Source organism: Lepus europaeus, chromosome 5, assembly GCF_033115175.1.
Source record: "Lepus europaeus isolate LE1 chromosome 5, mLepTim1.pri, whole genome shotgun sequence".
Classification (NCBI taxonomy): domain Eukaryota; kingdom Metazoa; phylum Chordata; class Mammalia; order Lagomorpha; family Leporidae; genus Lepus; species Lepus europaeus.
In genome coordinates this window covers 31,791,710-31,934,257 of record NC_084831.1, presented here as the reverse complement: position 1 = coordinate 31,934,257, position 142,548 = coordinate 31,791,710, and the positions used below count along the sequence as shown (strand labels likewise).

Sequence of the window (142,548 nt, the reverse complement as noted above, 5' to 3'; positions counted from 1 at the left end):
GATTCCTCTTGGGATGCCCACATCCCATACTAGAGTTCCCTATTTAAGACCTGTCTACTCCATGTTTCCAATCCAGCTAATTGCTAATGTGCTTAAGAGGCAACAGTTGATGGCCCAGATATCTGTGTTCCAGGCACCCATGTAGGAAGCCAGATGAAGTTACTGACTCCTGGGTTTGGGTTGGCTCAGCCCTTAGCTCTAGTGGGCATTTGGGAAGTAAACCAGTAAATGAAAGATTTCTCTTTCTCTTCTCTCTCTCTCTCTCTCTCTCTCTCTCTCTCTCTCTCTCTCTCTCGCTTTGCCTTTTGAATAAATAAATAAATAAATCTCAAAAAAAAAAAAAAGGATGACCATACTCCTCACATCAATCTACAGATTCAATGTAATTCTTTACGTGGATGCGTTTCAAACTGATGGGCTGACCCCACAACTCATATGGAAATGCAAGGGAACTAGAATAGTTGGAGGACTCATACTATCTGATTTCAAAACTCACTACAAAGCTACAGTAATCAAAACAGTGTGGAAGTGGCATGAGAACAGAGATATAGGTCAATGGAATAGAATAAAGAGCTCAAAAATAAACCCTCATAATATGACCGATTGATTTTTGACAAGGGTGACAAAACAGTTTACTCATAAACTAGAAAATAATTTCATCAAAAAGTACTGCCACAACTAGATACAAAAAAATGGAGTTCGAAAATGACTAGTAATGGGTACAGTATTCTTTTTTAAAAAGGAGCTACAAAAATATATTCTTAAAATTTTCATTTATTTATTTGAGAGGAAGAAGGGAGAGAGAGAGAGGGAGAGCACTCTCATTCACTGGTTCATTTCCCAAATCCCCACAATGGCTGGGGATGGATCAGGACAAAGCTGGAAGCTGGGAACTCAATCCATTTCTCCTACACGTTCAACAGGAACCCGATTATTTGAGCCATCACTGCTGCCTCCCAAGGTCTGCATTAGCAGGCAGCTATAGCCAGGTATCAAGCCCTGGCACTCAATGTGGCACACGCGTGTCTTAATCAGTGTCTTGACTGCTACACTAAATGCCTCTGCTGCCAACGTTCTAATATAGATTCTGGTGATGAGTACTTAACTATATATACATATATGTGTATGTGTGTGGGTATACACTAAAAATCAATGACTTTTTACACTGTGGATGAATTTTATAGTGCATAATCATATGTAAGCAGAGTTTTTTTTTTTTTTTTAAACTTCCTCTGCTTACAATCCTCCGGTGGTTTTCGATTCCTTCTAGGGTAGCTTTCTTGACCAGAGTTGGAAGGAAGGAGGGTTTTACACCTCGGGACATTTGGTAATGTCTGGAAATGTTTGTGGTTGTTGCATTGGCAGGGTGCTACTGGCTTCAAATGGGAAGAGGCCCAGGATGTTACTTAACATTTTAGAATTCACAGGACAGAATTATCCAAACCAAAATGTCACTAGTGCCAAGGTTGCAACATAATGATCTAGAGTAGAGATTCTTACGATGGTCCATAAAGCTCTACCTGAACTGGCACTGGCTGCCTTGTTTGTCACCCGCTCCGCTCTCCCTGTTGCTCATTCTCGGTCACACTGGCCTATTCACTGTTTCTCCAAACACATCAGGGTCACTTCTGCCTTGGAGTCTCAGAAACATGTTATTCCCATTGCCTCAGGGCCTCTTCCCCCAACAACAGGGGAAGTCTTTCAAGTCTTTGGACAAATATCCCTTCTCAATGAGATCTACCTTTACTATCCTATTTGAAATTACAATCCCTGCAAATACTAGCAATCCTCCTTACCCTATTCTATTCTATTCCTTTTTTAAAAAAGATTTTATTTATTTATTTGAGAGACAGTTACAGAAAGAGGGAGAGACACAGAGAGATCTTTCATCTGCTGGTTCTAACCTATTATTTACTTTGCTTATTCATTTATTATGTTTGTTGCCGTCATCTGACTCCCCTAGGTGTCACAGAGATCTTTATCCAATTTGTTCAGTGAACTAACCCAAGTGCCTGGAGCAATGCCTGGCATATGGTAGCCACCAATAAATAGTAATTGAATGCATTGCTAGGACAGGTTTAGTCCAACAGTTTAAGACACTGGTTAAGGGGCTGGCACTGTGGTGCAATAGGTAAACCTGCTGCCTGCAGTGCCAGCATCCCATATGGGTGACAGTTCAAGTCTTGGCTGCTCCACTTCCGAGTCAGCTCTCTGCTATGGCCTGGGGAAGCAGTAGAAGATTGCCCAAATCCTTGGGCCCCTGCACTGGTGTAGGAAGCCCAGAAGAAGCTCCTGGCTCCTGGCCTTGGTTCAGCGCAGCTCTGGTCATTGCAGCCATCTGGGGAGTGAACCAAAGGATGGAAGACTCTCTATCTCTGCCTCTCCTTCTCTGTGTAACTCTGACTTTAAAAAAATAAAAAAAAGAAGATAGGTTAAGATGCCTTTTTCCCACATTGGTGTGCATGGTTTTGATTCCCAGCTCCATTCCTAATTCTAAATTCCTGCTAATACAGACTCTGGGAGGCAGCAGCGATGGCTTACATAGCTGGTTTTCTGTCACTCATGTGGGAGTTCCAGATTGAGTTCCCAGCTTCCAGCTGGGACTCCAAGTAGTTGCAGGCATTCAGGGAGTGAACCAGTGGATAGGAGAATGGGATTTCTCTCTCTGTGTCTTCCCCAAATGAATAACTATTTTTTTTTTTTGACAGGCAGAGTGGACAGTGAGAGAGAGAGACAGAAAGGTCTTCCTTTGCCTTTGGTTCACCCTCCAATGGCCGCCGCGGCTGGCGCGCTGCGGCCGGCGCACTGCGCTGTGCTTCTCCTGGTCTCCCATGGGGTGCAGGGCCCAAGAACTTGAGCCATCCTCCACTGCACTCCCGGGCCATAGCAGAGAGCTGGCCTGGAAGAGGGGCAACCAGGACAGAATCTGGCGCCCCGACCGGGACTAGAACCCGGTGTGCTGGTGCCGCTAGGCAGAGGATTAGCCTGTTGAGCCACGGCGCCTGAATAAATTATTTTTAAAAGAATGAAGCCATGGTCTCACTCTTCTAGATCCTCATTCATTGGGTTTGAGGTGAAGCCAAGGCACCTGCATGAATGGATTGAATAAATACATTTGATAATTTCCAAATTCTTTTTTAACAAAAAACACAGGCAGTCACTATCCAAACCAAAATTTCCTAAAATCAAAGGTTTTATTAAAAATCCAAGTTACATACCAAAATTACACCCAACAATACCCTCTCACCCCCTAGGAAAGACTTCTTGACATAGATTATTCTCTTATCCTGCTGAGTCAGTCTCCAGGACATTGTGCACAGCCAGCTAAACTACAGCTGAGTTCCCAGGGTCTCATTGCTTTTATACTGAGGATGTGAAGGTAAAGTTGCATCTCTGGTAAGCACTGGGCCAGCCTGCTTCCTATTGCATTTTGAGAAACCCATTACATCAACAAAATTACTGAAATCAATCTCTGTTCATTTTGAGGCTTGCCCCAAATTTTCCAAATCAGTGCAGACACAAAAAACACTCTCCTCTACACACATAAACATATACACAGATTACAGAAAAGCAATAGTTCAGCTTTCTTATAAAAAAATTGGGAAAGTCCAAATTGTTGGATGAGTTGGCCAGTAGGAGTGGTGAATGATCTCAGCACATAAGATCAAATAATACTTAGTCCTTAAACCATAATAATTTAAAAATTGGTCAGGAAAGCAGTTTTATTTACCTTTCATTTTATAATATATTTGGTCCACAAATATCATTTTAAAATTCGTACATTAAAAAAACATGGATTTTCTTAAATAATTAAGTTGGAGTGATACAATGTGAATCAACTGGAAAAAGTCTATATTTATCTTTCAATATTATAAAGATAATCAAAGAATAAATCATATTTTGTAAATCATTTCGAAATATGCTAATCTAAAATTAAATGTATTTTACTCAAATTTCTTTGCTATTATACATGTAAAGTTGATGAAGTAATTACTCAGGTGGCTCAAAGGAATATGTGATGTATTGAAAGGGATTCAAAATAATCAAGACAGTATGTTAAATGCTGATCTCTGGCATAATTATTCTAAGTTAATTTAAGATTATTTTAATTGTGATTCTCAGTACATGGCTCCTAGTTAATTTATCTAGCATGATACATTTGTCTTGAGCTTAAATTTATTTATTTTGAAAGTCAGAGTTAGAGAGCTGGGGGAGAAACAGAGAGAGAAAGAGATTTTCCATCCACTGGTTCACTCCTCAGATGGCCATAATGGCCAATACTGGGCCAGGCATTAGCCAGGAGCTTCATCCGGGTCTGCCACACGGATGGTGGGAGCCCAAATACTTGGGCCATCTTCCATTGCTTTTTCCAGGCCATTAGCAGGGAGCTGGATTGGAAGTGGAGCAGCTGGGACTTGAACTGGCCCCTATATTGGATGCCAGCATCATACGCAGTGGCTTTACCCACTACACTGCAGCGCCATCCCTTTTTAAACTAATTTAGTCCTTTACTTCCCACCCTCCAGTTTCATAAATAAAAAAAGCCAGTAAGGGATGTTATAGAATGGTCTGACTCCTACTCTTCTTTTTTTTTATTTTTAAAGAATTATTTTATTTATTTGAAAGACAGAGTTAGAGAGAGAGGTAGAGCCAGAGAGAAAGAGGTCTTCCATTCCGATGGTTCACTTCCCAAATGACCACAATGGTCAGAGCTGAGCTGATCCGAAGCCAAGAGCCAGGAGCTTCTTCCAGGTCTTCCACGCAGTTGCAGGGACCCAATTAGTTGGGCCATCTTCTACTGATTACCCAGGCCATAGCAGAGAGCTGGATCAGAAGAGAAGCAGCTGGGACTGGAACTGGTGTCCATATGGGATGCTGGCGCTCCATGCTGGGGCTTTAACCCACTGTACCACACTGCCAGCCCTCTTTTTTGTTTTTGAAAAAGTTCATTTACTTGAAAGGCAGAGTTACAGGGTGGGGGGCGGGGGGAGGCAGGGGAAGACAGAGAAATCTTTCATCTTGAAATGAATGTAATGGCTGGGGCTGGGCCAGGTCGAAGCCAGGAGCCTAGAACTTCATCCAGGTCTCCCACAAGTGTGGCAAGGGCCCAAGTACTTGGGCATCCTCCTCTGCTCTCCCAGGCACATTAGCAGGGAGTTGAATTGGAAGTAGAGCAGCCAGAACTCAAAACCAGTGCTCTGATATAGGATGCTGGCATCTCAAGTGATGGCTTAACCTGCTGTGTCACAACACAAGACCCTACGTCCATTTCTTATAAGCAATGAAATTTCTATGCCTACAGTGTATAACTTTTAAAATAGATTTGTTTGGGTCTCAAGTCCAAGGCTGGCCCCTGAGCAGCAGCTGAACGGGAAGGGTAAGGACGACGGGTCAAGTACACACCACAAGCACCCGTGGGTTCTGTCGAAGCAGGAACCACTTTATTGAGGAAGTGTACAGGCTTATAAAGCTTACGAAGGACATGCGTAGTAGGGGAGCCAATCAGAGAAAAGGTCACGCAGGCATGGGTAGACCACGCACAGGGGCATCTTAAGCAAAGCATAGGGATCACGTACTGTCCACATGTCCGGAACTAAAGCGGACCTATCCCTGCCGGTGGTCTGGCTGCAGACACAACTCTCGAACATCCGCCAGGCGCCATATTGTAATGGAGATTTTAGGCAATGCCCAACATAGATTTGTGTCCTAACTCATAAAAACAAAGATATCTGAAGCAAATTAAAAAGAGAACACATGTGATAAGCTAGAAATTGAACTGGAAATTGAAAAGGAGCATTGTATTCACTGAGAAAACCAAGCACCCAGATTTGGATGCAGAGGCCTGCAGTTCTTGGATTTCTCCTCTTTTTTGTTTCTGTGTTTCTTTGCTTCTCTTCTAAAGCATAGTTTACAGTCTCCTTTGGAGGATGGAGATTGGTTGGAAACTTATTTTCTCTTGGTGTACTGCACTAGGGAAGGTTAAGCCTTGCTGCAAATGTACCAGGCATTCTTGGGGGGGGGGGGGGGGCTGACCATTTTACCAAGCTTATGGGAAGATGCTACATGTTGCTTGGCTTAATTAGACAAAATGACTTCCTTTTTCTCTCTCATGGTCAAAAATCTATTCACATGCTGACTGTGATGGAGGAGAGGGGCTGAATTGGGATGCAAGTGGTTGACATGTTCAGGCCAAGACGCTACAAGACCCTTTACAAACTGGTTTTGCAGAATCATGCCTGACTACACGATGTCACTGAGCCACATGAGTTCATAAGGACTCCTAGGAACTGGCAAGCTGTCCGTAGCGGTGAGGTTAGGCTTTGGCTCTAGGGGCTGAATTCTGAGTTTTAGATTCTGTTGCTTGCTTTCTTTTATTCATGATGTGCCTTTATTTATACAAATTTATGGGGTATAATGTGCAATAGACAAGATATGAAACCAATCATGGGGCCGGCACTGTGGCATAGCAGGTAAAGCCGCTGCCTGCAGTGCCAGCATCCCATATAGGCACCAGTTTGAGTCCTGGCTGCTCCACTTCCAATCCAGCTCTCTGCTAAGGCCTGGGGAAGCAGTAGAAGATGGCCCAAGTCCTTGGGTCCCTGCACCAGTGTGGGAGACTTGGAAGAAGCTCCTGGCTCCTGGCTTCGGATCTGCGCAGCTCTGGTCATTGTGGCCAACTGGGGAGTGAACCAGCGAATGGAAGACCTCTCTCTCTCTCTCTCTCTCTCTCTCTCTCTCTCTGCTTCTCCTCTCTCTGTGTAACTCTGACTTTCAAATAAATAAATAAATCTTTTGGAAAAAAAAAAAAAGAAACCAAAGATTCTACCAAGGGATGAATAGATAAAGAAAATGTGGGCTATGTACACATATTCAGGCATCAGAAATTTTTTTTTCTTTTTTCTTTTTTTTTTGATAGAGTTAGACAGTGAGAGAGAGAGACAGAGAGGTCTTCCTTCCGTTGGTTCACCCCCCAAATGGCTGCCACGGCCGGAGCTACACCGATCTGAACCCAGGAGCCAGGTGCTTCTTCCTGGTCTCCCATGGGGATGCAGGGGCCCAAGCACATGGGCCATCCTCCACTGCACTCCTGGGCCACAGCAGAGAGCTGGACTGGAAGAGGAGCAACCAGGATAGAACCAGAGTCCATATGGGATGCTGGCGCCGCAGGCGGAAGATTAACCAAGTGAGCCATGGTGCCGGCCCCAGGCATCAGAAATTTAAATTCTGTCATTTACAACAATGTAGATGGCATGAAGGACCTTATGTTAAGTGAAATAAGTCAGGTGCAGACACGAATACTACATGATCTTACTCAGATTCTCATTGTTGCTGACAGTCTCACCTTGGCCTTAATTTCATGTCTTGATTTCTTCATTGAAAAGTGAGCAGAAATAAGAATAAAGAGGGAAAGAAAGGAAGGAAATTGCAGGTGATTGCATCCACGTCATGGGGTTGTTGTTGGCCTTTATCAGACCATTTCCTTAGCACTCAGACAAAATTCAGAGCTGATAGCAAGTATTCGATGCAAGTTATTGGTAATTATTGGTCTTTGTCTTCTCTCTGAAGGTTATGGCTACTACACATGTATAGCCTTCTAGTGGCTTTGTTCTCACCCATAAATGATGTAACCATAAATAATGCCACCATACGGAGCAGATTCTACCCTCACTCCTGGCACAGGGCCTCCTTCCTCCGTAGGGAATGGCCCCCGTTCATCTCCAACCCAAGCTGTGCAAAGCAAACTTACCTCGCAGGCATGATTTGCCAGCCTAGGTTAAACGCCTTTTCTGCACTTTGTCTGTATAGAACTGAGTAGAGGTTAATTTTATAATTTTTACTTAGTTATTCCATTGCATCTGCTGCCCCATAGTTTAGCAGGTTCTAGGAAGGAGAGGCTTGGTCTGTCTGGTTCACTCTGCATCTCCGTACCCCGCACTGGGCACCAGCCTCAGCAAGCATTCAGTAAGCATGTTTGAACGGATGAACGCTCCTCATGCAATCCTCCATAGATAAAAATTCTTCTGCTAGACTTTGATTTGTTAAAGTTATTTTTTAAGATGTATTTATTTGAAAGGCAGAGTTAACAGAGAGGCAAGGCAGAGAGAGAGAGAGAGAGAGAGAGAGAGAGAGAGAGAGGTCTTCTATCCGCTGGTTCACTCCCCCAATTGGCCACCACTCCTGAGCTATGCCAATTCGAAGCCAGGAGCCAGGAGCTTCTTCCGGGTCTCCCACGCACGTGCAGGGCCCAAGGACTTAGGCCATCTTCTACTGTTTTCCCAGGCCATAGCAGAGAGCTGGAAGTGGAGTAGCCGGGATTTGAATTGGTGCCCATATGAGATGCCAGCACCGCAGGCAGCAGCTTTAGCCGCTAAGCTACAGTGCCGGCCCCCTGAAGTTATTATTGTAGTTCAAAAATACTTTTTATAGCCGGCGCCGCGGCTCAATAGGCTAATCCTCCGCCTTGCGGCGCCGGCACACCGGGTTCTAGTCCCGGTCGGGGCACCGATCCTGTCCCGGTTGCCCCTCTTCCAGGCCAGCTCTCTGCTGTGGCCAGGGAGTGCAGTAGAGGATGGCCCAAGTCCTTGGGCCCTGCACCCGCATGGGAGACCAGGAGAAGCACCTGGCTCCTGCCATCGGAACAGCGCGGTGCGCCGGCCGCAGCGCGCCTACCGCGGCGGCCATTGGAGGGTGAACCAACGGCAAAAGGAAGACCTTTCTCTCTGTTTCTCTCTCTACTGTCCACTCTGCCTGTCAAAAATTAAAAAAAAAATACTTTTTATAGCTGTTACAGCTGATATTTTTTAAGCCTATTTTCTTTTTTTTTTTTTTAAGATTTATTTATTTATTTGAAAGTCAGAGTTACACAGAGAGAGGAGAGGCAGAGTGAGAGAGGTCTTCCATCCACTGGTTTACTCCCCAATTGGCCACAACTGTCAGAGCTGCGCAGATCCGAAGCCAGGAGCCAGGCCCACATGGGTGCAGGGGCCCAAGGTCTTGGGCCATCTTCTACTGCTTTCCCAGGCCACAGCAGAGAGCTGGATCAGAAGTGGAGCAGCTGGGTCTCAAATTGGCACCCATATGGGATGCAGGTGCTTCAGGCAGGGCATTAACCCACTGCAGCCAAAGCACCGGCCCACAGCTGATATTTTTTAAAACATGCAAAAGCATCCTCCCAGCCCCCCCTTTTTTTAAACAAGGCTTTTACTGGAGCAGATCCGGGGGAGTCTTCGTACCCATAAGAAGACGCTGGGCCCCTTGGTGGTGAAGCAGTGCTGGCACTGGCGATTCAGGACCTGGCGGTGGGCATGAACTGGATCCTGGGGTGGTGGAAAGCCGAACCCTGGCCGGCGACAGGGGCAGGCCGCCACCTCCTCCACGATCGCGATCTGACTGGGCACGGTACCATGCGCCCACGTCGAAGTCGCTCTGTGGGAGACTTAGCACAGCTGCGTGCCGAAGTGCTTCACCCGCAAGGCAGACTGCTCTAAAACCTGCCCGCAGTAGGCAGTTTCCCTCAAGACCAGAAGCGGGTCTTGGCCACGTGAGTAGGCGGGAAGATCCGCACGCTGTAGAAGGGCAGTGTGCGGCCCTTAGGGGTGGGCAGGCAGCACCCCACCACCTGGTATTCTCCCCATGTGCCCTAAGCCTTCAAGGAGTCCTCTCCGTGGTAGCCACCACCACCCATTTCTCGTTCTTTTTATTTGAGAGAGAAAGAGAATGAAAGAATGCCGGCGTCTATCTGCTGGTTCACTCTCCAAATGCCACAGCAATCCAGGGATTGAAGCCAGGAGTCAAGAAGTGGATCCAGGTCTCCCACATATGTGGGTGGCAGGAACCCAACTGAGTCCCCACCCTAAGTCCCAGGGTGTGCATTAGCAGGGTGTTGGAGTCAGGAGCTGGAGCCATGACTCAAACTAGGTAGACACTGCAATGCAGGACCCAGGTGTCCTAAGCCACCAATTAACTGGTAGGCCAAATGTCTTCTCCTACCCTAGACTTTCAATGGGTATTGACAACAGAGAGTTGAAGTTGTTTTCTACTGTAGTTCTAGTACACTGACCTTTGCTGGCAGAGGTGACCCTAAAACTAATGGCTTCCAAGCAGAAGGAATATTTGAGACAAGTTATATTCTCCAAAAGTTTCCTGTTACGGTCTTTTTGCATAACCTGATTAAAAATTTAATTCACTTATCCAGTTCCTTCTTACCTGTAGACATTTTTCCCCAATGGCTATAATCATATTATTTTAATAACTGCCACTGATCATTGTAATTCAGTTCATCTGTTTATTATGAAGTGACATTCAACTATTTGCTAACAGTTGAGTTCTGAAACTCTGGGAGCTGGCATGAAAATAACTCTGGGGGCATCGACCAGCAATCAGGGAAGGCTGAGCTCTGCATAATCCAATTACCTCGAGAAGCCTCAGGGTTTTAATAAACGCACTTATGTGAGCATTTTTAAATTTTACCTAGAAAGAGGAGTTTTTCTTTGTTCTCACTAAATAACTGATCGTGTCCACTTGAATAGATTCTATTTACTCTGATGGCTTAGTGTTTTTGGCCAACATCCAGTAAAGCTGAGCTTCCAGGATCCCAGTGCAATTCAGGACTGAACTGCTAGCATTTATTTTGCTTCTCAGCAGATGAAAGCCTCCTCATCAAAGGAAATATTTATGAATAAATTGACATGCTTTGTTCTGAATGACTCCAGAGTGAGACAGGAGAACTGAGGGTAGAAGGAATTCCAGCTTCTGAGTGGAGCCCGCCTCTTGAAGCTAACAAGAGAGGGAAGGGTGGAGACTGACGCAGCAGCTAGATCTTACCTTGGAATGCCCTTGTCCCATATCCAAATGCCTGGTTTGAGTGCTGGCTTTTCTGCTTGTGATCCGGGTTCCTACTAGCGGGCACCCTGGGAAGCAGCATTCGAGAGCTCAGCCACTTGGGTCCCTGCCATTCACATGGGACATCTGGATTGATTTCTGAGCTTCAGGCTTTGACCTGGCCCAGCCCTGAGTGTTGTGAGCATGAGGAGTGAACTAGCATATAGATCGCGTGTGTGTGTGTGTGCACACGCGCACGCATGCACACCTGCCTTGCAAATAAAAATTAAAATTGATCAATAAAAATAAGAAAAAAAGAAGAGGGGGGAGGGTGCTTATTTGTCGGGTACCAGTAGACAAAGGCAAAGCTCTGGCACCAGAAGCTCATTCTCTCATTATCCATCGTTCTGCCAACAGCGCTGTCCTGCAGGATGGAGGCGACTACAGATGCTGCGGGTGCCCCTCCTGAGTCACAGGCTGTTCCTGGACCAGCGCCTCTAGTTACATATTCAGAAGGAAAAAGCCAAGGAGTCACCTGTGGTCTCAGTGCACCCAGCAGGAGGCGCACCCTCAGAGCCGTTGCTCCTCTTAAGAGGGATTCCAGGCCTTTCCCAACAGAAACAGACACCCCGGCTCCTTTCCTCCTCTCCCAGGGCATGACCACCATCAGCAGGACATTCAAAAATCCTTCAAGAAGGCTTAGGCTTCTGTGAATTTGACTATAATGACTCCACTTTCTGAGCCTGATGGTCACTGCCAGAGCTCTCAGATCCAGGGCTAGGAGGTCCCTGTTTGTGTTGTTTGTGTGTTGTCCCCAGTTCAAATGGAACTGCAAGAGTTACAATGCTCTGTGTCTTTCAATCAGTATCCCTGTGTTGGGGAAAGGTGTTGATGGTTTCTTCCTGTTGGAGCTTTAGTTGTCTCTGAATTGGTCATCTTCCCAATTCAGGGTTCCCTGTGAGCATGCTGTGGAATATGTCAGAGGGAACCGACCAGCTTCTCAGTGATGGTCTCACAGCGGGGCCAGCGTTGTGGTGTAGTGGGTTAAGCTGCTGCCTGTGATGCCAGCATCCCATATCAGGGTCAGTTCAAGTCCTGGCTATTCTACTTCTCATCCAGCTCCCTGCTAATGCACCTGGGAAAGCAATGGGAGATAGCCAAAGTGCTTGGGGCCCCTGCACCCATGTGAGAGACCAGGATGGAGTTCCAGGCTCCTGTTAATGTAGCCATTTTGTAGCCAGTAAAGCCACCGCATGCAGTGCCCATATGGGTGCCGTTTTGAGTCCCAGCTGCTCCTCTTCTGATCCAGCTCTCTGCTATGGCCTGGGAAAACAGTAGAAGATGGCCCAAGTACTTGAGCCCCTGTACCCACATGGGAGGCTGGAAGAAGCTCCTGACTCCTGGCTCCTGGCTTTGGATTGGCGCAGCTCTGGCTATTGCAGCCAACTGGGGAGTGAACCAGTGAACTTCTCTCTCTCTCTCTCTTTCTCTGCTTAACTCTGACTTTCAAATAAATAAATATTTAAAAAGTGGCCATTTAGGGAGTGAACCAGTGGATAGAAGATCTCTCCTTGTCTCTCTCTGTAACTCTGCCTAACAAATAAATAAATAAGTCTTTAAAAAAGAAGACGTCTCTGGGGCTGTGGCTGTGGCATAATGTGTAAAACCACTGCCTACAGTGCTGGCATCCCATATGGGCACCGGTCTGAGTCCAGTTTGCTCCACTTCTTTTTTTAAAAAATGATTTATTTTTATTTATTTTAAAGACAGAGTTACAGAGAGAGAGAGAGAGGTCTTCCATAGGCTGGTTCACTTTCCAAATGACCACAATGGCCAGAGCTGAGCTGACCCGAAGCCAGAAGCCAGGAGTTTCTACTGAGTCTCCCATGAGGGTTCAGGGGGCCCAAGGACTTGGGCCATCTTCTACTGCTTTCCCAGGCCATAGCAGAGAGCTGGATCAGAAGAGGAGCAGCTGGGACTCAAACTGGTACCCATATGGGATGCTGGCACTGCAGGCCGGGGCTTTAACCTACAGCACCATACCACCAGCCCCTACTCCACTGCACCCATGTGGGAGACCCAGAAGAAGCTCCAGGCTCCTGGTTCAGATAGGCCCAGCTCCAGCCATTGTGGCCATTTGGGGAGTGAACCAGCAGGTGGAAGACTTTCCCTCTCTCTCTCTCTCTCTCTCTCTCTCTCTCTCTCTCTGCCTCTCTGTAACTCTGCCTTTCAAATAAATACTTATTTAAAAAAAAGAAAAAGGAGAAGGAGGAAAAGGAGAGGGAGGGACAGGGGGAGGAGGAGGAGGAGAAGGAGGAGGACAGTGTTTAGCTTGGTAGAGTCCTCTACCCAGTCAAGAAATGAAGAGCAAGAAGAAAGGAGCATGTATTCAAGCTTTTCTTACTCCATGTTAGAGTGCAGGCAAGACCATGGTTCGGAGAAGCGCTCACTACTGTCTATCCCTGGAATTACTCCTGGGTCAACAGTTAATAATGATAGTGATTATCCCTTACTGAGTACTAACTCAGGTCCAGGTACTTTTTTTTTTTAAGATTTTATTTATTTATTTATTTATTTTGACAGGCAGAGTGGATAGTGAGAGAGAGAGAGAGACAGAGAGAAAGGTCTTCCTTTTTGCCGTTGGTTCACCCTCCAATGGCCGCTGTGGCCGACGCACCGTGCTGATCCGAAGGCAGGAGCCAGGTGCTTCTCCTGGTCTCCCATGAGGGTGCAGGGCCCAAGGACTTGGGCCATCCTCCACTGTCTTCCCGGGCCATAGCAGAGAGCTGGCCTGGAAGAGGGGCAACTGGGACAGAATCCGGTGCCCCAACCGGACTAGAACCCAGTGTGCTGGCGCCGCAAGGCAGAGGATTAGCCTGTTAAGCCACGGCGCCGGCCTAAGATTTTATTTATTTATTTGAGAGGTAGAGTTACAGACAGTGAGAGGAAGAAACAGAGAGAAAGGTCTTCCTTCTGTTGGTTCATTCCTTAAATGGCCGCAGCAGCCGGAGCTATGCTGATTTGAAGGCAGGAGCCAGGTGCTTCTTCCTAGTCTCCCATGTGGGTGCAGGGGCCCAAGGACCTGGGCCATCCTCCACTGCTTTCCCAGGCCACAGTAGAGAGCTGGACTGGAAGAGGAGCAGCCGGGACTAGTACCGGCACTCATATGGGATATGGCGCCACAGGTGGAGGACTAACCTACTGTACCACAGAGCCAACCCCTGGTACTTTGTATGTTATTTATTTATCTCTGTTCTCACAATCATCCTATTAGGAAGATGCCATTAGTGACCCTATTTTGAAATACTGAAGCCTAGAGAATTTGTCTAAACTGAAACATACAAGAAGTCATAAGTAATGTTAAAAACTGGACATTTGCCTTCCAGAACCCACATTCACAATCACCCTATAAAGAAATAATACACTAACAGCAAAAAGCTTCATACAGGAAGAATTAGTTGCAGATATTTGTAAAATCCAGTAACAGGGGTCCAGGGTTGTAGTGCAGCAGTTTAAGCTGCCACTTGGAATGCCTGCATCCCATGTGGACACCCATTGGAGTTCTGGATGCTTCACTTCTGATCCAGCTCCCTACTAATGTGCCTGGGAAAGCAACAGAGGATGACACAAGTACTTGGAACCCATCATTCACGTGGAATACTAATATGGAGTTCCTGGCTCCTGGCTTCAGCTTGGGTATAGCTTAAATTCTCAACAATCCAATACAAAATAGGTTTAATAAATTGCAGTGTGTCCACCCCATCCATAAAAAGGGAAAGGGTAGTGCCTGTAGAAACAAGGACAATACTTACGAACTTCTATCACAGTGGATATTAGCTAGCTGTTGGATGAATGAATAAGCCCCTGCCTTTTCCAGTAGCCGGCCTTTTTTTTTTTTTTTTTTTTTTTTTTGACAGGCAGAGTAGACAGTGAGGGAGAGAGACAGGTCTTCCTTTACCGTTGGTTCACCCTCCAATGGCTGCCGCGGCCAGGATGCTACAGCCGGCGCACCGCGCTAATCCGAAGGCAGAAGCCAGGTGCTTTTCCTGGTCTTCCATGTGGGTGCAGGGCTCAAGAACCTCCACTGCTTTCCAAGGTCATAGCAAAAAGCTAGATTGGATAGAGCATCTGGGACTCGAACTGGCGCCCTTATGGGATGCTGGCACTGCAGGCGGCAACTCTACCTGCTACACCACAGTGCCGGCCCCAGTATGGCTATATTTTTAAGTGATGTAATTTGTTTATTATTACTAGACTTTTTTCTTTTTTAAATATTTATTTATTTTACTTGAAAGTCAGAGTTACAGAGAAAGAGGGAGAGATAGAGATCTTCCATCTACTGGTTCACTCCTCAAATGACCACAACGGTTGGAGTTGGGCCAGACTGAAGCCAGGAGCCAGGAGCTTCTTCCAGGTTTCCCAGGGGCCCGAGAACCTATCTTTTGCTGATTTCCCAGGCACATTAGCAGGGAACTAGATCAGAAGTGGAGCAACTGGGACTCGAACCGGCACCCATATGGGATGCTGGCGCTACAGATGGTGGTTTAACCTGCTACAACACAGCACCTGCCCCCCATGTGACTATTTTTCAATTTAAGTGAAATAAAGTAAAACCTCATTTACTCAGTTGCATTCGCCACATTCACATGCTTGGGGGCCATATAAAAACTCAGCTCAGACACAAGAACATTTTCATTCCATTGGTCAGTGCTCTTTTAGATAAAAGTCTGATAATAAGCCAGTAAACAAAAATGGACAAGCGTAGTCTTGCTCTGAAAAAAGTAGATAGTGATGCCCTATGGTCTCATGGTTTTCAGGAAGGCACCTCTGAAGAGCTCGCTCTCTCCCTCTCTCTCTCTCTGTAACTCTGACTTTCAAATAAATAAATAAATATTAAAAAACAAGGCAGTGTGTGCCTTTTAACCTTAAACTGCACCACAGAACCATCCTGCCCTGCCACCTTCTGATACGGTTGTTGCTCTCAGTCTACTCCTTCCTTGGGTTTTTCATTGACTACTGTGAGCTCTGGAGTCTGCTCAGTGCCTCCATCATGAAAGAGGCACCAGGTCTATACTGAAGGAGCACACAAACTTGTTGGGTTTTGAGGCTATAAACTGGGTATTCAGGAGGCCAGCACTGTGGCGCAGAGGGTTAAAGACCTGGCCTACAGTGCTGACATCTCATATGGGTGCCGGTTCGATCCTCGCTGCTCCTCTGCTGATCCAGCTCTTTCCTGTACCCTGGGAAAGCAGTGGAAGATGGCCCAAGTCCTTGGGCCCCTGCACCCATGTGGGAGACCCGGAGGAAGCTCCTGGCTCCTGGCTTTGGATCAGCACAGCTCCGGCCATTGTGGCCATCTGGGGAGTGAACCAGTGGATGGAAGACATTTGAATAGAGACCAGAATGAAGCAATGGTGGAAACCATACAAATACTTGGGGGAAGAACAGTACAGGCAGCAGGAACAACAAGTGTCTTTTTTTCAAAAATTTATTTCATTATTTGAAAGGTAGAAAAACAGACACACAGCCACACTCACACATCTCCCTACAACAGCCAGGGCTGAGCCAAGCTAAGCCAGGAGCCAGAAACTCAGGGACCCAACCACTTGAGCCATCACGCTGCCTCCCCGGTCTGCATTAGCAGGAAGCTGTATGGGAAGTGGTTCTGGGACTTGGATCCAGGCACTGCAATACAGGATGCGGGTGTCCCAGGCAGTGTCTTCACCACTGCACTGAACGTCTGCTCCAAGAACAGCAGATATCTTGAGGTGAGCACCTGCATGGTAGGCTCACGGAGTAGTGGAGACCAGTGTGTTGGAGCTCAGCGGGTGAGGGGGAAGTAGGTGAGTGATGTGGCCAGAGACAAGCGGCTGGAGGGTAGGAGCAGATAAGGTAGAGCCTTTCAGACCATCATAAAGACATTGGATTTTTTTTTTAAAGATTTTATTATTTATTTATCGGAGAGGTCAGGTTACAGACAGTGAGAGGGAGAGAGAGAGAAAGGTCTTCCATCCACTGGGTCACTCCCCAAATGGCTGCAACGGCTGACCAAGAGCCAGGAGCTTCTTCTGGGTCTCCCAGGCGGGTGCAGGGGCCCAAGTGCTTGAACCATCTTCTGCTGCCATAGCAGAGAGCTGGATCGGAAGAGGAGCAGTCAGGATTCGAACTGGCATCCTTATGGAATGCCGGTGCTGCAGGTGGAGGATTAACCTACTGCGCCAGCTTCAAAGACATTGGACTTTATTCTGAGTGTGAGATGGGAGCTTTCTGGAACTTTGAGAAGAAGTACAATGATTTGATTCACATTTTCTGAAAACCATTCTGGTTGCTTATAGAGAACAAATTGTAGGGTCCAAGAGTGGAAGCAAGAACACTGGTCAGAGGGCTTTTGCAGTAACTCAAGTAGAAATGACAGACAAAGATGGCAGATCATGAGATGGTGAGATCATGAGAAGTGGTTAGATTCCAAATGCATTTTACTAATGGGATTGGATGCATAGAATGAGAGACAGAGAGAAGCCAAGGATGACTCCAGAGTGTTTGTTCTGAACAACTGGTGAATGGTGATGTCATTTCTAGAGTCTGGAAGCCCTGGGAGAGAAAGAAAAATTGGGAGGCCTTGGGCAGTGCTCTGTGGTGTGGAGGGTCATGAGCCAGAGTCCATCTGTAGACATGTTAACTTTGAGATGAGTGTTAAACGAGCAATACAAAGGGCTTTTAAATTATTCTTCTGATACCTAATGTTTTCTTTCTTCTTCTTCTTTTTTTTTTTAAATATTTTATTTATTTATTTGAGAGGTAGAGTTACAGACAGTGAGAGGGAGGAACAGAGAGAAAGGTCTTCCTTCCATTGGTTCACTCCCCAAATAGCCGCACCGGCCAGGGCTACGCTGATCCAAAGCCAGGAGCCAGATGCTTTTTCCTGCTCTCCCACATGGGTGTGGGGGCCCAAGCGCTTGGGCCATCTTCCCTTGCTATCCCAGGCCATAGTAGAGAGCAGGATCAGAAGAGGAGCAACTGGGAATAGAACCAGCAACCATATGGGGTGCTGGCGCTGCAGGTAGAGGATTAACCTACTGTACCATGGCGCCAGCCCCTTGATGTTTTCATGTTAAATAATATTAATATAAAAAGAACAGTTTCAATGTAGTTCAAAGATACAATTCTAGAATTTAATAATATTCCCTTCCTCCCTCCCATCCTCTCTTCTTTCTCTCTTTCCTTCCTTCCTTCTTTCTTTTTAGTTTTTGAGGTGACATTTTAAATTTACATTACAGTCAAGGGCTTAATGCTCCTCTAAATAAAGAGTTCAACAAGTAAAATGTAAAAAGACCCTAGTCCAGTGGGAAAATAGGCAAGGGCTATAAACAGTCATCAGCGGGAAAGACGACCATATCACCCATATACAGTAAATTTGAAAATCATCACAGATCATTAAAACCACAGTACTATAACATTTTTTTAAAGTCAGAGTTATGCTGAGAGAGGAAGAGACACAGAGAGAGAGAGAAAGGGAGAGAGATCTTCCATCTGCTGGTTCACCCCCAAGATAGCCACAATACCCCGGGGCCAGGCCCAAGCCAGAAGCAGGAGCTTCATCCAGGTCTCTCACATGGGTGGCAGAGGCCCAGACACTTGGGCCATGTTCTGCTGCTTTGCCCAGGCCATTAGCAGGGAGCTGGATCAGAAGTGGAGCTTCCAGGACTTGAACTGAGCTATGGGATCTGACTTACTCCAGGAATAGAAAGTCAGAATTGAGTTGAATTATAGAACAATCTTTGGTGTCTGCTGGAGAATCGATGTGTGGGGAAAAAAACCCACAAGTCTGGTTTCTGAAGTGTTCTTCACACTGTGTTAAGCATGAGAAATGAAGAGCAGTTCGGTTTTTCTCAAACACCACTCTAGTGGGTTTGAGGTAACACCACATTGTGGTTTTGATCTCTATTTCCCTAATGATTAGTGATGTTGAGTATCTTTTCATGGGCTGATTCACCATTTGGTTATCTTCTTTAGAGAAGTGTCTGTTTAAGCTCTTTACCCATTAACACTTCTTAATTTTCTAAATGTAAATTGATAAATTATATACTTTGCACACTTCTGAATTGGGTTGCTTTGTTGTTACTATTGTTAAGCTTTAAGAGTTCTCTTTATTTTGTGACTATTAATCCTTTATTAGGGGCCGGCGCCGTGGCTTAACAGGCTAATCCTCTGCCTTGCAGCACCGGCACACCGGGTTCTAGTCCCAGTTGGGGCGCCGGATTCTATCCCGGTTGCCCCTCTTCCAGGCCAGCTCTTTGCTATGGCCCGGGAAGGCAGTGGAGGATGGCCCAATTGCTTGGGCCCTGCACCCACATGGGAGACCAGGAGAAGCACCTGGCTCCTGGCTTCGGATCAGCGAGATGCGCCAGCCGCAGCGGCCATTGGAGGGTGAACCAATCGGCAAAAAGGAAGACCTTTCTCTCTCTCTCTCTCTCTCTCACTATCCACTCTGCCTGTCAAAAAAAGAAAAAAAAAATCCTTTATCAGACATGTAATTTCCAAAAAATTTTCTCACATTCTGGGGGTTGCATTTTTACCCTGTTGACAGTGTCCCTGATACACAAAACATTTTAATCTTCTTGAAATCAAGTTTGCTTATTTTTTTCTTTTGTTACCTTTTGATGTCCCAAGACATCACTGCCTAATCCAATGTTGTCAAGTTTTGCCCTTGGTTTTCTTGTCAGACTTTGAGTTAATTCTTGAATACGGTGTTAAGTAAGGGTTTGACCTCATTGCTTTGCACGTGACTATTCAGTGTCCTCAGCACTATTTGTTGAAAAGATTAAACTTTTCCATTGACTCGTCAGCATCCTTGCTGACAGTCATTTGGTCATATATGCAAAGGTTCATTTCTAGACACTATACTATCCCATTGCTCTGTGCATCTATCTTAATGCCAGCACCACATTGTTGTTTGTTTCTGTTTTTTTTTTTTTTTTTTTTTTGACAGGCAGAGTGGACAGTGAGAGAGAGAGACAGAGAGAAAGGTCTTCCTTTTGCCATTGGTTCACCCTCCAATGGCCGCTGTGGCCGGTGCACCATGCTGATCCGAAGCCAGGAGCCAGGTGCTTCTCCTGGTCTCCCATGGGGTGCAGGGCCCAAGCACTTGGGCCACCCTCCACTGCACTCCCGGGCCACAGCAGAGAGCTGGACTGGAAGAGGGGCAACAGGGACAGAATCCGGCGCCCCGACCGGGACTAGAACCCGGTGTGCCGGCGCTGCAAGGCGGAGGATTAGCCTATTGAGCCATGGCGCCGGCACCGCACCACATTGTTTTAACTTCTATAGCTTCGCCATCAGTTTTGAAATCAGGAACTACAAGTCCCCACCCTTGTTCTTTTTCAGGACTGTTTTGGCTACTCAGAATTCCTTGAGATTCCATATCAATTTTAGAATATACCTTTTCTACTTACACAAAAAAGTTCTTGGGATTGTGATGGGGATCTGTGGTTCTCTTTGGAAAATATTGACATCTTAACATTAAGCCTTCCGATGCATGAATGTGGGTTATCTTTCTGTTTATTTATGCCTGCTTTAATTTCTTTTAGAAATGTTTCATAGTTTTCATTGTACAAGTCTCTTATCTCTTCAGATAATTCCTATCAATTCCTGTTTTGTTCTTTTTAAATTAATTAATAAATTTTTATTTGAAAGGTAGAAATAAACAAAGACAGACAGAGATACTTATCCCAACTGCTGGTTAACTTTCTAAATGTCCACAATAGCCAAGGCTGGGCCAGGCCAAAGCCAGAGCCCAGAATACAATCTCTGTCTCCTACATGGGTGGCAGGGACACGACTACTTGACTATTCACCTGCTGTCTCCCAAGGTGGGGATTAGCAGGAAGCTGGATCAGAAAAGGAGTTGGGAGCTGGCATTGGGCACAGAAGGTTAAGCCACTGCTTGCAATGGCAGCATCCCATGTAAGAGCACCAGTTCAAGTTCCAGCTGTTCGGCTTTTGACCCAGCTCGCTGTTAATGAGCCTGAGAAAGTAGTGGAAGGTGGTCCAAGTATGTGGGCCCCTGCTGATGGAAACACTGGAGCACCCATTGAAGCCAAGCTGCTGAATCAGTCTGTGCCAACTGGAGCAGACAAGGCAAGAGCAAGAACCCTGGCTGAATTTTCTGAGTGGCCCCAAGAGAATTGTAGGTGATCTATCTTGCTTTCTAGGATACAACAAAGGAAAAGGCTTTCTCTTAATTTTTGTGTAGAAAGAAACTGCTTTTGAGAGACAGAGCAATAGAGCTCTCATCTGCTTGTTCACTCCCTTATTGCCCACCGTGCTCAGAACAGGGCCAGGCTGAATCCAGGTCTCCCACATTGGTGGCAAGAACGCAGCCACTTGGTCATCGCTGTTTCCTGGGGCCTGCATTGGCAGGAAGCTGAAGCCAGGAGCTGGAGTTGGGTACCAAATTCAGACACTGCTGAATGGGGGTGGGCATCTTAACCAGGGTCTTAACTGTTAGATGAGATTCCATACCCTCTTGTGTTTTTCACAGAAACATTTGTAGACATAAATTTCTCCTTCTGTATTTTGTGGTTTCATAATGTGCTTTCCCAGGCATGTTAGTGGGAGCTGGATCGGAAGTGGAGCAGCTGGGACTTGAACTGGCGCCCATAAGGGATGTGGGTGCTGCAGGCGGCAGCTTTACCAGCTATGCCACAGCACAGGCCTCCTTGTTACTGATTTCTAACTTGAGCTTGTTGTGGTCAGAGAAGATACTTTGTATAATACCTATCTTTCAAAGTTTAATGAGACTTAATATGTGGCCTCTAAAAATAGTTCCTAGTATATAATTGGGTGAATTGCCATCAGCCAATCTGAAACAGTCATCTGCCAACTGAAGAACCCAGTATTTTTCTTTGACAGGCTTATATGCTAATCACAGTTTGGATGCAGCCAGGGGAAGCTGTCAAAGCGAAAAAGACAGCTTGGGGAAATTGTCTGGCTCGCAGTGATTCACCTGGTGACCTCATCTCTGTGATCTTCACGCTGGGCGTGGCAACTACCCCTAGTCATCTTCCCATATGCACTCAAACTCCTGACTGTTTTATGGCTCTCTCTCTCTCTCTCTTTTTTTTTTTTTTTTTTTGACAGGCAGAGTGGATAGTGAGAGAGAGAGACAGAGAGAAAGGTCTTCCTTTTTACCGTTGGTTCACCCTCTAATGGCCGCTGCGGCCGGCGCATCTCGCTGATCCAAAGCCAGGAGCCAGGTGCTTCTCCTGGTTTCCCATGTGGGTGCAGGGCCCAAGCACTTGGGCCATCCTCCACTGCCTTCCCGGGCCATAGCAGAGAGCTGGCCTGGAAGAGGGGCAACCGGGATAGAATCCGGCGCCCCAACTGGGACTAGAACCCGGTGTGCCGGTGCTGCAAGGCAGAGGATTAGCCTGTTAAGCCACGGCGCCGGCCTGTTTTATGGCTCTCTTATGTTCTTTAGCTCCTGGCTGTGCACCTCTGTGTTTGAGAGGACTGTGTTAAGCCGCAGAGCCCTCTTGGCCATGCTGATGAGGAGCTAGGAGGGCCTGGAGGTGTAGGAATTCCTGGCAGCAACCCTGAACCGATGGTGGTGGGTGCGGGGACATTTAAATACTCCAGCGTTTTCCCTCCAGTTTGGACAAGTGTGAGAGGTTCCTGCAACAGTCTACAGGGGTACCCTGCGGGCTTGAGCCAGTGTCATGTTCTGTGGGACTTCGTCTGATGTGGTTTCCTTCCATTTCCAGTTGTACTGCTTTACTCCTCGGGATGCCTTCTAACAGCCACTGACATATGAATCTACCTCAAGACATGCTCTTGGGAAGTCTACACTAAACACCAGAGAGCATTAGTTCCCGGTTAAGAGAGTGGCCCAGTCCAAACACTCATAGCTTCTCCCCTAAGAACTGCAGACCAAGAGACACAGAGGCGGATCCATGTCCCCTGAGAACATTCACAAACTGCAGCTCTGGGATGTCACAACTGCCTTTCCCTACATCTGAATGTTGGGTCCTCCGGTCACGTCTGAGCCTTCACAGCACCTCCCCAGTCACTCTGCTCTTTAACATCTGTTGGCCAGATTTGATTTCAAAGTCAGGTGAGCATCTCATTGGAGGAACAGATAGAAGGAGTCTGAATGAAAATTAGAAGGAGGGACTTCCAGACTGTACTGCAGAGATATTCCAGGTCATGTTACATGGAGTCTAGCAGACCAGGTTACATACATTTTTCTTTTTCTTTCTTTTTTTTTTTAAGATTTATTTGATGGCCAGCACCGCAGCTCACTAGGCTAATCCCCCGCCTGCGGAGCTGGCACCCCGGGTTCTAGTCTCGGTTGGGGCACCGGATTCTGTCCCGGTTGCTCCTTTTTCAGTCCAGCTCTCTGCTGTGGCCCGGGAAGGCAGTGGAGGATGGCCCAAATGCTTGGGCCCTGCACCCGCATGGGAGATCAGGAGGAAGCACTTGGCTCCTGGCTTCGGATTGGCGCAGCACTCCGGCCGTAGCAGCCGTTTGGGGAGTGAACCAACGGAAGAAAGACCTTTCTCTCTGTCTCTCTCTCTCACTAACTCTGCCTGTCAAAAAAAAAAAAAAAAAAAAAAAAAAAAAAAAAGCCGGCGCAGCAGCTCACTAGGCTAATCCTCCGCCTGTGGTACCAGCACCTCGGGTTCTAGTCCAGGTCGGGGTGCCGGGTTCTGTCCCGGTTGCTCCTCTTCCAGGCCAGCTCTCTGCTGTGGCCCGGGAAGGCAGTGGAGGATGGCCCAAGTCCCTGGGCCCTGCACCTGCATTGGAGACCAGGGGGAAGCAACTGGCTCCTGGCTTTGAATCAGCGCAGCGCCGACCACAACGCGCCGGCCGCAGCGGCCATTGGAGGGTGAACCAATCGGCAAAAAGGAAGACCTTTCTCTCTGTCTCTCTCTCTCTCTCACTGTCTAAATCTGCCTGTTGAAAAAAAAAAAAGAAAAAAAGATTTATTTGAAAGATAGAGTTACACACAGAGAGAAGCAGATGCAGAGAGAGAGAGGTCTTCCATCCTCTGGTTCACTCCCCAACTGGCCACAGTGGCTGGAGCTGAGCCGATCTGAAGCCAGGAGCCAAGAGCTTCTTCTGGGTCTCCCACGTGAGTGCAGGAGCCCAAGAACCTGGCCATCTTGAACTGCTTTCCCAGGCCATAGCAGAGATCTGATAGGAAATGAAGTAGCTGGGACCCAAACCGGTGCCCATATGGGATGCCAGCACTGCAGGTGGCAGCTCAACCCGCTATGCCACACTATCAGCCCCATATATTAGTCTTACTTTGAAATACCTTGGAGAGGGGCTGGGGTTGTGCCGTAGCCGGCTAAGGCTCTGTTGACTGCAGAGCTGACATCCCATACAGGTTCTCACCCAGGCTGCTCCACTTTCAAGCCAGCTCCCTGTTAATGAGCCTAGAAAAGCACTCGAAGATGGCTCAAGTGCTTAGGCCCCTGTATACCCATGTGCGAGACTCAGAAGAAGCTCCTGGCTCCTGGCTCCTGCCTGGCCCAGCCCTAGCCAATGTAGCTGTTTGGGAAGTGAACCAGTGAATGCAAGATCTCTCTCTTTCTCTCTCTTTCTGTCTCTCCTCTCTGTAATTCTGCCTTTCAAATAATTTTTTTTTAATTTTAAATTTAAGGAAAAAAGAAGAAATACACTGGAGATGATGGAAGATTTTTGGATACAGGAATACTGTGACCTGTTTGTGTTTTTAACCTTTCAGAGGCTTAACTTTCCTACTGTGCTAGAGGCTGCATTGCTGCTGCCTGGCCTCCTTCAGTGGCTGCAGGGGAGTAGACTGCAGGCTCCCAGATCCCCCTCCCACACTGTCCCTGGATGAGAGCCTGGACTGGTGGCCTTTGAAAGATTTGCGCATCTGCCATGGCTGCCTTTGATACTCATCCAACTAGCAAGTAAGGATTCATTGAGCACCACGTTTGTCCCAGGGCCCTCTGAACCCTGAATTAGACCCAGCCTCTGCTCTCAAGAACCTGCTGGTCTGCAGCAGATGATAGACACTGCATACGCTGAGCACAGGGAGGCTGAGGGCAGTCACAGGAAAGAGGTGAGGCTTGAGCCGAGTCTTAGCAGACATAGGAAGCTCTTCTCAGAGCAAACAGTCTTTTAAATCAGCAAAAGGAGGTTTCATCTAGTTACCAGGTCATCCAGTCAAGCCTTGCATTAAAACATAACAAATGTGACAGGGACAATTGGGCCTTCGTTCCTCCATCCCTAAAGGGGATCTGGTGCTGGTATCTTTTGTCTGAAAGCTTAAGTATGAGAATGGCCCTCTAAAGGCAGTGGGGATTGGCCTGGGGAGGATTGCTGGAGAGAATACTTAACCTGGCCGAACACAGGGTGTCCTGGGACCCACTGCCCACTCCCCTCCCACGCAGCTTGGAAGAAACCTGTGTGGTGTGCTCTTCCTGCTCACCCAGAGCCCATTGTTAAGGGACAAGCCTTTTAGAAAAATACACACGTGGGGCCCTCTCTGTAAGAATGTGCGTGGGGGCAACCAAGTGCCCAGAGAAGAAAAAACAAAGACAAACCAGGTTCCCTGTAAAGGAATGAGATTTGTCATCATTAACAATAGTCGTTTAAAAAGCTGTGAGGGATAAAGTGTATGACTCTAGAATTATTAAAGAAAAGTAAGCTAGATACTAGCTAAGAGCAGTAAAGAAAGTTTTTTTAAAAGATTTATTTTTATTTATTTATTTTATTTGTTTATTTTTTAGTTACAGAGAGAGAAGGAGAGACAGAGAGAGAAATAGATCTTCCATCGATGGTTCACTTCCTAAATGGCCACAACAGCCAGAACTGGGTCAGGTGAATCCGGAAGACAGGAGCTTCATCCGGGGGTCTCCCAGGTCTGTGACAAGGGCCCAAGGATTTGGGCCATCTTCTGCTGCTTTTCTCAGGCCCTTAGCAGGGAGCTGGATCGGAAGTGGAGCAGCCAGAACATGCTGGCCACAGTGCTGGTTCCCGAGGGATCTTATTTAGTGTTACTGCAGAAGCAGAGATTGGCTCAGGAAAACTGAGCCAGACTCAATGCAGCAAAGACAACTGGGGATTTATAGCCAACAAACAGGGTGAATGGAGAGTGGATGAGAAATTGCTAAGAGGAGCCATCAGGACCAGGGAGGCTCTTAGTAAGCTGGCCTAACTGGGTTCTTGCTAAAGGTAAATGAAAGATCTGGGCATGAAGGGTAGGGAGTGATGAACCTGAGCAGATAACAACAGTAACCAGATATCAAGGGTGGGGGAATTATCAGTAAATTGACTTGGCAGAATTCTTGCTCTAAAACAAGGCAAAGCAGGGTAAGGACAGGGCTCCTCCTCCCAGAGGAACCTACCAGAAGTTTGCTCAGAGGGTGTCTTGGTCAGGATCCTATACCTACCCAAACAAATCAAGTAAGAGGACAATGCCAGAGAAATGTCCTAACTCAAAATGTTTGATACCACATACTCTACATGGAAAATCACTCAGAGGTATACTTCAGGAAAATGAAACTGGAATCCAACAACTAGGATCATACTGGGTATAATAGAGGTCCATGACCAAAGTGGGAAAAGCTTGGGGAAAAAAAATAATAAATGATCCACTCAGTTCTTGATGCATGGAAGGTTCCATTCTGAGTCCCCAAGTTTTAATGACATAGGAATATATTTCCACCACTGAGGTCGAATCACACTACTTGCTTCCACAGTAAACATACACAGGGGCGGGCCTTTGGTGTAGCCACTGGGGCACTGCTCGGGAAACTCACATCCCCTATTGGCGTCCCTAGGTTTGAGTCCAGGCTCTGCTTCTGATCCTGCTTCCTGCTAAAGCGCACCCTGGGAGGTAGCAGATGATGACTGAAAAAGCTGGGTCCCTGCCACCCTCATGGAAGACCTCAATAAGAGTTCTAGGTTCCTGGCTCTGGCCTGGCCCAGCCCTGGCTATTGGCTATTGTGGCATTTGGGGAGTGAACTAGTGGACGGAATAGCTTTCTCTCTCTCTGCCTTTTAAATAATTTAATTTAATTAAAAACAGACAAAAACATATAGAATGTGTAGTACAGTTTGGATTTTTAATTTTCTGTCAATCTATGTATAAAATTAAGCTTTAATTCAATAACAGAAAATGATATAAATATTATACATTTTAACCACAGTTAGCAAAAACTGTGGTAAAAAGGAGAAAATTGGTGGAAAAAGGGGGAGATTTTTAAAAACATTTATTTATTTATTTGAAAGGGAGAGTTACAGAGAGAGGGAGAGAGAGGCAGAGATTTTTCCATCTGTTGGTTCACTTCCCAAACAGCCACAATGGCCAGAGATGGGCCAGGCTAAAGCCAGGAGCCAGGAGCTTCTTCTGAGTCTCCCACATGGGGGCAGGGGCCCAAGCACTTGGGCCATCCTCCTGCTTTCCCTGCACATTATCAGGGAGCCAGATCAGAAGTGGAGTATCTGGGACTCGAACTAGCGCCCATACGGGATTGTGGCATGGCAGGCAGTGGCTTAACCCATTACACAATTAAGCAGGCACTAAGAAGGGGAAATGTGTTAATTTATTCATCTTTCACTGTGGGGAGCCACAGTTAAAGTTGGCAATTAATTAATAATTATATTAATGGAAGAAATTCTGATAAACATTGGGAAAACGAAACAAAATTTTAACAGAATTGCTTCTAGGATGTGTGACTCAGAAATGTGGAGAAAAGAGATTTTATATTTTCTTTTCTTTTTTTTTTTGACAGGCAGAGTGGACAGTGAGAGAGAGAGAGAGACAGAGAGAAAGGTCTTCCTTTTTTTTCCGTTGGTTCACTCCTCAGTGGCCGCTGCTGCTGGCGCGCTGCAGCAGGTGTACTGCGCTGACCCGAAGCCAGGAGCCAGGTGCTTCTCCTGGTCTCCCATGCGGGTGTAGGGCCCAGGGACTTGGGCCATCCTCCACTGCCTCCTGGGCCATAGCAGAGAGCTGGCCTGGAAGAGGGGCAACCGGGATAGAATCCAGCGCCCCATCCGGGACTAGAACCCGGTGTGCCGGCGCGGCAAGACGGAGGAGATTTTATATTTTCTTTTGTGATCTTAAAATCTAAACATTGTGTATATGTGTGTGAGTGCATTTATATGGTAAACACTCAAAAACTTTAGAAGTTGTTTCAATGCTACCAAAAAAGAGAATAATATTCTTTTTTGTTTGGCAAAAAAAAAAAAAATAGAAGTCTTTCACCAAAACGGTTTAATAGTGATATAGATGGAATGACCAATGTGTCTTTTCATTTTTATTTAAAGATTTATTTATTCATTTGAAAGGCAGAGTTACAGAGAGGCACACAGAAAGAGAGAGAGAGAGAGAGAGAGAGAGAGAGAGAGAGAGAGAGGTCTTCCATCAGCTGGTTCACTCCCCAGATGGCCGTAACCGCCAGAGCAGCACTGATCTGAAGCCAGGAGCCAGAAGCGTTTTCCCAGTCTCCCACGCAGGTGCAGGGGCCCAAGCACTTGGACCTTCTACTGCTTTCCCAGGCCATGGCAGAGAGCTGGATCAGAAGTGGAGATGCAGGGTCTTGAACTGGTGCCCACATGGGATGCTGGCACTGCAGGCAGCAGCTTTACCTGCTGCGCTACAGCACTGGCCCCATCTTCTCATTTTTAATAATGCTTTTGCACCCCTAAATAGTGAGCAGACTAAGAAATCTCGGTATTGCTTCTAACCATGGCTGCTACCAGGTAACCGTATATTCTTTGAATAGCCTGGATGATGGAAGGAGCTTGGTTCTCAGTCCAAGAGTGTTTACTGTGTTGGTAAAATGTCTTTTCATCTGCTTTGAAAACCTAGTAGGTCTCTATATCTTAATAATTAAAAAGTGTGCTTTTTATAGCAAGCAACTTATTAAAATTTTTTCATCTGTAAGAAGTGATCTCATTTCTCATGTGCAAAAAGAAAACCAAAGCCCGATAGTGTTCAGAGACTTCTCTTTGTTCCTGGGATTATAGACTACTCAGGGAACTGATATCACCTTATCACCTTTCAGTACTCTTTGAAGCGACATTGAAATTCAGGCCTTGCAAGTTCTCGCTTCCTCTTACGATTTTCACAAGCTGCACAGGCTACTTATTAAAACATCTAAACATTTGAGATCGACTGAACTTGAAAGAACTTTGTTTCCCACTAGATGGTTCCTCTTACAATCAAATCCAGAGAAAGGGAGAACCTGCTGGTATTTCTCTACATGGATAATTTAAACCCTTTGATGAAAAAATGTTGGGAATTCTGGGGAGGTCAACAGAAGAGGTAGACCAGGGGTTGAGCTTTTTGGAATGTGTTATATTGGCTTAGCAGCCCAAGGATATCAAGTATGTTTCAGATGGCAAAAATGATTTGAGCAAAGGAGCCAAAGCAGGGAATTTCAGTGCTGTAAATGCGGGAATGAAGTGAGATGGGTTTGGGGAGATAGTCTGGGTTCTTGTTTTAAATACCAAGGCTTAAACCATCTCTTGAAGACTAGAGAGAAGTGTTGAAGGTTTGTTTCATATTTTAAGAAGGAACTGCTTATTGTTCTTACGAAAAGAACACATTTTCTTTTTCTTTATTTTCAATGCTGCCTCCTTTCATTTGGACAGAAACTGGTCATGCTCAGCTGAATTGGTTGCAACCTATAGTTTTTTTGTTTGTTTGTTTTTGACAGGCAGAGTGGACAGTGAGAGAGAGAGAGAAAGGTCTTCCTTTTTGCCGTTGGTTCACCCTCCAGTGGCCGCTGCGGCTGGCGCATCGTGCTGATCCGAAGCCAGGAGCCAGGTGCTTCTCCTGGTCTCCCATGTGGGTGCAGGGCCCAAGGACCTGGGCCATCCTCCACTGCCTTCCCGGGCCATAGCAGAGAGCTGGCCTGGAAGAGGGGCAACCTGGATAGAATCTGGCGCCCCAACCGGGACCAGAACCCGGTGTGCCGGCGCCGCAAGGTGGAGGATTAGCCTGTTAAGCCACGGCGCCAGCCAATAACACATTTTCATTGTAAGTAATTTAAAATGCAAAAGATCCTTCACTAGATTTATCATTTGACAATTATTCTCAAAAAGGTGGATAAAGTTTTAAAAAATAAAAAAACCCCTAAAATCCAACATCTAAAAATAGTCAATATTTATATTTGATTAACATCATTCTGAATATCTTCCTATAAATACATATAGATAGATGCACTTTTAAAACTGGTATCATAATATATGCTCTTTAAAAATTTAAAAAGTATAAAATTCAAGTTTGATTTAGCAGAATAAAAAAAATTGGACTTCAAATTAGGATGTATTCTTTACACAACTTATTGTTTCTGAAAACATGAATTAGGTTAGGAAAAGTGATTCGACATTATGCTGTTTTGTGTTTAAAAAAAAAATGTTTGTTTTGGGATCAGTGTTGTGGTACAGCAGGTTAAGCCACCACTGGTGACACTGGCAGCATCCCATATGGGTGCCAGTTTGAGTCCTGGCTGCTCCACCTCTGATTCAGCTCTCTACTAATGCACCTGGAAAAACAGCAGAAGATGGCCTAAGTACCTGGGTTCCTACACCGACACGGGAGACCCGGATGGAACTCTGGGCTCCTGGCTTCAGCCTGTCTGAGCCTCTGCTGCTAAAGCCATTTTAGAGAATGAACCAGCTGATGGAAGATCTCTCTCTCTGTCACTCTGCCTTTCAAATAAAATACCTGTTTAAAAAATCTTTTATTTTGATTTTTAAAAATCTTTATTTGAGAGGCAGAGAGATGCACAGAGAGAGAGGGCACTCCCATGTGCTGGTTCATTTCTCAGAAGCTTGCAACAGTTGGAGGCGGGCTAGGCCAAAGCCAGGAGCTGGGACCTCAATCCACATCTCCCTTAGGGGTGGCAGGGACCCAATACTTGAGCCATCACCAGTGTCTCTCAGGTGTGCATTATCAGGAAGCTGGATATTGAACCCAGGTGTGCCTGAATAGGTGTTTTAATCAGCATCTTAACTGCTGTGCCAAACACCTACCCTACAAAATATGTCTCAATTAGAATCAACTGATGCTTCTAGAAAGATCAAGGACACCAGCACACGCTTACTCTCTTCCATAACTCCTTCCTACTGGCCTCAACATTTCTTAGTCATTTTGTTTGACCTTGTTAATTCCTGTTACTTGTACATGCTTTAAAGCCACAATTCCTACGTGTTCAGTATTAATTCTATATTTAAATAGATTCAGTGATCATCACTATCATTTTACTAAGATGTCTCAATTCCTGAAATCCTAATTTTATCCTTTTTTTAAACTAAATTTCATTTTCAAGTGCTTTCTTAAGAATATGACAGAGCTCTTTTTTTATGAATTCCTTTGTATTTGTGGGACTCTGCCTACCACCTTTATTTCCAAATGACATATTACATGGGTATATCCTTGGCTCACACGTTTGTTCTTTCAGAATTCTCTGGCCAGTCCTGCATTGCCTTCTGGCTCTGAACATTGCCATTGAGAAATGTGAGGACAGCCTGACTTCTTGCAGGTTTTCTGCTTTTTCTGCCTGGGCACTTTGAAGTTCAATAAGTCAATGAAAACATGTCTCAGGATTGAATGCTCTGTATCAATATCAAATTATCTTCTATTTTTGACCTTTAAAGATACAGGTGGGAGACAGCACTGTGGTGTAGTGGGTAAAGCTGCCCTCTCAGTGCCAGTACCCCGTGTGGGTGCTGGTCCGAGTCCCAGCTGCTCCACTTCCAGTCCAGCTCTCTGCTAATGTGCCTGAGAAAGCAGCAGAGGGTGGTCTAGGTGCTTGGGCCCTGTACCAACGTGGGAGACCCAGAAGAAGCCCCTGGCTCCTGGCTTCAGATCTGCCCAGATCCGGTCATTGCTGCCATTTGGGGGGTGAGCCAGTGGATGAAGGACCTTTCTCTCTGTGTCTCTCTTCTGTCTCTCTGTAACTCTGCCTTTCAAACAACTAAATAAATAAATCTAAAAAAAAAAAGGATACAGATGGATTCTTCATTTTAGACAAAACTTGTATGTGTGTAAATATGCATACACACACACACACACATGTACTTACTACTTTTCCCTTCTGTTAGTTTCTCTCTGATTGTTTGGTATCTTATTGTTTCCCACATCAATAATCCTATTTTTCCATTTCTTGTTGTTTTGGTGTATTTTTTAGTTCTATAGTGATATTGTTTGGGTCCTTTCTTTCTCAGATGTGTAATTTTCCTATTCATCCCTTTAAGTTGTTTTATTATCTCATTTTTTTAGTTCTTTTTTTTTTTTTTTTTTTTGACAGGCAGAGTGGATAGTGAGAGAGAGAGAGACAGAGAGAAAGGTCTTCCTTTTTGCCGTTGGTTCACCTTCCAATGGCCGCTGCAGCTGGCACATCTCACTGATCTGAAGCCAGGAGCCAGGTGCTTCTCCTGGTCTCCCATGCGAGTGCAGGGCCCAAGGACTTGGGCCATTCTCCACTGCCTTCCCGGGCCATAGCAGAGAGCTGGCCTGAAAGAGGGGCAACCGGGATAGAATCCGGGGCCCCAACCGGGACTAGAACCCGGTGTGCCAGCACCGCAAGGCGGAGGATTAGCCTGTTGAGCCACGGCGCCGGCCTTTTTTAGTTCTTATTATACTGAGCGCATTTTCTTATTGGGTTGTTTTAGAGCTCAAAACACTCGTGGGTTTCTCTCTCTCTCTCTCTCTTTTTTTTTTTTTTTGACAGACACAATTAGACAGTGAGAGAGAGAGACAGAGAGAAAGGTCTTCCATCTGATGGTTCACTCCCCAAATGGCCGCTGCGGCCAGCGCGCTGTGCTGATACGAAGCCAGGAGCCAGGTGCTTCCTCCTGGTCTCCCATGCAAGTGCAGGGCCCAAGCACTTGGGCCATCCTCCAGTGCCCTCCTGGGCCACAGCAGAGAGCTGGACTGGAAGAGGAGCAACCGGGACAGAACCGGTACCCCTACCGGGACTAGAACCTGGAGTGCCGGAGTTGCAGGTGGAGGATTAGCCTAGTAAGCTGCAGTACCGGCTGGTTTTTCTCTTTTCTATATATCTCCAGAATTGCTTCCAACTTTATCAGCAACTGGATTGTTTTTTCTATTGAACTGCACTTTGAAGACTTAGGCTGTATGGAGTTTTTCTGTGATTTAGCTGCTTGTCTGAAGGAGGAGAGGAGCAGAGCTCCGGAGAGTGAAACCCAGGTGTGAAGCCTTTGTACAACCACTTCTGAGGTTTCGTTAAATGTCTATTGCAGAGTTCATTCTACTAGCTTTTGTTATTTTCCACTCCCAAGGGAACGATAGCTTGAATCCTCAGAACACCCCTCTCGCCCCCAGTACACTTTCCTGGAGTCTTCATCCCCACTTTAAAGAGTTATTCTATGCTTCCTGTTTGACCTTTTCTCCCCAGCAGCTGTTTTCCTTTTTCCAGAGAGAAGGGAGGAAGATAAAGAAACCACTAATTTTCTTCTCTCTTGTACTCTAGGTGCATAAGTGTGTGTTAATTCTCAGGATTCTGTGGCTCTTGATGTATAAGTCTTGATGGAAGGGAGACAGGGTTGGAAACCTTGACAATATGCCAGTCCAGAATCTTGTATTCCCTTTCCTTGACTGCCACTCAGTTGATATTTAGAGCTGTTGCTCTGTATTTGCTGTGGTGACATTTTAACGTTTTAGACGTTCTTTGGGAGCAAGCATTTGGCAAGGTGATTAAGACGCCACTTGGGATGCCTGCGAGGAATTGAGTTCCTGCCACCCATGCAGAGAGTCCGGGATGGGGTTCCTGGCCCCTGGCTTTGGCCTAGCCCAGCCCCAGCTGCTGCAAGCATTTGGGGCATGAACCAGAAGATGGGAGATCTTTCCTCACTTCTCTGCCTTTCAAGTAAATATAATAAACAAATAATTTGGATTTTCTTAGCTACTAGTGGAAACAGAGTCTGAGACAACTTCAATCAATTTTCTTAACCTCAAAATCTAGCTTTTAGATGTGTGTATAATTTTCATTGTTTTCTGATTATCAATTTATGTATCCTCACTGTAAAAATTCAAACCATACGGAGGTGTATAAAGTAAAAAGAGAAAGTTCCTGATTATATATCCCCAGAGAATATGGTTTTTAACAGTCTCTAGGTGTTTTTAAGTATTTATTCTCTTCCTTTATTTTTGTCAATGCTTTGGTCTTTCAGTGTAATCACAAGAGTACATGAATACATAGAAGTTTTCTTTTATTAACAGCTTTATTGAATCACATTTGTATGTCACAAAATTCACGAATTTTATGTGTATAATCCAATGATTTTTATGTAAATTTATAGAGTTGCTCAACCATCTCTGTATGTACAGATATAGATACAGTTACTTTCTTAATTCTGGTTTATCCTATCTCCCCAATTTTCAGAGGTGCTTAAGATGCCCATATCATGCTAAGCATGATGTTCTACGTGTACTAGTTCAGCTATCTGCCCACCACATACCTGCCCGTTGGGTTTTCATTCCACTTATTTTTACCCATGATATTTGCTATTGTTATTTGATCAAATATTTGCAAATACATGACACTGAGTATAAAGATAACAGGAGATGTTTATCTGAAATTTAAGGTGAATGCTTTGGAAAAGCTGGCTAAAGGCAAGTAGCTAAAAAAATGGTTGCATTAGGTCTGAGAAATCAGTGAGAGGAAACATGGTACCATCTCCAAGAGTTTGCATTAAAATTGCTCTTTTACAAGTGCCTTTCAAGGCCGGCGCTGTGGCTCAACAGGCTAATCCTCCACCTTGCGGCGCCAGCACACTGGGTTCTAGTCCCGGTCAGGGCGCCGGATTCTATCCCGGTTGCCCCTCTTCCAGGCCAGCTCTCTGCTATGGCCCGGGAGTGCAGTGGAAGCACCTGGCTCCTGGCTTCAGATCAGCACGATGTGCCGGCCGCAGCGGCCATTGGAGGGTGAACCAACAGAAAAGGAAGACCTTTCTCTCTGTCTCTCTCTCTCACTATCCACTCTGCCTGTCAAAAAACAAACAAAAAACAAGTGCCTTTCAGTCACTGCTCCACTTTAGAGAAATCACAGATGATTCAGTAAATCACTTCAAGAAAACTTCCATCTTGCCCCAAGACTGCTGAAAGAATTCACACTTGTAAGTCTTAAAAGAGAATGCGTATAATTTACAATAGACTTATTTCTCTTAAAACAAAACTGGATAGTGTATATTGCTTCATGATATAATTCTGCACTTTAGTTGGCCTTTTAAAAAATATGTATTTTATGTTTATTTTATTTGAAAGGCAGAGTGAGAGAGTGAGAGAGACTCCCCAAATGGCCGTGGCCAGGGCTGGGCCAGACCCAAGCCAAGAGCTTCTTCCATCATGAGTGCAGGGACTGAAGTACTTGGATCATCTTTTGCTTCTTTCCCAGGTGCATTAGCAGGGAGCTGGATCAGAAGTGGAACAGCTAGGACTGGAATCCACAACCATATGGGATGCCAGCGCTGCAGGCCACAGTGCTGGCCCTTAACTGGCTTTTTCAACCAACAACTGACCACTACAAACAGCTGCACAGAAGGCTGCCCACGGATGTGTATGTTGAAGACTTTTTTTCACGCCAGTAGATGGAAATCTCCCCCATGCTTTTTTTTTTCTTTTTCTTTTTTTGCTGCTGTAACAAATACTGCTCATTTTTTAATGACTTTTTTTTTAATTATTATTATTATTATTTTTTGACAGGCAGAGTGGATAGTGAGAGAGAGAGACAGGTCTTCCTTTTTACCGTTGGTTCACCCTCTAATGGCCGCTGGGGCCGGCGCATTGAGCTGATCCGAAGCCAGGAGCCAGGTGCTTCTCCTGGTCTCCCATGCGGGTGCAGGGCCCAAACACTTGGGCCATCCTCCACTGCCTTCCCGGGCCATAGCAGAGAGCTGGCCTGGAAGAGGGGCAACCAGGATAGAATCTGGCGCCCCAACCGGGACTAGAACCCGGTGTGCCGGCGCCGCAAGGTGGAGGATTAGCCTGTTAAGGCTCGGCGCCGGCCTCCCCATGCTTTTTAAAAAGTAGCCTCTATACTTAACAAACTCCCTATTCAAACTACTTTCGATGTTTCCTGAAAAAAATGCAAACAGGAAAGCAAGATGATGACTGTGGATGGAGGGAAAGAATCCGGCACTGGAACATAAAAGGGGCTAAAGAAAGGGGCATGGAAGAGGGCACGTGTCCCGGAGGCTCTGCGGATGATCCCTAGCTGGCAGTGCCGGGGATCCCCCCTCACTCGTCCACGGCCGATAGATGCTCCTGGCAGTCTGGAAGCCTCGACATTTCTGGAAAACCTCAGCTCATGTCAGTCCTCCCGGATTTCATCTTTGCCCGTTGAAATCCCATCTTTCCTTCGAGACCCACGACAAACGCGCCACATGCCGCCAAGATCAGCCCCGGCTGGAAATGCTCTCTCCCCCTTGCAGCTCAGTCCTCTCCGTTTCTCCCCAAAGCCGGCCACCGCAGTGCTGCAGAGCGGCAAGGCCACCCCCCTCCATCTGCCACCTGGGTGACACTGGCCCCCTACTCTCCTTCTCCCGTCTCAGTGTCTGCACCTGTAAGGCGGAGAGAAGCGTGCACAGCGTTGCTACGAGGACGAAGTCTTCGAGGGCTGTACAGAACTTGGAACCGGGCCTAACAAGCGGTACCTAAGTGCTGAACAAATGTTAGCAAACATTTGGATCCTCCCCGGCCGGCGGTCCACTTGACCCCAGAGGCCCCGGGCACCTGGCGGGATCACGGGCACTCGGAGAGCCCCGAGGCCGGCACCCACCCGCCGAGGAGCCGCGCGCGATGCGCGGAGGCTGTGCCCAGACGCTTGGGGCTTGGTGCGGGGAGGCCGGCGCCGCGGTCATGTGACCGAGCCAAGATGGCGTCGCCCAGCTGCTGGTGGCTCTTCTCTGTGGCTCTGCTACCCTGGTCCTGCGCCGCCTGGGCGCTGGGCCATGTCGCCGCCCCGGGGCCGCTGCCGCTGGTGATCTGGCACGGGATGGGTGAGTGAGTGAGCGGAGGGTCGGGAGGGTGAGGCGACCGTACCAGCCCGGGGGCTCGCGCGCGCCTGCAGCCTGCGGACTGCGGGTGTGGAGGGCGAGGACCCCGGTCCACAGCACCCGGCCGGCGCGACGTTTTAGCATTTGACGGAGTACTATGCATTGGAACGGGAGAGGGGGAGGCGCTGTCTTTGGGTGAGCTCTCCTAGAGCTGTGCGCTGCCTTGGCGGCTTTCCGTTGTCCTTGTTAATCCTGGCCGCAGTGGCGTCGGGGCGCAGCGTTTGCCACTTAGCCAAGCTTGCTAGGTCGAGGCTGTCTGCCCGGCGCATCTCTCCTTCTGTTTCTTGGCACGCCGAACAGAGATTTGTTGGGTACCTACAGTTCATGTATCCATTTTACACAGTTATTGAGCACCTAGTAGCTGCCAAGGACACAGCAGTGAACTAAACGGATTACATTCTTTGTTCCTTTGGGACTTACTTTCCAATGGGAGAGACAGACTATGCAGACATAAATAAGCAAATTGTATAATTTGTCAAATGGTGGTAGTGCAATGGAGAACAATAAAGCAAGAACAAGGCTAGAGACTGGAGGTGAGGACTTGGAAAGTGATATCTGGGTGAGGGGAAGATGCCATTTGGTTAATTGAGGGCACAGCAAATGCCAAGGCTACGAGGCAGAAGTGTGTGGGTTCCTCAGAAAGTTCTGGAAAGTGGAATTAAAAGATAAGTTTATTTTGGTGCAGAAAAATGGAAATCCAGGCATTTTTTCATGGTCCTCATTTCCACGAACTTTTTGAATACCCGTTGTATGTCCAGTGTATGCAAGGAATAGAATCTGGATCTGTTTGTTCAGAACTGAGTGAACAAGAAGGGGCTAGAGATTTAGGCCAGAGAGGGAAGTGAGTGCAAACATTGTTGGATGTACCAAGACTAATGTAGAGACTTTGGCCAGAGTGAGATTGGAAACTTTGAGCAGTTGAATGATGTGATTTACACTTTTTATTAGATTATTTGTATTTATTGACAAATAATAATTATACATATTTATGGGGTACAATGTAATATTTCAATACATACATGCATTTGAATGCATACATTTTAATTAGAACAGTGATGATGGTGGCTTGGATGGTGGCTGTACTACTGTATAATAACAGTAGGGGTGTTAGGAAGTGGTCCACGTTTGGATATATTTTGAAGCTAGAACCCTATGGGATTTGCTAACAGATCGATTGTGGGTTGAAAGAAAGGACTCCACAGGTCTTTGCCTTAACAATTACAAGGATGAAGTTGTCATTTTCCAAAGGGAATGCTGTAGACTGAGCAAGCTTGGGGTGGCGAGGAAGATCAGAGTCTGCTTTTGGACCTATTCATTTAAGATCCTGTTAGATAATACAGAGCTGCTGTAGAAGTGTTTAAGTGGGGGCTAAGATGGAGACCCAGGTTACAAATTTAAGTTGGGAGCCTTTAGCAGACTGGTATTTACAGCCTTGAGACTGGCAAGATCACACAGGGTGTGGGCACACACAGAGAGCCCTGAGGCTCTCCAGTGTTCAAAGGCGGAGGAGGAACCAGCAAAGCAGACAGTGGCAAGACAACCAATGGGGTGGAGGTCAGGAGAGTCCCATGTCCTGGAAACCCAGAAGAGAGAATGGGGTGAAGAGGACGGGAGTGATCAAGTGTATCACGTGTTGTTGATAAGTAGGGTGGGGCTAAGAATTAATTACTGGGTTTAGCAATGTGAAGATGGTGAATGATCTTAACGCAGGCAGTTTTGGGAGAGTGGTGAGTGAGAGCTTTATTGGAATGGCTTAAAAGAAAAATGTTTGAGAAGAGTTAAGAGTCGGCAGATACAGAGTTTTCCAGGGCTCTGTGCATGCTGTGGGGCTGCTACAGTGGGTTGATAGAGACACACACAGACACTCAGATCGCCCAGAGCTCACAGTCAGCCCTCAGAGGGAGGCAGCTAAGTAACCGACAATTACAGTTCAGCCTGATGAATGTTGTCGCAAGAACAACAGAAGACTTTTCTAGACCACAGCTTTCCTGTTTTAAACTCGTTCCCAAGCTTAGTCCTAAGTTGAAAATGGAATGATTAAGTTCGAAATGGGAAGTTGTCTCAGTCTGCTTCTCCCACTCAGTGGCCAGTCGGGTTTCTTCTGGTCCTTGGTTCTGGTTTCTGGGACAAGCATTAGACAAGGAGTTGCCAAGTGCAGATTTAAGGAGGCAGTAGCTCTCAAGTTTGTACAAGTTCAGAGTCAGTACATGCACAAACCTGACAGTGAGCCCCTCCTTAAATGTTGTGCCCTAGGCGCTTTGCTTGCCTCACCCTGTACCTGGCTCTGAAGTTTGGAACCTGTTTGGCCCAAATGTCCTGTGTCATCAGGGAGCAGATTGTGCACTTCTGCTGACTTTTCTGTTGTCATTTTGGTACCCCAGGTGTAATGCATGCACTATTGAAGCTGAGTATTATTTGATAAACAGGAGCCAAGCAAAAGTGTCTGATTTTTTTTTTTTTTTTTTTTTTTTGCAGTTAAAACTCTATCACATAGGCCGCCGCCTTGGCTCAATAGGCTAATCCTCTGCCTGCGGCACCGGCACACCGGGTCCAGTCCCAGTCGAGGTGCCAGATTCTGTCCCGGTTGCTCCTCTTCCAGTCCAGCTCTCTGCTGTGGCCAGGGAGTGCAGTGGAGGATGGCCCAAGTTCTTGGGCCCTGGACCCCATGGGAGACCAGGAGAAGCACCTGGCTCGTGGCTTCGGATCAGCGTGGTGCGCCGGCTGCAGTGCACTGGCTGCAGTGGCCACTGGGGGGTGAACCAACGGAAAAGGAAGACTTTTCTCTCTGTCTCTCTCTCACTGTCCACTCTGCCTGTCAAAAAAAAACAAAAAACAAAAAACAAAAAAAAACCACAACTCTATGACATAAAGTTAGCCAGTGTACAGTGCACACAGTTCAGTGACATTTACTGCATTCATGGAGTTGGGCAGCCATCACTTCCCTCTAGTTTCAAAGCTTCTCCACGCCCAGAAAAGCAACAGTATCCATTAAGTATTCACCACCCTCCTCCCACCACTCCCTGGTAACCTCTAACTTACTCTCTCACTATGGATTTGCCTCTTCTGGATACCTCCTCCCAAAGGAAGCATATAATATATCACTTTTTGTATCTGATTTATTTCGCCTAACATTGTCTTTTCTGGGTTCATCCAAGTAATGACACGTGTCAGTACTCTGTTCTTTTTTATGGTTGGACAATATGATATAGTATGAATACATCACAATTTGTTTATCCCTTCGTCCAGTACTGCTCACTTGTGTTACTGCCCCCTATTGGCTGTTACTGGTAACCCAGCAGTGGACATCCATGTGCAGGTTTCTGGATGGATGTGTTTTCATTTCTCGTGGGTATGTGCCTCAGAGAGGAGTTAGGGGGTCCTATGGCAAGTGTGTGTTTACTGTTTGGAGAAACTGCCAAACTGTTTTTCATAGTGACTGCATCATATTCCATCTCTACCAGCAATGTACAGGGTTTCTGTGTTTCTGTAGTCCTTGCCAATACCTATTTTCCATTAAAAAAAAAATTATCATTATTAGAGCCATCCCAGTAGCTGTGAAGTAGTATCTCATTGTTTTGATTTGTACTTCCTTAACAACCAATGATAATTATTGTTGACTTTTTTTTTTTTTTTTTTTTTTTTTTTTTACAGGCAGAGTGGATAGTGAGAGAGAGAGACAGAGAGAAAGGTCTTCCTTTTTGCTGTTGGTTCATCCTCCAATGGCCGCTGCAGCCAGCGCATCGCACTGATCCGAAGCCAGGAGCCAGTTGCTTATCCTGGTCTCCCATGCGGCACCCCAACCGGGACTAGAACCCGGTGTGCCGGAGGATTAGCCTGTTAAGCCACGGCGCCGGCCAATTGTTGACTATTTTGATATCCTTTGGAGGAATGTCTGTTCAAGTTCTTTTCTTGTTCCTTAATTAGGTTATCTTGTTGAGTTGTAAGTGTTCTTTATATATAGTAGCTGTTAAATCCTTAGTAGATATATGTGTTGCAGATATTTTCTCTCGATAATGCCAGAGGAGGCACAAAAATTTTAAAAAAGAAATCATACTGTTTGGATTCATGAGTTTGCATCATTGTTTCTGTTGGCTAGGAGACAGCTGTTGTAATCCTGTAAGCATGGGTGCTGTTAAGAAAATGGTTGAGAAGAAAATACCTGGAATTTATGTCTTGTCTTTAGAGATTGGGAAGACCCTGCTGGAGGTAAGGCCCTCACAGCCCCGGTTGCTTGGAAGGTTTGCTGACTGTTTTGTACTATTAGAATGCCTGGGGCACGTGCTGTGGCCGAGTGGGTCAAGCCAGTGCTTGAGTTGCCTGCATCTCAGATCTGAGTGCCTGGTTTGAAGATGCAGCTTCCTGCTCATGTGCCTAGGTGATGGCTCAAATGCTTGGGCTCCTGCCACGCACATTAGAGTCCCAGATGGAATTCCTGGCTCCTGGCTTCAGCCTGGCCCAGCCCCTGGCTAGTGTGGGCATTTGGGGAATGAACCAGCAGTTAGAAAATGTGTGTGTGTGTGTGTCTGCCACTGTACCTTTCAAGTAGTTGGAAATAAATAAATAGACATTTTTTAAAATAGACAAGGAATGCTTCACAATGTATTTCTAGCAGCAAATCACACAGTGATACCTTCGCTTCTGATGGCTGGTGCCAAGTTACCAACCTGAATGAGTTCAGCTTTTAGAGAAAATGCTGGTGGTGGCTTTCTGTCCCATCTTTTTACTTCCCTGTGGCTCCTTTTTAGGACATGGAGAACAGCTTCTTCTTGAATGTCAACTCCCAAGTTGCAACAGTGTGTCAGATTCTTGCTAAGGACCCTAAATTGCAGAAGGGATACAATGCCATGGGATTCTCCCAGGGAGGCCAGTTTCTGTAAGTCCCCTTTGGTTCCATCTTACAGCGGATCCATTTCTTCTCTTTGGCTCCAATAAATCCACTCCTTTCGTTCTTTTGAGCTCCTCACCTGTCTTGGAGGGAGAAATCCTTCTAAAACATCCCCACAGAAGAACTTTATAGAATCTGCTAATTTATTTTCTGTGAATGAATTAAGATTTGTGTTTGGCCGTATGAGAGGAAAATCCTGAAACTCCGTAGCTTTGGGGAACCGCAGGATTAAGTCACTCGACCCGCGGAGCTGATGGTTAATGTTCCATTTCCACCTGACAGCCGGAGCTCATCACCCCCTTTCCTTCCGCAGGAGAGCCGTGGCTCAGAGGTGCCCATCGCCTCCCATGAACAATCTGATCTCCATTGGAGGACAGCATCAAGGTAACTTTGACCTTTGTACTTCCTTCTCTGTAACCCACCAGACCACTCGAATTTAAAAAGAAAAAGAATCTCAGCAGCTCCATTTGCACAGGAAGTCAGCCATGCTCTCAAAATCCTGTTTCCTTGAACACACTGGGTGGGCTTGATGAGGAAATAGGAAGAGGCTGAGGAGGCCAGAGGCCTGGAACTCAGGCCACCCACTTCTCTTTCATGTGCTTGCCAGGAGTTCATGACTGCTGCCGCATGGCAGGGGGCGCTGGAGGAGTTAGGAAAGCAATGGCTTTTCCTGTTCTCCAGCACTGGAGATGTCCTGTGGAATTTAGGCCAAGGCAAAGAATAGTGTGTAAGCTTTTGTTGTCTCTGAATGTAACAGGAGAAGGGAAACCCTTTGAAAAACAGAGGGTTTCTATTTAGAGGAAATCAAACACTTTCGCGGGGAGGCTGTGTGTTTGGTGCAGAATCTTACCTCTGTTAGGACGGATGGGGAGCTGTTGGAGGAGTGTGGGAGCGCAGGATTCTCTTAATAATCGGGAAACCTGGCGTCGCCTAATTGACTGTTACTCACGAGGAAGTCCCTTTCACAGCTGGGGGAACTAAGATATGGCCTGGCTCATCTTCTGGGGGTTTTTCTGAGGATGAAGTGGAAACTAGGGTGAGTAGATACTCAAAGACTCTTAAACAGTACAAGTGCCATACAAATTCAGATTGGTGACCACAGTTGAAGCTTTCAGTCCAGGGGTGGGGAACCTTTCTTCTGCAAGGGGCCTGTTTGCAATGATTATGCCATCATTTGCAACTGTACAAAATTATTGGGTATTATTATTATTGAATTTCAAGTCCCACCTGTGGTTCCCATGGCTGAAAGCCAGACCAAATGATTTTGTAGACCTTCCATGGCCCACCCTGATAGTCACTCTACAGAGACTTAGGAAGTGAAGACAGTGGCTTTAATTATTGAAGAAGCAGGCTCAGGAGCCAAACTGTGTGTGCTCGAATCCTGGCTCGCACCCTTACAGCCTAGCCTCGGATGAGGTATGTAGCCTCTGTGTTTTAAAGTTCTCTGAGATATGGGGCAAATAATGACATCCACTCCACAGGGACATTGTAAAGATTAAATAATCATTGCTAGTACAATCAACCTTCCATACCCTTTAGTCCCACATTGTGGATTTAACCAACCATGGATTGAAAATATTCAAAGAGCACATTTTGCCTGTTCTGAACGTACATAGATTTTTTTTTTCTTGTCAATATTCCCAGGAAAAAAATGCAATGTAGTGGCTATTAAGCAAGTACCTGGTATTAGGTATTACAAGTAATCTAGAGGTGCCTTAAAGTATACAAGAAGCTGTGTGTAGTTTTATGCAAATGCAAGTTCATTTTATATGAGGGACTTGAGCATCCACAGATTGCGCATCCTCAGGGGGTCTTGGACCCGATCCCCTGTGGTTACCAAGGGTTTGCTTAGAACTATGCTTAATAAGGCGATGCTGAGGATGACAGGAGGTGAGGAGGGGAAGGGACTGGGGATGGGCACCGCTTGATGTGAGGTGGTCAGATGGGACTCCTCTCAGCTAAGTGTGACAGCTGAGAAGTCCAGCCAGGAGAGTACGTGCAGAGGCAGCGCCTCCCCCAGGAATGCAGTAGAGAGCATGGCAGCACCAGGGGGAAGCTGGTGTTAGAATTCCTTCTTGGAGCAGGCACTGTGGCTCACTTGGCTAATCCTCTGCTTGCGGTGCCAGCATCCCATATGGGCACTGGGTTCTAGTCCCGGTTGCTCCTCTTCCAGTCCAGCTCTCTGCTGTGGCCCGGAAGGGCAGTGGAGGATGGCCCAAGTGATTGGGTCCCTGCACCTGCATGGGAGACCAGGAAGAAGCACCTGGCTCCTGGCTTCAGAGCAGCGCAGCGCCGGCCATAGTGGCCATTTGGAGAGTGAACCAACGGAAGGAAGGCCTTTCTCTTTGTCTCTCCCTCTCACTGTCTGTAACTCTATCTGTCATTAAAAATATATAAAAAAAAAAAATTCCTTCTTGATGCTCACTTCCCTTGAGGAAGAGTCAAAGGAAGCCAGGGGTGGGCTCCTGCTTGTTTTTGTTTCTCAAAGTGCCTCGCACAGAGTAGGTCCTCCGTGTATGATTTTTAAAGGAATGGACTTCTCTCTCTACCATAGGTGTTTTTGGACTCCCTCGGTGCCCGGGAGAGAGCTCTCACCTCTGTGACTGGATCAGGAAAACCCTGAATGCTGGGGCATACTCCAAAGCTGTGCAAGAACGGTACGTGCGGGGGCTGGGAAGTGCGCAGCCCTGTTGCTGAGAGAGGACACCAGGCTCACATTTGTACACTGGCCCGGATTCCAGGAGCAGTTGCTAATGGCATTCAAATGAGAGACTTAAAACTATCTCTGAACTATCTGCTCAGTTTTACTGCAAAACTAAAACTGTTCTAAACATAGTCTACTAATTAAAAAAAAACACACAATATGTTTCAGTGTAGGAAGACTGTAATTATAACAGAATACATTTCTATCCTTAAAAAACGAACAGGAGCAGGCATTTGGCCTCGTGGTTAAGATGTCTGTGTCCCACACGGGGTGGCTGGGTTTGAAACCTGTCCCACTCCTGACCCCAGCTTTCTGGGAGTGTGAACCCTGGGAGGCAGCATGGATGAGAGCTCAAGGAGTTGGATTCCTGCCGTGCACGGGAGAGACCTGGACTGAGTTCCAGCCTCCTAGCTTAAGCTCCTGATTCTGCCCCGACATTGCCCATTGTGAGTCTTTGAGGAGCGAACCAGCAGATGGGAGCTTTCTCACACACAGTAATCTTCCTCTCTTGTGTGTGCGCACTCTCTCTCTGTCTCTCTATCTATTTCTCCTTCTCAAATAGTTAATTAAACAAGCAAACAAAGGCTTTCAAAAGTTCTAAGCACAGGGAATGGCTCTTAGTATTTGGAGGATAAATTCTTTATATTGTCAGCAGTGCTGAGTCTGTCCCACCCACATCAGTGTCCCCAACTGCTGAAATGTGTTCAGGTTTTTAAAAATACATAGAGTTACTTTTGGAGCATGTTCTTGTTCAGTTATTTCCAAACTGAATTATACATCTTAACTGCTGGGAAATTCACTAAAAATGGACTCCAGTGCTCTCCCTGGGAATTCTGATTTAGAAGATGTGCAGTAGTCTAGGTGATAGCTATGGTTGAGATCAACTAATGTGGTTATGGTATCTGTCCTGTGGGTTTTCCAAATTTATCACTTTTATCGCTTTATAAAAAAGATTTATTAATTTATTTGAAAGGCAGATACAGAGTGAGGAGAGCTAGAGATAGACAGATCGATTGATCTTCCATGTGCTGGCTCAGGAGCTGTTCTGCAAACAAGCCGAAGCCAGGAGCCAGGAGCTTCACCTGGATCGCCCACATGGGTGCAGGAGTGCAAGCTCTTGGACCATGTTCCGATGCTTTTCCTAGGCCATTAGCAGGGAGCTGGATCAGAAGTGGAGAAGCTAGGATGTGAACCAGTGCCCATATGGAGTGTCCGTGTCACAGGTGGCACCTTTACCCACTACACCACAACGCCAGCCCCACAAATTTATCACTCCCGTCAAATAACGACTCTTCAGTATAACATGTCCCAGAAACCATTTGCCAAAGGATGGCCTTGTGAATACTCACATAAGAAGCATCTTCCTCCTGGGTTTTCCTATTCTATCAGCTATGTGTTAAACACAAAGCTATCTCCGGCCACCAGCGCCACCTGATGGCCAGTGCAGGAAACAGATACTTGACCTCCACCTTTTTCTCATCAGGTAACTCAGATCACCTCCAACTTTACCTGTTTTAGCTGTTATTTAAAAAATTAAGATTTATTTTATTTACTTGGAAGGCAGAGTAGAGTGACAGAGAGGGAGATATAGAGAGATCGTCCATTTTCTGGGCCCTCAATGGCCACAATGGCTGGGACTGGACCAGGCCGACCCCAGGAGCTAGAAACTGCATCCTGGACTCCCACGTGGGTGGCAAGGACCCAAGCGCTTGGGCCATCTTCCTCTGCTTTCTCAGGCGCATCAGAAGGGAGCTGGATCAGAAGTGGAGCAGCCAGGACTTGAGCCAGAACTCCGGTGTGGGATGCGGGCGGTGTAAGCGGTGGCTTAACTGTCTGTGCCACGATGCCAGCCCACAGTCCTAGCTTTAATCCATGTCCTACATAGTCTCAGTTCTCGTGGAGGTGCGTGGCTTCTTTAAGCTTCACTCTTCCATTGTTATTGTTTTTTCTAACTCTTGCCTGGATCCCTCAGAAAAAACTTCTTTTTTGTTTTTTATAAGTGTATTTCTTTGTTTTGTGAACCAAACACAGCGCTTGGCAGTGTGGCAAATGAGTAGTCGATGGGGAATGAGAAGTGACAACTCAACATTGATGGAAAGTGGTAGATCGATGGGTTGATTGTCATTTCCTCCTTCGACTCTAACGTTTAAAATTTTCATTTTATTTGAAAGGCAGAGGGACAGGGACGGATAGAGAGATCTTCGTTTGCTGGTTCACTTCCCAAATGCCTGCAGCATCCAGGGCTGGGCCCAGTCGAAGCCACAAGCTGGAAACTCAGTTCAGGCTCTCACATGAGTGCCGGGGACTTAAGTGCTGGAGCCGTCACCTGCTGGCTTTCCAGGGTGCTCACTAGCAAGAAGCTGGGTCGAAAGTGGAGCTGGGACTTGAAACCACGTGGTAACCGCTCACCAAACACCTGCCCCTCTTTGGACTTGAATAAAGTAGTAGCAGAAGAAGACAATGGGATAAGCCCACGAGGGCAAAGGGAACAGGGGAGGAGAAAGCGGATGAATGAGTGTGAGAACTGCTTTAGCGGGAGAGAAGGAGCTGAGACCTTTCTGCCTGTAGCGGGATACACTGACAAGGGTGGGGCAGACTCACCTCTTACAGAGCCGGGAAGGCTCAGCCACTGGAGCTGTGAGGTGCTTTGGGAGGTGGAGTTAATCGGATGGAGCTGGAAATGGCTTTTGGTTGAAAATCTGTAGAAGGAGTGACCAGACTGGCCAGGTCCCTTCTGTGCATGTCCAGGTGACCACTGTTTCTCCACCTGACAGGAGAAGCAAGATGTATGCTCTGGAGCAGCTGAGCAAGAGAAGCCCAGGCTTAGGGGTAACCAGCACAGGAAGCTTACGGTGCAGACAGAAACCCTGGCCCCTTCCCGCTCCTTGGCTCCCAGAACGAGAACGGTCAGCTCCTGTATTTGCACTGTCACGGGAATCCCGGACAAAAGGGGTTTGTATAGTTCACAGTTCTGGAGGCTCAAAACCTAAATGGTGGAGCCAGCACTGTGGCATAGCAGGTAAAGCCACTGCCTGCAGTGCCGGCATCCCATATGGGCGCCAGTTCGAGTCCCGGCTGCTCCACTTCCAATCCAGGTCTCTGCTATGGCCTGGGAAAGCAGCAGAAGATGGCCCACATGATTGGGCCCCTGCACCCATGTGGGAGACCAGAAGAAGCTCCTGGCTCCTGGCTTCGGATCAGCATAGCTCCGGCCGTTGCGGCCATCTGGGTAGTAAACCAGCAAGTGAACCTCTCTCTCTCTCTGTCTCTCTCTCTCTGCCTCTGCCACTCTGTAACTCTGCCTTTCAAATAAATAAATCTTTAAATAAGAAAAAAAAATGTATTTATTTATTTGAAAGGCAGAGATACAGAGGCAGAGGCAGAGAGAGGTCTTCCATCTGCTGGTTCACTCCCAAGATGGCCACAATGGCCAGAGTTACACTGATCTGAAGCCAGGAGCCAGGTGCTTCTTCTGGTCTCCCACATGGGTGCAGGGGCCCAAGTTCTTGGGCCATCTTGCACTATTTTCCCAGGCTGTAGCAGAGACCTGGATTGGAAGTGGAGCAGCCGGGACTCGAACTGGCGCCCATATGGGATGCCGGCACTGCAGGTGGCGGCTTTACCTGCTATGCCACAGCACTGGCCCCCAATAAATAAATCTTTTAAAAAAAAAAACAAAACAAACCAAATGTCCTAGCACGGTTCCTGGCGAGGGCACCTCCCAGCTGCATCAGCTTGTGGGGGATCACAGAGGTGGGAGCACGTGGGAGCAGGTGAGCCCATCTCCTGCCAGGAAGCAGAGTGACTTGGGCCAGGCCCGGGCTGTTTTGATAATTCACTCTTTTGGAGACCTGGCTTCAGGAGACCAGTGTGCCCTTCCAGGGACAGGGTCCTCAGTGCCCTAGGGATCTCCCACTAGACCCTGCCTCTTAGAGGTTCCTTAGCACAGCCCAGTACCACCCTAGGAAGCAAACCTCCAACACACATGCCCCAGGGGCTCGCCACCCCTATCCAACCCGAGGTAGCTTATCACCTGCTGGCCTCTGCACAGACGGACCGGCCAAGGGGAAAACCTTGACGTTGATATTTTGGAATCCTCTGCACGTCAGGATGCCCCCTGACTACCGTGTGCTGGAGCCACCCGCGCATGCGCTGTGCTCTGAGCTCTGCCCTTGCCCAGTCATCCCCGTAGAACTTCATTTAGATACAAACGCTGAGGCAAAGACCCTCAGCTAGACTCCCGAGGAAAACTCTGGAATGCCAGACCAGAACAAACAGGGTACAGAGGAACCCAGAGAAAGACAATTCAAGGGGCAGAGGAAAACTAAAAAAAAAAAAAAAAAAAAAAAAAAAAGAGCCTATAATTATTATCTTCAGAAAGATAAAAAAAGAGCTATGTCCATGGCACTGGAACAAAATGTGAATAAAATCAATAAATTAATAGTCAGAGACTTAGAGCTCCTGGAAGTTAAAAATATGATAACCAAAATAAAATATATTAGAGGGATGAGAATATAACATTGGGTAAATCCCTTGGATATTAGAACAAAAAATCACAGAGGTAGAAAAAAGGGGAGAGTGGATAAAATTGGAGAAGCAGCTTAGGAAGTCTAATGTCTGACAAACGGGAGTTTTAGAAAGAGAACAGAGGTAGGCCTGCACCGTGGCTCAACAGGCTAATCCTCTGCCTAGCAGCGCCGGCACACCCGGTTCTAGTCCCGGTCGGGGCGCCGGATTCTGTCCCGGTTGCCACTCTTCCAGGTCAGCTCTCTGCAATGGCCAGGGAGTGCAGTGGAGGACAACCCAAGTGGTTGAGTCCTGCACCCCATGGGAGACCAGGATAAGCAACTGGCTCCTGCCTTCGGAACAGCGTGGTGCGCCGGCCATAGCGCGCCAGCCACGGCGGCCATTGGAGGGTGAACCAACGGCAAAAGGAAGACCTATCTCTCTCTCTCACTGTCCACTCTGCCTGTCAAAAAGTAAAAAAAAAAAAAAAAAAAAAAAAAGAGAGAACAGAGGTAAGGGTAGGTCGGTGGGAATAATCAAAGAACGAAAGCTGGAAAGTTTCCTAGAACTGCAGGCATTTGGAGTGAAAGAGCTCACTAAGTAACTAGGGCAAGGATTGCAGAAAGAGCCGCTGCAAGGTGTGGACTGTGGACTCCAGAGCCCCGGGGTCAGGGGTCAGTACTCAGGAGGCTGCACACAGGAAGTTAGAATTCTAACGGCGGCTGATTCCTTAAGAGCAACAGTGCCAACCAGCAGGCGGTGGTGTCGAACTTAGTCACCTGAGGGAAAGGAATTTCCAACCCGGGATTCTCTGTGCCTGGCCCCCAGGTGGAGTCAAATCTGTGGGGAGAATGAAAGCGGGGGGCGGGCCCTGTGGTACAGCAGGTTCAGCTTTCTCCTGGGATGGCCACTTCCCATACTGGAGTCCAGCTGCTCTGCTTTGACCCAGCATCCTGCTGCTGCTGCAGAGATGGCCTAGTCACTGGCTCTTGGCTGCAGCCTGGCCCAGCCCTGCTCTCCCAGGCATCTGGGGAGTGAACCCGCAGCTCGCTGTAGTCTGCCTTTCAAGTAGATAAAGAATCGGTTTTTGAAAACTTCATAGAAAGTGGAATCAAGAAATAAATTTATTTTGATATAAAAAATTTGAAATCCATGCATGATTTCATTATAATACACTTTTTTTTTTTTTTTTTTTTTGACAGGCAGAGTTAGACAGTGAGAGAAAGAGACAGAGAGAAAGGTCTTCCTTCCATTGGTTCACTCCCCAAATGGCCTCTACGGCCGGCGTGCTGCGCCGATCCGAAGCCAGGAGCCAGGTGCTTCCTCCTGGTCTCCCATGCAGGGCCCAAGGACCTGGGCCATCCTCCACTGCCTTCCCGGGCCACAGCAGAGAGCTGGCCTGGAAGAGGAGCAACCGGGACAGAACCAGTGCCCCGACCGGGACTAGAACCCGGGGTGCTGGCACCGCAGGCAGAGGATTAGCCTAGTGAGCTGTGGCGCCGGCCTATAATACACATTTTCCATTAACTTCTTTGAAGACCTCTCTTGCATGGATTTCAAAAACATCTTGCATCAAAATAAACTCTAGATTCTGTTTTCCATGGAATTTTTGAAGGACCTTGGCACTTTCAGACATGCAAAAAGGAAAAAACGGCCTTCTGTGTTCTCTTTGTAAGTCCACCATTATCCAGCTGTGTGTCTGTTTGCCTCATCTTCTTCTTCTCTAACCTGTGGTTAATAATACTACGTGGGTACTTCAAGAAGGTTGTGGTGGGGCTGGCATAGTGGCATAGTATTAAAGCCACTGCCTGCGACTTTGGCATCCCATGGGGATGCCCTTCATGTTCCAGCTGCTCCACTTCGCCACTTCTGATCTAGCTCCCTGCCAGTGAATAGCCTAGGAAAAGCAGTGAAAGGGAGCCCAAGTGTTTGGGCCCCTGCTACCTCTGTAGGAGACCTGGACAAAGCTCTTGGCTCCTGGCTTTGGCCTGGCCCAGCCCTGATCATTGGTGGCCACCTAGGGGGTAAACCATCTCCCTGGATGGAAGATCTCTGTCTCTCCCTTTCTCACTCTCTCTCTGTAACTCTGACTTTCAAAATAAATAAATCTTAAAAATAAAAAATGTTTGTGGAAAATGGAATTAAAAGCATGAGTTCATTTTCATGATAAAAAAATGGAAGCACAAAAATATTTTCTCATAGTATGTGAAAAATGCATATAATTAAAAATATGTGGATTTCAAAATGATTTTTGTACCAAAATAAGCTCATACTTCACTTTTTAAAGAATTTTTTTTAAAGATTTATTTATTTATTTGAAAGGCAGATTTACAGAGAGGCAGAGGCAGAGGCAGAGAGAGAGAGAGAAAGTCTTCTATTCACTGGTTAGCTCCCCAGATGGCTGCAATGCACTGATCTGAAGCCAGGAGCCAGAAGCTTCTTCCTGGTCTCCCACAGGGTACAGGGGCCCAATGACTTGAGCCATCTTCTATTGCTTTCCCAGGCCACAGCAGAGAGCCAGATTAGAAGTAGAGCAGCCAGGACTCAAACCAGTGCCTATTTGGGATGCCGGCACTGCAGGTGGTGGCTTTACCCATTACGCCACAGAGCCAGCCCTTCATTTTTATTTTTATTTTTTAAAGATTTATTTATTTATTTGAGAGGCAGAGAGAGAGAGAGAGAGAGAGAGAAAGAGAGAGAGAGAGAATGAGAGGTATTCAATCCACTGGTTTATTCCCTAGATGGCCCCATCGGCTGGAGCTGGGCCTATCTGAAGCCAGGAGCTGGTGCAAGGGCCCAAGGACTTGGGCCATCTTCTACTGCTTTCCCAGACCATAGCAGAGAGCTGGATTGGAAGTGGAGCAGTCGGGACTTGAACCAGCACCCACATGGGATGCTGGCACTGCAGGCAGCAGCCCACTACACTACAGCGCTGGCCCCCCATTTTTATTTTTTAAAATCTTTTTATTTGGCAGACAGAGAGAGTCCACTCCTATCCACTGATTTCATTCCCTAAATGCCTACAATGGCCTGGGTTGGGCCAGGTCAAAGCTGGGAACAGGAACTCAATCCAAGTCTCCCAAGTGGGTGGCAGGGACACAGGTACTTGAGCTATCACTGTTGTCTCCCATAGTGTGGGTTAGCAGGAAGCTGGAAGTGGGAGTGGAGCGAAGACTCAAACTCAGGCACTCTGATAGGAGATACAGGTGTCTCGATGGGCAGCTTAATCTCTAGACCAAATGCCCACCCCTCTGCTAGCTTTTTGAAGTACCTATGTAGCTTCCAAGAGGGCTGTTATCTCTCTCTCTCTCTCTCTCTCTCTCTCTCTCTTTTAGATTTGTTTATTTGAAAGGCAGAGTTACAGAGAAAGAGAGAGAGAGAGGTCTTCCATCCGTTGGTTCAATCCTCAAATGGCTGCAATGGCCAGGGCTGGGCAGGCCAAAGCTAAAATCCAAGCGCCTCCTCTGGGTCTCCCACATGGGTGCAGGGGCTCCAGCCCTTGGGCCATCTTCCACTGCTTTCCCAGGCACATTAGCAGGTTGTTGGATGGGAAGTGAGCAGCTGGGACTTGAACCAGTGCCCGTATGGGATGCTGGTGCTGTAGGTGGCGGCTTAACCTGCTGCGCCACAACGCTGGCCCCAGAGGGCTGTTATGACGATTAAACAAATTGGACATAAAGCTTTTACTGCATATTAAGTCACAGGTTTTGGCAGTTACCACTGGTAAGTGTGCTGTGTTTAAAATATGTATTCAATATTAATTTACCAGTTCCTTTATAAGTATTGCAGTGATTTCATTTTCTGTGACTTGTGAAGTATTTCGATCATAGTTTCATCAAATATTGAACTGCTCTTTGCCAGGCCGTATATAGATTTCACAGATACTGCAGAGAACAAGGCCATTAGGGTTGCTGCTCTCATAAGTAGCACCCTGGGGGGGGGGGGGGTAAGGGGTCTCCGAGAGAACAGGTGCACTAGGGACTCTCCAGGAAGGAGAAGGCCAGGGCAGAAATAAACAGGACGCAGTAAGGGAGAGCAGTTGAGGGGGTTCCTATTTTGGACAGAATGGTCTTTGAAAAAGAGACACTGAAGCTGGGATGAGAAGGAAGGAGCATGGGGAGGAGCTATGGAGAGAGGGACCAGGCAGAGGAGGAGGAGCATAGAGTCCCTGAGGCTGGGACAAGGTGACGAGTTTAGAGGGAGGTAGAGAAAGTTGGGCAGAAAAGCAGCAGCTACATCATGCAAGGACTCATGCCACAGGAGGAGTTGTGATTTTATTCTGCACATCCTGGGAAACTATTGGGAGGCCTTTTTTTGTTTGTTTTATTATTACTATTATTGTTATTATTTGAGAGAGAGAGACACAATGTGGGAGAGAGAGCACTCCCCTGTTTGCTGGTTCACTCCCCAGATGCACCTAAGAGCTGGGGCTGGGCAGGGGCCAAAGCTGAGAGTCAAGAACTCAATCCAGGCACTTGTGCCACCACCCTAGGCCTCTCAGGACCTGCATTAACAGGAAGCTGGAATCAGGAGCCCCCCTGAACCCAGACCCTCTGCTGTGAGATGCAGGCAGTCTCCCTGGCATCTGAACTGCTAAGCCAGGTGCCCCCCTTATCGGGAGGTTTTCAGCAGGAGAATCACGTGGCCTGATTTATGTTTCTGGAAGCCACCCGTTGCCTTGTGGAGAGTGGATCGTGAGGGAGTAGAGGAAGAGTGGGAGACCACTTAGGGGCCGTCGCGGTGCTCTGGGTGAGAGGTGGCTGTGGCGGGGACACCAGGGGGATCGCCAAGGAGGCAGAGAAGAGGAATGATCTGCAGTGTGTTTTGTGGTGTTGCAGGTGAACTAGATTTGTGAGCCAGGGTGGAGCTCACCATTTATAACAGTTTCGGTGAGAAATACGTCCTGTTTCCCTAACAGCTCATTTGCAGATTAACTTTTAGGATCCCTTTCTAATTTCATAGAAGTGTTTGCTTTTTTCTCTTTAAAATTACTTTGGGCGAAAATCTCATTTTAACAGATGGCTGACATGCAGCTTCAAGAGGAAAGTAGTTCACGTTTTCGGTGGGAAGGGGGTGATGAACGCTTAAAGCGACAGAGAGAGACTTCTCTTTGCTGTGCTGGCCTTGGTTGCCCTTTGTATTACGGAGGATTCTGGTTGTAAAAAGGAAACCAAATCAAGCCAAAGTAAACTGGAAAAGAAACTCATATTATATCTTCTGGTGGCCAGGCCTCTGGGGGCATGGAATCAGGACATGGGAGCCGGCAGGAGCTGGAGTGTCCCTTGTGGCTGTCATCACAGCTTCTCTGTGCTGTGCCTTTTTTCCTCTCCAGCTACCCGCGTGGTGAGAGGTGGCCTCGCACAGGTGGCGCGCAAGTGCTGATCTTCCCTTTGGATGATGTCAGTCATCTCCTGGTCCCAACTCAGATTCCTGGGGAGGAGACATGGCCCAGCTCAGGTTGCATCTCCACTTCTGTCGTTAGCCATGCCCAGAGTGCTGGAACCCTGTGTACCAATCATGGCCACCCTGTAACCAGCAGGTGGATAAAGGAAGAACACAGTTCCAGACATGGTAGAATTGTTTTCATTTAAGTAGAGACCCCCAAGGAGGTCCTCTAGACCCTTGGGGTAATTTAACCTTAGCAAAGCAAATGTGATGTTCCGATAGGCCCGGTCACTGGTCAGGATCTCTCTCGCCCTCTCTCTTTTTCTCTCGGATGTGAAATCTGGCCTCTACTTGCTTTCCACCTTCGCAGGTACTGTCAGCCCTTCCTGACCTTCTTCCTCCAGGTCTTTCGCTGCTGCGCCTGCACTCCGTGCCACAGTGAATAAAATTGCCCTGGCCTTGGCCACTTGTCTTCCCCCGGGCCAGCTCAGGGGGAGCTGGAGGGTTAAAGAGCTCGTTTATTTTTCCCAATGACTTGCCCTCCCCAGGTCCCCTGGGCAGCCCGCGTGTCCCGTGGCTTGGCAGGGCCTGCGCCCCTCTCTGCCCCCAGCGGATGTCAGAGTGCTCTTGCTCAGCCGTCCCTCTTTCTGTCTGCCTTTGCTTTCAGTTGACGAACTTGCCGTTTCCTTTTCTGGAACCATTGAGGCACCTGCTCAAGCCCTCTGCATGGACTTCAGCCGTGCAGAAAAGCCAGAGAGTAATGTAATGAATCACCGTGAACTCAGAGCCTGGGACTAACATTTTATCCTGTGCCTCTGTGCCTCTGGGTTTTGTAAAGCACCAGAATGTTTCAGATCACATTGAATTCTTCTGAGTATCTCTTCTAGATCCCATTCCCTACCCTCCCTCCCTCTACAACTCTTATCAAGAGATAGATAGTGTGCTTTCTGTCCCTTAGAAAATACTAGAGTCATGTGTTACAAGTCAGTAATACACATATAGAGTTACGTTGTGTATTTAAATTTTCACATAGTGGATGTCTAATGGTGCACGTCATTCTGTAGGACATTTTTTTCACTCAATATTATGTTTTTGAGATCTAAACATATTGTTATGTCTACATGCAGTTCTTCATCTTAGCTGCTGTCTGGCTTTCTGGGATGTGAGTACACCACAGTGTATTGAGTCCCACGTTGTGCTTCCAGGTTCCTCACTGTAACAGTCTGCCCTGAACAGGGTCTGTGGATAAGAATTTATGCCCGAGTAGAGTTTACATTGTAGGCTCCGTCAGTTATTCACAAGGTCACTTGGGGAAAGGCACTTAACCTCGCTGCCTCATTTTCACCTGCAAAATAGGGCAGTAATTAGACCCTGTGAGTTGTAGAGATGAAATGAGCTATAGCTGTGGGGGGCTGCGAACAGTGCTTGAGAAACACTCGTGCGTGCTGGCTGTGTCTATGATAGCAGTCATCAGTACCAGGGCACCTCGGAAAGTTCACGCGAAACTGGAATTGAAAGATGTTTACTTTGGTGCACAAAATTTGAAGTCTATGCATAGTGTTTTCATATTACCCATTTCCCATGAACTTCTGGAGGCTCTTTTTATGTGCATTTTAAACGTTACTCAGTATTGCCAAAGTGGTTATACCAGTTTATATTCCCACCAACAGGGTGTGAGAGTTCCTGTTTTTGCCATTGTTATTAACCTTTGATCCTGTGCCTTTTAAACCTTTGCCAGTCAGATACGTGTGCGGTGGTTCCTCTTCCTGACCAGCGTGGCCTTGTTTATTGGCCACTCGGGTTTCCCTTTCTGGAATTTTTTATTTCTATTCATAGCTTTTGCCCATTTTCCTGTGGGGTGCTTTGTCTTTTCCTCACTGGTTTGTGTTACACGCATACACGTATACTTTTAAAATTTGTTTATTTTCACTTTACTTGAAAGGCAGAGAGACAAAGAGATCTTCCATCTGCTGGTTCATTCCCCAAATGTCAACAACAGCCAGCACTGGGCCAGGTGAAGCTAGGAGCCCAGAACTCAGTCTGGATCTCCCACATGGATGGCAGGTTCCCAAGTGCTGCGGCCATTGTCTGTTGCTTCCCAGGTTATACATTAGCACGAAGCTGGAAGTGGAGAAGCCAGGACTTTAACCGGGCATCGTGGTAGGGGATGCAAGCATCCCGTGCGGTGATTTAACCACTGCACCACCCACCTACCTCACACACATTTATTTTTAATGAAAAAAGAGGCCCAGAGGCTACCCTGATCTTTTAATTTTTTAAAAATGTATTATTTTTTGAAAGAGTTATAGGGAGAGGGAGAGACAGAGGGAGAGAAAGAGAGATCTTTCAACCACTGGTTCACACTCCAGGTGGTTGCATTGGCCAGGTCTGGGCCAGGTAGAAGCCAGGAACCAGGAGCTTCATCGGGGTCTCCCACATAGGTGTCAGGGGTCCAAATACTTGGGCCATCATCTCTGCTTTTCCCAGGCCTTTAGTAGGGAACTGGATCAGAAGTGGAGCAGCCGGGATACGAACTGACATCTATATGGGATGCTGGCATCATAGATAATGGCTTTACCGACTATGTCATCACATTGGCCCCTACTTTTTTTTATTTTTTTCCGGTTTATTTTTTTATTTGAAAGGCAGAGTAACACAGAAAGACGGAGAGACAGAGGCAGAGAAGGAACAAAACAGAATAATGACAGATGCAACATCACAGTCTTCCATTGAGCTTGTACCCTGTGCGGGCCCAGCACGCCGGCTTGACCCATCTTGTTTAATTTTGACGAGACAGGCTCAGGGGGCTAAAATGGCTGTGATCCCACCCCAGGTTTGTCTGACCCACAGCTGGTGCCGTCCACGTCGGCGCCAAAGTACAGCGAAGACAGAGTGGGGTGTGGAGAAGAGTGTGGCTGGCGGAGCGGGGGCCACCTGCCCGCCCACCCCAGGCGTCCTGGCCGCCCCGGACGGCAGCATCTCCCTTGCGGCGCGGCGGGCGTTCGCAAAGCAGTTCTCCGGGTGTAGGGTGTAGGGTGTAGGGTGTAGGGTGTGTAGACGAGGCACGGCAGACGGGAGGTGCTGTGTGAGTGTTCTGCCACGGCGGAGCAGGCAGGTGTGGCCTCGGGAGCTGGCCTTTCCGCCCGCCAGCCTGGGCTCCCAGCGCTCAGAGGTGGTCTGCGTGCACACTCGCGGTTCTCCTCGGGTGGCCTCCTGACCCCCTGCTCCCCTTCCGCCCCTGGCCCCGAGGCACTGGGTTTACAGAATCTTCCTCATTTCTGCCTGTGGGCCTCTCAACTGCGTTTCCTATTCCTGCGGGAAGGTGACCTGTGACTGCCGCCTCCACGCCTCCGCCCCAGCCATCCCGAGCCTGTCCCGCTGGGCCTTGGTAGGGAGTGCGAGCCGTGCCCGGCGCCCCGGCATCTCCGCACCTGCCACCCTCCCGCGCTCATTGGAGGCTTCGCCCTGCCTGTTCCTGGGTCAGCGCCAGGACCCCGCCCTCCTCCAGCGCCAGCTTCCTTCGGGCCCCGCTGACCACCGGCGCAGGCCCTGACCCAGCATGTGCTGGGTGCCAGGCAGCTTCCAGGCCTCAGCCGTGTGCGTGATGGCAAGGCTGAACCGGCAGGGCCAGACCAGGACCGCGAGAGCATTTGACAAATTCCAGAGTGCACCACATTTTAAAGCCTCAGTGAAACTCCACATTTAAAGGACTATAGATACTCCTAGAAACAGATTATAGGATGTCACCAGACCACTCCGGACTGGGCCTCAGTGCTGCTGGCGCCGCGTGCTTGTGCCGCTGGGTCCTAGCGTCGTTTTGCTCCGCTGAGTTGGGCTCTTCTGGCCACCACCTCTGGGCAGCTTCTGCACTCTGGCCAGGGAAAGCTCCTGTGCAGGGATTTGTTTCTTCCCTGCCAACCTGAGCTTCAGGGCCCCTCCCACGCGTTCCGCCCCTGCTTTCTGGGGGAGGCCTTGTGGTAGACCCATCAGTTTCAACGATGGCTTTGGATGGACCTGAAGGGGAAGGGAAGAGGAAGGAGACAGGAGCAAGTTCATGTGAACACAGATGCCCTCTCTGGTCTGTTCCATTAAGAGCTGAGACAGTCACAGGGCAGCCCTTTGTTCTTCCAAACAGCATCACGTCACAGGGTTCTGAAATCTGGTGACACCACACGGCACTGAGTGAGCAGCTCTGAGCAGCTCGGCCTCCATCACAGCCTGAGCATGGCAAGATGGCTGGAGGGGCAGAGGCGGGGGTGGGGGTGGGGGTGGGGTGAGGCTTGAGCTGAGTGCTGCAGGATGAGGAGGGAGCAAAGCAGAGGGAGGGAGGTGGGCTTGTGGGAGGGCACAGGAGGTGCAGATGGTGGAGAAGGCTCCATGATGGTGGAGAAGGCTCCATGATGGTGGGAGAAGGTTCCATGTTGGTGGAGAAGACTCCATGATGGTGGGAGAAGGCTCCATGATGGTGGAGAAAGCTCCATGCCTCAGGGAACCAAATCCTGAGGAGGTTTTTCCTCTGTTGGACTTTCTGCGCCGTGCTGACCAGCCCGTCCAAGTCTTCACAAGATACTGTGTTGGTGAGCTACTCCACAGGTGCAAGTCTCTTCTTCCCTAGGAGAGAGCAAAGCCCCTTGGGAGGTGGCCTGCTCGCTGGGACATGCCCTGGGCCTGCTGACGCACAGCCTGGTCACCTTTCTCTCTCTCTCTCTACAGCCTGGTGCAGGCGGAATATTGGCATGATCCCATCAAGGAGGACATGTACCGCAACCACAGCATCTTCTTGGCGGATATCAATCAGGAGCGGGTGAGCACCCGTACCCGCTCGCAGGGCTGCACAGCAGCAGAAACGAGTTGGCAGTGGGACCCACGCTGCGGGGCGGCACCAGGAAATGGAACCTCTGTGGCTGGGAGGCGGTGCTTCTGAGAGCGAGTCTCATAGGGAGGCTGGAAGTCCTCTGGCCTTCTTCCCTGAAGTCCGCTCCCTTTGCTGGTGGTGCGGCAGCGGCCCGGGTCAGCAGGTTGTGGGTGGGCCGAGGAACTCGAGCTGCCGTCCTGCGTGAGGGAAGCCTTCCCAGGGGCCCTTTCTGGAGCCGATTTTCTCAGAGGAGAGATCCACAGAGAGGAGAGACTGGAGGGAGAGAGTGTGACCCAGCCGTGGGCATGGGGAAGCTTTTGTTGTTCCTTCAGACAAAAATGTGAAGGGGAAGGCAGGAAACAGAAGACGCAGACTAGGAGAGCAGAACCGCCCAGGTGTGCAGCTGCTTGCTTTGCGTGGCTTCCTCTGGCTGTGTGCTGGATGCCTGTGGACTCTGGGGCAGCGTCAGCCAGTGAGGGCGGCAGGGGAAGGCTGCAGGGGAAAGCGGGAAAAGCCGCCCGTTGCCGGGGCAAGAAACATGGTGGGCCAGGGTCAGGACCACCAGAGCACCCGAGGGTGCTCACCCCTGCTGGGAGCTGGCGGCGGCCCTGACCGCTGTGGCCTCTCTTCCAGGGCGTCAATGAGTCCTACAAGAAAAACCTGATGGCCCTGAAGAAGTTCGTGATGGTGAAGTTCCTCAACGACTCCGTCGTGGACCCTGTGGATTCTGAGGTGAGACACGGGCCCTGGGGCCCCGAGAGCGCGGCGGAAAGGAACTAAAATAACAGCCGTCTGCCAGCACAAGTCCCTTGAGTCCCTCTGCGGACAGCAGGGGCTGTCATCCCAGAGTTGTCCCCTCCCGATTCACCCCAAAAGTGCACGTATAATTAGGTAATTGCATTCTCCGGGGGAGGGTCTATAATTTTTTTTTTTTTTTACAGGCAGAGTTATAGACAGTGAGAGAGACAGAGAGAAAGGTCTTCCTTCCTTCCGTTGGTTCACTCCCCAAATGGCCGCTATGGCCGGCGCTGCGCCAATCCAAAGCCAGGAGCCAGGTGCTTCCTCCTGGTCTCCCATGTGGGTGCAGGGCCCAAGCACTCGGGCCATCCTCTGCTACTTTCCCAGGTGCATTAGCAGGAAGCTGGATCAGAAGTGCAGTAGTTAAAACTGGAACCTGTGCCTAGATGGGATGCCGGCCTCTCAGGCAGCAGCTTAACCTGCTATGCCACAACTCCCGCTCCCTTCAATCGGATATTTAGAGATCCCTGGCCCCAGAAGGTCCAGAATCGCTAGCCAAAGTCGGAAAATCCCGAGGCGCAGCAGGCCAAGTCTGCCTTCAGCCCGCCTCTCAGCCTCCTCTCCCTTCCCTGCCCACCTTGCTCACCCTTCCGTCAAGCCGCACTGCAGTACTGGCCACGCCGACTTGGCAGGAGCTTTTGTCCTGCCTGCCTTTGCTCCTGTTTTCTCACCTCTAGAACGCCCTCCCTGGCTTCTCCACCTGATAAGCTCCTGCTTGTCAAGGCCAAACTCGAACGTCACTTCCTCCAGGATGCCACACCTCTTGCAAGCAGAATTTGCTCCCTCCTGTGGACTCAGCAGCCACCATCACAGTACTCACATCATGCCAGCCCACCTGGGCCACATCCGGCCTGCAGCATTTACAGTTGTTTGTAATTTCTTGGCCTTCATTTTATCTTCATTGATAGGGGCCGGTGCGGTGGTGCAGCAGGTTAATCGTCTGCCTATGGCACCGTCATCCCTATGGGCACTGGTCATAATCCTGGCTGCTCCACTTCCGATCCAGCTCTCTGCTATAGCCTGGGAAAGCAGTGGAGGATGGCCAAAGTCCTGGGGCCCCTGCACCCTCTTGGGAGACCCCGAAGAAGCACCTGGCTCCTGGCTTCAGATCAGCCCAGCTCTGGCCAATGTGGCCATCTGGGCAGTGAATCAGTGGATAGAAGACTTCTGTCTGTCTTTTTTTTTTTTTTTTTGACAGTCAGAGTGGGAGACAGAGAGAAAGGTCTTCCTTTTTGCCGTTGGTTCACCCTCCAATGGCTGCCGCGGCCGACGCACTGTGGCCAGCGTACTGCGCTGATCCGAAGCCAGGAGCCAGGTGTTTCTCCTGGTCTCCCATGTGGGTGCAGGGCCCAAGGACTTGGGCCATCCTCCTCTGCACTCCTGGGCCACAGCAGAGAGCTGGCCTGGAAGAGAGGCAACTGGGACAGAATCCGGTGCCCCAACCGGGACTAGAACCCGGTGTGCCGGCGCCGCAAGGCAGAGGATTAGCCTGTTGAGCTGCGGCGCCGGCCTTCTCTCTGTCTTTAAAAAAAAAAAAAACAAAAAACAAAAAAAAAACAGGCTGTGATAGAGATCTTCCATCTGCTAGTTCACTACCCAAAAGCCTGTAACAGCCAGGGCTGGGTCAGGTTGAAGCCAGGAACCAAGAACTCCACTTCTTTTTTTCCTACGTGAGTGGCAGTTGGGCCATTTCCTGCTGCCTTTCAGGTGTGTGAGCAGGAAGCTGGGTGAGAAGTGCAGAGGAGCCAGATACAGGATGGGATGCAGGCATCCCAGGTGGCAGCTTAACCTGCTGCACCACACTGCCTGCCCCACCCCAGGGTTTTGTGTTGTGTGTTTTTTTTTTTAAAGATTTATTTTATTTATTTGAAAGACAAAGTTATAGAGAGAGGTAGAGCCAGAGAGAGAAAGGTCTTCCGTCTGCTAATTCACTCCCCAAATGACTGCAATGGCCAGAGCTGTGATGATCCAAAGCCAGGAGCCAGGAGCCTCTTCCCTGTCTCCCATGTGGGTGCAGGGGCCCAAGCACATGGGCCATCTTCTACTGCTTTCCAAGGCACATTAGCAGGGAGCTGGATGGGACGTGGGGCAGCTGGGACTTGCGCTGGCGCCCATATAGGATGCTGACGCTGCAGGCAGTGGCTTTTACCTGCTACGCCACTGCTGACCCCAAGCTAAGAGTTTTTTCATTTCTAAATGGTTGGGGGTGAGGCTCAACCATTTTTAAATGGTTGGAAAAAAAGTTGAAAGGATTTTTTTACATGTGAAAATTATTTGAAATTCCAATTTCAGTGTCCATAGACACACTTGCCCTGGAACACAGTCAGGCCTGTTTTTTATCTGTTGTCTGGCTGCTTTTGCTACAAGGACAGCAGCGAGTAGCTGCAATCATCTGGCTGTTAAAGCCTAAAATCATAGTTCCTGTCTGATGTTTGCAGAAAGTGTGCCGACCCCCACGCTACACACTGAGTTGTTTCTGTGCCTCACTGGACTGGGAGCTCCTAGGGAAAAAAGGGTCCTAGATTCATCCTTGAATGTCTGGATTTTAGCGCAGGAATCTTCCCAGGGTAGGTACTTAGTACATGTAGGCAGCACAAACCCTGGGGAGGGGGTAGAGCTATTTGCAAAGATTAAGTCAGCCCTCAGGACTGACCTTTAAAAAGGAGTGACTCCATGTGTTCTGCTGTGGCTTTACGACGCAGTTTGCTGGTAGTCTCGGCTACCCGCCAGTTGCAGGTTAGTTTGGCAGTGTGTCACGTGTCTGATGTGACCTTCTTCCTTCCTCTCCTGCAGTGGTTTGGCTTTTACAGAAGCGGGCAAGCCAAGGAAACCGTCCCCTTGCAGGAAACCGCCCTGTACACACAGGTAACCGCGGGGCTCGGTGCTGGGAGGCTGGCACTTTTTCAGCCCCCACGTCCCGAAGCTGCACGCGGGGCGCTCAGGTGCTAGAGTCCTGCCCTGCAGGCCCTGGAGCGCCAGGTGCTCTGCAAGCAGCTGATGGTGTCTGAGGTAGGCGAGGCTCATCAGGGCCCTCCGACAGCTAGGAGGACCCGTACCTCGTGGTTTTCAAGCAAAAACAAGAGACGCGTCATCTCCAGGGCCTCCCCTCTGACGAAAAGGTTTGGAACAGCTTCCTTTGCGGAAGTAGTCTGCTGCACATCCAAGAGGCCCCTATGCCTAAGGAAAACCTACAAAAGCGGGGCCTCACTGTGAAACCTTCAGAGCCGTATTAGCCTCGAGTTTAAATTAGGTGTGGAAAGCGGAGCTCCTGCAGGAGGCTGGGTGGGCCTGGAGCTGTCAGTTTCCTTTAGCCTCAAGTCCTGTTGCTGAGCAGAAGTTGCCTGTCCCGCCACCTCTAGCCCTGGGGCCTTCTACACGCAAGGAACTTAGACTGGAGATGGACTCTCCCGGAAGTGCACAAGGTTACATCTGAGCCAGTGACCTTCTACAAGCCGACCTTTCATAATATGAAATCCAGATTGCTCCAAAATCCCAAACTCTTTAGGTGCCAAGATGATGTGCCCAGTGGAGTATTCCACTCCTGACTTTGTGTGGTGAGCTGTAGGCAAAACACAGGCACAATAAAAAACATTTGTGTAAAATTTCTATTGCTTCTTGGCTTTTGGCTGCAATCAAGTGTAAAATTACCTTTAGGCCATGTGTCCGAATTCTGTGTTGAGGCTTGGTTCCCATTCCTGAGGTAGCAAGTACTACATCTGAAACCCAGGAACGCTTCTGGTCCCAGACATTTGGATAAGGGATACCCAACTTGTACTAGAATTTGTCCAAGTACTTTCAGAGACCATTTGTCTCTTCATTTTTCTCTCAATTTGCTCTCTCAGGTTGGGTGAGGCAAAAGAAAGGGAAGTCAGGGTCTGATAAGAGTGAGGAAATAACCACCAGGAACTTCCTGATGGTGACACCCAAGCCCGTGGCAGCCACAGCAGACGCCACTCTAGCTTTGTTGCAACTGCTCGTCTCCCTGCCACAGGTTGCTCTGGGATAGGTGAACATTCTGTTTCTTTACTGTTGGACTTCAAAACTTTTCATTAAACCTCTTCCTGTTCTCTCCCGGCAGGACCGCCTGGGGCTGAGGGAAATGGACAAAGCAGGAAAGCTGGTGTTTCTGGCCACAGAAGGGGACCATCTTCAACTGTCTCAAGAATGGTTTTATGCCCACATCTTACCCTTCCTTGAGTGAAACCCCTGCAGTTTGCAGCAGCACTCGGGGAGCCCCCAGCTCTTGCCGACCGCCTGGGGGAGTTCCCTCCCTGCCCAAGCCCGCGCTCACAGCCCGCTTGCAACTGGCCCTTCTCTCCTGTCCTCTAACATGCCCTGCTGAGATGCCAATCTTCTGCTTTGCCGCCTCCTATCACCGCACCGTGTTGAATGCGAGCTGAATTAGTCAGGAACCCTGAGGACTGTTTTACAGCCTGCTTGGTGTGCTCCGGCTCAGCCTTAGGAAAGGCAGTGGGCTGCAGATCAGCGCTCAGGCCGGTGCCGAACAAACTGAACCCAGGGCTAGGTGCGGAGGGCAAACACCTTCATCAGGAACGTCTAGGCACGTTCACCCCGGCCTGAGCGCTCAGGTACCGTGCATGCTCTGTTTCGCTGGTAGACTAGACTCGTGCTTGGCTCACGCCACTGCACCATTCTGCCGTGTCTCACAGGGACCTGCCGGACGCCCCCCGCCCACCTCTGCAGCACTCACTGTCTCCCCAGGCAGGGAAGAATTCGTTGCTGTGTCACAAAAGCAGGGAAGCAACACCCATTTGTGGCTTGAGAGAGGAAATGTAGTCTTGCATCACTTAGATCGGAGGGAGTTGGGGACAAAGAAAAGGACGGGAAAAGCGAGGCAGCTAGTCCTCGCGTCCACACGGACTAGTGGTCCGCTGAGACTGGGCTGAGCGACGGGGAGCTCAGACGCCTAACTCCCCCCCCCCCCCCCCCATGCTGCCCTGCATACCGGGCCATTTCTGATGGCTTCTGTGAGAAAGGGATCTGTGCTCAGAAAGCTTGCAGAACGCTGCAGTCCCATCCTCCTCCACCTCCGAGAAGGCCTGTTGGACAGCACCACCCCCACCCATCCCCTCTCACTCCCGGCGAGCCTCCGCGGTGCGCAGACCTAACAGCGCCTCTGGAGACTTCCGCGGAGGCGTTCAGAGACGTGACTAGCTGTGCCCTGATGCCAGCGCCTCGGTAGCGGCGCAGGTTACCCCGTAGGATTCCCGTCCCACCCCACCTCCCAAGCATTATTCTTTAACGGATTAGAGATGAAGATTACCGGCAAGAAGTGGGAGGGTATGAAAATAATTTTATGAGGTTGTCTAAAATAAAGAGTAGTTTCTTATCCTTGGTGTCATTTTTCCCCCAATATTGTTACATCTCTTTAAAACAGATACCACAGGTAAGCAAGTTTGGTATTAACTTTATTCTATTTTCTGTATAACTTTAAGTACATAAAGGTTTATTTCCACAGGCCTCAGGAAATGGGTAGAAGTCACAGGACAATCTCTCTTCCCACCAAAAAAAGTTGCATATTTTGGTAAGTGTGTGTTCTAGAGGGAAAAACTGAAATTTACATTAGCGATGCTGTGCGAGATCCTTACATCCATCAAGACCCAAAACCAGCCTGCAGGGGAGGTTTAGTCCTCTGTGCAGCGCCTGGATGGGAGCCGTGTGCCACTGATGGTGGGCAAAGGAGGCAATGAAGACGACAGGCACCTAGCAGGGAGGAAGAATGCCAGATTCCTTGGAATGGTGTGATGATGTTTTTTAAAAAGTCATTTCTGTAGGAAGGTGCTGGGCAGGGATCCCTAAGAAAGGGTCCCCCTGCCCTCAGTGATGGGCACTGCTACAGCAGCTGATCCCAGAGAACCTACTGTCTCATGGCTGAGGCAGACTTACGACGGAATGCAGAAGGAAAGGAATGCTTGTGGGGAAACTGTTTCGCTTGGAATGCTAGATGGCTAAGCCTCAGCCTTTGATCCAGTGCAACCCTTGCCTCACTTGTCAACAGTGGAAGATCAACTGGTCAGAAGAACCACCTGGAACCACACAGCTTCTGCTACCTATCTGCTCACTGTTAGGGAAAGATGGCCTAGTGTGGACGTTCTGGCCCGTTCATCCTGGGGCTGTTTATTCTTCTCAAAGGACTGCAATTGGTCAAGTAACCCCAGCGCTGAGAGCTGAAATGCACCAGTCCTGGCCTGCCGTTCCTGAACAATGCATTGGCGGTGTGGCTGCACTGATAAAGGAAGCTGCACCTTCCTGCAGAAGATAGCTGACCTGCTACCCCGCCCCAAATCTCAGCCTGAGGTATATTCGGTGAAGGCAGGTAGCTGTGCTTCTCAGAGCAGAGAAGCCGTTAAGAGCAGAAAGGTAGAGGAAACCTAGAAAAGAACCGTCTCGATAACAGAGTCATCCCGTGGTGTGGAGGGAGAGGGCGCAGAACCCAGTGGCACTTCACTTAACCGGCGATTTCTGTCACTGTGGTGACCAACTTATGCCCGTTCCATACAGTCTTGAACTGTTCCGGGACTGGGAACTCGTTCTGCAAATAAAGAAGAGGCGGTGGATTTAAGGCAGGGCTAGAGAATGAGCTGGGGCTAATCTCACACTTTTCCTCCAATGCTTGCTTCCACTTAAACCTGAGCCAGGTGGGAGGTAGTGACAGAGAGACGAGCCAGGGTGTGTTCCACTGGTCTCTGCTCTGTGATCAGTGATCTTGTACAGACTGTAAATGAAAATATGCAAGTTTTACAGCCCCAACTCAACAGGGCACCGTGACTCAGTCCCACTCTTCATAGCTACCCTGAGCACAAATTAAGAAGGCAAAAACCACCCACTCTGGAGCTCCACTACATGACATTACTTGTTTCTGGGTGCTTCTGTTGTGCATTGTTGGATTCTTCCTACTCAGTGCAGCCTTCGATCCCTTCTGTTTTTAATACCATACAACTATAAAGACCAAGACACTTACGAAGTCCCCGCCTTCTGTGGGAATGAGGATGTTCATCTCAGACGACTTGGCACTGACTATCTCACAATCCAGGGAATTCTTGCTCAGGTAAGTGTGGCAGCCATCTGTTTTGTTAATGGAAATGGTTGGCACTTTACCCATTACCTGCAGAGAAAACCAAGAGATCTGAGGCCCGGCAGCTGAGGAGGACAGCAGGAAGTTGCAGGGAACGCACTCACTGCTTCCCATGACTCAATGACTACATGAAAAGCGTCAGGTGCACGACAGATACTGGATCCTAGGGTTGGGCCGGGATGGGTACTACAGAGAGCTCACTTGAACAGCTAGCTCTCCTTTGCCACATCCAAAGCAGCTCAGCTTACACACACTTGTAGAATCAGATTCCCACCAAAGCAACATCTGTGGGTCTGCGGTGTCACTCAATTAATTCCCCAGGGACTGAAAGAAAGAGCCAAGATATCAAGTTACCTGAACTTTGACATCCCTACTATTGATTATCTCCACAATGCCCACCACGTCATCGAATACCAGCCCGAGTTTCTTACAGTTATCTAGGAGAAGAAAGAGCAGGTCAACAGCATAAAGGAAATATATTTCAGAATCTCTAGAAGAGGGGAGGTAAAACGCTTTTAGCCCTCTCCGGCTCCGGGCCAGAGTCTGCCTAAAGCAGCAGCGAAGACTCACCTACTGTGATGGAGTTGATCTTGCCCTTGATTTGCAATGTTGTGTTGACACACTTGTATATGTAAGCCACCTGCTTCAGCTCTGTGTCCTCAATTACCAGGTTGGAAACATTCTCTTGATTTTCCTGTTTAAACACATACCCCAGGATTCTCATCACCAAACACACCCCAAATAAAGTTAACAGGCTATCCCAAACTTCTGTTCTTGCAGTCTAAGCCAGACTCTGCACTCCTTTGAGCTGCATTTAAACCCCTTGTCTCTACGCTTATTTCCCCGACCTGGGTATTTTTAACTCACCACTCTCCATTTCTTGCCCTCCAGTTCAAGTACAGCTGGCTCCTTCTTTGTGGCTGGTTTGGGGGATGGGCTGGTTTGGGGTTTGGGTGCAGAGAATGGTTTGGGGCCACTGCGTACTGGACCACTCTGAGCCTTCAGGGCAGGGTTCTTGTGAGTCTTCATATCATCAGACACATGTTTCAGGGCTGGAAGAGCAACAGCTACCTTGTTCCTGTCCTTCATACCCGGGCTGGGCTGAGGCAACAGCGAACTTGCTGACGTGTAAGTTAGATCAACCCGTAACAGCGAATATTAAGTCACTTTCTCATGGGCCACAGAGATTCCCAACCGTACTCAAAACCAGTGCTTTTGAGATGTTCTATCAGAAGCAGTTCTTTAATAATTTCCTCCCGCAAGGTTAAATTATATGGTTCCATTTAAAAAACAAAACATAGAATATGTATTAGGGGCAGGGGTAGGATGGGTATTTAAATGCACAGAAAAAGATCTGGAAAGTCATCCACCAGATATATACTCACAAAATATATGAAGTTTTTAAAGCAACAGAGGAAAAAATGTGAAAGAAAATTTAGTGAAAGAAAAATAACAGAAAAGCTCATCCTCGTCCCAGTCAGTGTTGGCACCTGAAAATCTCCTTTTTTTTTTTTATTCAGTTCTAACCATATACAATGTTAAGAAATTTGGTTCAACCAATTTACATTTACTTTCTCATGTTAACCTGTAGCTTCTAAAAACATCTTTCTTGTATTCAAGGGAAAAGACCCCATCATCTCCTTCAGCAGCCTCACACACACCCTGCTTTCAAACGTGGCCAGATCCACGTTGATGACATAACCACATATGGCCTCTTTAGCTGTACTGCTCCGTGGGCCTGTAGCTGAAATACTGAATTTTTTTTTTTTTAATCTTAAAAGTTCCATGGGTCATTGTAGAAAAAAGTAAAGATGGCTGCCATTAAGAGGACATACCACAGCAAACTACTACTGGTCTCCCTCACTGTTGGGTTGTCACGCCGTGTGTAGCTACCATAAACAACAATGTCTAAAACTCCTATCGCTATGTTTATGGGCAGAACCCCAGCACAGGGCTGTGCATGTGGCGTTTAGTTTCTCTGTAGCAACATTAGGTCATTCTTAGGCAAATTTTCCACATGACTGCCAGTGAACCCCCTCCACCCCGACACAATGCCAGACCATCGGGACAGCTGTCAGCTCTGTGGTTGGTACTCTGCATGGCCACGTAACAGTAGTCACTTTCTCATGGGACAGACGGATTCCCCTAATTGTACTCACCCATTTTCAATTTCCACTTAAACCAACTTTGCTGTCTCTCTGGACAACTGGAAAGAACCTGACACCCAAATGAATTCTGTCCGAGACAAGCCAGGGTTCTGGTTTACACTAGCTGTTCTGTCTAGTTGGTGAAGTCTGTCCCAAACAGCGGTCCCAACTGTTCGTGCCAAAGTACTCACTTACCATGTGTAATGCTCTCTCCCTGATTAATCTGCGCAAACAGTGCTGAGCGGGAGGCAGAGTCATCGGAGACTGAACTGGTAGGGACTGGGGGGGGAGGAGGGCCAGGCGGCGGGGGAGGAGGACCTGATCCAGCCGAGGGTCCAGATGGCAATCCACTCAGTTCTTTGGCCACAGGCCCCTGGAACAGTAAGCGCAGGCAGCATAGTCATCCTTTCTCTCCCTCTCTGTACCATCCGCAGTAAGGCTCTGCCTGTGTCCAGTGGACCTGGGGGTCCCCACCACAGCCCTTAAGGCAGTGCTTAATGTTTTCTACCTGCCCTCAACCTGCCTTTCCTCCTTCTCATCCCTTCCCAGGGATCCAATTCTCCACTCCATTCCTCCACCTCCACTATTTCCCCTTTGGCCTCACCTGATTGCAGCTGTAAACCCATATTTCACAACATCCATGAGACATCCTCCTTAGTCTGTTACCAGTACCTCAGCTTCAACAAGTTCAAAACTGATGTCATCAGTGCCTGCTCCCCTGTTTCTATTTCAGTGAAAGGCATTACTGTTCACACTTGAACTATTTTATCTTTGAGGCTTTCAACTCCTCCAACTTCATTAGATCTTTCTATTTTTTTTGTGATACCTCCTACAAGTTCTCTTCTACCAGTGCCTAGCACCACAACCACTTCCATAGTTTCAGTATGAATCCTTATCCCCAATCTATATACTGACATTCTCTTAAGGACAGACTTGATCAGTATCACTCCCTTGTTCAAACACCTATTCTCAGCTTACTTTTCATTCCAGACTATTCTCCTAAATATCTCTAACCATCTCCCCTTCTTGAAGACACACGTGACCAATCTCTGACCTCTGCAATGGCACCTCTGCTACTCTCTCCCTTTCTCCCACTTCACTCTCCTCCACAGCTTTCAAGTCTCACTTAAAGCACAAGCTCAACAGGGAGGGGAAGGCTGGAAGAAAATACTCTTTTTTTTTTTTTTGACAGGCAGAGTGGACAGTGAGAGACAGAGAAAGGTCTTCCTTTACCATTGGTTCACCCTCCAATGGCCGCCACTGCGGCGAGCGCGCAGCACTGATCCGAAGCCAGGAGCCAGGTGCTTCTCCTGGCCTGCCATGGGATGCAGGGCCCAAGGACCTGGGCCATCCTCCACTGCACTCCGGGGCCACAGCAGAGAGCTGGCCTGGAAGAGGGGCAACCGGGACAGAATCCGGCACCCCGACCGGGACTAGAACCCAGTGTGCCAGCCGTAGGCGGAGGATTAGCCTATTGAGCCGCGGCGCCAGCCAGAAAGTACTCTCTTCTTAGAATTGTATCTATGGGGGCCGGTGCTATGGTGTAGCGGGTAAAGCTGCCACCTACAGTCCCGGCTGCTCCACTTCCGATCCAGCTCTCTGCTGTGGCCTGGGAAAGCAGTAGAAGATGGCCTACGTGCTTGGGCCCTTGCACCCGTGTGAGAGACTGGAAGAAGCTCCTGGCTCCTGGCTTCGGATTGGCAAAGCTCCAGCTGCTGCGGCCAGTTGGGGAGTAAACCAGCAGATAGAAGACCTCTCGCTCTCTCCCTCTCTCTCTATGTAACTCTTTCAAGTAAATAAATCTTAAAAAAAAAAAAAAAAAGAATTGTATCTATGAACTATACTGAATCTATTAGAAACTAAAATTTTTGAAAAGGGAAGAAAGAATCACATGTAAGTTAACAACAGAGCACAGCTCGGCGCGGATCACTCTCCTCCTCCTCGGGCCCTGTAGATTGTGTCTTCATTAGAGCACTTAGTCTGGCCATTTGTGTTGAGGGGTTCATATCTGTATTTTTGCTTTTTTTAAAGATTTATTTTATTTATCTGAAAGTCAGTTACAGAGAAAGGTAGAGACAGAGTTGCTGGTTCACTCCCTAGATGGCCTCAACAGCTGCAGCTGGGCCTATCCACAGCCAGGAGCTTCTTCTGGTGGGTGCAGGGGCCCTAGGACTTGGGCCATCCTCTGCTACTTTCCCAGGTGTATCAGCAGGGAGCTGGATTGGAAGTGGAGCAGCCAGGACTCGAACCAGCACCCATATGGTATGCCAGCGCTGCAGGCTGGGGCTTTAGCCTGCTGCACCACAGTGCTGGCCCCTATATCTGTATTTTTAAGCCCTGTGAGGACTGGTATAGCACTTATAACACACTCTTGTGTGTCTCCCCTTCTGCACTACTAACTGTCCCTGACTCATGTTTATTAAAACTGAATATTCCTGGCTGGTGCCGCGGCTCACTTGGGTAATCCTCCGCCTGCGGTGCCGGCACCCTGGGTTCTAGTCCGGGTTGGGGCGCCGGATTCTGTCCCGGTTGCTCCTCTTCCAGGCCAGCTCTCTGCTGTGGCCCAGGAAGGCAGTGGAGGATGGCCCAAGTGCTTGGGCCCTGCATCTGCATGGGAGACCAGGAGGAGGCGCCTGGCTCCTGGCTTCAGGTCGGCGCAGTGCGCCAGCCGCAACACGCCGGCCTTAGCAGCCACTTGGGGAGTGAATCAACGGAAAAAGGAAGACCTTTCTCTGTCTCTCTCTCTCACTGTCTAACTCTGCCTGTCAAAAAAACAAAAAACAAAGAACAAAAAACTGAATATTCCTTGACACTTGATGTCTTTACTGTTTTTCTCCTTCTTTCTCCCCTTCACTGAACAAACCAGCAATCCTTCTCAGACCATGGTGGTAGTAAAGTCTCGGAAGCCTGTGGACACCACTGTGGACAGAGGGGGAAGAAGGGTGCAAGGTCTCACCGTTTTGCTCCAGGCCAGTCCGGTGGTATGGAACTCCTTAATGTAAGCCTGCAGCTCCGTCCATATACTCAAGTAAGCTTTTACCCAGTCCACATGCTTCTTATCCCTGGGAGAATAAAGAACTTGTCAGAGGCAGACGACGCACTTTCAGTGATTCCAGAACCCCTCCCGCCTCACATGCCCCAGCCGTGGCCTTTCTTAGGCTTTGCTCAACAACAGCTTTTCTATCATGAGCACTTTTTTAAAAAGTCCACCCTATTACACTAATTAGACCAAACTCCATTAGGACAGTGACACTGGGCTATTTCTTTTATAGCAGTGTTTCTCAAACTATTTTTAAGGTACAAGACCATTTTTCTTTTTTCAAATTAGACCTTAAGCAGAATGTACATTTAAAATGGAGCACAAAGCTGCTGTAGAGGCTTCACTGTGAAACTCAAGGGCTCCAAGACATTGTCAAGTGCCTTAGACATTGCCTTATGTCAAAATATGCCTTCCCTGCCCTTGAAATAAAACTTTAAAGCTTCCCCTTCAGAGGAAAAAATCAGCATTAAATTATAGAAATAGCACTACATTATGATCCAAGTCCCCTTTCTTCTGTATTAGCCGAAGACTTTAAGGTTATCAGCCTAACCGTGAGTTTCCTCAGCTGTAAAATGACGGTAGTAATGGTGGGGAATATTCCAAACACCGTGATGCTTAATTTTTAAGTTGCTGGAGGGAAAAAGTGCCTGGTGTTCAGGAACACACTTCACTCCACATGGAGACTTAGTCTTGCACAGAGTAGTTACTCAACAAAAGTAGGTTTGCTGACGGGGAAGGAAAGGTTTAGGTAGCGACACAACTATGTAATTGCTGCCTGCAGTTACTCCAGCTCAAAAGAGTAGCAACAGAGAAGTCAGGACTGGTAGATGGATGTGGCTAGACCGAGAATGAACGACTCCGTACCTCTACCAGTAGTGGTATCAAGTAACAACTTTGCTGTCACTTTAGCTGACTGTAGGAATGGCCAGGGTTATTTAGAAAATTTAGTAAGTCCTACTGCACCTTTGACAGGGGAATTGAGAAATTCTCTACAAAGGAATGAAATCTTGCGTAAGCAAATTAAAGGGTACTGGCACATATTACCTCCAGCCCAACTTCTTAAACCTAGAAGGGTAAGGACTGAAAAACGGACCTCTGGAAACCATGCAGAAAAAAAAAGAAGTGGAAGCAGAAACACTTCCTGCTTGCAAATGCCACTTGGATGAGTCAGTATCTACCAAGTTTTCCAAAAAGGAGCCCTGGGCCAGGAGGACCAACACAGAGCCTTATTGAGCCCCATAGGGTTACTCCAGCAAGTAACCAGCTGAGTTTGTCCTTTCCCCTCGAGGAAAGGCTACACTTACACATCTTTATATTCCTTGAGGACTCGGTTTGTGTAAAACATGGCAGCATCATTCATTTCTTTCACATATGGGCCAGGCTTGGGAGCCTAGAAAGAGAGAAGCTATCAGTGACTCAGAGCCTCTACGACCATCTCCAGCCTCCCCTTTTCATCTACCCCTTCCCTGCCCGAGAAGCCATGCTGCTCACCACAGCCACCCAACCCAGGGCCTGGATGCTTTCACTGACAGCTGACAGGTGATTGAACAACTTGCTGCCTCGGTTTTTCTCCCGAAATGTTATCACTTCTTGGATCTGCTCGGAGATGGGTGCCAGCAAATCAGAGAGCTTATTCTAAGAAAGAATGCAAGAAAAGATTCAGGTTAGACTCTTTCTACAGAAGCTGTGTGTGTTGGTCAACTCTTACCCTGAAGGCAAGACTCCATTATGGACTAAAATAAGCACCCCGATAAACTCTGTATTCACCCTGCCTTGAATCACACAGCTAGAACTCTGCTCGCCATCCCAGCTCCACAGACCTCCAACTCCTCAGGCGAGATTTTGTGGTTCTTGCTACTCAGGACCTATACCCTTAGTCATGCCACAAATCCCACCATTACAGTCACTCCTCTCTCCTCTGTCCCGCTGACAGGAGACACACGCGCGTTTCTGTGCCTTTCCTCACGGCGTCCTCTTCTTTATCCATCTATCCAATGCCTCACGAGGAGCAGCCCCAGCCACACCACCTCCGGCATTTACTGCCATGATGACCAAACTGGCCGTTTATCAGACACACCAGCATCAACTATTAATAGACCCATGCTTCTCTCATGAATTCCTCAAGGACAAGGGCTTTGTCTCAGCTCTCTCTTATCATCATCGCCCATTGCTGGCTAGACAGCAACCGCTGAGCACAGAGCTGATGAATCAGATGGAATTAGGGGAACTGGCATTCTAGCAGACAGCTCGGCAAAATGGCTGAGTTTTGTTTCTGTGCTTTTATCTTCCTCCAAAGCGGAGTTTCTTGAACACTTCAATTCTCAGGTCTAGCATGCAAACTGTCTAAAACAGGAATCGACAAATTTTGTTTCTAAAGGACCAGACAGTAAATATCTGTTCCCAAAACTCTTCATTTACAAAAACAGGTGGTGAGCCATATTTGGCCTGTAGGCCATGGTCTGTCAATCCCTGGTCTAAAAAAAAGGTAAATGTAACACAGTCTCCGCTGCTTGATCTGCTGTAGAAAGTACGGGTTTGGAGGAAAGGTTTAGATAAAACGCTTTAACCATTCAGGCAGATTAAGGATTAAAATCTAATATATTTAAAACCATACTGCACTGTTTTTACATAACTTAGGCAAGCCAAGGATCAAGGGTTTTAATAGAGCATTAGTAGGAAAACTTGCTTTTATTTTCTCTCTGTGCTTAGGAAAGCCAAATGAAGAAGAAACATAATTCAAATCTTTGAGAAAAATCTACATTTCATCTAATTCAACTTTTCACCCTTGTAGCCTAAATTTTGAGCTACGAGTAAAGTGAAAAGGAAATCCCTCAACCAGTGAAGGTCAAGGGGAGAAGCAGTACCCAGGAGTTTCAGGATCTCCACAGGGGCACAATGATGAATTTGGGCTCAGCCAAGATGCTAAAAGGGGCTGTTTATTGAGAGAAGCAGCCCAGTCCCAGGGTAACTACAGTCCTAAGTAGAATGACAGAATGAAAGCCAGTAGACTAATACCCAAGGGCACACTCCCATAATGGCACTTTGAGTGTCGCTGGACTTCTGGGACTTGGCATGAACGTACACCATCCCGAGCCTGCAGAGCTTATTTTAGCATGTTATAATAGCTTAGCAGAAACCTCTCTACTTGTCCTGAGCATCAAACCAAAACTAAACCAACTAGTGGTGAACTTACACCTGCTGGCTGCTGGCACTGAGAGGCTGTAACCAAGAGCGCTCGCTCCAGCTTCAGGCCTGTATGCACCATCTCTGCCTGCGGAAAAGGAGAAGAATCAGCTATCGATGACACATTACAAACGGAGAGGTCCTGATAAGCACAACCTGAAACCTCCACTTCCATGTCCTCTGGTAGCAACCCAGGCTCCTCATGCTGCTTCCCTCCTGTACTCCAGATTCCAAGGACTGATAACAGAATCACATATTCCATGTTCCAGTTGGAACTAATCAGAAATACACACCCAGAGCTGGAAATGAAAACAACCTGGACTAGCCTTGGGTGAAGTCAAGTTAGCAACTACACATACACTGTGTTCTGACATGCAACAAAAAATCCCTATCTCATATCACCAAAAACATTCAAAAACTGGAGGCAGGAGTAAAGGCAAAAGCCTCTATTTATGCCTAAAATTCTCAAAGTATTTACTCGTTTAGGTTAAAGCTATTTAACCTAATAATATCCAATAATGCTCAATATCCAACATTTAACCTAATAATACCCAGTAATGCTGGATAATGGCTCTTTAGTATTAGTAGATAGTTAGTTAAATCAATTTAATGAGCCATAAGCAGCACAAAAAGTGAAAGAGAACAAAATAAAAGTATGAGTGCAGTACACCAACTTCAAATTATTTCCAAATAGTGTCATTAGTATAAGTATTGTTTTGTCTAACTTATAGCTCAGTTATAAATATGTTATTTCTTACTGAAGATCAAGGTCAAAAACTTTAAGAAACATCAGGTTGTAAAAACTATTAAAATATAAAAATTCAAAGAAGATAATCTTTTTTCTGGGTTTCCACTTTTAAAATATAAAAGTGGGGGCCAGCATCGTGGTATAGCAAGTTAAGGTCCCAAATGGTGCCAGTTTATGTCTCACTTCTGATCCAGCTCCCTGTTATGCATCTGGGGAAGCAAAAAAAAAAAGATAGCCAAAGTGCTCAGGAGACCAGAAGAAGCTCCTGGCTCCTAGCTTCTGGCTCCTGGCCCAGCCCCAACCATTGTGACCATTCAGGGAGTGAACCAGCAGATGGAAGATCTCTCAGTCTCTCCCTCTCTCTCTGTAACCCTGCCTTTCAAATAAATAAATAAATCTTTTTTAAAATATTAAAGAAGTAAAAGTGATACATGCGAAAAATTTTTAAATGTTACAGAACTGTGTAAAGTAAAAATGCCAGTCCCCACTTTTGTCAAAGTCCCAGTTCTACTCCTTAGTGCTAACACCTCTGCCCACAGATGGTATACGAGACTCAAAATAGATTTTCCAAAGACCAAGCAGTCAATCTTGCTGAAGGGGTTAGGTAAGGAAGATCTTAAACAGGATCTTCAGCAGAGTAGCGGGAAGGTTTTGGGTCCCAAAGAACGAGGTGAGGCATCTGTGCGTGGGGAGTGGTGGTGGGTGATGATGACAATGTAGGAGGCAGTGCATGAAGGGAGGTGGGTTGAGAGGTCCCTGTCAATGCCACCTTCATATGCTTGCTGCAGGCTAAGTGTGAGAATAACTCATATTAGCATAACTAATAACTATCAAGTACAGTTTTATAAATGCTAAGCCTTGATAATGACTCCTTTCAATAACCTACCCTAGGTCTGATTATGTAACGTGTGGGAAACAGATTGGTTCCTCACTAGAGATGAACAGATCCATGTTTTATGTGCCAAACAAGCTTTTTGTATAAAAGAAATCCATACAGAATATATGATAAAAACAGGGATCCCTGGAATTACGTCCTCAGAGAAGGAAGAGAAAGCCTGGAGCCTCTCCAAGGACTTTTTTTCCCCTTAAGATTTATTTTATTTATTTGAAAGGAAGAGTTACAGAGAGAGAGGCCTTCCATCCACTGGTTAACTCCCCAAATGACTGCAATAGCCAGGGCTGGGCCAGGCTGAAGCCAGGAGCCAGGAGCTTCTTCTGGGTCTCCTACGTGAGTTTAGGAGCCCAAGGACTTGGGTCATCCTTCACTGTTTTCCTAGGCCATTAGCAGGGAGCTGGATCAGAAATGGAGCAGCTGGGACTCAAGCCAGCACCCACATGGGTGCTGGTGCTACAGGTGGCAGCTTAACCTGCTACGCCACAGCACTGGGTCCCTCTCAAGGGACTCTTCAACCAAGTGGGCTCTGAAGAGGAAACCAGCAGTTCGTGGAGAAGAGAAGAAAGGCAAAATATCCTTACGTGTTTCTGTACATCTCCCCCAATCTCTTTACTGTTCTTCAAGTACTCTGCCACAGGACCGGCAAGCAGTGAGTCAAATGCCTGCACATAGAGAGCTGCCCCTGCTGAAGACAGACACATCATGAAGAATCAAGTGAATTTACAGGTAAAAGTGGGAAGCAAGGCAATACAGTCAACAGCGTATGGGCACAGAGGTCAGGAAACCTGGGTTCTAGTTCCCATGGCACCAGTAATGGCTGTGTAACTCTAATTTTCTACTCTGCGCTTAATTTTTTTTATAAAATGAAGATAAAATGATTCTCCAAGGTTCCATTTAGCTCTAACACTCTATGTTTCAACTGGTACATGTGCAAAATGGCCGATTTGCCAATCATTTGGAGACAGGAAACTTCAGTGTCACTTGTCATTTGACTTGCACTGGAGTCATTTGCTAAAGAAAGAACAGGAAATATCACACAAGCAGGAAGTTGCCGTGTTAAAATAACTTAACCACAGGCCTCTCTGCACAAGTCACTTCCTCCTTTGTCTGTTGACAGCAATACAAATTATTGGGATATGAACTTTCTTGGCTAAATGCATTGAGAAACGAGCTCCAGAGAATTTACTGTGATAGAAAAATGTTAGGCCACGTCGCTCAAACAAAGCATTCTGTTGGGCTGGTGACGCTTACCTTTCGAAGGGCTGTCTCCATATCCTCGGTGCATGTCAGAGGTATGGGATACCGCCTCCAGACGGCCCACTGCTCTCTCCAACCTTTCCACCAGATTTTGCATGTCAGCCATAATGGACCACCTGTTGCAAACAGATGAAATGCCATTTGTTATTTTACTATTACATAGCAGCTACCAAGAAAAACAGAATACTCCTGAGAGTGAAGAGAATGCCAATAGATGTTCACTATAGCAAATACTTACTAGGATACTAAAAATACCTGTGTAAGAATTTAGGATTTACAATGTATAGGCAATATATGGACATTATCTCAGTTTGAGCCTCCCAACAACTATTTAGGAATGGAAAGGTTGTTACACTCTTAGAGTAGAAAACTTAATTTCAGTGAAATTTTTACATAGCTAGTAAGCCAGTACTCAGTTTTCTGGCTCTACATTGTGTGTGCGTGTGCGTGTGTGTGTGCGTTTTCCCCACAACATCCAGCTGCTTGCATATGGGTGCTTTATATATTTTGAGTTTTGTCCATAGTTCCTGGCTTTTGACTCCTTCCCTGAGGCTGGTCAAAGAAACCCATCTTCCTATACCTTTAGCTGGCCATAAAGCCAAGAGTAGGTCCTAAACCCTCCACACTCACTTCCTGCCCACAAGGAAGGAATGCCACAGAGAGCTCAGGGAGAATCTGGACAGGTCTTGCTGGGTTTCCCCACTCAGTCTATCAGTAACCACACCTGTGTAATGAAGTCTCTATGAAAATCCAAAAGGACAGGGAGCAGAGAGCTTCTGGAAAGCTGAACATATGGAGTCCCCGAAGAGTGGCAGGACCACAGGGAACATGGAAGCTCCCTGCCCCTTCTCCCAATACATATGTATCCCTTTATCTGTAAGCTTTTTAATATCTTTCATAATAAACCTGCAAACGTAAATGTTTCCCTGACATCTGTGAGCAGCCCAGCCAAACTAACTGAACCTAAGGAGGGTGCTGTAGGAACCTTCATTATAGCCAGTTGGTCAAAAGCACAGGTAACACTACGTGGGGGGACTGCGGTTGGTATTTGAAGTGGGGACTGGAGGCAACAATCTTAGGGACAGAGCCCTCAGCCTGTGGGACTGGACACTATCTCCGGGAGGATAGTATCAGAACGCAGTTGAAGGGCACTCGGCTGGTGCCTGCTGCAGAACCGACTGCTTGCTGGGCAAGTGGCGGAAATCCTCCATTTATCTGACATCAGAAGTGATCCGTGTTGATAGTGGATGGGAGAAAACAAGTCTGAGTCTGACTTGCTGTTTTCTTCTGTATCTCCAGAATGTGGAATGTCTCAGACCAAGCTGAACAGGATATTTGCCCTGCCCTCAATAAGGTAAAATCTAACAGAGAAGACTTAATACACACACTAACAACTGTAAAACAAACAGAGTGGCATGGGACTCCAGGGGGTGAAGAGTGTATATCACATGGGAGGATCAGGTAAGATATGGAGAAGCTTCCGTTCGAGCCAGGGTTCAAATGAGGATGGGGGGGATGTGAACATGCAGTAGGGAAGGCGATCAGACCCACCCAAAAGAGCTTGTTATAGTTCTTCCACAAGTGCTAACTTAGCCTCATTCAACATCTAATATCCTAAAGAAAGTTAAGGTCTAAGAAAGAAAGGACCTTATTTAACTTGTTCCACATTACACTCTACCATCTAGGCCATTAATTGGCAGAGAGTAGGTACTCAATAAATATTTATGTACCTGAGTATTCCAAAGCTTCAGAGGAGCAAGGGTTCTGAAAGGAGCCCATACCATACACATAGTGTTTTCCTTTCTTTCTTTCTTCCTTTCTTTCTTTCTTTTTTTTTTTTTTTTTTTTTTTTTGACAGGCAGAGTTAGACAGTGAGAGAGAGAGACAGAAAGGTCTTCCTTTTTCCATTGGTTCACCCCCCAAATGGCTGCTATAACCAGTGCACTGTGCTGATTCGAAGCCAGGAGCCAGGTGCTTCTCCTGGTCTCCCATGTGGGTGCAGGGCCCAAGGACCTGGGCCATCCTCCACTGCACTCCCGGGCCACAGCAGAGAGCTGGCCTGGAAGAGGGGCAACCGGGACAGAATCCGGCGCCCCAACCGGGACTAGAACCCGGGGTGCCAGTGCCCCAGGCGGAGGATTATCCAAGTGAGCCGTGGCGCCAGCCATACACATAAGTTTAAAATGTTATCAGTACACAGCTACATAAAGTACTTGAGACCTTAACTGATCTCTTAAAATCAGTTAAATTTTAATCAAAGCCTTGACTTGAAGAGATTCCTTCCATCAAAGTATTATTTAATTCACATGACTACAGCTGAATGAATTAACTCCCTTGAAGCTGCCAAAAATGACCATTTCTCCAAAGGTGACAACAAGCCAGAATATCTCAATACATGTCCTCCCTGTGGAAGAGACACACAGCTTACAAGAAAACAATATCATTTGTTCATTCTTTTCCGTGTACAGGCTCTGGTCTCTCTGGGCAGTCATTCCCAGAGAATGCCCTTTTAAAGTGAATCGAAGGAAAAAAATGAGAATGAGAACTAAATAAACCTTTCTTACCATGGCCTGCAGAAGCAGCAGAAGCCTCTTTTAGGCTTATGCTCCAATCACAAATGCAGCAGACTATGGAGCCATCTCAAATCTGAATTGCTGACCTGGTCCATTCTGGGGACTGGCCAGGGACAATCTCATAAATAACTCACACTTTTTGAAATCAAGGATAAAGACCAAGAGTGTGATAAGTTCCCAAGACTGAATAGATACCACCCAGTTTTGTTATAAAGCATGTTTCTTGGGGCCAGCATTGTGGCACAGAGGATGAAGCCACAACCTGTGATGCCAGCATCCCATACGGATCCCTGTTCAAGTCCCGGCTGCTCTACTTCCAATCCAGTTCCCTGCTAATGGACTGGGAAAGCAGTGAAAGATGGCCCAAGTACTTGGGCTCCTGCCATCCACGTGGGAGATACAGATGAAGCTCCTGGCTCCTGGCTTCCACCTGGCCCAGCCCTGGCCATTTTAGCCATCTAGGGAGTGAACTAGCGGATGGAAGAGTACTCTGTCTCTCCCTCTCTCTCTGTAACTCTTTCAAAATAAATAAATAAATCTTTTTTAAAAATAAAAATAAAACATGCCCCTTTACACACAATAGATGCTTTAGGTTGAGACTGGTGTTAAACATGGTGACAAAGTACAAGTGTCTCTAAAGACTGCCAGGGTTGGGGAATACCTACAAATTTTATAAGTTTTAATAATTTAGCTTCAGGGAATTTTGGTTGCTTTTATTCCATATTCCAATTGTACTTGCTAGCTTTCAGTGCTAAACAAGTATAATTCTGCTGTCTAACTTAAGCAGAAAGTTATAATACAGCTAGAGTTATAGCTAATCTCATTCTACCACTAACATCACATAGACAAGAGGGTAAGATTTGAGATGTGACAGGAAGAACACACATCCAAAGGGACTAAAAGACACATGTTCTCATTCTCTACACACACATACATTCTGCAGGTGGTCATGTCTACTCCCAAGATCTCAGCTGCCACACCAATACCTAGCCTACTTGCTCAGTGGTACCACCACAACCACCTACAGACTAAAGAGTCCCAAGGCAGCATATCTAGCTTAGGCCATTCTTCCAGGATACAGAATTTTAAATGTAATCTCCAAAGCAGAACTCATCTCCCCTAACCTGACTTCCCTACACCCCAGTGCCACTGCCCTGTGACCCAGCGCTACATGCCACCAACTAATTCTTCAAGCTAGTAATCAGGAAACTAAGTAAGCCATGCAGTATAGTGGATAAGAGTGGTCTTCAGAGAAGACAGAGATGGGAGAGTTGAATAACAGCACTCAAGGGCTCTGTGACTATAAGCAGTTACCAAACTTTCTGAGCCTGCTTCCTTATCTACATACTGAGGACAACAATATAAAACCTAAAGGCGTCAGTGAGAATGAGGAAACCCATGTAGAAGTTCTTAGCACAGCCCAGGAAGTTAGTAAGGATTCCATAAACATTAAATAACCAGTCATCAAAAGCTGCAGGCTGTATCTTGTATATCTCATAAAGACTGCCCCTTGCCTCCATCTTCACTGATAAAAGCCGGGTCACAAAGTCTTTGTCTAATTACTGTAGTTACTTCCTAGCTGGTCTTCTTCCTTCCAGTTAATACACCTTCATCATCCATTCTCCATATATAGCCAGAGTGATCAGTCTCTAATGCAAATGTAATTATAATAGCCTTTTATTTAATACCATACAACACTCCCCAGGGCATTCAGGGTAAAGTCCAAACCAGGGTCTCCACAGAGTCCTGCTTTACCTCCTACCACGTGCCCCAGTTTTATCTCTTGTTGCATCATTCCTAAGTAAACTATGGCAATATAGGACTACTTACAATTTTTCCTCCATTCTTTATATTGCTGAGCCTTTACATTGCTACCTTTATATTGCTACCTACTTAGATGCTTTCTCTTTCCCATCTGCCCCTTCTCTGGAATTCCTATCCCCTTCAAGTCTCAGCCAAAGCACCACTTCCCCAAGAAGTATTTTCAGGGCCAGTGCTGTGGCATAGCGGATAAAGCTACCGCCTACAGTGCCGGAATCCACCATATGGAGCCGGTTCGAGTCCCAGCTGCTCCACTTCCAACCCAGCTCTTTGCTATGGCCTGGGAAAGCAGTAGAAGATGGCCCAACTCCTTGGGCCCCTGCACCTGTGTGGGAGACCCAGAAGCTCCTGGCTCCTGGCTTCGGATCGGCACAGCTCCTGCCATTGTGGCCAGTTGGGGAGTGAACCAAGGAATGAAGGAATGGAAGACTCTTCTCTCTCTGCCTCTGCCTCTCTGTAACTCTGCCTTTCAAATTTCCAGTGTGTGCTCTATGAGAGCACAAGATACTGTGTATTTTTCTAGACCATAGCACATAATACATTGGTTTATTTATTTATTTTTTTGTTAAAGATTTATTTATTTATTTGAAAGTCTGAGTTACACACACACACACACACACAGAGAGGTCTTCCATCTGCTGGTTCACTCCCCAACTGGCTGCAATGGCCGATCTGCGCCAGGTGTCAGGAGCTTCTTCCAGGTCTCCCACCCACGTGCAGGGACCCAAGGACTTGGGCCATCTTCTACTGCTTTCCCTGGCCATAGCAGAGAGCTGGATCAGAAGAGGAGCAGCCGGAACTAGAACCGACACCCATATGGGATGCCTGCGCTTCAGGCCAGGGCGTTAACCCACTGTGCCACCGCGCCAGCCCCTTATACATCTGTTTAAAACCATTTGGCCTAGCAGTTAAGAAGCCTGTGTTCAATATCTGGCCCCACTCCTGATTCCAGCTTCCTGCTAATGCAGATACTTGCAGGCAACAGCAATGGCTCAAGAAGTACCTTAATCCACTGGGCCACAACACTTGGCCCTATTGCTTCTTTTGAGATTTAAAAAGTAATTCTACAAGTTATATTATATAGGTATTGATTCCCACAGAACAAAGAAACTGATAATCACAGAAGTTAAAAAAGCTTGGCAGAGGTTAGCCAATAATAGGTAAAGTACCAAGATTTTTTTTTTTTTTTTTTTGACAGGCAGAGTGGACAATGAGAGAGAGAGACAGAGAGAAAGGTCTTCCTTTTCTGTTGGTTCACCCTCCAATGGCTGCTACAGCTGGCACGCTGCGGCCAGTGCACCGCGCTTATCCGAAGCCAGGAGCCAGGTGCTTCCTCCTGGTCTCCCATGTGGGTGCAGGGCCCAAGGACTCGGGCCATCCTCCACTGCACTCCTGGGCCATAGCAGAGAGCTGGACTAGAAGAGGAGCAACCGGGACAGAATCCGGCGCCCTGACCGGGACTAGAACCCAGTGTGCCAGTGATGCAGGTGGAGGATTAGCCTATTGAGCCGCGGCGCCGGCCTAAATCTTGAGCACAAATATTCTGAATCCTAGTCTGAGGCTCTTCCTACCATTCCACAATGACTTTTAAACAACTGACTGGGGCTGGTGCTGTGGTGCAGTATGTTAAGCCTCTGCCTATGGAGCCAGCATCCCATATGGGTGCCAGTTCCTCTTCTAATCCAGTTCTCTGCTATGGCCTAGGAAAACAGTAGAAGATGGGCCAGGCCGGCGCCGTGGCTCAACAGGCTAATCTTCCGCCTAGCGGCGCCGGCACACCAGGTTCTAGTCCTGGTCGGGGCGCCGGATTCTGTCCTGGTTACCCTCTTCCAGGCCAGCTCTCTGCTATGGCCCAGGAGTGCAGAGGAGGATGGCCCAAGTGTTTGGGCCCTGCACCCCATGGGAGACCAGGAGAAGCACCTGGCTCCTGGCTTCGGATCAGCCCGGTGCGCCGGCTGCAGCGGCCATTGGAGGGTGAATCAACGGCAAAGGAAGACCTTTCTCTCTCACTGTCCACTCTGCCTGTCAAAAATTTAAAAAAAGAAAAGAAAAAAAAAAAAGAAGAAGATGGGCCAAGTGCTTGGGTCCCTGCACCGGCATGGAGACCCGGAAAAAGCTCCTGGCTCCTGGCTTCAGACTGGCCCAGCTATGGCCATTGCAGCCAATTGGGGAGTGAACCAGTGGATGGAAGACCTTTCTCTCTGTCTCTCCCTCTCTCTGTCTATAACTCTACCTCTCAAATAAATTAATAAATAAAACTTTTAAAAATTAATTGACTATTGGTTCATCAGGGCATCCAGCATCCACTGTATACTAAGCATGGCACTGTGGGTCCAAAACCTCTTTATAGTGTCTTTAGTTACATGATTAGCAGCTTTCAATTTCTCTGCTTTCAGTTTTATCCATGGAGGCCAACTTTTTTACAGTCATGTTCAGGATGGATGACACATATTTGGAAAGCAAATGTTTAAAAAAAGGCTCCTCCCAAAGAACACTGAATTGCCAGAGCAAAAAAGTGTAGCTTTTCTGACTAATCCTATTCCTCGCCACTTCTAACTGACAACAGCTGGCAACTATCCGTAAATCTCCATAAATAAGCAGACAGATTCCAAACTACTATCTCCCACCATAAAAGCTTCAGAAAGAGGGGTGACTCTAATTATACAAATCTAAATAAAACTAGAATCCAGGAGACCAAGGTCAGAGTCACAATCTGTCGCATATTAACTGTGTAATTTTGGGATAGTCACTTAATGGATTATAGTCTTCACTTAGCACTCAGTTGATTTCACAGAAGAGAGTAATAACTTTGGAAGCCTTAAGATGCAATTCAAATGTGAAATATCACCACTACCCACTATCTACTAAAATACACTCTGCAGGAGGAAAGGGATTTATCCATTCTCCTTCCTGTACTCACCTCATTTCAGTACCTAGAACAACCAGGCACACAGAAGATACTCATAAAATGAAATGCTAAACGTTGTGGGGGCTACTCAATAAACTGAAGACACACAGTCCCTCCCTCCAAAAGCTTTCTGTTCATATTGGGAAGGGCAACAAAATGAAATGAGAATGGAACACTATGACCATATTTTATAAACTTCTGTTAGAAAAGTTAGCTTGATTAGGCAAGGTTAAAGAATCAGCCTGAATAATGTAGATTTTTCTTTGCAGAATATTGCTGCTATGGTTCCGAATTATATAGTATAAATGACTATACGCGCTGAGAGTTAAGAAGAAATCAACGTGGACTAGAGGTAGATTTCAGGAGGAAAGAGGAATGTCCTGATGGAAAGGCAAGGGGAAAAACGGAAGACATTCCAAATCAAAAGCAAAAACAGACTAAGCAGGCCATGCACAGAAAGTGTGAGCACGTTGTCCCACACAGTGCATGGAGTATCATGGGAAATAAGACTAACCAAGCAAGTGAGGTCAGATTATAGAGGGCAATGAAAGCCAGGCAATATTTGGATTTGATGTGCGATAACTGTGAAGCCATTTGAGATTTTTTTTTTTTTTTTTTTTTTTTTTTTAATTTTTGACAGGCAGAGTGGACAGTGAGAGAGAGACAGAGAGAAAGGTCTTCCTTTTGCCGTTGGTTCACCCTCCAATGGCCGCCGCGGTAGCACGCTGCGGCCGGCGCACCGCGCTGTTCCGATGGCAGGAGCCAGGTGCTTCTCCTGGTCTCCCATGGGGTGCAGAGCCCAAGCACTTGGGCCATCCTCCACTGCACTCCCTGGCCACAGCAGAGAGCTGGCCTGGAAGAGGGGCAACCGGGACAGGATCGGTGCCCCGACCGGGACTAGAACCCGGTGTGCCAGCGCCGCAAGGCGGAGGATTAGCCTGTTGAGCCACGGCGCCGGCCGCCATTTGAGATTTTTGAGTGAAGGAGTATGATGAATGCAAAGTGTTTACAGTATGGATATACTTTTAAAAGTCTGTGGACAGAGCACAGTTTGGCCAAGCAGTTAAGATACCCGCATCCCACATCAGAGAGCCTGGGTTTGATTCCTGGCTCCAGCTTCTTGCTGGTGTAGACTCTTGGAGGCAGTGGTGATGACTCAAGGTAACAAAGTTCCTGCCATCCATGTGCCAGATCTGGATTGTGTTTACCAGCTCCTGGCTCCAGCCCCAACCCAGCCCTGGTCACTGTGGGCATTTGGGGTGTGAACCAGGGATGGAAGGTATCTCTCTCCGCTTCTGCCTCTCAAGTAAATAATAATCTTTAAAAATAACAGATTGGCACTGTGGCATTGCAGGTTAAGCCACTGCTTGCACCTGTGGCATCTCATACTGAGTGCAAGTTCAAGTCACTGCTGTTAGGCTTCTGATTCAGCTCCCTGCTAACGTGCCTGGGTGAGCAGCAGATAGCCCGAGTAGGTGGGCCCTGGCATCCACTTGGGAGATGCAGTTCCTGGCTCCTGGCTTCAGCTGGTCCAGCTCTGGCTTTTGTGGCCATATGGGAAATGAACCAATGGACAAGTCAATCTCTTTCTCTCCCTGTCTCTCTGCCTTTCAAATAAATCAAATCTTTAAAAAATAAAGTTCAAGGAAAATGAAATTTAAAAATAAGCTTACTTCTAAAGTTTGTGGAAAAAGGAATTAAAACATAAGTATTTGGGGCTGGTGCTCTGGATAAGCCTCCACCTGTGGCACTGGCATCCCATAGGGGCACCGGTTCGAGTCCCAGCTGCTCCCCTTCTGATCCATCTCTCTGCTATGGCCTGGTAAAGCAGCAGAAGATGGCCCCAGTGCTTGAGCCCATGCACCTGTGTGGGAGACCTGGAAGAAGCTCCTGGCTCCTGGCTTCAGTTCAGCTCAGCTCTGGCCGTGGCAGCCATTTGGGGAGTGAACCAGCGGATGGAAGTCTTTCTCTCTGCCTCTGCCTCTCTGTAACTCTGCCTTTCAAATAAATACATAAACAAATCTTTAAAAAAAATAAGCATTTGGTGCAAAAAACTTTGAAATTCGTGCAGTTTTTTCCTTAATATACATTTTTCTTGAACTTTCTTAAGACCTCCAATATACACAGATTTCAAAATAAACTTATGTTTCAATAGCATTTTCTACAAAATTTTTGAAGTACTCTCAGACTGATCTACTGAATGGGATTTAGGAAAAAAGAAAAAAAAAAAGAAGATATGAAGGTCCAGAATGTCAGACTGAAAACTGGTACTCATCTAGTTGTAAAATAAGGTTACTGCAAAAGACACTTCTAAAAAAACAACCCACAATATTTGATATCTAACCAGGTACTGAAACTACACAAAAACAACTGATTAATCTACAAATAATCATCTTTAGGCAACTAAGGGACAAACACCTGAATTAAGTGCTGTAGGGAATATTTTTTTAAAGATTTATTCATTTATTTGAAAGGCAGAGTTATACAGAGAGAGAAGGAGAGGCAGAGAGAGAGAGGTCTTCCATCTGCTGGTTCACTCCCCAGTTTGCCGCAATGGCCGGAGCTGCGCCTGTCCGAAGCCAGGAGCCAGGAGCTTCCTCCAGGTCTCCCATACAGGTACAGGGGCCCAAAGACTTGGACCATCTTCTACTGCTTTCCCAGGTCACAGCAGAGAGCTGGATCGGAAGAGGAGCAGCTGGGTCTCGAACTGGCATCCATATGGGATGCCGGCACTGCAGGCAGTGGCTTCACCCACTATGCCACAGCGCCGGCCCCTGTAGGGAATATTAAAAAGGGGGGGGGGGGGGCGAAATAGCTTCCCTGCTATCTCTCTTTCAAATAAATTAAATACCTTTCTCTCTGTCTCTCTCTCTCACTGTCTAACTCTGCCTATCAAAAAAAAAAAGGCCGGTGCCGTGGCTCACTAGGCTAATCCTCCGCCTGCGGCGCCGGCACCTTGGGTTCTAGTCCCAGTTGCTCCTCTTCCAGTAGTCCAGCTCTCTGCTGTGGTCTGGGAAGGCAGTGGAGGATGGCCCAAGTGCTTGGGCCCTGTACCCGCATGGGAGACCAGGAAGAAGCACCTGGCTCCTGGCTTTGGATAGGCGCAGCGCCGGCTGTAGCAGCCATTTCGGGGGTGAACCAACGGAAGGAAGACCTTTCTCTCTGTCTCTCTCTCTCTCAGTAACTCTGTCAAAAAAATACAATAAAATAAAAAATCAAATAAAATAATTAATTAAAAATAAAAGGGGTGGGCACAGCATTTATGATGCCATTTGAGATGTCTGCGTCCCATATTGGAGTGCGTGGGTTTGAGTCCCAGCTCCCCTCCCAATTCCAGCTTCCTGGTAATGCGCACCCTAGGAGGCAGCAGGTGATGGCTCAAGTAGTTGGGTCCCTGCCACCCATGTGGGAGACCCAAACTAAGTTCCTGGCTTTAGCTCTTGCAGGCATTTGGGGAGTGAACCAAAGGAGGGAGAAATCTCTGTCTCTGCCTTTCAAATAAATATTTTTTTTAAATAGCTTCCCTGACCTAAAGGTAGAAGTCTAGCAGGAGAGACAAAAACTACCTTCTACTGGATCACTTGTTCCTGGATTAGGAGGGATTCTAGCAATCAATTCTGAGGTTCAGAACAGTCCTCTCAGCATTCTCAGTGATTAGTCAGGCAGCCTCTGCTCAAACACCTGAGCCTTCCGGGGGACGCCCATTCCATTCAGACAGCTGAAAGCAAAAAGTTCTTCCTTATATGGAGGCAAATCTGCCTCCCTGCAACTTCCACCTACCGGATCTGTGTTCTGCCCTCAGGCTCACGCCAAACGGAAAACAAGTACTAACTGGGTGTCACTGCCTGTGCGGGGCACTGCCTGTGTACAGAGGGGAGACAAGGATGACTCTGGAGGTGCAAGTGTGAGGGCCTCAAGAGAATGACGACAGCACAGGCAGCACAGGTTCTGGCATGCTCCAGTTAGGGCAAGAAGATGAGGTCAGTTTTGGATATGCTGAGATGGGAGAGATGAAGCTTCCAAGTGGAAATGTCCAGTTCATACTTCAAAATAAAGCCTGGGAAAGGATCAAGACTGGAGACAATGTTTACAAGTCACTGGCAAAGAAATGCCATGAAGTCATGAGAATGGATAGGCTCTTGGAGGGATATCATGCAGTGCAAAAACAAATTATGGGCTTGATTCTCCAGCAATTTCTTTTGTGGTTTAAAACCAAGAAAAACAGAAATGACGAGTGGTTCCTGCTGAAGCAGCTTTACACTCTGATCATTCTACAACTCAACCCAGTTTCTTCTGCCTATTCAAGGAAGTCATTCAGAAGTAAACAGGGATAGGGGCTGGTGCTGTGGCAGATGGAAGACCTCTCTCTGTCTCTACCTCTCTCTGTAACTCTTTCAAATAAATAAAATAAATCTTTAAAAAAAAAAAAGAAGAAGAAGAAGAAAGCAAGCACAAAAGTCAGCCTATATGCTATGGCAGCTACCAGATCTACTTCATGAAAAGTCCTTCTCCTGGCTTTGACGTTGTAACCCTGTTCCTGAGATTCTATCCTAAGGAAGTAAATCCAAATGCAAGTAAAATGATAGACAAGAAGATTCAGCTTAATGTTAGATCTATCTACCTACCTGTATCTATATATATCTTAGCCTCCTAAGTATAGGGGAATAGCTAAATGCTCTGTGGAAAAAGACTTCAAGAGAACACAGTGTTTGTAACTTTGGGGTGATGGGCTTTTGGACAATTTTTCCCTATTTTCTAAACTTACTTTCACATAGTTATATATCTCCACTTGGATATATCTCAACTACCACTAAGCTATATATGAGTAGTTCTACTCCTTAAAACATAGAAATTCTTACCAGTAGGTTCTAACATGTCACAAAGCAAAAACTAAACATGTTACTAGGAAACACAAGTTGGCTGGTTTAATCCAGAAACCAAAAACAGACACCACTTTGCTCTAGAAAAGATGCCATCTAAATCTAACCCAAATCAGGAGCCACTGTTCTTCCCAGCGTTTGATTTCGCTGATTAAAACAATGACATTCAGTGCCTGAGTCACTGCCACCTGAGGTTTAGATTAAAAGAGAAAGAAGGGCCTATCTTCTAGGCAGGAAGGAATCCAGCCCATTATCAGTGCTTGTCTCCTGTTTCCACCTTATACATGGTCTTCTGTCTAAAAATCCGAGAACAAGTGAAATAAGGAATAGTACAAACTGAAGTCAGACTTGGGAACTTGCCGTTTCAATGATCTGAGGCAAACCTAACTTTGTATGGCTGTGGGTTCCCCTCTGTCCCACATTCAAAGAATATCATGAAGACTAACTAACTGCACAGAGCACTTGATGGTCCCCTTCTACTTCTACACGCTTTATGCTGTGTACGGAGAAACTGCACAGGCTGATTGCAGCCTGAAGAGTTGCCTTAACTGCACAGCATTTCCCATTCTTATACATATACATCCAAGGATGACATTTGTCCTTAGCCATGACTCAGCTACAAGTAGAGATATGAAAAGATCTGTGATTCTACGTCTATAATTAACTTAAGTATAGGAATTTGAATGACCTTTGGAGGGGAAAAAAAAACCAATAGCCAGCCTGTTCCTCTCACTAAACATCTCACTATTTTCCAGCCAAATGGGAAAGTTTGGCACAGCATGTCTGGTAATACCCGGCAAACAGAGCTGCACTGTAGCTAAGGAGTATTTTTAGAGCTTTGATTGTTTTTATTAGGTTAACACAGTGGTTTCACAAAAAGTAATAGTTTCATGGTGAATTTGGTAGCTGTAATATAAAGATGATGAAGTTAGAACAATTTTCAATTTTATCAATTAAAATAAACGTGAATATCAACTCTATAAACTATCCACAATGTAAAAATGATAGTCCCTGTCTGCTAAAACCAAACAGTCTAAATGCACGCAACATGAATGTGAATAAGACAGGAATTTATTTATCCCCATTACAGTAGAAATGGAAATCTGCTGACTTGCACTGTCAACTAACACAAAGTGGCTTCTAGCGCCCATCTCAGTGTAGCATTTCTCTATGCAGATCACATTCTCTGGGGGTGAAGGAATGGAGGAGGCAGGGAGGCAAGTCCTTATAAGGACCAACCAGGAATTCCTTAAAGAAAACAATCATTTCTTGATGCCTCAATGAAACAAATAATTCATTCATTTCAGCATACTGAGTGCTTATCATGTACCATACATTGTGCTAAGTATGGCCTTGGGGTCTGTCCTCAGAGAATTTAGCTGGGGAGGAAAAAACTGTTGAACAATCACAGTTATGAAACATTTTTTAAAAAATATTTATTTATTTATTTGAAAGGCAGACTTTATAGAGAGGTAGAGGCAGAGAGACAGAAAGTGAGAGAGAGAGAGGGCTTCCATCCACTGGTTCACTCCCCAAATGGCCACAATGGCCAGAGCTGGGTCGATCCAAAGCCAGGAAACTTAAGCCTCATCCGGGTCTCCCATGTGGGTGCAGGGGCCCAAGGACTTGGGCCTTCTTATACTGCTTTCCCAGGCCATCAGCAGGGAGCTGGATCCTAAGCAGAGCAGCCAGTGCCTATATGGGATGCAGGTGGTGGCTTTACCCACTCCACCACAGCACCAGCTCCTTTTTAAAAAAAAAAAAAGAATTTATTTATTTATTTGAAATGAAACTTTCCAATGCAGTAATTCTCAATCAGGGACAATTCTTCCTTCCAGTAGACATTTAGCAATGTCTGAAAATATTTTTGGTTGTTACAATTGAGGAAGTGCTACCAGGATCTAATGGGTAATGGGTAGAGGCCAGGAAGGCTGCTAAACACTCTGCACTGTGGCTGGCAAAGCAAGTAAAGCTGCTGCTGCCTGTGACACCCCCATCCCCTGTGGGTGCTGGTTCGAGTCCCGGCTGTTCCAGCCCAGCTGTGGAAGTTACAGCCATCTGGGGAATAAACCAGTGGGTAGAAGAGCTCTCCATCTCTGTCTCTGTCTGTAACTTCCTTTCAAATAAATAAATAACTAAATCTGCAATGCACGAGAGAGATCCACAAGGAAGAATTACCTGGCTCAAAATATCAATTATGGGGCTGGTGCTGTGAAGCAGCGGGTTAAAGCCCCAGTCTGCAGCTCCAAGACATCAATTATCATATGGGTGCTGGTTCTAGTCCTGGATGCTCCTCTTCCCAACTAGCTCTCCGCTATGGCCTGGGACAGCAGTGGAAGATGACCCATGAGGGAGACCTTGAAGCAGCTCCTGGCTCCTGACTTAGGATCGGCTCAGCTTTGGCCGTTGTGGCCATCTGGGGAGTGAACCAGCGGATGGAGAACCTGTCTCTCTGTCTCTAACTCTCTGTAACTCTTTCAAGTAAATAAAAATAAATCTTAAAAATAAATCATGAGGAGGTTGAAAATCCTCACTCTAAAGTAATAAAGAACACTTGCGGGGCCAGCACAGTGCCGTAGTGGGTAAAGCCGCCGCCTGCAGTGCCAGAATCCCATATGGGCACCAGTTCGAGTCCTAGCTGCTCCTCTTCAAATCCAGCTCCCTGCTGTGGCCTGGGAAAGCAGTAGAAGATGGCCCATCTCTTCGGGTCCCTGCACCCACGTGGGAGACCCGAAAGAAGCTCCTGGCTCCTGACTTTGGGTTGGCACAGCTCCAGCCATTGCAGCAATTGGGGAGTGAACCAGTGGATGGAAGATCTGCCTCTCCCTCTCTCTCTTTGTAACTCAGACTTTCAAATAAATAAATAAATCTTAAAAAAAAAAAAAAAAAAAGAACACTTGGAAATGCGACAGATTCCAGCAAAATGTTAGTATAATAAATTAGAAAGGCAATAAGCTAAGTACAAGAAGTTCAAATAAAATGCTAGCATAATAAACTAAATTAGAAAGGCAAGCTATATCATCCACTGAAAATTAAATAAAATAAGGGGAATTCTGTAAGTCGGAAAAAGGAGGTTAGCCTTGATTCTTGGAAAGATGAAGCCAATGAAAGGTAGTGAAATGAAAATGGTTTTTTAAAAGAACATTTAAAAAATGAGTCTAGCTGAGGTAGAGAAGCTGGAGGAACAAGCATGAAAGCCAGGTCAGTAGAAAAGAAACTAATGATGACATTTCAAAGGAATAATCACTAGGATTGGATAAGGTATGGCTTAAGAATCCTCGGATTTCAAATCTCAGTGTTAAATTGCAAACCAGAGGGTTCAATTTCCAAAGATACTTTGCATTTGCTTGTTTAAGCAAAATGAATTGGACTCAAAATGCCTCAGAAAAAAACAAAAAGAGGAAGTCACTTATTTAAAGGGTCAGTCCTGGATAAAAAAAATAATAATAATAACTGCAACTAAACAAATGTATACATATCCAAGAAGGGGGATGGGTGAGAAAAAAGATCAAGGAAACATTTTACAATTAACTCAACAGCTGACCTCCTCCAAGCAAACACACAGGCACTGAATCTTAAGAACAACACCACTTTGGGCAGGTTATGCTTTACAAAGTATTTTCACTGCTATTATTTTATTTAAACCCTCCAAGACATCAATTATGCCCACCTGATGGGAGTGTTTCCAGGGAAGGCAGGAAACTCCTACAGAAATTTCTATATGCTGGATGGTGGCAACTCAATCAGCAAACTGCCAACACAAAATAAAATCCAAATACATTCAAACAAGGCAATAAAAGCCCTTTGGAACCCAACAGGTATGGACCTTTATCTTTGTTCTGTCCAAGTCCAGGCTCCAGGCCCTTCACTGAATAAAGACATTCTCCTGCCTCCACATCTTTACTGCTTGCTCTGCCTGGGGCACTCTTTTAAAAACCTTTGCCTAGACGCGCTACAAACACTTCAAACTAAACATGTCCAAAATTCATTTTCTTTCTGTGTCACCTCCCTAATTTACCTCTTCCTAGCTGAATGGTATCACCCAGTTCCCTAAGTCAGAAAAGCAGGCAATCATCTAATTACTCTTACTTCTTCATTCCCATAAATTAACTGGCCTCCAACTCCACGGATTCCATTTTAATATTGCTCTAGTCGGTGCCTCGTCTACATTCCCATTTCCGCTCGCTCCCTGAATTCAAGTCATTGATACAGTAGAGCAAAACACTGGCCTACTCCCCTACAGCGTCTGATTCTCTCCCACTTGACAGTGAACATTCTAAAACAGAAACCTGGTCATACTGTTTTCCTATATAAAATCCTTTTAAAGCATCCTCACAGCTCTCAGGGTAAAACCCAAACTCCTTAGCATGCCTTGTGAGTTCCTCCATATTTGACCTCCCCGCTTCCCCTCACTTACTCCACTTCCCTAAGCATTACAGAAATTCCAGGTAAACTGAACTAGTTATGGTCTTCCACACGTCCAGATCCTTGCACCTGCAGTCTTCTTTGCCTGGAAATTCCTTTTCCAATTTCATCCCATGGCTAAATAACTCTTGTACGATTTAGCCACCCATCTCCTCCCAGAGGACTGGAAACCTAGCTCAGGTACTTCTGGGTGCTCTCGTGATGCTGGGCGCCCACAGAGCACCATTGACAATGTAAGCCATCCATTACACACTTGCCTGCTCCCTCCTCCCTCATAAACTCCAAAAGAACACTGCATTCTTTGTCCCCAGCGTCACACCTACTAAGGGTCTCAGTGTTTGGTAAATGATCAACGTGCTGCTCCACTCTGGCATTTTCACTTGGATAGGGAGCCCTGCAAGCAGCCTCCAGTGACGCGGTTTTGACAGTAACTTCGAAGATGTTCTCATCCCCTGGTCCCAGCACCTACTCCTGTAACGCATCTTAAACTCTACTTTGAAAGGCTTTTTCTGAACCCTCGGTGGCATCCTTCCACAGGACCCTGTTCTTTCCTAACACTGGCTTGTAATGACTTCTCAGACGCTCCTGCCAACCCTGCTAGCTCCATGCCCGCAGGGTCCAGCTTCTGGTTTCCCAGTTGGCACCCCCCCGGATCACACGGAAATGCTGCCACTGAATTTATTCCTGTGAGGTGCAGAGACCTCCACTTAAAAGATGAGCACAATGAAGCTCAGCGATGTTAAATAAGGCATCCACGGCCGCAGGTCCCCAGCAGCGGGGCCGAGCCAAACCCCAGCCATTCTGATTTCAGGTCCAGACATACAGAACACCGCCAATAAAGTTGGCGTGGCTTTTCAGAGCGAGAGCAGCAGATTAGGAGGCAGGGGAAGTTATCTGATGGCAAATGTAGAACTTGCCCACCTCACTTGGAAAAACTCCCCAAGCATGCCAACAGCTGAATTTGGAAAAAAAAAAAAAAAAAGTTCCACACAGCGGGCGGCCTTTAACCTGCAACTGCCGAGACCGGAAGATGACCCCCAAGTCAGAGATTCCAAGGAAAGGAACGTGGGGAGGATCTGGGGTTGGAATCGAATGATTCTCATTCTTTTCCTCACTCGCTGTCTGATTTTCCCTAGCCTCTTCCCCCCAGGGGTTTATTTACCCATCTCTGCAATGGGAGTGAGAGGGGTAAAGACTCGGGGGTTTCCTTTCAGTCAGGACACCGGAGTCGGACCTCCGCCGAGGCTGACCGGCAGCGCGACAAGATCGACTGGAAGGACCTCCCCGGGACAGCCGGTCTCAGCTGGTCACCCCCGCCCCACCTCAAGAGACCGCGCCCAGCAGTCCCGATCGGCCTGAGGGCCTCAGCCCCGGCCCCCTCAGCGGGGGTCGCCACACGCACTTAGGCCAGAAAAGCATTATCAACACCAGGGGCCGATGGGCTCAGAAGGGGAGCCCCAGTCCCCACCCAGCAACGTACCCCCCACCTCAGAGCGGTGCCTCACCTCGGTACTGCGATCAGCCGCTCTCCACTTCCGGCAAGAACCGCCCAGCAATCTTCGCGCGACCCACTTCCGGGCCCTCACTGGGCGCGGCGCCCCCACCGGAAATGAACCGCCGGCTGCAACGGTAGGCTGGACTGGGATTCGGTGGGGTGGTCAGTCCTGCCGGCTCGCGACTCCGCCCTCTCTACCCCACGCCTCGGAGAGAGAATACCGGCCAGCGCCGAGGGCACCAGGCGAAGAGCCCCGCCCCCTGGGCGGGAGCGGCCCCCGAGGGGGCGTGTCCACAGGCTGGGCCACTCCCCGTGGCCTACCTTACCGAGCCGGAATCGCCCCCTGCGGTCCGAGCCAATGGGGAGGCCGAGAGCACTGGAAAGGAGGCCAGAGAGTGGCTAATTCTCCTGTCGGTTTGATCTCAATGGAAAAAGGCCAGTCCCTTTTCACTGCTGTCCCTAAAGGGTCTTGAAAGGACTGGGGGGTGGGGGGTAGGGGGTGGGGGGCCAGGGACCTCAGGCGGCCGTCAGCTCCCTTGGGGATCAAGGCCAGGCTCCACCTCCCCCTGGGCGTTGCACAGCATGGTTTCCCGGTTTGTAACGTTGAGAAGGCAGTAGGTCGGGAAGGACTTAACGGAGGTTAGGCGTGAGGAAGGCGGTCGGTGAGGGGTGCTGGGGACCCAGCCCTGGGTGGCTGGGCGCGCCCGCCCCCCGCCCTCGCTGGCCCTGCCCAGGCTGCGAAGGTGGAGAAAAAAACCTTCCACTCGCCTACTTCCTGTTCGCTGGGCGCGCTCTGTGACCATAGATGGTCAGGTCTGGGGCCGCGCCGAAGCCTCCGCCCCGTGCCTGGGGAGTCCTTCCTCTAATCGCGCAGGGTGTGGTCCCCAGGAGTGGGGCGAGCGGAACGGGGGAGATGCTGCCCCGCTGCGCCACCACCCCGCTCCTGAGGCCGGGCCGTGCCCATCCCGCGGCTGCTGTGGGTTCGTGGGGGTGGGCTCCGCACCGCGGCTGCAGCTCGCAGGGGACACCGCTTCCGTGTTCCTCGGACCTGGGATTCAGATCTTTGTTCCCTTGAGACTCACACTTTCCAACGGGTCATTATCCTCCCACGATGAGTTATTTCTAGAAGAAAACAGGCGAGAGCTACAGTTCCCACCCCTTAAGTCGCAGGACTGAAAGCTCGTGTTTCAAGTTGAATGCGAGCGTTTTATGCCAGAGGGAATCGTTCAACAAATACGGTTCTTAGAATAACGGCTCCCATTTACTGTGCACTGACTGCCCGCCAGGCCTGTGTCGAGGGCTGCAAGCACGTGTTCACTGACTCCTAAGAGCTGCTCTGTGGCAGCTACCATTATGTCCTCTGTGGTTTTCAAATGAGGAAGCTGAATCATTTGCCAAGGTCACAAAGTAACTGTTGGGACTTTGAAAACACATCTGTCTGATTCTAAACCCTGTGAGCTTAATTAACCCCATATCATAGACCATACTGCAGTCATCTGAGGACACGCTGGGTTCCCCATCCTGGCCTAGGCCTTTCACAGGCAGGCAGCGTTTGGACAGGTTCCTTTGGATGCGTCGCTGGGCCTCTTTCCAATTCCATGTCTCCCTGTATATCTAAAAGAAAAATGACATGACCAAAAATAGTACAGAAATCATATTTTAAATATTTACATTTAACAAAAAACTCGCTCTCTCCCCTTTTCTGTCTCTCTCACATACACACACAAAACTTTATTTGAACACAACATCAAAGGGTTAAATGTAAGCGTTTCATGTGTGGAAGCCCAGGACATATGATATGGTTCTCCTGGCCCTCTTAATCTGTTTCTCATCTCATCTGAGCACAGGTTCCAGTCCTGAGCAGCCAATCCTGCTAATGCACCTGGAAAAGCAGCAGAAGATGGCCCTAGTATTGGGCTTCTGCCACCCATGGGGGAGACTGGAATTCAGGCTCTGCTCTCTAACTCCACCTTTCAAATGAATAAATATTTTAAAAAGCAATAAAAAGTACACATGCAAGTAAGTCATTCATGGAATGTCTAGTCTTTTAAGGAGTCTAGACACTTGCACCCATAACTCTAATGGGACATGGTTGAGGAACAATCTCTGACACTTTTATTCATTCATTTTTTAAATCTGCACACTGAAATGTATTGAGCTCTTCCTATGTGCCTTGCACTGTGCTATTTTCTTTCGTTCTTTCTTTCTTTCTTTCTTTTTTTTTTTTTTTTTTTTGACAGGCAGAGTGGACAGTGAGACAGAGAGAAAGGTCCTCCTTTTCCGTTGGTTCACCCCTCAATGGCCGCTGCGGCTGGGGCGCTGTGGCCGGCACATCGCACTGATCCGAAGCCAGGAGCCAGGTGCTTCTTCTGGTCTCCCATGCGGGTGCAGGGCCCAAGGACCTGGGCCATCCTCCACTGCACTCCTGGGCCACAGCAGAGAGCTGGCCTGGAAGAGGGGCAACCAGGACAGAATCCGGCGCCCCGACTGGGACTAGAACCTGGGGTGCCAGTGCCGCAGGCAGAGGATTAGCCTATTGAGCCGCAGCACCGGCCAACACTGTGCTATTTTCAAGTGGGCACAACTTGAGGTACAGAAGTGATGTCAGACCTGGTCACTGCTCCCAAGGAGTATACAGTCTGTTTCAGAAACAGATATTACTCTCCAAGGTGGTCATCAGAAGATGTGCTGACTCCTGGCTTCCAGATCTTTCCTCCTTGTTAATCTTGCTTGATGTTTAGTACCCAGTGCCTCATCCATGATGGCTGTCCTCTAACATGTGTTCAAAGCAGAGAGCGCCTTGAGTTCAGAATGGTCATTTCCTGGGCTCAGATGGATGGGTAGAATATTGCAGAGCAAAAATGCTGGGGATGAGAATCTAGGCCAGGCTGACGGAGAGGTTCCTATAAAAGAGGCATATTAGATAAGGCTGAAAAAAAGAAGCTGGGCAAACTGCCAGGCAAGAGAGGTGAAAACTAAATGTGAAAGCAAAGAAGAGCTTATATTTTAGAAATACAGTTATAGCTACAGTGTAGAACATGGGCTTATGTGGGAGGCAGAGAGGCCTGTCAGGATATAGAGACAAACATATGGTGAGGACCTGAATCAAAGCCATGGTGTGGGAATGCAGCAGTGGGACAACACAAGCCATCGTTCTTTTGTTTTTGTATTGTTTTTTGAAAGTCAGGAAGACAGACAAAAAGAGCTTCCATCTGCTGGCTCACTCCCCAAATGCCTGCAACAGCCAGGGCTGAGCCAGGCCCAAACCAGAAGCCTGGAACTCACTCTGAGTCTCTCAGTTGGGTGGCAGGGACCCAAGTATGTGCGCCATCGCCTGCTGCATTAGCAGAAGCCGGAATGAGAAGCAGAGCCAGGACTCAAACCTAAGCACTTCAATATCAGATGCAGTGGCTCAAACTGCATCTTAACTGCCACATCAGACGCTGGCCCTAACACCATTTTTATGAAAGGAATAAGGAGTGATGATAAGAGGATGACAAATGAGAAGAAGGTGATTTGATGCTAAGTTGTAGTTATGAGTAAGAAGTCCTGGGATTCTGTTGCACAGTAGGGTGACTATAGATAATGTACTGCTTATTTTTCTATTAAATAAAAACTAGAAGATAGAATTGTGAATGTTTTCATCATAAAGAAATGTTAAGGGCTGGGTGTTTGGTGCAGCACATGCCATATTGTGCAAATGTTTGAGTCCCAGTCCCACTTCTGATTCCATCTTCCTGACAATACACACCCGGAGAGGCAGCAGTGAGGGTACAAGCAGTCAGATTCCTACCACCCAAATGGGGGACCCAGATTGAGTTCCTGACTCCTGGCTTTGGCCTGGCCCAACCCTGACTGTTGCAAGCATTTGGGGAATGAACCAGTAGATGGAAGATCTGTTGTGTCTGCCTCTCTCAGTCTGTGTGTCTCTCTGCCTTTCAAATAAACAAAATAAATAAATAAAATTTTAAAAGACAAGGTCATAAAAATGTTACATGTTCAAGGCAATAGATATATTTACCTTGATTGAATATTACACAACATATACACGTATCAAACAAAACATTACATGATAGCCCATAAATGTGTACAATTTTTATGTGTCAAAAATTGTTTTAATTTTCTTTTTTTTAAGATTTATTTATTTGAGAACAGAGTTACAAACAGAGAGAGGGAGAGAGATCTTCCACTTGCTGTTTCACTCCCCAAATGGCTGCAATGGCTGGAGCTGGGCCTATCTGAAGCCAGGAACCAGAAACTTCCTTTGGGTTTCCCACCTAGGTGGAAGGAAGTGGATTGGAAGTGGAGCAGTTGGGACACAAACCAGTACCCCATGGGATGCCAGGGCTGCAGGTGGAGGCTTAACATACTGTGCCACAGTGCCAGCCCCTCCCTTTTTAATTTAAAGAAAAAAAGATGTGGGACCAGCATTGTGTCATAGGGAGTAAAGCTGCTGCCTGCAATGCTGGCATCCCATACAGGCCCATTTATGTCCAGCTGCTCCACTTCTGATCCAGCCCTTGTTAATAGCCTGGGAAAGCAGAAGATGGCCTAAGTACTTGGGCTCCTGCCACCCACGTGGAAGACCCAAATGAAATCCTGGCTCTGGCCTGGCTCAGCCCTGGCTATTACAGCCATCTGGGGAGTGGATGGCAGATTTTCCCCTCTCTTTTTTAACTCTGACTTTCAAATAAATTAAAAAATTAAAAAAAAAAATCTTAAAAAAAAAAAAAGATGTGTTATGAGCGTGAACCTTCAGACTAGATCTAGTCCCCAGATGCTGTAATTTGAATTTTTTGTCCCCTCTAAAATTCATTCTGAGGAGCTGGTGCTATGGTGCAGCAGGTTAAGTTGTTGCCTGCAGGCCAGCATCCCATATCAGAGCTCTGGTTCAAGACCCAGCTCCTCTGCTTCCGATCTAGCTCCCCACTAACGTGCCTGAGACGGCAGCACAAAATCCACATTTCTAAAGGCCCATTGCTTCCGCCTGGCCCAGCCGGGACTTTCATGGTCCTTTGGGGAGTGAACCAACAGATGAAAGATCTCTTTCTCTCTCTTTCTCTGTCACTCTGTTTTTCAAACAAATAAAGTAAATCTTAAAAAAAAAAAAATTGCTTTGAAATGTATTCCTTTTACAATAGTATGATAAGGTTGGCCTATAGGAAGTAATTAGACCATGAAGGCAGAGCCCCAGGAAGACAGATGGGATTAGTGCCTTACAAAGAGGCTGAAGGACCGAGCTGGGCCCTTGTGCCCTTCTGCCTTCCACCATGTAAGGATGCAATAATAAGGTGTTTCTTGGAAGCAGGGACAGGTTCTCACCAGACACTGCACCTGCCAGCACCTTAATCTTAGACTTCTAGCCTCCAGAACTCTTAAGAAATACATTTATATTGTTTACAAATTATCCAGTCTCAGGTATTACAGCAATAGGAAGAGACTGAGACGCCAGGTATACACAGTCAATTAATACTATTTCTCCTTCCTGGCAGGTGTTATAATCTTGCTTTTTAAAATATTTATTTATTTGAAAGAGTGACAGAATGGAGAGAGAGAGAGAGAGAGAGAGAGATCATCTGTCTGCTGGTCACTCCCCAAATGCCCACAACAGCCAAGGGTAGGCCAGGCCAAAGCCAGGAGCTTCATCTGATTTTCCCACGTGAGTGGCAAGAACCCAAGTATTTGGGCCATCATCTGCTACTTCTCAGGTGCATTATCAAGGAGCTGGATCGGAAGCCTAGAGTTGTCAGGGCTCAAACCAGGTACCCCAGTGTGGTATATAGGTGGGGTGTCCCAAGTGCAATTGAATCCACTATGCCACAAACCTACCCCAGGTGTTACAATCTTTTTTTTTTTTTTTTAAGATTTATTTATTTGAAAGGCAGAGTTACAGAGAGGCAGAGGCAGAGAGAGAGAATGAGAGCGAGGTCTTCCATCCACTCACTCCCCAAATGGTCGCGATGGCCGGAGCTGGGCTGATCCAAAGCCAGGAGCCAGGAATTTCTTCTGGTTCCAGGTCTCCCATGTGAGTGCAGGGACCCAAGCATTTGGGCCATCTCCTGCTTTCCCAGGCCATAGCAGAGAGCTGGATCAGAAGTGGAGCAGCTGGGACTCAAATCGGTGCCCATATGGGATGCCAGCACTACAGGCAGTGACTTTTACATTTGTGCAATTATGTATTAATGTCTTCCTCCCTTATAAGTTCCTTCCTCTCTGTAAGCCCCTATCTAGCACAAAATTGATACTAGGTAAATATTTATAGACAACATTTAGCAAATAAAACAGGGCGAAAGGGAGCCAAGGTGGCTCAGAGACTTGGGGTGTGGGTGAATGGAAGGTGGGAGGCAGACTGAATCTGAGTGTGGGGGCTTTGAGCCTCCAAATCCAGCCTGAGAAGAAGGGGGATGGAAGGAATGCAGTTGGTCTGTTTACCAGGGAGACTTGCCTCAGGGAGTCATTGATTCTCACAGTCGCCACCATCTTATTTTGTCTGGATCTCAGCAGAATGGTTTTGTCTCTGAGGGTGCTGCCCAAGCTTCCTGCTTATCTCTCAGGGTTTCAGACACAGAAGTCTGGCGGCTCCTCTGGAGCGTTTCCCGGCCTGGCTGGGAGGCCTGCGTGCATCTGTGCAGCCTGGCTCTGAGCCTGGCAACATTCGGGCAGATTCTACAGCCCCCTGCCAGAAGGGGCTGATGACGGAGAACAGTCTTCAAGAGTCTCGTCTTCCCCCCCTGGGGAAGGGCCCCAGGCTCCAGTCCGAGCCAGGGTCTCAGGTCCAGAACTTAGGAGCTGGCTGAAGAAATAGTGGCAATATAACGCAGAGGCTGAGATCTGGCTTTGAGGTCACTCTGACCTGAAATTGAATCCCAACTCTGCCACTTACTGACTGTGATCTTGGCATTCTCCTCATTTAACCTCAGAGAAGGATATTAATACCCATCTTGAATGTTTGATGTGGATTAGGAGAGAAAATTTATAAAATACTTGGCTCACAGCAAGTACTCAGCGAGTGGCAACAATTATTATTCAGTACAGAGAGTCTATTGTCTGTGTCCCTGGTGAAGGCCACCAGAAAGTAAAATAAGGTCAGCAGTGTCAGCACCAGGGATGGTGCCACCAGAACACTGCCACTATTCTGCTCATCACTGAGTTTGCCCATAGACCCTGCTTCCTTGCTAGCTTTCGATTCAAAGTCTTGGCTGGTGCCCTCTGTTGCACGTGAGACCAGATAAATCAGCTTTTGCCTGCAGATAACAGACAACTCGACTACAGTGAAACTTTTTATGGATATTTTTATCACATACAAGAAAATTGGAGGCAGGCAGTTCTACTGGCTCAGTAACCAGGATTGATACGCGTGATTTGCTTCGTCTCACCCTTACAGTGGCAAGGTGGCTGTTGTTGTCCAATCCACCACATTGAGTTTAAGGAGAGGAAAGGCAGGATGGTGCAGGATCTGAAATTGGGAAGCTAGCATTTTCTGAGAAGCTGTACAAAATATACCCTGTGTCCTCTGTCATAGCCAGATATAACAATGACCAAATAGTGCCGCTTCTATGTCCTAGCGGGACATTTCTGATGGGCATTTCATGTTTCTCAGGGTCCTCAAAGGGCCAGAGACCAGTTGCCCAGAGCAGAAACCATTCATTGATAACCCTATATTGACTCTTCTCCCTTTTCCAACTTGTCTCAAGGAACACAACCTAACGAGAATGGAATTGGCAGGGTCTGCTACACTAGAAGTGACAGCATCATGAACTTTGACAGTATTGGGTGCACTCTCTCTCTTGTGTTTGGGATATTGCCCAAATTTACAAAGAGGAGGAAGATGCTCAAGTGTCCAATAAGAATGACAGATGTCCACTATAACAAACTCCTGTGGCCGGCCTTGTGGCACAGCAAGCAGGTTAAGCTGCCATCTACAAATCTGGCATCTCATATGGGCGCCGGTTCGAGTCCTGGCTGCTCCACTTCTGATCTAGCTCCCTGCTAATACCCTGGGAAAGCAGCAAAAGATGGCCCAAGTCCTTGGGTTCCTGCCGCCCACATGGGAGACACAGATGAAGCTCCTGGCTCCTGGCTTTGGCCTGATCCAGACCTGACCATTGTGGCCATTTGGGAATGAATCAACCGATGGGAGATCTCTGTTTCTCCCTCTCTCTGTTGCTCTGCCTTTCAAATAAATAAGTAAATCTTTAAATATATATATATTTAAAAAATAATTTTAAAAACTCCTGTGATTGTTCAACATCAACAAATACCCTTCTTTCTACACTTACATTTAAAAACAAAACACAATCCAAATTAAACCAATTCTCCCTGGGGTTATACTCATTACATTTATTTCCTACCTTACAAAAGGAATCAAGGGGCCAGCACTATGGCTCAGTGGGTTAAAGCCCTGGCCTGAAGCGCCGGCATCCCATATGGGCACCAGTTTGCGTCCCAGCTGCTCCACTGCCAATCCAGCTCTCTACTATGGCCTGGGAAAGCAGTAGAAGATGCCCCAAATCCTTGGGCCCCTGTACCCACGTGGGAGACCCAGAAGAAGCTCCTGGCTCCTGACTTCGGATCAACTCAGCTCCGGCTGCTGCAGCCACCTGGGGAGTGAACCAGTGAATAGAAGACCTCTCTTTGTTTCTCTACCTCTCCTTCTCTCTCTCTGTAACTCTTTAAATAAATAAAAGAAACAAAAGAAGAAGAAAAAAGGAATCAAGCTGAAGTCTCGTCAGTTACTTCATCTGCATCCAGGATCTCTGAATAATAATCCTCCCTCCAGGTCCATAATGATCCTGCCTCAATGTTCTGTAACCTATGGACTAAACTTGGAGAGGGGAAGGGAAAGCAAAGAGAGGAAAACCAGATATAATGCTTAAACATTTAACTGACATGGCAAGAAACTTCTTAACTGGTGACAAGGTCTTAGTTGGTAGCTTGGATTTCACATATCCACTACTTATTTCCAAATTCTCTTTATCTTCAGCCAGCACCTCAGTTCGTCAGAGTCGTAGAGATGGAAAAAGAAAGAGGGATTGAATGAACCATGCCATGATCTAATTCATAAGGATCTGATCCAGTTGAGGCTATCACTGAGTTTTCTGTAGGTGATCAAACCGTCTTTGTTGAGGGGTTGGAGACCTTGGTTCTCTAACCTGTATAGTATTACCATAGTTTCCCATTAGTTTTTCATATCAGATGTAGAACTAGGGAGTAACCCTTATACCCTCTGGATTATATTCATCACCCTACCTTCCTTTGTTGAGTGCTGACAATCCTTTTGATCTTCGTAAGAGATTCTGCCTCAGTCAATCAGTGGTTTCAGGTGAAGTTTACCAATAGTCTTTCCAGGAAGAAAGGCCGTGGGTTGTAGCATTTGCCAATAACTGTGGTGTAAATACTCCCACCATGTATCTGAATGTAGAGTTGAGAAAAATGCACCCTGCTATGCAGAATAATGGCCTACCCAAGATGTGCACATCTTAATTTCCAGAACCTGTGAATATGATACTTTAAGCAGAAAAAAAAAAAATCCCTTGCAGATATGATTAAGTCAAGAGTTGAGGTGGGTTGAATGTCCTGGATTACATAATCACATGAATCCCTTGAAGGCAAAAGGGAAGCAGGAGCTCCAGCAGAACCGAGACAATAGAAGCAGAGGTCTTGGTGGCATGGGCAGCCTCTAGAAGCTGGGAAAGGCAAGGCAGATTTCCTCCAGCACCTCTGGAAGGGACACCGGAGCTGTGGTCTGGGAGCAATGGTGTTATGAGGAGTACGGTGTTGACTGACTTCTGCTAATGGCTTTTGAAGCCTTGAGAAAAGAAATGGTAGGATCAAGTTAGCTATCAATTCAAATGGAGGTCAACCCTGGCTTGAGTGGTACTCTGCAGTATACCTGTCTGCTCCTCCATCAGTCAGTACTTTCTGCCCCTTTCTCTCACTCTGCTGCATGTGACAGTTCCTAGATGTGCAGTCCCAGGTCCTTTATTGCTTGCTCTGTCCAATGATGGATTGCCCCTGTCTCATGTTTTAAGTTATTATATTTACTCCAACGTCTCTCTCTCTCCTGCCATTCTGTCATGTAGCTATAGTTTCCGGGTACATCTTCCTGCAAATGTACTCAATGACGCTGGACAGCATGCTGGTAAATTGCCACAAGATGGCAGCCTTGCTAATTTAGGCTGCCTGAATCTAGCTATCCTCTCCTTCAAGTTTGATGGGGTAGAAGAGGTTTCCGAATAAAGCTTTAATTTTATTTATATAACATTTCTTGACAGCTTGCTCAATATTGAGTCTTTTAATACATTCGTGTTGATTGTTTAAAAAATTTCCAAAAGTTAAATCTTATTCCCCTTACAGATGAAAAAAATTAAAGTTGAAAATGGTTAACTTGCTCACTCAGAATCTAGATTTGAAACCAATGTTTTCTGACTCCAGGGCTAAGGTTCTTTCTATCACATATTACTTAAGTTTTGTTTTTTATTTACAAGCAACAGAAAATCAACTTGAGCCAGCTTAACAACAACAATACAACAAAGCATTTGAGAGTGTCTGATGGAAATCCAGGACAGAAATGATGTCCTGGCTTTCAAAGAAAGAATAGAGGCAGGAACTGGAAATCCTCCAAGGCTTGGGGGCAGAGGGACATCAAAATGGGGGAGGGAAAATTAAAGAAAAAGCTGGAGAAGTCAAAGCGCCATCCCATCCTCATTCATCTGGAATGGCCCCATTTCAATGCATTTTACAAATCTGTGCCCCTTGCAGTGTGTTATTTGAAAAACAAGGATTTCCTATATTAGACAATACTTTTAAATTACTGGTATAATGGACTAAGCCATTCCCCCATTGTTGGGCAGTTAGGGTTTTAGTTTCTAAGTGTTCACTCTAATAAGTGAAACTGTGATCAATATTCTTTCTGATTGTGGTGGTCATAGAGTACTTCCATTTTCCCCTGGCCCTGACAACCTCTCTCAGGGGAGAAGAGGGTATATAGTCTCAGATAGTTCTAGGATGTTCCCAAAGGCCAGTGCTTCTTAGGTTTTCCCTGACTGTCAGCCAGATCAGAAATGCTTAGTGTGCATCTAACTACACTGCAGGCGCTCCTGGGCACTGTGGACATGATGGTGGATAAAACAGGCACAGTCTGTCATTATGGATGGAGCTAACAAGCTAGTGACAAATAAGGACATGAAACAGATATTCTGCTGTACAATTACAAGAATCATCAGGAAATTGCTGTCAGGGAGAAGTTCAGAAGGTTGAGGAACATACCCAGAGCAAGCTGACTTCATCTGGGAGGACTAGGGCAGGCTACCCTGAGGAAATACTATTTAATACAAAACCTTAAGGCTGGGGATGAGTTAGCCAGATGGGTAAAATACTAAGACTTGAAGGTGAGAGCACAGCAGCTTCAAGGAATTGAGCAAAGATCAATGTGGCTGGGCACAGAGAATAAAGGGAAGTGATATAGGACTGGGGTGAGAGGGCTTTCAAAGTCTAGACCCTGCCAACTTTTATGTGTATTGAGGATTTGGGAACCTACACCTAAGGACATCACTGAAGGACTTTAAGAAAGTGCATGGATGGGGCTGGCGCTGTGGCACAGTAGGTTAACACCCTGGTGTGAAGCGCTGGCTTCCCATATGGGTGCCAGTTCTAGTCCTGGCTGCTCCACTTCCGATCCAGCTCTCTCCTATGGCCTGGGATGGCAGTAGAAGATGGCCCAAGTCCTTGGGCCCCTGCACCCACATGGGAGACCCAGAGGAAGCTCCGGACTCCCAGCTTTGGATTGGCGCAGCTCCGGCTGTTGTGGCAATTAGGGGAGTGAACCAGCAGATGGAAGACCTCTCTCTGTCTCTCCTGTCTCTAATTCTGACTTTCAAATAAATAAATAAACCTTAAAAAAAAAGTGCGTGGTGCTATTTGTGTTTGAACAAGAACTTTCTAGCCAAAGCATAGAGAAGGGACAAAGTGGTTACAAGGAGGCCAGAAAAGGGAGCTGATAGAGAAATAGGGGTGCAAAGAAATGGACTCGTCTGGGAGTGATCTGAGAGGTGGAAGTGACAGGAGCTCCTGACTGCTTGCAGGAATGCGAGAGAGGGGTGTGCAGTCCAGGAGACTCAGTTCTCCGGCTTGAGCAGCTGGTGGGCAGTGTTTCCCTACAGAGACTGGATATGTTCAGTTTGCACTCTCTGTGGGATTTTCTGAATATGCAGGTGGACATAGAGAACCAGAGCTCAAAAGATAAATCTGGCCAAATCCTACATCTGTAGATTTAGGAGTTCTAAGATTGAAAGAATATATAGTGAAACAGAAAAGGATAAGCCAGAACTACTGAAACGAGCTCCGTTAAGAGTGAATTAGAAGACAAGCCAGAAAAGGAGATTTAGAGGGAGAAATCGGGGAGATAATAGAGAATCAGAAAAGTGTATGGTTCAAAAATACTAAGGGAAGATGTGTCTCAAAAGGCAGTGGAGGGGCTGGCACTGTGGCATAGTGGGTGAAACCATTGCCTGCAGTGCCAGCATCCTATATGCATGCTGATTCAAGTCCTGGCTGCTCCACTTTCAATCCAGCTTTCTGCTATGGCCTAGGAAAGCAGTAGAAGATGGCCCAAGTCCTCGGGCCCCTGTACCCACGTGGGAGACCCAGAAGAAGCTCCTGGCTCCTGGCTTCGGATCGGCCCAGCTCCAGCCACTGTGCCATTTAGGGAGTGAACCAGCAGATGGAAAAGTTTTGTCTCTGTCTCTCTCTGTCTCTGTCTCTCTTTGCCTCTGCTTCTCTGTAACTCTGCCTTTCAAATAAACAAATAAATCTTTTTTTATTTTTATTTTTTGCCAGGCAGCGTTAGACAGTGAGAGAGACACAGAGAGAGTTACAGACAGTGAGAGAGAGAGAGAGAGAGAAAGGTCTTCCTTCCATTGGTTCACCCCCCAAATGGCCGCTACCATTGGCATGCTGTGCCAATCTGAAGCCAGGAGCCAGGTGCTTCCTCCTGGTCTCCCATGCGGGTGCAGGGCCCAAGCACTTGGGCCATCCTCCACTGCCTTCCGGGCCACAGCAGAGAGCTGGACTGGAAGAGGAGCAACCAGGACAGAATCTGGTGCCCCGACCGGTACTAGAACCCGCCGCTGCAGGCAGAGGATTAGCCTAGTGAGCCGTGGCGCAGGCCCACAAATAAATCTTAAAAAAAAAAAAAAAAAAAAGGTGGTGGATACCTTCACTAAATGCAAAGAGTGGTCACATAAAAAGAGGGGATAATGTCCACTAGATTGAGAAACCTGATGGCCCCTGGTGATTTTATCAACTGCACTTTTTTGTAGAGTGATAGTGATGTGGGCTGGGGTATATTAACTTTTACTCTAGGCTCTTATCTTACACAAAGACAAGCATACTAAGTATATATATGTATTAGGTGCAAAAGTGATAACAAATTGTGTTCAAAAAGTGAGAGAAAGTGAACACACATACACACATGAGCATGGGTTGCCCCACAAGGAGGCACGTCCATCATGAGTAGGCAGTGGGCCAGAAGATTGCCTGAAGGGAGGAGGTGTGAGGAAGGAGGGACACCTGGCAACACCTCCAGCCGTGGTCTGCAGTGAACAAGAGAGAGCAGAGAGCATCTCCCAGCTGTTGGGCTCTTTTATGAGGTAGGGGGTGGTGCCTCTGCAGGTGTGAAGCCACCTGGGAATTATATGGCACCTCCACAAGTTCCACGTGGAGCTTAATATGCAAATTTTCATGACATCCCTGCCCTTAGGTCCCTGATGAAGCAGATGCATCCAGGAACAGGGGCATTGTGATTGACAAGTAGGAAGGTAGTGTTATACATGGGGACTTGTAACTTGTAGCTCAGCAGACCTAAACTACCTACCTGCCGGCTTATCCCACATCAGTAGTAGGCAGAGACTAGATAGGAACAGGATGAGAAGTGGGAGATGAGCAAATGCAGACAGCAAGGCAGGCCACTCTTGAAAATTTTGCTCTGAGAGGAAACAGACAAAGAGGTTGGAGGGAGATCTTCACTCACCCAGTTCAAGCTGACAGCTGCTGAGTTGTATTCAACTTTTCTTTTCCCTCTCATGCTCCATTTCTCTTTTTTGTTAAAGATTTACTTATTTGAGAGGTTTGGCTATGGGATGCCAGCACTGCAGATGACTGCTTTACTGGCTATGCCACAGCGCTGGTCCCCCCATTCCATTTCTAATACGTCTAATACATTTCTTTTTCTTTTCTTTCTTTCTTTTTTTTTTTTTTTTTTTGGACAGGCAGAGTGGACAGTGAGAGAGAGACAGAGAGAAAGGTCTTCCTTTACCGTTGGTTCACCCTCCAATGGCCGCTGCAGCCGGCGCGCTACAGCCAGCGCATTGCACTGATCCGAAGCCAGAAGCCAGGTGCTTCTCCTGGTCTCCCATGCGGGTGCAGGGCCCAAGCACTTGGGCCATCCTCCACTGCACTCCCGGGCCACAGCAGAGAGCTGGACTGGAAGAGGAGCAACCGGGACAGAATCCGGTGCCCCAGAATCCGGTGAAGGATTAGCCTATTGAGCCGCGGCGCCGGCCTAATACATTTTTAATACATTGTTGTCTCAACTTCAAAATACATTCTTTTTTAAAAAATATTTATTTATTTATTTGAGAGGCAGAGTTACAGAGAAAGGGAGACAAAGAAAAAGATCCTGCATCTGTTGGTTTACTCCCCAAATGCTTTTAACTGTTGGAGTTGGGCAGATCTGAAGCCAGGAGCTTGGAGCTTCTTCTGTGTTCCCCACATGGGTGCCAGGGCCCAGACACTGGCCATCTTCCTCTGCTTTTCCAGGCCATAAGCAGAGAGCTGGATGGAAAGAACAGCATAGCCGGCGCTGTGGCACAGCGGGTTGATGCCCTGGCCTGGGGTGCCGGCATCCCATATGGGCGCCGGTTCGGGACCCGGCTGCTCCTCTTCCAGTCCAGCTCTCTGCTGTGGTCTGGGAAGGCAGTGGAGGATGGCCCAACTCCTTGGGCCCCTGCATGCACATGGGAGACCTGGAGGAGGCTCCTGGCTCCTGGCTTCGGATCGGCTCAGTTCCGGCCGTTGCGGCCAATTGGGGAGTGAACCAGCAGATGGAGGACCTCTCTCTCTCTGTGTCTCCTCTCTCTGTGTAACTCTGACTTTCAAATAAATCTTTAAAAAAAAAAAGAACAGCATAGACAGGAACCAGTGCCCTTACGGGATGCTGGCACAGCAGGTGGAGGCTTAGCTTACTATGCCACACTGCTGGCCCCTCAAAATACATTCTAAATCTTATCACTTTCTCATCATTTTCTCCACTGTTACCCACTTCCAGCCAGAATCACCTATTGCCTGGACTATTTTGAGAGCCTTTTGCTTTATCTCCTAATTGGATACCCCTTCCTGCAAAGCAGGAACTGAAGAGGCAAGGATCTGTGGCGCTACTCAGCCTACACACAATGGTGGGGAAGGCATAGGATAACCTCTATAGTTACTCGCCTTCACAAAGAGGGAAAATGGGAGGCACACAGCAGGAACAAGTCTGAAACCCAGAAGGCATGGGGTTGGATTAGATTAGAAGGTAGCCCAGCTGCCTGAGTCATTCATTGTGGTTTTGGCTTCAGTATTTGGCCTCTTGGTTCCACCCTCTGAATCATCCACAAGAAAACTGAGTTTGCGGCTGAGTAGCCTTTTCAGCCTGCTTCCTGCCTGCAAGCTGGTGGGGGTGCAAAGGCCTCTTTTCATTAGGTACTGTCTATGTCCCTATTAGTCCTAGAGAGGGTGCTTTTGCCAAAGCAGTTCTCTTAAAAGCTTTGTGGGTTTTTTTATGTATCAATTTATACTACATTCAACAAAAGCCACTTTCCCCAATCTCTTTGAGATAAGCTCTCTCTACCTGGAGACTACTGTGAGATAACATTCTTAAGAACTTAGCAGAGCCCTGTTTTGTTTTAAGATTTACTTTATTCATTTGAAAGTCATAGTTACAGAGAGAGAGAGAGAGAGAGAGAGTGAGTGAGTTACAGAGAGATCTTCTATCTGCTGGTTCACTTCCCAAATGGTTGCAACAACTAGGGCTGGGCCAGCCCAAATCCAGGAGCCTGGAACTCTCTACTGGTCTCCCTCATGGGTGGCAGGAGCCCAAGGGCTTGTGTCATCCCCTTATGCCTCCCTAGGCACATAGCAGGGAGCTGGATCAGAAGCAGAGCAGCTGGGACTCGAGCTGGCGGCCTTATGGGATGTACCACAGGCAGCAGTTTAACCTGCTGTTCCACAACACTGGCCCCAGAAGAGCCTTTTTCTATCTGATCGGATCTGTGCAGCAACTCCTTAGATCCTTTAAGATCTTAACCCTCAACTTCTTTTTTACTTTTGAAATTTTTATTTATTTTTATTTGAAAAACAGAGAGACAAAGATATGCAGAAGCCATGCGTCCAGAACCCAATCTAAGTCTCCCATGTGGATGGCAGGAGCCCAACTGAGTCATCACCTGCTGCCTTCCCGGTGTGCATTAGCAGGAAGCTGGAATCAAGAGTGAACCTAGGACTCAACCCCAGACATTCCAACATGGGATATGGGCATCCCAGATAATATCTTTTTCTTTGTTTCTTTCTTTTTTTTTTTTTTTTTTTTTTTTTTTTTGATAGGCCGAGTTAGACACTGAGAGAGAGAGACAAAGATAAAAGTCTTCCTTCTGTTGGTTCACCCCCCCAAATGGCTGCCACGGCCGGTGCGCTGCGCTGATCCAAAGCCAGGAGCCAGGTGCTTCTTCCTGGTCTCCCATGCTGGTGCAGGGCCCAAGCACTTGGGCCATCCTCCACTGCCTTCCGGGCCACAGCAGAGAGCTGGACAGGAAGAGGAGCAACCAGGACAGAATTCGGCACCCCAACTGGGATTAGAACCTGGTGTGCCGGCGCCGCAGGCGGAGGATTAGCCTAGTGAGCCGCAGTGCCGGCCCCAAATAGTATCTTAACCACTGTGCCAAACACTGGCCCCAGCTTCCTCTTTAGATAGTGTTTTCCTGACAGTGTCTTGGGTTTTATGTCTTCCAAGAGCCATTGTTAAATTTTAGAAACATTTGCCTATCTGGAGAGGCTGGCAATGAAAAGCAGTTTTATGTTCACGTCCATTAAGTCCTGTCCCTAATGTACCTATAGCTGAGTTTCTCTGAGATCTAATTCACATGCTGTGCACGGTCCAGGGACTGTCACCACCTCACAGCGCTGTACAACCATCACCACAACCAACCTTAGAACGTTTCGGCACCCCCGAGAGGAAGTCGGTGTTGGTCAGCAGTGAGTTTCCATTCCTCCTCTTAGTCAGTTCAGGCTGTTAACAAAGTCCCTGGCCCTGGGTAATTTATAAGAAAGAGAAACTTAGTTCTTGCCGTTCTGGAGACGAGAAGCCCAGGCTGGAGGTGCCAATATTCGGTATCCGGCGAGGGCCTGCTTGCTGCACCCTCGCAGGGCTGAAGGAAGACTGGACAAGCAAAAGGGACAGATGCTGTGTCCTCATACACAGAAGACCTGGAAGCCACATCCTCAAGCCCTTCTACAGGGCATCTTCTCATCCACGAGGGTTCCACCGCGTGACATCATCAGTCCTGAAGGCCCTAGCTCTCAGCACTGAGACATGGGAGGTGAAATGTGAGCCTAGGAATTTTTTTTAAAGATTTATTTTATTTAGTTGAAAGGCAGAGTTACAGAGAGGCAGAAGTTGGGGAGGGGTCTTCCATCCTCTAGTTCATTCCCCAGAATGGCTGCAATGGCCAGAGCTGTACTTATTCGAAGCCAGGACCCAGGAGCTTCCTCTGGGTCTCCCACGCAGGTGCAGGAGCCCAAGCACTTGGGCCATCTTCTACTGCTTTCCCAGGCCATAGCAGAGAGCTGGACTGGAAATGGAGCAGTCAGGACTCGAACCGGCGCCCATGTGGGATGCTGGCACTGCAGGCAGTGGCTTTACCTGCTATGCCACAGTGCCGGCCCTAGCATAATAATTTTGAAGGACACAAAATTCAGGCCAAAGCACCTTCACCCCAACCCTGCCCAGCCATAGGCCGTCACCAATCTACCTCCTGCCTCAAAAGATTCGCCTGTTCTGAGCATTTCATTGAAATGGAATCATACTCTCTGTGGTGTCCTTCTTATGTCATAGTTGGTGTTTTAGTTTATCTCAGCCCTCTCACACTTTATCACACACAGCGTGTAGAAACCAGGTAGCCCCTTGGGAACGTACCTAGAAATCTTGCCTGGATCACCCAGCTCATTAGGGACCACCGCTCTTTTCTGTACCACCCCAGGTGACAGTACTGCCACGCCGTCCAGGGAAGGACCTCTTTCCTCCAGGGTCCAGTATCTTTCCTCATTTGCTTTTGTGCTCCCATCCACAGCCTCCTTGAGCCCCTTGTTGAAGCTCTCTCCTTGGCCCTTCTCAGCATCCTTCCTGCCTCTGTCTGCTGAGTCGTTACAAAGCCAGTGCCACACATTTTAGGCTTTTGTATGGCGGCACCCAGACCAAACTGTCTGCAAATTCAGATCTACTATTGAGCGATGCTTAGGATGGAAGCTGTGAGAGGTGAGCGATGCTAAGGATGGAACCTGTAGGATGAGAGGAAGCAGGATCAGACAGAGAGACTCCTGATGTCATGATGCAGAACCGACACCCGTGAAAGGATCGGAGGGAAGGAAGATGGGTGGTGGTAAACAATGTGAATGCTGTCAGAATCAAAATGGAATTCCGGGGCCGGCGCTGTGGTATAGTGTGGAAAGCCACCGACTACAGTGCTTGCATCTCATATGGGTGCCGGTTTGAGTCCCAGCTGCTCCACTTCCCATCCAGCTCTCTGCTATGGCCTGGGAAAGCAGTGGAAGATGACCCAAGTCCTTGGGCCCCTGCACCTGTGTGGGAGACCCGAAAGAAGCTCCTGGCTCCTGGCTTCAGATTGGCGCAGCTCTGACCATTGTGGCCAATTGGGGAGTGAACCAGCAGATGGAAGACCTCTCTCTCTGCCTCTCCTCTCTCTGTGTAACTCTGACTTTCAAATAAATAAATAAATAAATCTTTTTTAAAAATAGAATTGCCTGTGTCTGCCCTAACAAAAAAAGAAATCAAGTCACCTTGTTATAAAGAACGGGTTCTTACTCATAGTACTAATCACAAAACATTCTGTCAGAGCTCGCACAGAGGCTGCCACAACCTTCTAGAAACAGTACGTCTGTGGCCAGCGCCATGGCTCACTAGGCTAATCCTCTGCCTTGCGGCGCCGGCAGACCAGGTTCTAGTCCCTGTCGGGGCACCAGATTCTGTCCCGGTTGCCCCTCTTCCAAGCCAGCTCTCTACTATGGCCCGGGAGTGCAGTGGAGGATGGCCCAAGTGCTTGGGCCCTGCACCCCATGGGAGGCCAGGAGAAGCACCTGGCTCCTGGCTTCGGATCAGCGAGATGCGCCGGCCGCAAGGCCATTGGAGGGTGAACCAACAGAAAAGGAAGACCTTTCTCTCTGTCTCTCTCTCACTGTCCACTCTGCCTGTCAAAAAAAAAAAAAAATAGTACATCTGTAGGGACATGTGCCCAGCCCCTGTCCATTTAACCTCAGACTGATTTCACCCTGGTTATTAATAACTGTGGCCAGAGATTATTGTTTCAAAATATGTGGTGTAATTGTCTTCATGTTTGCCTTTACAATCTTCCCTTTGCTTCAGCCTCTCTGACTGCATCCAGTTTGCTGTGGCTTGCAGAGTCCCATTGCAGAACTCCTGAATAAACATCATTATTCTTTGGAGAATCTCTCTGCGCTTGTCTAGCTTAGATCGACAGTGGGAAGAGGCTCGGAGTACACTGCAGCTCTGAAAAAGACTTGGTCAGGCTGACTGCCCACAGGGGTCCCCCCTCAGGTACAAACGGCTCACTGGGGCAGGCCCAGGCTGGGACTCAACCCCGAAGAATGTGCCTTGGCAAGGCCTAAAGGGGTGGCAGTTGGAAGCTCTGAGCGACCTGTCCTCCTCACAGCAGCTGGTCTCTCTGAGGGGCGATCTAAGACACTGCGTGCGCAGCCCACCCCTTGCTGACGTAGCCCCTCTCTACCATTGTCTTTGGAGAGCTGCATCTCCGTGGTCCTCACAGGCCTCTCGTCCTGAGGGGAAACATAGAAGAGGGTGGTGAGTTAGTGGGGTGAACTATCTCCCCGTTGCTGTCCAGGCTTGCACTGCCAACTTATAGGCTCTCCTTGTACAGTACAACTATTAACCCCTTTTCAATTCCATGCCTTCCAAACGATTTTCCAATCTATCATTTAGTCATCTTTTGGCTGTGTTATTTTTTTTCCCTTATCAGAAAAGTGGATTTTTATGAGGTCAGATCTTGTAGACCTAACTTTTCTCTGCCCCTCTGAGTTTTTCAATTGTTTAAAAGGGTTTTCTAAATCCTGTTTTACAATTAGATTTCGAGATTCTATTCAAAAAAATTTTTTTAACATTTAAACTGATGCATTCAGAATTTATTTCTGAATATCATAATTTGGGGATCCAATCTTCCTTTCTTCAGATTACGAGACTGACGTGCTGCCTACTGCGCTAAGGAGGCGGGCCTTTCTTCCTTTCTTTCAGATAGATGGCTAATTGTGCCAGTGCCATCTATTAAGTAAACCGCACTTTTCTTGTTGAACTAAAATACTATTTTGTCATTTCAGCAATTTCTGTGAGGGGTGGGCACTGTGGCACAGTGAGTTAAGCCACCACTTGAGACACCCACATCCCATATCAGAGTACCTGGGATCGAATCCTGGCTCTCCTGCTTCTGATACAGCTTCCTGCTAATGTAAATCCTGGTCTTTGAATCCCTACCACTCATGTGGGAGACCCAGATGGAATTCTGGGCTCCTGGCTTTGGGCTATCCCAGTCCAGGCTGTTGTTGGCATTTGGAGAGTGAGCCAGAAGACAGAAGATCTCTCTCTGTGTCTCTGTCTCTCTGCTTTGCAAATAAATAAAAATAAGTAAGTAAATAAAAGAATCTGAAAATTGAGGTGGCACTTAGCCATTCTAAGAAAATCCCCCTTCCTTTCAAGAAGCAAGCAAATTGGGACTGGTGTTGCGGCATAGGAGGTAAAGCCACTGCATCCAATGCTGGCATCCCATTTGGGTGCCAGTTTGAGTCCTACTTGTTTCACTTTGGATCCAGCTTCCTGCTAATGTGCCTGAGAAAACAGCAGAAGATGGCCCAAGTGCTTGGACCTCTGCACTCATGTGGGAGACCTGGAAGAAGCTCCTGGTTCCTGGCTTCAGTCTGGCCCAGGCCTGGCCGCTGTGGCCATTTAGGGAGTGAATCAGCAGATGGAAGATCTCTCTGTCTATAACTCTGCTTTTCAAGTGAATAAAATAAGTCTAAAAAAAAAAAAAAACAAGCAAAAACATACAATAAAATTCCCACAGATACTGGGAGATGCATCTGAAATCCATTTCTATGCTAATATGCACTTGTTATGACCGATACTTAATTATTTTTGTTTCATGTTTCACGATCAGAACACAATGAACAATCTAAACCATGTGACTTACAGAGATTTCATCAGATGGTTGCAATTATTTTCAAAATAATTTTGCAAAGACTTTCCAGTTTAAAAGTTGGAGTCAATCTGTTCATATAAAGAGGGTATCACTATCTCAAAACACTGACAAACTGCTTGGTGTAAAACTTCACAAACTCACAGTTTAGTATCAACCGTATTATATACGCCACAAAATTTCTGAATATTTCATGACTCACTAGCAAAAAAAGGAGAACCTGGATAATTATTGCCAAAGATGTCATATATAGCAAACAATTTTGAGAGGGGAAATCCCAAAGGAGCAAGCAGTTAAAAAAGAAGTTTGATTTAACAGATTATATTTTGAATATCTTACCCAATGTTTGAGAATATAAATTTTCAGCAAGAGTTTCCATGGAGTTTTTTAAAGTATTGACCATACACTAAGCTACCAATAAGTTTCTTTTTTTTTTTTTTTTTTTTTTGGACAGGCAGAGTGGACAGTGAGAGAGAGACAGAGAGAAAGGTCTTCCTTTTTGCCGTTGGTTTGCGCCGGCCCCAATAAGTTTCAAATACCAAAGAATCAGCATACTGTCCACATTATGTGTCACATCACAACTAGAGGACAAAAACTCAGTGGCAACAATTTAAAATACCTCGCATGTCTGAAAAATGTAAAGCGCTGGCTCCAGAACTGACTCATTTAAGAAATACTACAGGGGCCAGCGCTTTGGCGCAGCGGGTTAACACCCTGGCCTGAAGCGCCAGCACCCCATATGGGCACTGGTTCTAGTCCCAGCTACTCCTCTTCTGATCCAGCTCTCTGCTATGGCCTGGGAAAGCAGTAGAAGATGGCCTGTCTCCTTGGGCCCCTGCACCCACGTGGGAGACCTAGAAGAAGTTCCTCGCTCCTGGCTTTGGATCAGCGCAGCTCCAGTGGCCATTTGGGGAGTAAATCAGTGGATGGAAGACCTGGAAGAAGCTCCTGTCTCCTGGCTTCGGATCAGTGCAGCTCCGGCGGCCATTTGGAGAGTAAACCAGAGGATGGAAGACCTCTCTCTCTGTCTCTGCTCTCTCTATAACTCTGTTTTTCAAATAAATAAAATAAATCTTTTTTTAAAAAAATTGGAGCTCCTGTATTTTCTCATCTTTTAAAAAATTTACTTATTTCATTTGAAGGGTAGAGTTATGGGGCTGGGGCCGGGTGGGGGAGAAAAAGAGAGGGAGAGAGAGAGAAAGAAAGAGAGAGAAAGAGAGAGAGCATCTTCTATCTGTTGATTCATTCCTTAAATGGCTACAATGACTTGGTCAAACATCCACTGCATTCCCAGGCACATTAGCAGTGAACTGGATCAGAAGTGCAGGGACTCTGGGCCGGCGCCATGGCTGAACAGGCTAATCCTCCACCTAGCGGCACCGGCACACCAGGTTCTAGTCCCGGTCAGGGTGCCGGATTCTGTCCCGGTTGCCCCTCTTCCAGGCCAGCTCTCTGCTATGGCCCGGGAGTGCAGTGGAGGATGGCCCAAGTGCTTGGGCCCTGCACCCACATGGGAGACCAGGAGAAGCACCTGGCTCCTGCCTTCGGATCAGTGCAGTGCGCCGGCCGCGGGGACCATTGGAGGGTGAACCAACGGCAAAGGAGGACCTTTCTCTCTTTCTCTCTCTCTTACTGTCCACTCTGCCTGTCAAAAAAAAAAAAAAAAAAAAAAAAGAAGAAGAAAAAGAAGTGCAGGGACTCGAACTGGCACTCATATGGGATGTCAGCCTTTCAGGTAGTGCTTAACCCACCACACCACTGTCAGTTCCTATGTTTTCTCATCGACATTATCTATGAAATGGATCAGCAAACCATGGCCCAAATCTGAGCCATCTCAAGTTTTTGTAAATAAAGTTTTATTACAACATGGTCACACTCACTGTTGATGGCTACTTTCTTGCTACAACAGTAAAGTTGGATAGTTGTGTCATAGACCACCAGGACCAGAAAGCTAGCTGTGATATTTACTGTTAACCCATAAAAAAGCTTGCAAACTCTGCTATACATGATAATCCCTGTCGGTATTAGACACACAAAACGCCTTTTCCCATTTTAACATCTTTTTTTTTTTTTTTTTTTTTTGATAGAGTGGACAGTGAGAGAGAGAGAGAGAGAGAGAGAAAGGTCTTCCTTTGCCGTTGGTTCATCCTCCAATGGCCGCCGCGGCTGGCGCGCTGCGGCCGGCGCACTGCGCTGATCCGAAGGCAGGAGCCAGGTGCTTCTCCTGGTCTCCCATGGGTGCAGGGCCCAAGCACTTGGGCCAACCTCCACTGCACTCCTGGGCCACAGCAGAGAGCTGGCCTGGAAGAGGGGCAACCGGGACAGAATCTGATGCCCCGACCGGGACTAGAACCCGGTGTGCTAGCGCCGCAAGGCGGAGGATTAGCCTATTGAGCCACGGCGCCGGCCAACATCTGTCTTTTAACTTTGTCTGCACAATCTTTGAATGAACCAAATGTCTTGATTTTTTAAAAAGATTTATTTATTTGAAATAAGTCACTATGTCACTGATCTGTGTATTTTTAAAGATTTACTTATTTATTTGAAAATCAGAGTTACACACAGAGAGAGAAGAAGAGGCAGAGAGAGAGAGAGAGAGGTCTTCCATCAGCTGGCTCACTCCCCAATTGGCTGTAATGGCCGGAGCCACAACGATCTGAAGCCAGGCACCAAGAGCTTCTTCTGGGTCTCCCACGCAGATGCAGGGGTCCAAGGACTTGGGTATCTTCTACTGCTTCCCCAGGCCATAACAGAGAGCTGGATCAGAAGTGGAGCAGCCAGGACTCCAACCAGTGCCCATATGGGATGCTGGCACTGCATGTGGCAGCTTTATCCACTATGCCATCATGCTGGCCCCCTGATGTATGTATTTTTGTGCTATACTTTGTTACCATTACTCTAGGGTGTCCTTTTTTTCTCCTTATAATAAAAATTGACTATAAATCATTTTGCTGTGTTAACACCAGCAGCAATCTTATTCATCTCATGTTTACTGTGTCTTTTCCTACATCAAGAGGCCACAGCAAGTGACTGACCCACATCATCTGGCTTTGTGTAGGTGCATTTGATGATGTCCACACAATGAAAATCGCCAACGACACATTTCTCAGAACATATCCCATTGTTAAGTGATGCATGATTGTACAACTAATGACCCAGCAAATCTGTTCCTGAAGCTAGATCTCCATGAAATTCCCACACAGTTTCATGAGGGGTCATGAACTAGAATGTTCATTGCCACATTATTTGTGGTGCTGTGGAGGGGAAACAGTCTGGGTTCCATCATTTGGAGAGTAAGTGCATAAAATATGCTCAGTGTACACCAGAGCCCTCTGCAGCAGCTGGGAACAATGGCTTAGATGTACACTTAGCATGGCTAGGTCTCAAACTTTTAAGCAGTGCTAGTTTTTAAAGTAAGACACGGAATAAGTTAGAAACACAAACAACTTTAATTTAAATTTAAAACATATGAGCACAAAACATTTTACAAAACACTCATTTTGTGAAAACACAGATACACATTTAACACACTACAGTCATTTTCTAAGGAGAGGGAAAGGAAGCAGGCTATAGAATGAAAGGAAACATGAGAGAGAGAGACAGAGGGAGAGAGGGGGGAGGGGAGAAGAAAGGGAGGGAGAATTACAAGAATCAATGGTGATAATGTAACATGAACTTTGGAGAATGAAAACAAGAGATAATCCAAAAAAACAAGCCAATATGAATTTTCTGTTGAGGGAGTTAAGAAGGTCATTCCACAGGGAGATAAATCGCAGCCTAGTCTTTGCATAAGATCCAGTATGCACAGTAAGATTCCATTTCAGTGTTTTAGAGGCTGTTAGATATTAACATATGCCTACTAAAATCATTGGAGGACTTTGCTCTAAATTACCAACATGGTTGTCAATAGGGTGGGTGTGGCAGAGATCAGCCAACAATTTAAGGAGTCTCTTTCTTCTGCCTCCTGGGCACTCATTTGCTCACCTGCCTCAGTCTCTCTTAGCTATGGCCATGTGCCCAAGATCTGGCCAAAGGATTTGCAGATAATTCCCCAAGTTCTTTCCCCTCCTCCTCGTCCTCCTAATTCTTTTAAAATTTATTTGAAAGGCACACAGAGACACAGAAAAACAGAACTCCCATCTGCTGGTTTTCTCTCCAAATGCCTAGCTGAGCCAGAAGCCAGTCAACCCTGTAGGTGGCAGGAATCCAACCATTTGAGCCATCACCATCATATCCCAGGGTCTGCAGTTGGGAGCAGAGCTGGGACTCACACCCAAGCATGTCAACATGGGGCGGGGACAACCCAAGGAGCCTCTTAATCACTTCACCAAACACCTGCTCTTTCTGCCTCTGTGGCAACTTTGAAAACTGTGTTTAAGATGGAGACAGGCTGGAGGGAGCCTGCGACTGTGCATCATGGAGAACAATCTGATGATCAGCAGTGGGATTCTGTTTTGGGTGTCAGGAGTAAAAAATAAATTTTTATTTTATGAGGCATTTGAAACGTTAGAATTGATCTGTTAAACTGCTACAACATGGCCGGCGCCGCGGCTCACTAGGCTAATCCTCCGCCTTGCGGTGCCAGCACACCGGGTTCTAGTCCCGGTCGGGGCACCGATCCTGTCCCGGTTGCCCCTCTTCCAGGCCAGCTCTCTGCTGTGGCCAGGGAGTGCAGTGGAGGATGGCCCAAGTGCTTGGGCCCTGCACCCGCATGGGAGACCAGGAGAAGCACCTGGCTCCTGCCATCAGAACAGCGCGGTGCGCCGGCCACAGCGCACCTACTGCGGCGGCCATTGGAGGGTGAACCAACGGCAAAAAGGAAGACCTTTCTCTCTATCTCTCTCTCTCACTGTCCACTCTGTCTGTCAAAAATAAATAAATAAATAAATAAATAAAAACAAACCTGCTACAACAGCGTAGTGGGAAAGGGAAAGGCCGCTGCTTGCAGTGCTGGCATCCCATATGCTCTGGCTGCTCCACTTCCCATCCAGCTCCCTGCTAGTGTGCCTGGGAGAGCGGCAGAGGATGATCCAAGTCCTTGGGGTCCTGCACCCACATGGGAGACCTGGAGGAAGCTCCTGGCTCCTGGCTTTGATAGGCCCAGCTCCAGCCATTATGTCCATTTGGGGAGTGAACTGGCAGATGGAGGATCTCTTTCTCTCTCTCTCTGCTTCTGCCTCTTTGTAATTCTGCCTTTCAAATAAATAAATGAATCTTTTAAAAAAAAAACTACTACAACAGGATTATAGGAAACACTGACTTTCTACATTATGCATCTAGGTAGTTTGCATGTTGCAGAAGTTTATGTTGGGTTTATCATCAGCACTGCATACAATCTAGATTGTTTAAAATTAAATCTCATAATTAGTATTGAACTCTTTCTTCTTGTTGTTTGAATAATTCCTTTTTGCTTAAGATTTTGGTGGAAAATGAAAAGTTGGATGGTGTTACTGAAAGAGTAGCTGTCCACGTTCTGTAAGTATGGGAAGCACCTAGCTATCATTCCTGGCTTTCTTCATTGACACATAACACATATCCTATAAAAATTCACCCTTCCAAATGTGCCATTCAGTCTTTTTTGTTATATTTAAAAGGTTAGACAACCTCTATCACTGCCAAGTTCCAGGAAGTTCTTATCTCCCCACGATGGAGCCCTCTATCCACCAGCAGTCACTTCCTATCCCCCTCCTCAGCACCTGGTGAGCACTAATCTCCTTTTTGTCATTCTGAATGTGTCTATTTTCTACAGTTTACACAAATAGAATCATATCACATGCGGGTTTTTGAGTCTGGCTTTTTTCACTAAACATAACAGTTTCAAAGTTCATCCAGGTGGCACGTATATTAGTTCTTCGTGCCTTTCTGGCTGACTCATCTTTCATTTATGGACATACCACTTCATTTGTCCATTCATCAGCTGATGGACATTTGGGTTGTTTCCATTTTTAGCTACCATAAATAGAACTACTATGAACACTTGTGTACAAATTTTTATATGAACATACGTTCTCAATTTTCTTGACTATATACCTAGGAGTAGAATTGCTAAATCATGTGATAACTCTATGTTTAGTTTTTGTGGAACTTCTATAGTGGCTGCATCATTCTACATTCTCACCAATGATTTATCAGGATTCCAACTATTCCACATTCTTTCCAACACTTGCTACTGACTTTTATTATTTTTTATTATTCTTTTAATAATAAATATTTTAAATATTTATTCATTTGAAAGGCAGAGTTACAGAGAGAGAGAGAAGGAAAGACAGAGATAAGGAGATCTTCCATCTGCTGGTTCACTCCCCACATGGCCACAGTGGCTGGAGGTAGGCCAATCTGAAGCCATGAGCCAGGAGTTTCTTCTGGGTCTCCCATGTGGATGCAGGGGCCCAAGCACTTGTGTCATCTTCTACTGTTTTCTCAGGCACATCAGCAAGGAGCTGGATCAGAAGTGGAACAGCCAAGACTTGAACCGGTGCCACACGCAGCGGCCCTACTACTGCCCATTTCATTATAGACATCCTGCTGAATTTAAAGTGTTGTTTCATTGTGGTTTTGACTTGCACTTCCCTAATGATTAATATGATTCCCATTTTAATGTATGTGGGTGTGAGTGTGGGGGTGGTGTGGAAATTACCTTGCTATAGTGACAAGATATTTATGCATCATATATTGAATAAAATAGCAAAATTCATTCCTTTTTTTGTTTAAACGTTAACTTTCTGGAGTGCTTGTGCTTTAAAAAAAAAAAACTATTTATTTACCTGAGAGGTAGAGTTGGAGAGAAAGAGAGGTAGAGATGGAGAGAAAGGTCTTCTATTGCTGCTTCACTCTCCAAATGGCTGCAATGGCTGGAACTGGGCCAATCCGAAGCCAGGAGCCAGGAACTTCTTCCGGGTCTCCCACGTGAGTGCAGGGGCCCAAGCACTTGGACCATCTTTTACTGATTTCCCAGGCCATAAGCAGAGAGCTGGATCGGAAAAGGAGCAGCCAGGACACGAACCAGCATCCATATGGGGTGCCAGCATCGCAGACGGAAGTTTAGCCTGTTATGCCACAGCGTCAAGGTGTCAGCCAGTCTGGTTCCTGGGGAAGACTCACTTCCTGACTTGTGATGGCCATCTCCTTGCTGTGTTCTCTGGTGGCCTTGCCTCAGCTCCTGCCTATCTGGGGGCGTGAGGAGTTCTCTGGTGTTTCTTACACGGACACGAATGCTATCAGATCAGAGCCCCGCACTTACGATGACCTTAATTTAACCTTAATTACTCTTTTACAGGTTTCAGTTCCGACTACGGTTTCCTCTGGGGGTTAGACTGCAACATATGAATTTGGAGAGCACACAAACAGGCATCTTCTGATTTCCAAGGAACCTCCTGGGAAGCAAAGTCTGGTTCTCCTTCCACTGTGTGATCCATAAACGAGCTGACCCTATGGACGGGTAGGGCCCTGACTGCTTGCGGAGAAGCTCGACTGTGTGCTTGAGAGGAACTGCAGCACAAAGATGAGGCTGCATGAGACTGGCACAGAAAGCCAAATGCAGCAGCACGGACCGACTAGGAGAGGGGAGTACGGGTCGCTGCACCACTCAACGCCAAGGGCACCATTCAAATCACAATGCATGGAGTGGCGGCTCCTGGAGTCGACTATAATGCAAAACCTGAAACACCACACCTTAGGCAGTGGTTCTGTGTACAGTGTATCAGAAACCTCCGGAACCCTTCCTGAAACCTTTTCCAGTTCAGACACAATGGAAGTACACATGCGCCTGGTGAGAGAAACGGCTGCCTGTATGTGTTGAAAAAGTAGACTCACTAAACGCCGTCTTCCTGTGGACTCTTCTGCTTGGAGCCCCCTTGACGGAACCAACACCACGAGATCAACTAGTCATCAGGGTTCTTTGGTATAAGCAACAGAAGCCAACCCCGAGCAACCTAAGGAAGAGCACAGGAATTTATTGAAGGAAAATGTGAAAATGCAAAGAATGAAAAGACAATCTGAAAAACCGTTCATCTGAATGGTCGAGTATCGACATATCCAGAAGTCAGGACGGTTCTGGCAGAAGCGAATAGAAAAATCCCTTCAGAATGCTGCCCTAGAATGAACCTGCTGCAAGAGTGTTTTGCCTTCCTGGCTTCCACTAACACTTTGTTCTAGAAAAAAAGCGCTTTTCATTGGCCTAGCTGGGGTGAGGTGTCATTCCCTGCCTAGGGAATGGCACTGCACCACCGTGACTGACAGCCCCACCGAGCAGCATTGGTGGAGGAGGGGACGCTCTCCAAAAGAGAGAAGTAGAATGCTGATGGGGGAAAAACAACAGATGTCCTCTGCATTCCAGCCCTGGGTTGCCAAGCAACATCCTCCCACTTTTTCAAATACCATATACAATTTTTAAAAACGCCTCTGCCTAACATAATTACCTCACATGCAAACAAAGGATACTCTAAGCTCCCTCCAGAAAGAGTCAACCCATGTCTAGTTGTGGCATCCATGTCTCCCCCTTTTCCATCACGATCCTCCTCCATAGTTTACAGCGTGTGGACGAAATGACAAATTTAACCATCACCAACCCACACCGCACATGAAAAGGGAAGAAAAGGCTAATTAATGTTTACATACGTGTGAGTCTGCATGTTCCTGTGTAGAAATTACGCCTCAGTAAAGGAGAAAAAATGTCCATGACCCAGTGGGGAAGCGATGCGGGTAGAGGCCACGGTCCTCATTTATGGAACTGATGGGCATATTTGTGACTTCTCTCTTCCCGCCCTCAGCAGTTGGCTTAGTATGTGTCCGGGTGGATTGTGGTTCTCAGCCTTCAAGGCTGCACCAGTGATTCTCACCCTGGTGTTCGTGCCCTGGAGTAGCCCCCTCTCGCATTAAATCCATCTTGGTGAATTTTCTGTTGTTGGAAGGAAAGCCCTCTCCCAGCATAGCATCTCCAGCTTAAGCTCCGTGCATACCACTCTGGTTTTCAGCCCCATCTTCACTTTGGACCCTGGAGATGACTTTTCCTCCTTACATGCCCAGTTCTACATTTCCTTACATGCTAGCCAGCATTTCCAAGTGTTTATCAAAGCACATTTTTCAGGTCGTGTTGTCCTCTAGACTACTGGAGGCAGAAGTCTGCGTGTTTACTTTTGTGACTCTCCAACCTGACTGCAGGCCCACGGGGACAGGGAATCCACCCTGTTCATTATCATGTTCCCGTAACCCAGCCCTGCACCTGCTGCATGGAAGGTTGTCACAATATGTCTGTTGAATAAGTGAATTAATGTAACCAGGGAAGAAATGGATACCGTAACTGGATATGTTGGTCTCCTTCTGGAAGGCCTTGAGCTCTTTTTTTTTTTTTTTTTTTTGACAGGTAGAGTTATAGAGAGTGAGAGAGAGAGAGAGACAGGTCTTCCCTCCGTTGGTTCACTCCCCAAATGGCTGCTACGGTCAACGCTGCACCAATCCAAAGCCAGGAGCCAGGTGCTTCTCCCTGGTCTTCCCTGTGGGTACAGGGGCCCAGGCACCTGGACCATCCTCCACTGCCCTCCTGGGCCACAGCAGAGAGCTGGACCAGAAGAGGAGCAACTGGGACTAGAACCCAGTGCCTATATGGGATGCCAGTGCTGCAGGCAGAGGATTAACCAAGTGAGCTACGGGCGCTGGCCCCGGCCTTGAGCTCATTTGTGCTTACATGTGACGTTAATTAATGAGAGGGCACATGGAAGGCCTCTGCCCACTTAACAAGATTCCTTTTTCAGGGTTACTACGTCTGGGCTGATGTTTAGCTTGGTGGTTAAGAGACCAGCTCAGACACCTGTGTCCCAGATCAGACTAGTCTCATTCAGTTTCCCACTCCACTCCTGGCTCCAGCTTCCTATTAACACAGACCTTGGGAGGCAGCAGTGACAGCTCAAGTAACTGGGTTCCTGTCATCCACATGGGAGACCTTGACTGAGTTTCCTTCTCCTCTCTTTGGCCTGGCCCAGTCCCAGCCACTGTGGGCATTTGGGGAGTAAACCAATAGATAGGAGATTCTCTCTCTCTCTTTCTCTCTCCCTCTCTATCCCATAAATAAATAATAAAATTTGAAAGGACAAAAACCCAGAATGATCTACTGTTGATAAACCTTGAGCCTTGCTTTTACGTATTGTTTTTTGGCCTGAGTTTAGTAGTCATTTAAGTTTTCTTCATATGTTTACTTTTCTTAAGCTCAGTGTGTGGTGAGGCCAGAGACGCACTCTTCAACTTCCTAGCCTCTAGAAACATGAGCCAAATAAATATCTATCCTTTGTGAATTACTCCATCTCTGAAGGTTTTTTTTTTTTGTTTTTTTTTTTTTTTTTTTTTTTTGACAGGCAGAGTGGACAGTAGAGGGAGACAGAGAGAAAGGTCTTCCTTTTGCCGTTGGTTCACCCTCCAATGGCTGCCGCGGTAGCGCGCTGCGGCCGGCACACCGCGCTGTTCCGAGCCAGGTGCTTCTCCTGGTCTCCCATGGGGTGCAGAGCCCAAACACTTGGGCCATCCTCCACTGCACTCCCTGGCCACAGCAGAGAGCTGGCCTGGAAGAGGGGCAACCGGGACAGGATCGGTGCCCCGACCGGGACTAGAACCTGGTGTGCCGGCGCCACAAGGCGGAGGATTAGCCTGTTAAGCCATGGCGCCGGCCTCTCTGAAGTGTTTTTAAGACTGATTGGCTTGGGGCCGGTGCTGTAGCATAGCTGGTAAGGCTGCCACCTGCAGTGCCAGCATCCCATGTGGATGCAAGTTCAAGACTCGGCCGCTCCACTTCTGATCCAGCTCTCTTCTATGGCCTGGGAATGAAGATGGCCCAAGTCCTTGGGTCCCTGCACCAGCATGGGAAAACCCAGAGGGAGCTCCTATCTCCTGGCTTTGGATCGGCGCAGCTCTGGCCATCACGGCCAATTGGGGAGTGAACCAGCAGATGGAAGACCTCGTTTTCTCTCTGTGCCTCTCCTTCTCTGTGTAACTCTGACTTTCAAATAAATAAATAAATCTTTTTTAAAAAGATTGATTGATTGATTGATTCGAAAGGCAGAGCAATAAAGAAAAAGAGGAAGAGACAGAGACAAAAGAGAGAGATCTTCAATCTGCTGGTTCATTCCCCGAATTGCTGCAATGGCCCAGGCTGGGCCAGCCATAGCCAGGAGCCTGGAACTCCATCCAGGTCTCCCATGTGTGTGGCAGGTGTCCTGTTACTTGGACCATCTTCTGGTGCTTTCCCAGGTGCATTAGCAGGGAGCTGGAAGTAGAGCAGCTGGGACTCCAACTGGTGCTCTGATACAGGGTACCAGCATTGCAGCTGGCTTAATCCACTGTGCCATGGCCAGCACCGCAGCTCACTTGGTTAATCCTCTGCCTGTGGCACCAGCACACCGGGTTCTAGTCCCGGTCGGGGGACCGAATTCTGTCCCGGTTGCCCCTCTTCCAGGCCAGCTCTCTGCTGTGGCCCGGGAGTGCAGTGGAGGATGGCCCAAGTCCTTGGGCCCTGCACCCGCATGGGAGACCAGGAGAAGCACCTGGCTCCTGCCTTCGGATCGGTACAGCCTGCCGGCTGCAGCGTGCCAGTCGTAGCGGCCATTTGGGGGGTGAACCAATGGAAAAGGAAGACCTTTCTCTCTTTCTCTCTCATTGTCTAACTCTGCCTGTCAAAAAAAAAAAAAAAATCCACTGTGCCACAACACCAACTGTGGCCATCCGCATTGCATTTTAGTTTTGATTTCCCTAAACAGAGGTGGAGATAATCATCTTTTCATGTTTATTGAGCCACCATGTTCTGCCTTCCGAGGTGTATTAGCAGGGAGCTGGACTGGAAGAAGAGCAAACAGGACTTGAACCGACACTCCAATGTGGCATCAAAAGCTGCCAGCCCCAAGTGTCTTGTTAAAGCCACAGAAGGGGCCGACGCTGTGGCACAGCGGGTTAAAGTGCTAGCCTGCAGCGCCAGCATCCTATATGGATGCTGGTTTGTGTCCTGGCTGCTTCTCTTCCGATCCAGCTCTCTGCTATGGCCTGGGAAAGCAGTAGAAGATGGCCCAAGTCCATCGGCCCCTGAACCCGCGTGGGAAGCCCGGAGGAGGCTCCTGGCCTCGGATCAGCTCAGCTCTGGCCATTGCGACCATTTGGAGAGTGAGCCAGCAGAATGGAAGACTTCTCTCTCTCGCTCTGCCTCTCTCTGTATCTCTTTCAAATAAATAAAATAATTATCTTTAAAAAAAAAAAGCCACAGAAAATGGACAGAGACATCCGCACTATCAGTTTGCCACACAGCAGCCAGAGGGAACGTTTCAAAATGCAGATCGGATGTAGAGTCATGCATGAATTTAAAACACAGCTTGGCATCATCCCCCATCGCACTGTAGAAAGCCAAGAGCCAGCTCATAAGAACAAAAAAAAAAAATGGTGTGATGTTCCAGCCCTAGCAAATACATTTTTTAAATAGAGAAGGGGCTGTTGCTGCCATGAGAAGTTATAAATAACAGAGTTCGGGCTAGTCATCTTGGCTCTTCACTTACTCATTGTCCAGCACGCACAATCTGAGAAATCAACATGCGAATGCTAGGAAAAGCGTCATCATAATTTGGATGCTTTCCAGACAGGTTCTTTTTAAAAAAGATTTATTAGTCTATTTATTTGAAAGTTAGAGTTACAGTGGGGGGAAGGCAGAGAGATATCTTCCTTCTGTTGATTCATTCCTCAAATGGCCACAATGGCTGGGGCTGGCCAGGAGCTTGGAACTCCGTCCAGGTCTCCCATGCATGTGGCAGGTGCACAAGCACTTGGACCATCTTCCACTGCTTTCCCAGGCACATTAGCAAGGAGCTAGATCTGAGGCGGAACAGCTGGGACTCAAACCGGTGCCCACATGGGATGCCAGCATTGCTTAACTCACACAGCTACAGTGCTAGCCCTCAGATAAGTTCTCGTCATTTCTATTTGCTTCTCTCATTTCAAGGCTAACCTTGGATGCACTAGTGCAAGGCCAGCTGCTCTGGTGTCACGCAATCCATTAAGCAGGAGTGAATATGGTGGCTGAATACGGGGCTGGACCAGACAAAAGTCAGGAAATGGGAACTCCATCTGGGTCTCCCACCTGTGTGGCAGAGGCTCAGGCACTTGGGCCATTTTCCACTGCTTTCTCAGGTCCACTTGCAGGGAGCTGGATGGGAAGCGGACCAGCCAGGACTTAAGCACTCATATGCAATGCTGACATCGCTGGCAGCAGCTCGATCTGCTGTGCCACAATGCTGGCCCCTGCAACCAAGTTTACATTCCCTGTCTCAAGTTTTGTGACAGCTACCAGGAATAGGAGGGTGAGAGGGTTGATGAGATGAGGAATCGAGGGAAGAGAACAGGAAACGCAGGGTGCCAGTGGTTCCATCAGGCTGACCCGCGGCTGTTATTCCATAGCAGCCCCTCCAGTCACTCAGCTTCTACACCAGTAACTCAGCCAGCACTGCTTTTGGTCCTTCCTAAGAATCCTGACAAACTGCAGCCACATAGACATTGGTGAGACCTTGCTGGGAAAGAGGTTCCTAACATCTTGATTATAAAACCGCGTATAGGCTTGATCACGTCTTCCCCACAGAACAGCGAGGAAGCCATTGTGCAACTGGGAGTCCCTCTGGGCCTCGCCTCTCTGCCACCTAAGACGTGAGCTGTGATTCGCTGAAGTCTGGGTATGATGCATGGAAAGTTATTGGAACACAGCAGGTTCTGGCTGGTTGAACTTAACTGGAAATGACATCCTTTGCTTTGATCTCTGCCCCAAGACACAGACAATCAAAACAATTAAGATTTGTAGTTACTTTGATAGCTTCACTTTTAGGCAAAATTGCACAAGATAACAGCTAACATTAGCACCTCCGGGTACTAACAGCACTGTCCCCTTCCTTGTCTACAAAGCAGGATGTTAAAGAATTACCCAGGAACCTCTTTAAAAATTATTTTTTAAAAAAATGTTTAAGGCTCAACATAGGGACAGGCATTGGTGATGCATTGGGTTAAGCTGCTGTTTGGGATACTCACGTTCCACATTGGAGTTCCTGGGATGGAATCCCACCTCCACTTCCAGTTCCAGCTCCCTGCTAATGCACACCAAAGGAGGCAGCAGATGATGGCTCAGTTACTTGGGTCCCTCCAACCCATGAGGAAGATCCAGACAGAGTTCCTGGCTGCTGGCTCGGACCTGGCTCAGCCCTTGCTATTGCAGGCATTTGAGGGAGATACAGATGCATCCAGCAGATACAAGATCTCTCTCTCTCTCTCTCTCTCTCTCTCTCTCTCCTGCTCTGCATAAAAAAAAAAAAAAAACTAAAAAAGAAACAACATTAAAAAGCATTCCCAGAATTATATAATCCTCAGACCCCACAGAACTGAACAACCAACTTTTTCATACTTCAGGGAGTGGCAGATTGAGAGATCTCAATTTCTACTTAAAGATCAACTTACTAAAAGATGAGTAATATTTCTGATTAAACTAGATAAGCAGAACATTGCATATTTCCCAGAAGCATGGAAGTCAATGCAACAACTCAAGTCTGGCTAAACTTCCCTCTTTTTCTAACTTTAACATTCTGTCCTCCCCTCTAATTAATAAACCATCAGGTTCACCAACAACTTGTATGGTTGAATAAGGCCAACATTTTCCTAGAGGAATAAAGAGATGGGAAGGGTAAAGAAGAGTCAGCAACACTCAGAAAAGTTGCAGGTACATAGTGTGGAATGCACGTGAGAAACTCCCAGGGTGCTGAAAAGAACATTAAAGATTGGAGTTGCCTCCCTGATAAAACACTTATTTCACCTTCTCCTGTCTCCCACCCACAGTTCCTTGAGAACATCTACCATGCCGATAAATGTGAACAGTGTTTGTAACACTTGGAGAAAGAAGTGAGATCATCCATATGGAAGGAATCTGAAAACCAGAGAGATCAGAAGAGAATGTAATCCCTGGGAATGCAAGGCATGCCTAAGGAGGCTGAGGATTCTCTCGCCAGGGCTTGGGTTTGGGGGGTAGAGACAACTTTAGGCAGTCTCCAAGGATAAAGATCCAGACCAAGCATAAAATCTGTGCCCTGGGTCCCTCTTCCCCTCATTCCACAAGGTGTCTGGAGGTGGGGGGCATGGCCATTATTCTTTTTTGTTTAAAAAAAATTTATTTATTAATTTGAAAGGCAGAGTTAGAGAGAGAGAGAGAGAGAGAGAGAGAGAGGGGACAGGTCTTCCATCTACTGGTTCACTCCCCAAGTGGCTGCAATGGCGGGAACTGCACCGATCCAAAGCCAGGAGCCAGGAGCTTCTTCTGATTCTCCCATGCAGGTGCAGGGGCCCAAGGACTTGGCCATCTTTTATTGCTTTCCCAGGCCATAGCAGAGAGCTGGATCAGAAGTGGAGCAGCTGGGACTCAAACCAGCACCCATAGAGGATGCTGGCATGGCTGGCTGTGGCTTTACCTGCTACGCCACAGCACTGGCCCCAGGACCATTGTTCTGTCACCTCTTGCATCTGCCCTTGTTCTCTGTAGTCTACCACAAGGGCTGCCAGGCACTGAGCAAGGCTTTGGAAATCACGTAGCACACAAGGTGCCTGCCCTACATTCGTCCTACCAAACTGTGCGAGGGCCACTCAGAGAGGGGCGCATTTTTATTTTTTTATTTATTTAAAAATTAATTATTTAGGGGGCTGGCACTGTGGTGTAGCTGGTAAAATCCTCCGCCTGCAGTGCCAGCATCCCATATGGGCGCAGGTTCAAGTCCTGGCTGCTCCACTTCCAATCTAACTCTCTACTAAGGCCTGGGAAAGCAGTGGAGGATGACCCAAGTCCTTGAGCCCCTTCACCTACGTGGGAGTCTGCATGGGAGACCTGGAGGAAGCTTCGGGCTCCTGGCTTTGGATCAGCACAACTCTGGCCATTGTGGCCATCTTGGGAGGTGAACCAACAGATGGAAGACCTCTCTCTCTGCCTCTGCCTCTCTGTAACTCTCTTTCAGAGAAATAAATAAAGTTTTTAAAAATTATTTAGCTATTTATTTGAAAGACAGAGACAGAGACAGCTCTTATCTGCTGGTTTACTTCTCATATGCCCAAAGCAGCCAGGATTGGGCTGGGCTGAAGCCAGGAGCTAGGAACTCAATTCAGGTGTCCCATTTGAGTAGCAGGAATCCAATTCCTTCCTTCCTTCCATCCTTCCTTCCTTCCTTCCTTCCTTCCTTCTTTCCTTCCTTCTTTTCTTTCTTTCTTTCTTTTTTTTTTTTTTTTAGTTGATTTATTTGAAAGGCAGAGTTATAGTGAGAGAGGGAGCTTCCATCCGTTACTTTCCCAGGTGCATTAGTAGGGAGCTGGATCAGAAGTGGAGCAACTGGGACTCGAACCAGTGCTCAAATGAGAGGCTGGCATTGACCCCCTGGTCTACAACACTGGCCATCACCTGTTGCTTCCCACAGTCTGCATTAGCAGGGAGTTGCAGTTGGGAGCCAGGCACTCTAATAAGCGATGCAGGTATCTTAGCCACTCAGCTAACTGCACACTTAGCCCGTTTTTATCACTTGCGCCCAGGGGTCCTGAGTATAGAAGTAGCCCTGCTGCTTGCTGCTGCCTGTGTAACAGCTCCTCACCCACCCACCGGAGATTCACACAATTCTTCTCTCTAGGGTCCCTGCCCTGGTGACCTCATTCCCTACCCCCGGAATTTGCAAAGCTGCCTCCCACAATGGAGTTAAGCCCTGTCTTTGCAAGGAAGACCAGTTTTGTTTCTTTGATCCTAAGGCTTTTCAAATCGCACTCTTAGGCCTGCTGGGAATAATGAGCAAGTGTATTGAAGAGTCAGGTAGCTTTCACGCAGCTCCCTCTTCTGCTCAAAGGCACAAAGGCCCTGCTGGAGCTTTGAAATCAAACCCTTAGACTCCTCTGGCTGGCAGGGCTTGTGCCTGCTCCATCAAAGGAGCCTGGGGAAGGGGAGAAAGAGGCAGACAAAGAATGTGGTTTTCTTGTTCTAGTTCAATTGTTTGCATTTTCTGGTTTGTTCTGAAATGAGTACACAGAGGCTTGGGGAGGTTCTTGCCTAAGGGCACACGGCTCCCAAGTGGGGGACCAGACACAGATCCCAGGTCTATGCTGGCACTGGTCTCTGCCACCATAGCTCTACCCTCTGTTAGGCTCAAGCTGGCTGCCAGGCCTGAAGTAGGGACAAGTTTTCCTGTAAGGAGAGACCACGTTTCAGCTCTGCAAGTGAAACATGCAGTTCAGGACCTAAATGGCTCCATAGTTGGGGCCAGCATTGTGGTGCAGTGGGTTCCGCCGCCACCAGTGATGCGGGCAACCCGGATGAACACCAGCTTGTGTCTCAGCTGCTCCACTTCTGATCAGCTCCCTGCTCCTGTGTCTGGGAAAGCAGAGGAAGATGGCTAACGTATCTGGGCCCCTGCCACCCATCTGAGAGATCAGAATGGAGCTCCTGGTTCCTGGCTTCCGCCTGGCCCAACCCCAGCCATGTAGCCATTTGGGGGTGAATCAGCAAAAGGAAGATCTCTCTCTCTCTTTCTGTAACTGCCTTTCAAGTAAAGTAAAAGAAAATTTTTTTTTTCATTACAGCATCGAGGAATAAATGTAGGCAACCTCAAGAGAGTGAACTACAGTGAATAGGGTTTGGCATGGGGGTGATATCTTCCGTATGGCTTAATTGAATATTCAAACAGGCTGGGTTGGGCAAGGTTCAAGTACCACCCATTTCTGTGCCCTGTTTTGGGAACCTTGGAAATGTTGTGGTGTCAGGCACATGATGGGAGTTTTGGGTGGTGCATGTAGGGCTGCAACACAGGGGCTGGCAACCCTCACCTCCTTTTTGCTAACTAGCTGCCTGCCAACATCAGGTTGACCACCTTCTACCTGCCATGTGGAGCAAGATGTTAAGTGATGGTGTGCAAAGAGAGGAAGAATGACATATGAGAGAAAGAAATAGAATTCCTGATGTCCTTTGGCTCATGGTTCCAATGGATCCTGACTTCACTTGGAGAGTCCAAAGGACATGGGACAAAGGCTACTAACCCCCAAACTGGTCATCTCCAAACTAGAAATCAATACCTACTCATCACTGGCATCGTTGCACAGCAGGTGAAGCTGCCGCCAGCACCCATTTTGGAGTGCTGGTTTGAGTCCCCACTACTTCACTTCTATTCTACCGTCCTGCTAATGCAGCAGAAGATAGCCCAAGTCCCTGGACCCACGTGAGAGGCCGAGATGGAGTTCCGGGATCCTGGTGTCAGCCTGGCCCAGGCCTGGCTGCTGGGGCCATTTGGGAAGAGAACCAACAGGTGGAAGATCTCTCTCCCTCTCTCTCTGTCACTCTGACTTTCAAATAAATAAATATTTTCAAATGCCTGTTTATCACACATTTTCATTTACTAGGAGGTCTTATAGCTTAATGGTTAAAAACCCTAATGAGGATACAAACTGCCTAGGCGAGCTGGATGAGTCTCTTAATATCTATTTTCCTAACTCTAAGATAAGGATGTAACAGTATCTTTCTCATACAGTATTTTTTTAAAGATTTTATTTATTTGAGACATAGAATTATAGACAGAAAGAGGAAGAGATAGAGAGAAAGGTCTTCCATCCACTGGTTCACTGCCCAAATGGCCACAACTGCTGGAGCTGAGCTGATCTGAAGTCAGGAGCCAGGAGCTTCCTCTGGATCTCCTACGTGAGTGCAGGGGCCCAAAGCACTTGGGCCATCCTCTGCTGCTTTCCCAAGCCATAGCAGAGAGCTGGATTCGAAGAAGTGCAGCTGAGACAAGAAGCAGCATCCATACGGGATGCCGGCACCTCAGGCCAAGGTTTAACCCACTACACTGCAGCCCTGTCCCCTCTCATACAGTTTTAAATGAGTGGATTTAGGAAGGTCCTCACAGTAATGACTGGGACATAAAAAACAATACGTAAATGTTCAGTATATTTGTATGTATTTTCTACATCTTCTTCCTTTTTTTTTTTTTTTTTTTTTGGTTTGTTTTTTGAAAGGGAGGGAAGGAGAGAGAAAGAGAAAGGGAGACAGCCCCCATCTGCTGATTCAATCCCAGATGCCTGCAACAACCCAGGGTTGGGCCAAAACTGGGAGCCAGGAACTCTGGCCAGGCCTCCAGATGGGTGGTAGGAATCCAGCTACTGAGCCATCGCTGCTGCCTCCTGGGGTCTGCATCACAGGAAGCTGGAGTCAGGAGCTGGAGCCGGGAATTGACCCCAGGCACTCCGGTGTGGGATGCTGGTGTCTAAACCTCCAGGCCAAACACTCATCCCTTCTTGCTCCTCTCTTACACTAGTGAAATGAAGGCCTAAGAATACAAGGGTTTTGCCCCTGACAACAACTACATAGTAGGGCTGGGCCTGGGACCAAGGTCTCCTGATCCAAAGTTCAGTGCTTGGCGGATCACCCTGTATGTCCTGCAAACACCCACCTGCTGCAGAGCTTCCTGGGGAAGAGTGTTAGAACCTAAACCCTGAGGGTGCATTTTCCTCTGTTTTGTGCGACAATAACGGAATACCTAAGCCTGAGTAATTTATGATACATAGACATTTACTTGGCTCACAGTTCTGGAGACTGGGAAGTGCAAGATCAAGGGGCTGTGTCTACCCAGGGTCTTCCTGCTGCATCATACCGTGGAAGAAAGCATCGCGCGGTGAGAGAGAGGGACCAGTTTGCTTTTATAACAAACCAGCTCTCGGGATCTGAGAACAGAGCCTGCGTGATCTGACCGTGGTGGCTTTGAGTGGTATGTTTCCAACACATGGACTCTTGGGGAGGCATTCAAACCAAAAGGGGGTTATGAGAACTGATGAGGAGGCAACTATATCCGTGCCTCTGCTTCCGAAGTGAAAGCAAGACTCCTCCATCCTGGCCTTCCATACCCGTGTAATTGAAGAAGAGGCAGAAGGCTTAGTGATAATATTGCAAGATTTTTGAGAAGTTTGTTGCAAAGAATTCTGCTGTCCCATTCCTCCCACCCCCCACCCCCAATCTGCTAATGTTTTAGAAACCAGGAAGTGCAGGAATGACAAGGAACAACTAACTACCCTTGATCTCATCTGGCAGAGGCACTAAAGTGTGTTACTCACAGGAAGATGCCCGAAGGCTGCACCCAGCCCACCTGCTATCTACTGACGCCTTAGGCCTGCTCATCTCTGATCTAATCAGAATGAACCCTCTTTTCCTTCCGCCTTCCAAGTCTCACCGAGCACCTCTCACGGGCAGAACACAGTCCAGACTCCTGCTGTTAGGTAAGTCTAGCAAACTAGTTCTGGAGAAGGCATAGAAAGAAGTGAGAATTGTCTTGAAACTCCAACAATCCGGTGAGATTTACATCTTTGGCTACTCAGGGAAATGGACACAGGCTCTTCTATCCATGTTTACCTTTCAAACAACAATATTAAGACACTAGGGGCCGACGCTGTGGCGCCTGTGGCATCGGCATCCCATATGGGCGCTGGTTCAAGTCCCGGCTACTTCACTTCCGATCCAGCTCTCTGCTAATGTGCCTAGGAATGCAATGGAAGATGGACCAAGTGCTTCAGTCCCTGCTCCCATGGGGGAAACCCAGAAGCAGCTCTGGCTACTGGCTTCGAATCGGCCCAGCTCCGCCATTGCAGTTATCTGGGGAGTGAACCAGCAGATGGAAAACCTCTCTCTCTCTCTCTCTCTCTCACTGTCTGTCTCTGTAATTGTGCCTCTCAAATAAATAAATCTTTTAAAAAAGCCATTAAAAAATACACTAGCATGCTTCTCTCCAACCAGCCCTCCTATGAATGAAGAGTTCACTACTATGTTCCTCCAAATTCATTTGTTGGAACCCTGACTCCCAGCATCTCAGACTGTGGCTGTGTTTTGAGAATTAATTTAAAATGACGCTATTGGGGTAGGTCTTCAGAAGAGGAAATGTGATAACACTAGTTTTTATTCCCTTTGGATATATACAGAGAAGTGGGATAGCTGGGGCCAGCGCTGTGGCGTAGTAGGTTAAGCCTCCGCCTGTGGCACTGACATCCCATATGGGCACCTGTTCGAATCCCAGGTGCTCCATTTCCAATCTAATGGAAGATGGCCCAAGTGCTTGGACCCCTGCACCCACACGGGAGACCCAAAAGCTCCTCCTAGTTCCTGGCTTCGGATCGACCCAGCTCTGCCATGGTGGTGGCCATTTGGAGAGTGAACCAGTGGATTTCTCTCTCTCTCTCTCTCTCTGTGTGTGTGTGTGTGTGTACGTCCCTCTCTCTCTTTAACCCTGCCTCTCAAATAAATCTTTGGAAAAAAAAAAGAAAGGAATGGGATAGCTGGAGGAGATGGTATATCTACTTAGTTGTTGAGGAACCTCCCTAATGCCTGTACTAATTTACATGCTCACCACAGTTCCCTTTTCTCTGCATCTTCATCAGCATTTGTTATTTTTGGCTTTTTGGTAACAGCCATTCTGATGGAGGTGAAATGATGCCTTGTTGTGGCCTTGTTTGCATTTCCCCGGTGGCTAGTGATGTTGAAAATTTTTTGTTGGTTTCTATTTCTTCTTCTGAAAAAAATGTCTATTCAGATCATTTGTCCATTTTTGAATGGGATTATTTGGTTTCTTTGTTGTTGAGTTTTTTGAGTTCCTAATATATTCTGAATGTTAATCCTTGCCAGATGAATAGTTTGCAAATATTCTCCCATTCTGTAGATTGTTGTTTTTTTACTCCGTTGATTGTTTCCTTCACCATATAGAAATTTCTTTGACATAATCCCATTTATCTATCTTTTGCCTGTGCTTTTGGAGTCTTATCCAAAACATCATTGTCTATCCTGATGTCTTGAACAATGTCCCCCATATTTTCTTCTAGTGGTTTTATGCCTTCCATTTAAATCATTGCTCTATTTTCGGTTAATTTTGTATATGGTGAGAGATGCAGATCAAGTTTCATTCTTCCTTCTATGAATGTCCTGTTTGCTCAGCACTACTAATAAAGAGGCTGTTCTTTATCTTTTTTGCTGTCTTTGTTGAGCATCAGTTGGCTGTAGATGTATTATTTGATGCCTAGGGTTTCTATCCAGTTCCACTGGGCTGTATGTTGGTTTTTAAGCCAGTACCATGATGTAGTGCTGTACTTTGGCCCTGAAGTATGTCTTGAGATTAGTTATTGTGATGCCTTCATCTTTGCTCTTTTTGCTCAAGATACCTGCACTCCCATGTTTATTGCAGCACTGTTCACAATAGCCAAGATATGGAATCAACTGAGGTGTTCACTGATGGATGAGTGGATAAAAAATAATGCAGTGTGTATACATGATGGCCCATGATTAAAGAAGTTTAATCATGGTGTGTATGTCATAAAATATTATGACACCCTGTCACTTGTGGCAAAATGATTGGAACTAGAAGACGTTGTGCTAACTGAAAGCACAGAAAGACAAATGCTGCATGTTCTTATGTATGGAAGCTTAAAAAGTTGTTTTCAAAGTAGGAAAGAGTAGAATAGTGATTACTAAAGGCCAGGAAGGGTAGAGGCCAGGAAGGGAATGGTAGAAGCTAGGTGGGGAAGGGGGATAGAGGCAGGTTGGAGAATGAGTAGCAAACCCAGTTAGGTAGGAGCAATAGGTATTCAAAAGTATGATAGAATGACCGTGGTTTACAATATCCTATTATAGAGTTGAGAAGAACTAGAAGAGAGGAGCTCAAAGGCTCCAAACATAAAAAAAAAAAAAATGATGAAGAGACAAAAATTCTAAGTACCCTGATTTGATCATTACACATTGTATACATGCACTGAAATGGCACACTGTATACCACAAATATGTATAATTGTATGTATGTTAATTTAAAGTTTTTTTCAAAGATGTATTTATTTATTTGAATGGCAGAGCTACAGAGAGGCAGAGGCAGAGAGAGGGAGGTTAAAGGGAGAGAAAGAGAGAGAGAGGGAGAAAGAGGGAGAGAGAGAGAGAGAGAGAGAGAGAGAAAGAGAGGTCTTCCATCTGCTGGCTCACTCCCTAGATGGCTGCAACAGCCAGGAGCCAGGAGATTCTTCTGGGTCTCCCACACGGATGCAGGGGCCCAAGGAATTGGGCCATCTTCTACTGCTTTCCCATGCCATAGCAGAGAGCTGCATCAGAAGTGGAGCAGCTGAGACTTGAACTAGCTCCCACATGAGATGCCGGCCCTGCAGGCGGCGACCTCACCCGCTATGCCACAGTGCCAGCCCTGAAAATATTATTTTTAAAAAGAGGAAATTTGGACAGAGACACAGGTGTGTCTATGCCTAGAGGAAAGACTCTGGGGGACACAGCAAGAAGGCGGCCATTTGCAAACCCAGAAGATGGCCTCAGGAAGAACCAAACCTATGGGCACCTTCATCGCAGACTTCGTGCTCCAGAACAGTGAGAAAATAGATTTCCGTGGTACAAGCCCAGCTTCCTGTGGGGTCTTGTTATAGCAGCCTGCTGTGGTTTGAATGTGGTCACTGTCATCAGAACTCATGATGGGGCTTAATTCCTTGGTAGGGCAGTGTTGGGAGAGGGGCCCAGTGTTTGGGTCATGGGAGCAATGCCCTCAGAAACAAAGGGAGACCATCTCCAGAAGTGAGGTCTCTCTCTTGTGGGAGTGGATCAGTTACCACAAGAGCAGGCTGTATTAAGCAAAATACTAGTACCCCTAGTATTTTGTCTCTTCTGAAGGTGCCAAAGTCTCTTCCACTTCTCCACCACAGGATCCTCACAGAAATCGAATAGATGTGGATACTCCCTCTTGGACTTCCAATTGCCAGATCATGAGCCAAAACAAAACTCTCTTCTTCATAAATTACCCAGTCAAGTATTCTTTAAAAATTTTTTACTAATATAAAGAGAGCCGATTTTTAGCACTCCATAGGTATAGTTCCAAGAAGACAACCACACTTCCCTCACTCTCCTGCTTTCGCCAAATACCCCTCCTTTCCTCTCTCCCCTACCTTTATCAGTTTTTGCAAAGCCATAATTTTAATCCACTCTATATTCACAGGCTTAGTTTTTCACTAATCATAATATTCAACAAGTAGAAAGTAGGAAGACCACAGTTGCACAGGAGTCTAACCAAGGGCTAAAACTGACAATCATATCACCAAAATGACTATTTCATTCCTAAACTTTTTTTGTAATCTATATTAACCACCACATATCAGAAAAATATGATATCTGTCTTTTTGAGACTGGCTTATTTCACTGAGTATAACAGTTTTTAATTGCATCCATTTTTTTTCTGCAAAAGACAAGATTTCATTCTTTTTTATGGTTGAATGGTATTACATAGTGTATATACCACATTTTCTTTATCCATCCATCAGTTGATGGACATCTAGATATCTTAGCTATTGTGAATTGAGCTGCAATAAACATGGAGTACAAATAATTCTTCCAAATGCTGACTATATTTTGCTTGGGTAAATTCCCATGAGTGGGATGGATGGGTCATTTGATAGGTCTATTTTCAGACCTCTGGGGAATCTCCATGCTGTCT

At 47.2% G+C, this 142,548-nt stretch overlaps 2 protein-coding genes across 5 annotated transcripts; one reads left to right on the top strand and one right to left on the bottom strand.

Annotated features, from left to right (window-relative positions):
• The first annotated feature begins 36,683 nt into the window (after positions 1–36,683).
• PPT1 (palmitoyl-protein thioesterase 1) lies at positions 36,684–65,388 on the top strand. 2 transcript variants are annotated; one of them, XM_062191047.1, is made up of 9 exons: positions 36,684–36,827; positions 40,981–41,090; positions 41,630–41,757; positions 42,083–42,153; positions 44,324–44,426; positions 59,078–59,168; positions 59,853–59,951; positions 62,811–62,882; positions 64,096–65,388. In XM_062191047.1, exons 1-9 carry the CDS (start codon positions 36,704–36,706, stop codon positions 64,216–64,218), a joined length of 921 nt encoding a protein of 306 aa, XP_062047031.1. In that variant the 5' UTR covers positions 36,684–36,703; the 3' UTR covers positions 64,219–65,388. The 2 variants fall into 2 exon arrangements, with proteins under 2 accessions (XP_062047031.1, XP_062047032.1); XM_062191048.1 differs by lacking the exon at positions 62,811–62,882.
• A 41-nt stretch (positions 65,389–65,429) lies between these two features.
• On the bottom strand, positions 65,430–96,605 carry CAP1 (cyclase associated actin cytoskeleton regulatory protein 1). Of its 3 annotated transcripts, XM_062191045.1 has the most exons (14): positions 96,496–96,602; positions 94,236–94,316; positions 78,378–78,499; positions 77,708–77,811; positions 75,494–75,571; positions 73,792–73,935; positions 73,605–73,690; positions 72,217–72,322; positions 69,456–69,633; positions 67,981–68,165; positions 67,684–67,807; positions 67,468–67,550; positions 67,000–67,143; positions 65,430–66,570 (listed from the first exon to the last, which is right to left on the bottom strand). In XM_062191045.1, exons 3-14 carry the CDS (start codon positions 78,487–78,489, stop codon positions 66,487–66,489), a joined length of 1,428 nt encoding a protein of 475 aa, XP_062047029.1. In that variant the 5' UTR covers positions 78,490–78,499; positions 94,236–94,316; positions 96,496–96,602; the 3' UTR covers positions 65,430–66,486. The 3 variants fall into 3 exon arrangements, with proteins under 3 accessions (XP_062047029.1, XP_062047030.1, XP_062047028.1); XM_062191046.1 differs by lacking the exon at positions 94,236–94,316 and having other exon boundaries at positions 77,708–77,808; positions 96,496–96,605; XM_062191044.1 differs by lacking the exon at positions 94,236–94,316.
• Positions 96,606–142,548: the final 45,943 nt, after the last annotated feature.

Excerpts from the sequence above, each read along its gene's own strand:
- PPT1 (XM_062191047.1), top strand. The coding sequence starts at position 36,704 with ATGGCGTCGCCCAGCTGCTGGTGGCTCTTCTCTGTGGCTCTGCTACCC. Across the intron at positions 36,828-40,980 it reads GGTGATCTGGCACGGGATGG|GAGACAGCTGTTGTAATCCT; the intron begins GTGAGTGAGTGA and ends TCTGTTGGCTAG. Across the intron at positions 44,427-59,077 it reads TCCAAAGCTGTGCAAGAACG|CCTGGTGCAGGCGGAATATT; the intron begins GTACGTGCGGGG and ends CTCTCTCTACAG.
- CAP1 (XM_062191045.1), bottom strand. The coding sequence starts at position 78,489 with ATGGCTGACATGCAAAATCTGGTGGAAAGGTTGGAGAGAGCAGTGGGC. Across the intron at positions 77,812-78,377 it reads TGGAGACAGCCCTTCGAAAG|CAGGGGCAGCTCTCTATGTG; the intron begins GTAAGCGTCACC and ends GTCTGTCTTCAG. Across the intron at positions 68,166-69,455 it reads GGGAGAGAGCATTACACATG|CCCTGAAACATGTGTCTGAT; the intron begins GTAAGTGAGTAC and ends TTGCTCTTCCAG.